The sequence below is a fragment of the Scyliorhinus canicula genome, chromosome 16 (assembly GCF_902713615.1).
Source record: "Scyliorhinus canicula chromosome 16, sScyCan1.1, whole genome shotgun sequence".
Lineage (NCBI taxonomy): Eukaryota > Metazoa > Chordata > Chondrichthyes > Carcharhiniformes > Scyliorhinidae > Scyliorhinus > Scyliorhinus canicula.
In genome coordinates this window covers 141,908,000-142,052,178 of record NC_052161.1, presented here as the reverse complement: position 1 = coordinate 142,052,178, position 144,179 = coordinate 141,908,000, and the positions used below count along the sequence as shown (strand labels likewise).

The window sequence follows — 144,179 nt, the reverse complement described above, 5'->3', positions numbered from 1 at the left end:
AAGAACATGAAGTTGTAGCTCGTGGGGTTTGAATGCAAATAACGCAGGTTTATTGAATAGCTACAAAGGCTTGATCTAGACTGACGGCAAGCCTGCAAAGCAGCTAATGACATCACAAACCTACCTTCTTCATTCACCTGAGGAAGGAGCAGTGCTCCGAAGGCTAGTGATTTGAAATAAACCTGTTGGACTTCAACCTGGTGCTGTAAGACTTCTTACTGTGATCACAAACTATATACAGGACTAGGCTTTTAAAGTGACCACGCAACAACACAACAGCCCCAAATATATAACACCCCTCCCCCTTTATTTCTAAGATCCCATAACAACAATTAACCGTAGTACCTCTACATAGTCATCAAAACATATATGTAAGGGCAGGCAAAGGATCATTGCACTGTAATAATCCAGTTAATAAGAAACACAATCAGGTGGGCGTTATTTTGCTCTGGTTGGCTGCACACTTCAGAGATTTGGTTGTACTTGACCTTAGAGATACACTCCAGGTCTTCAGAGGATGACTCTACTGTGGAAGACATTTCAGTCTCTTTTACAGAAGCAAGACTAGTGGCAGCAGGGGGTTCTTTGGCAATCTCACTTTCTGTGTGTAGGAGACAGGGCCCGTTTGAGCCAATACAGTTGCAGGAACCCACTTCTCACTGGTTGTAAAGCTGCTCTCCTTTTGGAATTATCTTTTCAACGATTTATTGAACCTTGGGCCTTGGAGGCTTTCAGTGTGTGCCTCAAGGACAGGGAAAACCTTTCGGCTAAACCATTCATGGATGGGTGGTAAGGTGTTGATTTGATGTGTTGGATACCACTCGTCTTCATAGTCTTGAAACTCCTGAGCTATGAATTGTGGATCTCGTTGAGCTTTTCGATGGTTTGTTCCACAGTTGTTGACTTAATTTGGACCACCTCAGGCCAATTTGGAGTGTGTATCACAACAACCATGAACGTGTGCCACTCGTATGGGCCAGCAAAGTCAATGTTTAGACATTGCCATGGCATGTTCGGCCACTCCCATGCAATGGGGAAAATGGCAGTGCGTTTCTTACCTGTGCACGTGACTGGCACAGTCCTGCTTTTTCCTCGATCCGGGCATCGATTCCTGACCACCAGAAGTAGCTCCTCGCGAGTTCTTTCATTTGAACTATTCCAATGAGTTTTCGGAACTATACAGCTTTGATTTTGATGAAGATTAATCCAGACTCGAAACGTTAGCTCTGTTCTCGCTCCACAATTGCTGTCAGACCCACTTAGATTTGCCAGCATTGTCTGTTTCGACTTTAATTCGGGTTGCATTTCCCACTACCCTCCCTTTTAACACCATTTCCAGTACCTTCGCCATCACTGGATTATTTCTGGTTTGTCGTGGGACCTGGAATGGTAGTCACTGGGTCGTAGTCTATGTGCGAATCACTACTAAGTAGTATCTGACCAGCAGGCAAAGGCAAACGGGACTGTGCATCAACATTGTCATGGCTCTCTGGTTGGCGGTATTTGAGCTTATAAGAATGTGAAGATAATATTAAAGAACATTGTTGAATTCTGCTTGCTGCCAAGGAAGGAAAACTCTTATGTGGCCCAAAAATAGCTGTTCAGGGCCTGTATCAATGATGACCATACAAGTATTGGTGAAATTTTCTCACATCATAAACAATACACAGTGCCTCCTTCTCCAATAGGGCGGAATTTGATTCAGCACTTGTTAAGATATGCAACGCAAAAGCTATTGGTCTTTCTTGTCCTGAAGGTAGTCTGTGTGACACCACCGCCCCAGCTCCCTACAGCAAGGCATCACAGGCAAGTTGTAGTGGTAACTTTGAGTTGAAATGTACCAACACTTCTGACTTTGCATCTTTAACTGACCCATAAGCATTTTCACATTCTGATGTCTGTTGCCATGCCTGATGTATGCACAACAGATTGCTAATAGTCTGAGCAGGGTCGCTAAATTCAAAGCAAATTTCCCATAATTGTTCATTAATCCTTACGTTCCATGGGGCCTCCATGATAGAACCCATCTTCTTAGGTGCCTTGCTGTCGATGAGATGGCCTAAATATTGTTTGCCGTTTGAATTAAGTCACGCTTATCTTTCCTGACATGAAGACCATGCGTCTGAATGTTTCAATGTGGCTTCTTGATTATATAAATGTTCCTGCTTATTGGCACCCGTAATCAGTATGTTGTTAAGGTAACATTGTACCCCCTGAAGACTGCATAACATCTGGTGCATGGACTGTTGAAAGAAAGCAGGTGCCTACATTATGCCAAAAGGTAATTTCTTACAGTGGAATAGTCTTTTGTGTGTTATAATGGTGAGCAGATGTTGAGATTCAATTGCAATATTCATTTGCAGATAGGCCTGTGATAGGTCGATCTTGCTGAACCTCTGTCCTCCTGCTAGGCCGCGATCAAATCTTCAGTCAATGATAGCGGGTATTGATCCACGCCTAAAACCGGATTGATTGTTGTTTTGAAATCTCCGCATTAGTGGATACTCCCGTCCCTACTTCATTACAGGCACAATAGGCCCTGCCCAGTTACTATTGGTGACAGGTTCTAAGACTCCTGTATCCACAAATCTCATTAGTTCACATTCTACCTTTCGGCGTATGGGGTACTGCTCAAGCCTTGAGACTCTTACGCTGGCTGTTTATCTTAAGTGCTACATGTACTGTTTTCATGGACCCCATTGTGTCTTCAAATACACTACTGTATTTCTCCAAGATCCTCTGTCGATCTTTTAGAATCAGCTAACCTGTTCACAGCATTTCAGTTCAACTTTATCTTCTGTAATCAAGAGCAGCCAAAGAGAGCTGGAAAACCTTCTCGGCCAACAGGGAGTGGCAGCTCCGCAGTTTACAAACTTAACTCTACTTTGACTATAATATATCCTCTTAGAGGCATTTCCTTGGTGTAGGTCCTCAGGATGACATCTGTTGGCTTTAATGGTAGCTGATTCAATTTTTTGCTCCGAGGTGGTCTGGGGAATTAGGGAGACGACAACCCCCGTATCAAACTCCATTTTTATAGGCTTTCCATTTAATTTTGGAACTACCCAGAACCAATGTGATTCACTTTGAACGGAAAGTACATTTAACTTTGATTCTTCATCGGATTGATGTGCTGTGTCCTTGTTTTGTTATTTTTCTCTTCCAAACTGTAAATTATTTTGGTGGAATTCATTTTGTTTTTCCCTTTAGGTGAGTACTGTTTCTTTCTTTGGACATTCTTTTCTGGGTTACTCCAGCAAGCTCACACTGTGGCCAAATTTCTCTCAACTTTTGTATTGGCTACCTTTGCTCCAGCAATCAGCCTACGAAATGCCCGTTTCTGGACAGTGACCATTTTGCGGATCCTCGTGCCTGTTCCAAGCTGAGAAGCCTCCTTAGCAGCAAGCTCCATCGGAATGGCTATCTCTAAGGCTCTTTTAAGACTTAAATTTTGTTTGGTTAGCAGTTTCCACTGTGTGGCCACGTTCCTTAGCCCACAAACTAGGCGTTCTCTAACGGTATCATCCAGAGAGTCACCAAATTCACAATACTCCGCGAGGTCACAACAAATTAGCTATATTCTCTGCTTCTAGTTGAAACACAAAACACTTTGCAATTATTAATGGTTTGGGTGAAGAATGGACCTCTGGCATCTTAGTTAATTCTGAATATGTTTTGCTACCTGTTTTTTTGGGCTAGATTAGACTTCTAGACCAGGATAGAAACCAGTCCAGGTATCATTTTTGTAAACCTACGTTGCTCTCCCTCCAAGGCCAAAATATCCTTCCTCAGGTGTGGTGCCCAGAACTGATCCCAGTGACCCCAAGTGGGGTCTAACCAGGGTTTTGTAAAGCTGCAGCATAACCCCTGTGTCTTTATACTCCAGTCCTCTAGACATAAAGGCTACCATTCCATTAGCCTTTTTGATTATTTTCTGCACTTGTTCCTGTCATTTTAAGGATCTATGCACCAGAACCCCCAAGTCTCTTTGGACATCCACTGTACCCAACCTCTTTCCATTTAGAAAGTACCCTGCTCTATCCTTGTTGGTCCAGAATGGATACCCTCACACTTGCTTACATTAAATTCCATCTGCCACAATTTTTCCCATTCACCTCGTCTGTCAATATCTCATTGCAGTTTTCTGCTGTCATTTAGGCTGTCTACAATGCACCTAACTTTGTATCATCAGCAAGTTTGGATGTATGACTTTCTATGCCATCATCCAAGTCATTAATGAATAGTGTGAATAATTGAGGCCTCATCACAGATCCCGGTAGTACATCACTGGTCACCTCCTGCCAATTAGAGTGATAACCCATTATCCCCACTCTGTCGCCTGCCACCCAACCAATTTCCTAACCAAGTCAATAATTTGCCCTTAACTCTGTGGGTTTCCACCTTAGTTAACAGTCTCCTGTGTGGGACTTTATCAAATGCCTTCTGGAAGTCCATATAAATAACATCCATAGACATTCCCCTCTCCACGACCTTAGTCACCTCTTCAAAAAATTCAATACGATTATTCAGACATGACCTTCCCTTCACGTATCCATGCTGGCTCTCCCTGATTGACCAAAATGTTTCGAGGTGTTCAGTTACCCCATCCCTGATTATAAACTCCAGCAATTTCCCTACCTAGTTTCCCCCTTTCACCCTCCTTAAAAAGTGGAGTGACATGTGAATTGACAGACCGTCACCCAAGGCCGGGATCGAGCCCTGGTCTGTGGCACTGAGGCAGCAGTGCTAACCACAGTACCACCATGCTGCCTTGTAATGCAAGTCTCTTTTTTTAAATACATGAAAGCAAGTTACTGCAATGTTCAGTGCTTCAAGAGATTTTTTTTCCAATTAAGGGGCGATTTAGCGTTGCCAATCCACCCACCCTGTACATCTTTGGGTTGTGGGGGTGAGACCCACTCAAACACGGGGAGAATGTGCAAACTCCACACGGTCAGTGACCCGGGGCCGGGATCGAACCCGAATCCTTGGCACCGTGAGGCAGCAGTGCTAACCACTGCACCATCCAAGCGCGCCAAGAGTAAAGTTCAGGTCATTTTGAGGTCATTAATTATTACAAATATGTGATTGATGGGGCTGTTTAGTTTTCAAAACAAAAAATATAAAATGATGGTAAAACAATGGTGGGATTCACCGGTGTCGCACGTGATGGATCCCATTGGAGAACAAGAACAGAAAATTTGCTATTCCAACTTGCAGCGGCACCGAAAAATTCCAGCCACGAACCAGGACAGAAGATTTCGGCCATAAAGCCGACCAGAATTTGTATAAAACAAAGGCGTTAACATTCTTCCCTCAGAATTGCACCCTTCCCACGATTATATTTTTCATGTTGATCTATAACATCTTGTTTTGTTTTCAGATTAGAAAAAGCACCAGTCAGCTGTTCTTGGAAGTAACCAGTTCCACGAGCCTGCAGGTCTGCAAAAACGTGATGGACTGTCTGATTGTGGTCAGTAACTCCAAACCTCCTCCCAGATTCAATTGTAGCCGGTGATACTTACTGTTGGTCTGTTTTGTTTCCTTTGACCTGTCGCTACTGGTTACACGTTAAGTCTATAATTATCCTTACTCACATGTTAGCCATGCAGTTTTATTGGATGAGGGACTTTTGCTCGCTACATATTGAACCGATACTATCTTTAGTCGTATTTAGCTTTGGAGATTTTACTCTGCACAGTTTTGGTGTTGCCCTCAAAGTGTATTTGTTCAGTGTAGCCAGTTTTTTCAGTGTGTAGTCCCCTTAAATCTTCATGCAGGACGCCACACATGTGTTATTTAACATGGTACAGGATCTGCGTGGTGCTTGCCAAGCTATTGCCTGGCAGCTTAACGGGAAAGGTTGCACGCTTTCAAAAGCAGGGTATTGGTGTGTTTTCCCCTGCCCACGCTTTGGGAGTGGAGGCAGTGAGCAGGTACCTTTACAGTGTAGGAATGCCACCACTGGCAGATGCTCGGGTCTCATTTTGGTGCTGCTAATTATAAATTATCTGGGGTTCAGAAAGCACAATAGACCCTCAAAAATACCATGTCCGCTTAATTAGTCATAGACAGGAGCCACATACTCTCATCAGGAACCCTCCAGTGAATTGCTGAAGCCTCCACGATGGTCGGAGGCAATTGTTTTTCTGCAGAACCAATGAGTTTGTCAGTTTCAATCAAAGTTTGGCATTTAGTTTAGACTCTGATATCTTTCATAGAATGATTAATGGATAAGTGTATACTGTCTCGCGATGTGGTGTCATTTGAGCAGCTGCTGAATATAAGCAGCCTTCCTTCATACAATGCCCGATATTTTTATTACACCGAGGAATTCAACCCCTTTATTGTAGTTTAAACCTACTGTACAATTATTAAGTATTAGACCACCGTGCTCTCTGTTAACCACACAATAGTGTGTAATACCAATGGCTGGGTTTCTGAAAATTCCATCTAGTGTTGTTCCTCGGTGTCAGATTCCAAAAACATTAAAGGGCAAGAGCTTTTCACAGGTCTTGATGTGCACAGTAGGTGTGAATTAATGTACGGTGCATTCATGCTTTGTCTGCTTGCTACTGGTACAAAGCCAAAACCACTTTGTAGTGCTGGATATAGTAGCACTGAGCTGGAATGCCACTACCACCTCCAGGAAATCTCACCCTGCTTTTCTCCAATGTCAGGCTGTATATATACCACGACTGCAGCATCAGTGTATTTTAGATGCACCTACAAGTGGCTGGCATGATGTTGTTTCAGAACAAGCACAACACCCCCAAAGTTTGACCTACTGATTATGTTTCGCCATGTTTTTGCCACTCTGTAATTCTGGATTGTCTTTGTTGATGGAACATTGGATCTGGGAGGAAAGATTTAAGTTTTAATATTCATTGACTCAATGTCCAGTTTGTCAGAAGAAACCTCAACGGGCACCTTGTTAAATTTGAAAACGGCAGAGAGAGGGTTTGGATGATTCAGCGGCTTCCCCGTTAACTCAATGAGAGGAATTTGAATGGGGCCCAGACTGGGTGCAGATTTCTCCTCTCTGTGAATTTGGCAGCGTCAGTCCAGTGAGCGATGGCCATTTGCGCCCAGCACATGACTATCTGGAATTTGGCCATTTCTTAGTGGCATTTTCTTATTTTTAAATAAATTTAGAGTACCCAATTCTTTTTTTTCCATTTAAGGGGAAGTTTAGCATGGCCAATCCAGCTACCCTGCACAATTTTGAGTTTGTGGGGGTGAAACCCACACAGATACGGCGAGAATGTGCAAACTCCACACGGTCGATGACCCAGGGCCGGGATCGAACCCGCGTCATGAGCCAACAGTGCTAACCACTGTGCCGCCCCCTCAGTGGCATTGTCAACAATTGCTCCTGGGCCAATACAGAGAGGCTTAGCGGCCCTTGGACAAGCATTGTCTGGTGCTGGTTTTGTAGAAATATTGTAAGAGCGGAATTTAAACTTGGGTTTGGGAATCATTTATAAAACAATAATTCGAACTATTGTAATCAGCTACACTCTGTACCACAGTGTTGTCCTGTACATTTCCTTTTGTACTGAGCACCATGCCCTTTGTAACACTAAAATCAGGGCAGTGCGCTTTATTAACCTCTGACAATAGGAACCCGTTGACTGAATCATGCTCTGGTTGAGCTCACTGTCCCCTTTGTCTAAATAAACCGCTTGTGAGAAATAGGTGCCTGAGGAAGCATTCGGTTGGAAAATAGTGCATTGGCTGCTATGTGCCGTATGCCATGCAAGATTGGTTAACAGAAACTTCACAAAACAATGCAGCTAATTTAATGGTACCTTTTAGTACTCACAAACACAGTTGCTTTTCTGCGGTCTCCCTTACCTGTACTGCGCTGTCACTGCTGGAATCCCTGATTCAGAATCAGGGCAAAATAAATCAGGTGGCACTATTGATACCCACATCAATCGCTATTCCTTCAGCCAGTGTCATTGTCACCAGCAACAGAATACCTCGGTGACTGGCAGGTTGCAAACTGTTCTCCTTAGATGCTGTCACCACATTTAGTGTAATGTTTAAAACATAACCGAAGAAGAAGCTATGATATTGGGGATGGCGGCCACTGGACAGTATGACCTGGGAATGAGATTATTGGTCCATGTGCTCACCGAAACAGGGATCAATGCCGGCCATCATTCGACTGCAGGGAATCGAGCATTTGTGCTGAAGCTGTGCCCCTCTAACTGAGGACCCATTGTTCAGTAAGATGTGATGTTTATCCATGGAATGGTCAAGAGGAGATCTCCGTGCACTCCCCCATTTAATGGTACAATAAGTACAGTCACTTTGGGATTGGGTTAGCTCCATGGTGATGATGCAGATGAATGAAGATTAGAACCGAAGTAATGCTCTTCGGCAGATGTAGTAATCCAATCCTTAGGCTAAACTTCACATTATTCCACAGCACTATTGGCGAGTAACCTGGCATGCTCGTGCGTCTTGGAAGTATTATCCTGTCACTGGGGCTAGGATTGTTCCCAATTAGCTCCAGATAATCCTGCAAAGCAGTGTCTGAACAGAAATTTTGATTGTGGTTGCATATGAATTGGGTAGTTTAATTGTTAGCTGTTGTCAGTCTGTGCTTCATTCCTTGGACTTTGGAAATTGGTGCAGGAATGGAGAATGTGCACTCTATTGGACTGTTTAGTGGATTTCTGAGTTTAGTTTGTAGAATCTTAAGCACATGGCAGACCCCACCCTCAGGAGCAGTCATATACACTGACTTTTGAAGAAGTATGGAATGTAATGGAGTAGAAAGAAATCATTCATTCCATTGTGTTTGTGTCAATTCTCTGAAACAACGATTCGCTTTGTTCTGTTCCACTCAGTCCCATTGCACACCTTGTTTCTTAATATCATTACATTTTAATATCATTACATGTTTTCTGTCCCAGTTTACAGACCAATTAAGCTTATGGGCTGGTTGAATTGTATGTACCATTTTCCCCACTGGAGAAGGCATAGCAAACACAAATAAAACTGAAACTAATTTTAAAGACAAATGTACATATGTAGTGTCAATAAATTCATCTGGTGTCAACAGATTCACCTGGTGTCAACAGATTCACTTGGTGTCAACAGATTCACCTGGTATCAACAGATTCACCTGGTATCAACAGATTCACCTGGTATCAACAGATTCACCTGGTGTCAACAGATTCACCTGGTGTCAACAGATTCACCTGGTATCAACAGATTCACCTGGTATCAACAGATTCACCTGGTGTCAACAGATTCACCTGGTGTCAACAGATTCACCTGGTGTCAACAGATTCACCTGGTGTCAACAGATTCACCTGGTGTCAACAGACTCACCTGGTGTCAACAGATTCATCTGGTATCAACAGACTCACCTGGTGTCAACAGATTCAGCTGGTTTCAATAAATTCACCCGGTGTCCAGAGATTCAGCCGGTGTCCAGAGATTCAGCCGGTGTCCAGAGATTCAGCCGGTGTCCAGAGATTCAGCCGGTGTCCAGAGATTCAGCCGGTGTCCAGAGATTCAGCCGGTGTCCAGAGATTCAGCCGGTGTCCAGAGATTCAGCCGGTGTCCAGAGATTCAGCCGGTGTCCAGAGATTCAGCCGGTGTCCAGAGATTCAGCCGGTGTCCAGAGATTCAGCCGGTGTCCAGCGATTCACCCCAGGTGTCCAGCGATTCACCCCAGGTGTCCAGCGATTCACCCCAGGTGTCCAGCGATTCACCCCAGGTGTCCAGCGATTCACCCCAGGTGTCCAGCGATTCACCCCAGGTGTCCAGCGATTCACCCCAGGTGTCCAGCGATTCACCCCAGGTGTCCAGCGATTCACCCCAGGTGTCCAGCGATTCACCCCAGGTGTCCAGAGATTCACCCCAGGTGTCCAGCGATTCACCCCAGGTGTCCAGAGATTCACCCCAGGTGTCCAGAGATTCACCCCAGGTGTCCAGAGATTCACCCCAGGTGTCCAGAGATACACCCCAGGTGTCCAGAGATTCACCCCAGGTGTCCAGAGATTCACCCCAGGTGTCCAGAGATTCACCCCAGGTGTCCAGAGATTCACCCCAGGTGTCCAGAGATTCACCCCAGGTGTCCAGAGATTCACCCCAGGTGTCCAGAGAGTCACCCCAGGTGTCCAGAGAGTCACCCCAGGTGTCCAGAGAGTCACCCCAGGTGTCCAGAGAGTCACCCCAGGTGTCCAGAGAGTCACCCCAGGTGTCCAGAGAGTCACCCCAGGTGTCCAGAGATTCACCCCAGGTGTCCAGAGAGTCACCCCAGGTGTCCAGAGAGTCACCCGGTGTCCATAGAGTCATGCATCAATGAATCATTAACCGTTCCTTATCTTCACTGTGTTTTTAATGTTGGTGCTACTTTGCTGCTCATGTGCGAGGCTTTTGTCTCCTGTACATGAAGAATAGTTCAAGAAACTGGAGAATCAGTCTCCAGTGTCATTGGTGAATGCTAAGGGATCAGTTTGAGAGCATATTGCTGCAGTAATGTCACTGGGTCCACAGGTGATGCAGTTAAAATGTATTTATGCAGGTGAGGAAGGCTCTGATAGCTCACTTGATAAATGTGCTTCCCAGAAAGAGTCAGTCCAGGTTCTAGTCAGTCGGTGCTACAGTCAGTGCGATGGTTGGGGCAATTCTATTGACTTTAATGTCCCTATTAGGAGGGAAAAGATAAACTAAGGTTCTCTCTTATGGTTAATCGCATTTTATTTCATTCTACAGTGTAGCCAACGGTGACATACAAATATGATAGCCTTGTTTGTGTGATTCTTACTTTGGTTGGTTGAATGTATCCCTGTATCTCGGAACAATCTGAAATGCTTTAGTGAACTTCAGTGAAATGTTATAACTTGTGCAGATTGCCCTAAGCCTTGACACATGTTTTTTTTTAATATAGCGAATGGCAGAACTGAACAAATTCACCTTTGAAAACCAGGAGCCGGAGTCTGTATCTGATGACGAGACTGAGGAAGCGGGTGCTGTGGACCTGACCTTGGTTAAGATGGCCAGTCCTGAACTGATTGTGAAACAAGTCCGTGTTGTTGATGTGGAGGGTAACCTGAAGGTAGTTTACCCGGCCAAAACCGATTTAAACGTGGATGCCCACAATGTCACCGTAATCCGATAGCCACACATGCAACCTCTTAGCCCCGTTTTGCACTATTTATTTTTGGGTTTCTCTCCTTTTTTTCGAAATCATTAACCCTCTTTCTCCTGATGCTGCTGATTTCATGGACCCTCTGGTAACGTATCAAAGTGGCCACTGTTTATCCAGTGGCATCTATTAGAGGTTGACCTAGCACGTATATCAATAATTTTTCAGCATGGTTTTCACACAGCGTCTCCTCAATCCATTGATCTCTTCTAGATTGTCCATGTAAATTCACTGTCTGGTCTCCCAAATGGAGCTTGTCTATTTACATGAGAAAGGAGATGGTGGCGGCGAGCACCCCCTGGTATAAACCCCAATATAAATCAATACCTTTTAAGAGGACGGAGGGAGCAAACAAAACTGGACCAGAATACAATGTAATACTACTCAGTAACATAAATCAAGAAAGCTTAAGTGAATGGCGAAGTCTTAATTATCAGAGGAATGAGCAAAATATTCTAATGAAGAATATCTGTTTGTGAAATAAGTGCATTCAGCAATATTTTGCCAATAAATGTTACTGCCACAGCAGTTTTCAAATAAAATCTGACACAGTTACTAGTTTGTTTCTATCTTTTTAAAAAAATGTTATCATTTTAAAAGTCCATCCTATCAGTGTGTGACAGAACACGTGCTTTGGAAATCGGCACAGAGTTAAGTTGTGCCGTGGTCTGTTCCTGCAGTGTTTCAGGATATTTCTGCTTGGAGGGGCTGGTATGAAGATGATGCTGAGTTCAGGGGGAAACAAAATAAATCCATCCTGGTTTTGCTGTACGCTATAAAATGACATTACATTAATAAACCGAAGTACGAAATGAAACCAGCACCATTGATAAATTATGTGTCTTGAACCATTTGAGTAGTCGACCAGAGCTATCGGACTGACTGATTGGATGGTGACTCATTACTCTGGAGGTGGAATGAAACCTGGTATTCCATGGGCACTGTTGGGCCTCTGCTACCCAGCATTATTGCTCTGGTCGACTGCAAGGAGCATCGTAATCAAGCCTTAATCCATACGCACTATTCCCTAAACGTGTTCGAATCAGGCGGCACCACAGCAAGGAATAGAAATATTGACAGATTTTCAACTTTTTACTAGCCTGTGGCAACTGGAGCATCCATGTCATAGCAGCTGAGGGAGAATCCAACCACGATCAAAGATCAGACACGGGACTTTCATGTATTACTCAGCTGTTAACTAGGTCAAATCAATCAGCCATCAAAGGGTTGGCTGTGAATTCCTGAGAGCATTTTGTTCACAGAAGAAAAAAATAAGATTGACTGGGATCCGATCTTGGGTTTTTGCTATAATCCTTTACATTAAATCGTCAGTTATTAATTTGTTGTTTTGTGTTGGTGCCCTGAATGAAGACAGAAGAGGAAATTTTAGTCAGGTGTGATCTTTTCTGCCAATTGGGATATCGCGCCATGGATAGAATCCCAATGACAGTTCAGCTAGCGTTCAGTGACATTTTATCTGAAAGAAGAAACCACCCCACATGATAAAGGTGAAATGGAAATGAGATTTGGCCGTTAAATCATAGCATTTACAGTGCAGTTGGAGGCCTGCCCCTCTTCAGTCAGCAGCTTGCTCGCCCAGTCGGTTTCTCAGTTACCATTGACCCCCTCCCCCATTTAGTAGACCAAGGAGGGTTCTGAAATCAAACCACAAAATGTTGGGTCACTCAGCAAGCCTAGCAGAATCTATGGAGAGAAACAGAGTTAACGTTTTGGACCTAAATGATCCTTCTGTAGAGTTCTGAGTTTTATCCCCGTTCTGTGCTGATTTTACTGATCAGGGCTAGCCAGTAATAAGGAGAAATACAATTAGCATCATTGCAAGGGGAGGTGGTGGCATAGTGGTATTATCACTGGATTACTATACAGAGACCCAGCGTAATGCTCTGGGGACCCAGGTTCAAAACCCACCACTGCAGATGGTGAAATTTGAAATCAATAAAATATCTGGAATTAAAAGTCTTAACGATGACCATGAAACCATTGCCGTTTGTCCTAAAAACTCATCTGGTTCACTAATGTCCTTTAGGGAAGGAAATCTGCCGTCCTTACCCGGTCTGGCCTACATGTAACTCCAGAGTGGTTGACTCTTAACTCGAGGGCAATTAGGGAATGAGAAATAAATGCCAGCGATGCCCACGTCCCATGAACAAATGAAAAACTAAATTGCCACTGGGTCTCAGGAGATGAGACCCAATTTGAGTGTCTCAGTTACAAAGGACCGTTTTGATGAACTGTCATGATGCACATGTCCAGGTAGCCTGCAGATAGTCACTGCCCAGCTGTCATATGTACTAATCTGTACAGTAATTTCAATTTTAATTCACAATTTAGTCACAGCCCTACATTCCTAACTCCAGTATCGTAACATTTTATTTCTGCTTCTCTATCAAATAGATGATTCAATTCTTGTTCTAAGTTCTTGTTCTATGTTCACTTGATACTTTATGTGTGAAACTCATTACGTTCAGTGGCATCGCCCCTGCCAGAATGCAGGTTCCTGTTTAAGTGCAGAAAAGATGTATTTTCACAACATTTGTAAATTAAGCAAAATCTTATCAGTTAAGGAATCTTTTTCATTTGGGTAAGTTATGCACTTTTACCTTTTGCTTGGTGTTTTGAAAACAGAAAGACATATCACCTGTTTCAAAGTGCTTTATTGCCAATGAAGTAATTTTTGAAGTATGGTATCCTGTCATGTAGGAAGCTGCAACAAATATGTCCGCTGAACAGGGCTGGATTCTCATTTTTGTGAATATGTCCCCACGGTGGCGTAACAACTGTGGCCTTTCACGACAGAAAAAGTGGCGTAAAAGGGCCACATATTCAAAGCGCTGCAGAGGGCTAGCAGTGAACCATCGGGAAGCTCGCAGCTTTTGCTGCAGATACGGCCCCTGCACTTCGGGGTTAGAGGCCGTGCATGCGGACAGCGGCGTCCTCCAGCGGCTACGTCGTACTCCATGGCGGACTCAGACCGCTGAGCTGGATATTAAAAATAGTGCCCCAAATCGGCGGACCGCCTGCCCAAAATTAGCCGGGTACCTTATAAGGCTCCCCTGCCCTCCGATCGGCCCGCCCCCAACCATGGCAACCGCAGATGCTCTGGTTTCCTCCCACAGTCCAAAGATGTGAAGCTTAGCTGGACTGGCCATGCTAAATTGCCCTTGGTGTCCAAATAGGTTAAGAACATAAGAACTAGGAGCAGGAGTAGGCCATCTGGCCCCTCGAGCCTGCTCCGCCATTCAATGAGATCATGGCTGATCTTTTGTGGACTCAGCTCCACTTTCCAGCCCGAACACCATAACCCTTAATCCCTTTAATCTTCAAAACTCTATCTATATCTGAAAAACATTTAATGAAGGAGCCTCAACTGCTTCACTGGGCAAGCAATTCCATAGATTCACAACCCTTTGGGTGAAGAAGTTCCTCCTAAACTCAGTCCTAAATTTGCTTCCCCTTATTTTGAGGCTATGCCCCCTAGTTCTGCTTTCACCTGCCAGTGGAAACAACCTGCCCGCATCTATCCTATTTATTCCCTTCATAATTTTATATGTTTCTATAAGATCCCCCCTCAACCTTCTAAATTCCAACGAGTACAGTCCCAGTCTACCCAACCTCTCCTCGTAATCCAACCCCTTCAGCTCTGGGATTAACCTCGTGAATCTCCTCTGCACACCCTCCAGCGCCAGTACGTCCTTTCTCAGGTATGGAGACCAAAACTGAACACAATACTCCAGGTGTGGCCTCACTAACACCTTATACAATTGCAGCATAACCGCCCTAGTCTTAAACTCCATCCCTCTAGCAATGAAGGACAAAATTCCATTTGCCTTCTTAATCACCTGTTGCACCTGTAAACCAACTTTTTGCGACTCATGCAATAGCACACCCAGGTCTCTGCACAGCAGCATGATTTAATATTTTATTATTTAAATAATAATCCCTTTTGCTGTTATTCCTACCAAAATGGATAACCTCACATTTGTCAACATTGTATTTCATCTGCCAGACCCTAGCCCATTCACTTAACCTATCCAAATCCCTCTGCAGACGTCCGGTATCCTCTGCACTTTTTGCTGTACCACTCATCATCGTGTCGTCTGCAAACCTGGACATGTTGCCCTTGGTCCCCAACTCCAAATCATCTATGTAAATTGTGAACAATTGTGGGCCCAACACTGATCCCTGAAGGACACCACTAGTTACTAATTGCCAACCAGAGAAACACCCATGAATCCCCACTCTTTGCTTTCTATTGATTAACCAATCCTCTATCGATGCTACTACTTTACCCTTAATGCCATGCATCTTTATCTTATGCAGCAACCTTTTGTGTGGCACCTTGTCAAAGGCTTTCTGGAAATCCAGATAGACCACATCCATCGGCTCCCCGTTATCTACCGCACTGGTAATGCCCTCAAAAAATTCCACTAAATTAGTTCGGCACGACCTGCCCTTTATGAACCCATGCTGTGTCTGCCCAATGGGACAATTTCCATCCAGATGCCTCGCTATTTCTTCCTTGATGATAGATTCCAGCATCTTCCCTACTACCGAAGTTAAGCTCACTGGCCTATAATTACCCACTTTCTGCCTACCTCCTTTTTTAAACAATGGTGTCACGTTTGTTAATTTCCAATCCGCCGGGATCACCCCAGAGCCTAGTGAATTTTGGTAAATCATCACTAGTGCATCTGCAATTTCCCGAGCCATCTCTTTTAGCACTCTGGGATGCATTCCATCAGGGCCAGGAGACTTGTCTACCTTTAGCCCCATTAGCTTGCCCATCACTACCTCCTTAGTGATAACAATCATCTCAAGGTCCTCACCTGTCATAGCCTCATTTCTATCAGTCACTGGCATGTTATTTGTGTCTTCCACTGTGAAGACCGACCCAAAAAAACTGTTCAGTTCCTCAGCCACTTCTTCATCTCCCATCTCATCCTCTAAAAGACCAATATTTACCTGAGCCACTCTTTTTTGTTTGATATATTTGTAGAAACTTTTACTATCTGTTTTTATATTTTGAGCAAGTTTACTCTCATAATCTATCTTTCTCTTCTTTACAACTTTCTTAGTAGCTTTCTGTTGTCCCCTAAAGATTTCCCAGTCCTCTAGTCTCCCACTAATCTTTGCCACTTTGTATGCTTTTTCCTTCAATGTGATACTCTTCCTTATTTCCTAAGGTATCCACGGTTGAGGGTTTGGGGAGGGTTTGCTAGGTTACTGGGATAGGGTGGAGGTGTGGGCTTAGGTGGGGTGGTCTTTCCAAGGGCCGGTGCGGATTCGATGGGCCGAATGGCTCCTCCTGCACTGTAAATTATATGTTCTCTGTTCGATCCACACCATCGGGAATTCAGCTGGTCGGGGGTGGAGCGGGCCTCCAGCAATGGCCCGAGTATGCCGCTTTTCAGGGCCGGAGAATCGGGGAACTAGAGCTGGTGTCGATTCCATGCACGGAATTGAGACCAGCCCTCTGGTAGCCCTCACCCACACCCATGGGTCTCCTAGCGGCATGGGGTGACTTCAGTGGGAAAACCCCTTGACAAGTGTCAGGAAGATAGAATCCCGCCACCAGCGAACGGCGCACTGGAGGACCAGAGAATCCAGCCCCTTGACTAAGGGCAGCACGGTAGCATTGTGGTTAGCACAATTTCTTCACAGCTCCAGGGTCCCAGGTTTAATTCCGGACTCGGGTCACTGGCTGTGCGGAGTCTGCCGTGTCTGCGTGGGTTTCCTCCGGGTGCTCCGGTTTCCTCCCACAGTCCAAAGATGTGCAGGTTAGGTGGATTGGCCATGCTAAATTGCCCTTAGTGTCCAAAATTGCCCTTAGTGTTGGGTGGGGTTACTGGGTTATGGGGATAGGGTGAAGGTGTTGACCTTGGGTAGGCTGCTCTTTCCAAGACCCGGTGCAGACTCAATGGGCCGAATGGCCTCCTGCACTGTAAATTCTATGATAATCTTTATGAGTATTGAATGGGCAGTGCGATTACTAAAGTATCCATTAGAGCAGGTGTCCATTTCATTTCCTCAATGTCATTATTGTGGAGGTTACGAATGTGAACGGTGCCAGGGAGGCCCAGCCAGCCACGGCCACATGTTCTGCGCTTGCCCCAAACCTGTTGGGTTCTGGACAGCCTTCTATGAGGCCATGTTTAAGGTTGCGAGGGTGAGGTGGAGCCCTGCCCAACCATGGCAGTTTTGGGGGTATCAGGGCAGTCTTTGGGGTATCGGACCAGTCAGAACACTTTATGGGGGGACACACCCTAGTCTTTACCTCACTAACCGCCTGCTGAAGAATCCTGCGCAGCTGGCGATCAGCAGCCCCCCCCCCCCCCCCCCCCCACAGCTGCAGACTGGCTGTCCGACCTGTTGGAATTTCTTCAAATGGGGTCAGACGAGGGGTTTCACAAGACGTGGAGGCCATTCACCAACCTTTACCAATACATGTTTGCAGCCCACAGCCAATAGACCATAGAGGGGGGGGGGGGGGGGGGGGGTGGCCGGCCCACAGAGAGACCACAAGCATCAATGAAAGGCAGGAAGGTGGGGGGGGAGGAATGGGGGGTGAGAAAATAAGGAGGTATATATGCCGACCACACCCTGTGCAGCCCCCCCCCCCCCCCCCCCGATAGAAAATTTGTAAATATGTGCCGTAGACTAGGATTGATTCATCAATCTGTAATATATGTGTCACTATCTGACCTCGCTATGTATGGGAATTACAAACCAATTAAAAACATTTTGAGAAATCATTGTGGACGTGAAGGAAGGATTTTACTGTGGAGTGGTCCAGCGGGATGGAGCTGTCACGAGTTGAGGAATTTATGCTGGTTTGTCTTTACAAAGTGTTGAGATGAAAACAATGAACTAGCATCTACCAGGCTGGCTCTTTGAACTACAAAGAGGGCCAGGCACCCCCAATTGAATTGGTAATGTTAGTCAATTCCCTTTATCCTCATTGGTGTGAAATTTTGCATCCTGACTTCATTAACAATTTATTTGTAGCAAGTCTGTTAAGGATTTTGTGTCAAACCAGAATGATGTTTGTATCTGCTGTGTTGTGTAATGCTGGTCTTTATGTTTGATTTCCTGGGATCTTTGCAGCCAAATGCTACCTCACCATTGTGTCAATCATAGGCATTTTGCCATCTCACCAAGTGGGCTTTTAAAGACAAATTTCAAAGAAATGTATTTTAGTACAGGGAAATCTCTGGGAGCTTAGGTCTGCCCAGAGTTTCCATTCACCCAGTCCCGAATATCCAGGATCAAATCATTTCTGTTATGAAATTGGTGTCAGCACCGTAGATGAGCTCACTGGGCTGCTGTTCTGTGGGAAATAGGAATGTTAGAGTGGCACCTTTTTGAAAGAAACACCTGCTAATTGCTCTAAATCCAGCTACAGTGTGGGGGAACCAATGAGTATGTTTGCAGTGCAGGCGCCGTAGCGCAGCGATCAAATGAGATGCTTCATTGGGCTGTTTGGATATGAAAAACGAGCCGGGGGAAAATTCTACAATGTAGAATATGGCACGGGTGTCCTGTGGCACAGTCATAGCCTCCCTATCTCTGAGCCAGACGCTCCAGGTTTGTGTCCAACTCTGGGTTCAAGTCTCACTATGGTGGCCACAGATGGTGCATTCCTAATGCAGCCAAACAGATTGATCAACTTGCAGATCCTTCCAGCGCGCCTATGGCAGGCCTGAAGAGCGGGAGAGTTTCCCGGTGTGTCTGAACCTGCAGATGGCAAAAGGACAGACCAGGTTGTCGAGCACAACCATAGACCACCATATAGAAATCCATGGTTGCCAATTGCCTCTGAGGGCATAATACTTGATAGAGAGAGAAAGACAGAGAACATGATGCACGTGTTGAATTTACTTTCTTAATTGTAAAGGAAGGGGAACAGATTATGAAATATCAAATGATCCCTTGTAAAATCCTTCAATTACTTTGATTTGTTTTAAAAACTGGATTAAGCTACAGTTCTGCCTAAAGAGCATTGGACTCCAAACAGGATGTCCCAGGTTGGGCAGACGGTATAGATGTTCAATGGTTTGTCTTTGTGTGAAAACATTTCCTCCTGTTGCAGTTTGTTTTCTGCCTGATGACGGGCACATTGTGATTTCAGTTTCCCGTGTGCAGTAATATGTTTCAAATTGCCACAATACTTTCCCAGAGGGAATTCTACAGTTGTAATACAAGAAAGAGTGACCAGGAATAGCTCCCTCTCCCCTTTTTAATTCAGAAGCAGAACATGGTCATTTCTAGGATCTCAGAAAACTCGAGTTTAGCATCAGAGGCCTACAGAAGGGCAGTTCCAGGTAAGGAAATGCTGGGCTAGGCTGGGCATGGCGGAGACATGTACAGGCCAGAGTACCCACCTGGTTCACCATCAGGTCCACTGACGTCCTTTAGAGAGGGCAATCTGCCGTCCTTACCTGGTCTGGCTGACATGTGACTCCAGACCCACAACAATGTGGTTCACTCATAGCGGCCCCTCTGAAATGGCCCAGAATAGCCATTCAGTTCAAGGGCAATTAGGGATGGGCAACAAATGTTGGCCCAGCCAATGACGCCAACATCCCACAAAAGAGTAAAGGAGAAAAAAAGTAACAATAGTCTGCTTGATAGCAGTAAGTGATCAAGGAGGGCAATGAAAATCTGCTCAAGTAACAGGAAACATTCTTCCCAGGACAGGCAATGGCTATCACCAATAGGAAAAAGTCCAACTGACGTCCAATGTGCCTTGCCATTTTCAAATTGGTCACCATCAACAAGTACAGATCCAAGGGAAAGTCTATCCCTGAACAGTTAGGTAAGGTTTCAAGTTACTCTTCGTAACATATAATGAAAAATATTAGTAATAAAATGGCCATAATAATTTTATTACTGCAATATTGACTGCTCCACAGTGCCTTATTTCTCTCATTTTCTCCTTAGATTTATTGTCAGATGTACCAAGGTATAGTCCAGGCAGATCGCTCCATACATGAAAAACATAAGACATATGATAAATACATGACAGAAATACATAGATATAGACACCAGGTGAAGCATATGGAGTGTAGTGCTACAACTGTAGAGAAGATGCATAGAGAGATCCGTTCAGTCCATAAGAGGGTCATTCAAGAGTCTGGTAACAGTGGGGGAGAAACTGTTTTTGAACCTGTTTGTGCGTGTTCTCAGACTTCTGTATCTTCTGCCCAATGGAAGAGGTTGGAAGAGAGAATAACCCGGTTGATTATGCTGCCCGCTTTCCCCAGGCAGAGGGAGGTGTAGATGGAGTCAATGGATGGCCGGCAGGTTTGTGTGATGGACTGGGCGGTGTTCACGACTCTCTGTAGTTTCCTACGGTCTTGGGCCGAGCAGTTGCCATACCAGGCTGTGGTGCAGCCAGATAGGATGCTTTCTATGGTGCATCTGTAAAAGTTGGTAAGAGTCATTGTAGACATTCGGAATTTCCTTCGTTTTCTGAGGAAGTATGATGTGACCATCAATTCACTAGAGACACGATTGGAAGTAAACTGTGGTTTTAATAGTCTTACAACTGAGCCTGCCTGCGACCAGAGGAACTGAGAGCAGGTTCACGGCTGCAGCACTTTATACTTCCGGTAGTGGGAGGAGCCATGGGCGGAGCCAAGGGTGGAGCCCTGTACAAGCTCCTCATCTCCCCCTATGGGCAGAGCCGCGCAACGGCTCACATACAGAGCCCACAAGGACATAATACAATGCAATGCAATACAGTGTGAATTACAATACAGTATGAATTCACCACAAAGTATAGATGCTGTTGTGCTTTCTTGGTCGTAGCTTTGACTTGGCTTTCCTGTTAATCCTTTACTTTTCTGATTTGGACATTACGTCAGTATCTTTTACCTGTCTAGTTCTTCCCACTGTGATTCAGGACACGATTGAAATGTTGGGTTTGAACCTGTTGAAAAGAGATTTAATGGCTAGTTTTCCAGCTGATTAGAAGTCTCAATGTTGGCAATGCAATATCATTGCTGGTCAACCATTGGTGTGTAAAGACAGGTGAAACTAGAAATGCTTGCCCGGAATGATTCCATATTTTGGACAGAATTAATCATCAGCACTAAGATAGTAGATTCTGTTGGGTTTGCAACAATTTTGTGTAAAATAGCAATTTCCGAACATGTTCCCATTTGGGAGGTGCAGCCTGCATTTGACATTTAAGAAATCTGACCTCAACCGCACCTCAGATCTACATCCCAGGTCCCCCACAGTTTGAATTGCTGTTTCTGGGAATGCTATTGGTGAGTCAGTGACTGCAGTGCTCAAAGGAGAGGGCGCCATTGCTAGATGAAACATTCCTCATTTCTATTGGGTAACGCCTTGTTGAATTCGCCTTTGAAGGGCAATACTGAGGGGAACGAAAGAGCTTCCATCTCTACAGAGCTCCTTTAAACAAAGCTTGCAGCTAATGCAGTACTTTTGCAGTCAATCGTAGGGGGACACAACAACCAATTTACCCCCAGCAAGAGCCCACATCAGCACTTTGTTGCGTGGTTTTGGTTGAGGAATAAATATTGGGCATGGCAACAGGGAGAAAGCCCCTGCTTTCCTTACACATCCACCTGAAAGAGCTGGCGTTTTGATTTAACGTTTCACTGGAGAGACGGCACTCCCAGCAATGCAGCACTCCCTCAGTACGGTGCCCAAGTGTTAGTTCCTGGAATGGGATTAAACCACAACCTTCTAACTGAGGTGGTGAGCTACAACTGAGACAGTAATGATGGTTCGTGAGAGACACAACCATTCCTGGCAACACTGACTTTCTGATAGTGTGGTTTGTTTGGGTCTTCTGACACCTAATAGCTAAAAAATAATTAGCGTGCAAACAAATGACTTTTAAATCAAAGCGGAATACTGATTAAACAGACTTTCATGTGATCCTCATATCAGGTCACAATTTTTTAGAATTTGAATCCTGTTAGACCAGTGCACACTTATTTCCTCATGATAAAAGTACCATTACAGTACAAAGAGTTTAATGTTGATAATTGAAGTAATTGCAACGAAATACACTGGAAATCATCCAAGAACATTCTGTATCCATTGGCATTTCTTGGTACAATCTGCCCTTATGTCTTACACCAAAGAAATGTATATCTTACAATAATGATGTGAAGCATCAGCCAAAATTGTTTTCAAATGTAAGGTGATATCCTTTTATAGAATTATTTATTCCTGATACAGAAGGAGGCTATTCGGCCCATTGAGTGCATGCCAGGTCTCCATGGGGCAATCCAGTCAGTCCATCCCACCCCCCCCCCCCCCCCCCCCCCCCCCCGCTCTCTCTGCTCATCACTGCAAGTTTATTTCCCTAAGTGCCCATCCAATTTCCTTCAATTCTGCTCCCACCATCCTCCTGAACAGCAAGTTCAGTTCATTACCCTCTTATGGACTGACCTGATTAATACTACACTCCTGTAAGCTTCACCCGGTGCCGGAGTCTATGTATTTTACATTGTCTGCACCTTCAGTCATTAACCGCAATGGTGTAATCCGTAACATTATCATCAGCTGTATAACAAATACTCTCTACTAACACTGTTAGTTATTGAGAGCTCTTTCTCTAAGTTGCCAACTCCCTCCCCGCTTTTGAAAACTTCCTGTAAACCCAACTCTTGCTTGGAGCTTTAGTGTCCATTAGTCTTAATGCGATCTCTGATATTTGATATCTGTTAGGTGAATTGGACATTGTAAATTCTCCCTCAGTGTACCCGAACAGGTGCCAAAGTTTGGTGACTAGGGGCTTTTCACATTAACTTAATTGCAATGTTAATGTAAGCCCACTTGCGACAATAAAGATTATTATTATATTGGATTGATTACTGCTACTGGCCTTATAAATCCCATATTTCATAGCAATTTTGACAAACAAATTGAGAAATTTAAATAATTAATCATGTTAGATTCAAAGAACTTTTTATTTGAACTTTTGATAAGGAATCAAAATCAGATTTCAGGAGGACACAGCCAAGTTGATGAAATTGACAGACACACAGCAAATGACATTTCATGCAGGAAAATGTAAAATAATGCATTTCATTATGAAGAACGTGGAGAGGCCAATATAAAATAAATGGTACACATTAAAAGGGGTACAGGAACAGAGAGGCCTCGTGATGTATGTACTCAAATCCTTAAAGTTCAAGTTGAGAATGCTGTTAAAAATTCCTGGGTTTTGTCAATTTAGGAGTGGAGTATAAAAGGAAGGAATTTATGATAAATCTTTATCAAACACGGTAGCACAGTGGTTAGCACTGTTACTTCACAGCATCAGGGTCCCAGGTTCGATTCCCATCTTGGGTCACTGTCTGTATGGAGTCTGCACGTTCTCCCAGTGTCTGCGTGGGTTTCCTCCGGGTGCTCCAGTTTCCTCCCACGAGTCCTGAAAGACGTGCTTGTTAGGTGAGTTGGACATTCTGAATTCTCCCTCTGTCTACCCGAACAGGCGCCGGAATGTGGCGACTAGGGGCTTTTCACAGTAACTTCATTGCACTGTTAATGTAAGCCTACTTGTGACAATAATAAAGATTATTATTATAAAACACTGGTTAGGCCTCAGTTGGAATATTGCTTCAATTCCAAGCACCACAATTTAGGAGGGAAGTCAAGTCCTTGGAGAGGATGCGGAGGGTATTTAGTCGAATCCTACCCGGGAGGGATTTCACTCATTTGGGGAGGCTGCAGAATCTGGGATTATTCTCCTTTTAGCAGAGAAGGTTAAGAGTGGTAAAGATTAGCCAGTGGGTGTTCAAAATCATGAAGGGCTTGAATAAAGTAAATTAGGCAGAGCTAATTCCGGTGGTAGAAGAGTTGGTAATCAGAGGGCACAGATTGAAGGTGATTGACAATGGAGCCGGAAGAAATCTTATTCTACACAGTGAGTGGTTATAATAATCATAACAATCTTTATTATTGTCACAAGTAGGCTGACATAAACAGTTGCAATAAAGTTACTGTGAAAAGCCCCTAGTCGCCAGATTCCGGCGCCTGTTCAGGTACACAGAGGGAGAATTCGGAATGTCCAAATTACCGACCTTGTGGGATGAAACCGGAGCATCCGGAGGAAACCCACGCAGACACGGGGAGAACGTGCAGACTCCGCACAGACAGTGACCCAAGCCGGGAATTGAACCCGGGTCCCTGGCACTGTGGTGGTGATCTGGTTTCCTGCCACAGCCCAAAGATGTGCAGGTTAGGTGGATTGGCCCATTCTAATTGCCCTGAGTGTCCAAAAGGTTAGGTGGGTTACTGGGATGAGGTGGAGGCGTGGGCTTAAGTGGGATGCTCTTTCCAAGGGCCAGATGGGCTGATGGCCTCCTTCTGAACTGTAAATTCTCTGATTCAGGCTACGGCGGATTCTTCTGCGAGACTATGAATTCTCCCCATTTTTCATTTCAGTCCTTGATTGGCATCTACATGTTACCCTAATATTAGGCACCTTGAGAATATCTTCTTGTTTGTGAGAAATCTGAAGAAAAATTGTTGGCTTGTTGACTGTTTCCATTTTTGGAACCCTATTCAGCCAGGGTGTGAATCTGGAGTTCCGATTGGCAGTAATAAACTGAGAGGATTTCAGAGTCACTGCTTTGTGGCATAAAGCCTATCTCATTCAATCTTTCCATAGAATTGTACTCCATTCAACAGGAAAATGGAAAAGATTGTAATGGTATATTGTGTAGAAGACCCTGAGATCAATGCAATCTACATCTCAAACACTGGAGTCATTCATAATGGTCTCATAAATCACTCATTTCATAGTGTTTTTGACAATAAACTTTGAATAACTATAGACTTGAAAACAATTTATCATTCTGAATTGAAAACAATTCTCACCTGAACTTTAACACCAAAGACAATATTGCAGATGCTGGAACTCTGAAATACAACAGAAACTTCTGGAAATCCTCAGCAGATCAGGCAGTGTCTGTAGGAGGATACATGGTTTCAGATCTGTGACCTTTCATCAGAATGACCTGAAACGTTAACTCTGGCCACAATTAGGCGGATTTGAGATGGCTGAATGGCAGGTTTAGGCAGGGTGTTTCCCAGCACCTGCAGCAGCTGAGAAAGACCCCACTATTCAGCGGCACTTTGTGCTTTTCCTGGTCTCAGCAATGGTCTCCCCATCAGGACCACACTTTAAGTCATTTCCGGAAGACTTATCACAGTTCGGGGCACCATTTTTAAAAGCAACCCTGATCTATCGACCCCCCTCTTCAGTGCACTCAACGCGGTCTCCAGACTCCACTCCCCCCCCCCCCCCCCCCCCCAACCAATTATACCTCTTCCGGGGTTCTCGAGCCCCCATCCTCACCCTACCTCGTATGGGCAAGGCTCCCCCGGGTCCTATCCCTGGTATAGGTAACCTGGCACCTGGGCACCATGGCACTGTCAACCTGGGCACCCTGGCAATGCCCTGTCACCCTGGCAGTGCTACCCAGGCAGCCAGGCAGCGCCAAGGTGTCCAGGTGCCAGATTACCTATACCAGGGATTGGGTGCCCAGGTGCCAGGGTGAGTACTAGGGTACCACCCTGGCTAGGCCCCAACCCCCCGGGTGCACCAGTACCAAACGGCGCCTGGTTGAGGCTTTGCTGGTGAAGCCGGTGAATCCTGGGTTTCAGATGAATCCGGTTAGCACATATTTGCAATAATTTGCATTTATTAAAAATATGTACACCTGGATCTCGCCCAGAGGAGTAAGATCCAGATCGCGAAGCCTCGCAAGATTCCATTGATAAGACGTTTCAAACGTCGCAAATCTCGTGAAAGGTCAATGGCTCCTCCCAACACCAAGTCAGGCGTTGAATCACGCCCTCGTTCTCTCCCCACAGATGCTGCCAGACCTGTTGAGTATTTCCATCATTTTCTGTTTTAAACTTACTTTCGGATAAGGAATCTAGAATCATAGAATTCCTACAATGCAGAAGGAGACCATTCAGTCCATCGAGTCTGCACCAGCCTTCCAAAAGAGCACCCAACCTAGGCCCACTCCCCACACAGTGATCATGGCCAATTCAACTAACTGGCATGTCTTTGGACTTTGGGAAGAAACTGGAGCACCCGGAGTAAATCCACGCAGACACGGGTAGTAAGTGCAAACTCCATACAGACAGTGACCCAAGAGGAAATGCTGGAAAATATCAGCATGTCTGGCAGCATCTGTAGAGAGAGAGAAAGCTAACGTTTCGAGTCTAGATGACCCTTTATCAAAGCTGTAAGACTGAGAAAGTGGGAGATATTTATACTGTGGAGTGAGAAAGATGAGTCATAGCCACAGAAACCAAGGGAAGGGGTGCTAATAGGGTGCGGAGCAGACTCGATGGGCCAAGTGGTCTAATTCTGCTCCTATGTCTTACAGTCTATAGCCACAGAAACTAAGGGAAAGAGTGTTAATTGCCGTCCCCAGACAGAACAAAAGGTGTGAAATCCAAACAGCAGAGAAGCTAACAGTGACCCATGCTGGGAATCGAACCTGGTACCCTGGTGCTGTGAGGCAGCAGTGCTAACCTCTGTGCCACTGTATCTATTCTGTCTTCTTCACCTGAGGAAGGAGCAGTGCTCCAAAAACTAGTGATTCAAACAAACCTGTTGGATTTTAACCTGGTGTTGTAAGACTTCTTAGTGTGCACCCCAGTCCAACGCCGGCATCTCCACATCATGGCTATTCTGTGTAGTTAAGCTTTTGCCACCCCCATTCTTGCTGATATAATTTTCTAGCACCTTTTCATGTAAACATCAAGAATGGATTACCGTCCCCCATCCCCATCACCGGGACTTGTAAACGTATTGAATTCCATTGCCAATATTTCTCTCCCTTACTGGAGGTCCCTGACCAACAGTAGTCCCCTGGTGGATCACTTTGGTACGAGGTTCCCTGATCGGCGTGCCATTGGGTGGGGGGTATGACCCACATTTTCTATATTCCTGTTTTTGAGGTTGTACGGAGGCCCTTCAAAGTGGAACAGACAGTATGGAGTCAAGTCCAATTTTATGGCATTTGCTGTAACTTTCGAGTTGGAATGTTTTATAACATCCTTTTACGAATGTTATGATGAAGTAAACTTTTGGAAAATGTGGGAGTTTAAAACAGAATTTGGGGGATTTCAGCCAAAGATTCAGGGGGTGGGATTCTCTGAACCCCCGCCGGGTCGGAGAATCGCCGGGGGTCGGCGTGAATCCCACCCCTGCCGTCCTCCAAATTCTGCGTCCCCCCAAAAATTGGCCCGGCGTGAGTCGTGCCGCCCGCCTCGGAGAATGGCGGGGTCCGGAGCGACTCAATGGGCCCCGGGCTGCCCGAATTCTCCGGCCCGCGATGGGCCGAAGTCCTGCAGGCGTAAATTGGAGTCGGTCCCTTACCGGCGGGACCTGGCGGTGCAGGCGGGCTCCGGGTTTCTTGGGGGGGGGGGCGCGGGGGGATCTGACCACGGGAGGTGCCCCCACGGTGGCCTGGTCCACGATCAGGGCCCACCCATCCGCGGGCAGGCCTGTGCCATTGGGGCACTCTATTGTTCCGCACCGGCGGCTGTAGCAGTCCGCCATTCCTGGTGCAGAAACGAAGCCCTCTGCGCATGCGCGGGGATGATGCAAGCACACGCTGGCGCTCCTGCGCATGCGGCAACTCGCGCCGGCCAGCAGAGGCCCTTCGGTGCCGGTTGGCCTGGCGCCAAGCCCCTTTCCCACCGGCCGGTGGGGTGCAAACCACTCCGGGGTGGGCCTAGCCCCTGAAGGTGTGGAGTGTTCCACACTTTTGGGGCGGCCCAACAGCAGAGTGGTTCACACCACTCCGTCCCACCAGAGTTGCCCGTCCTGCCAATTATGGAAAAATCCTGCCCAGGGTATCCGTGAATTGCCAGCTCTGTGCGAGATTCTCCCTGACCTCCTGCCCCCTTTTCAGTTGGAAAATTTTGAACTTTGTCCACCAGCTGTTGTTTGATTTCTCTGATGCTGACCGATGGTTATTGAGCTGATACCATATTGATCTCTGTCAACCCACCCACTGCTCTCTCAACTGGCAGGGTCCACCCACTGCTCTCTCAACTGGCAGGGTCAACCCACCCACTGCTCTCTCAACTGGCAGGGTCAACCCACCCACTGCTCTCTCAACTGCAGGGTCACCACCCACTGCTCTCTCAACTGGCAGGGTCAACCCACCCACTGCTCTCAACTGGCAGGGTCAACCCACACTGCTCTCTCAACTGGCAGGGTCAACCCACCCACTGCTCTCTCAACTGGCAGGGTCAACCCACCCACTGCTCTCTCAACTGGCAGGGTCAACCCACCCACTGCTCTCTCAACTGGCAGGGTCAACCCACCCACTGCTCTCTCAACTGGCAGGGTCAACCCACCCACTGCTCTCTCAACTGGCAGGGTCAACCCACCCACTGCTCTCTCAACTGGCAGGGTCAACCCACCCACTGCTCTCTCAACTGGCAGGGTCAACCCACCCACTGCTCTCTCAACTGGCAGGGTCAACCCACCCACTGCTCTCAACTGGCAGGGTCAACCCACCCACTGCTCTCTCAACTGGCAGGGTCAACCACCCACTGCTCTCAACTGGCAGGTCAACCCACCCACTGCTCTCTCAACTGGCAGGGTCAACCCACCACTGCTCTCTCAACTGCAGGGTCAACCCACCCACTGCTCTCTCAACTGGCAGGGTCAATCCACCCACTGCTCTCTCAACTGGCAGGGTCAACCCACCCACTGCTCTCTCAACTGGCAGGGTCAACCATTATTAGTATTCATAGGGTGGTTAGCACTGCTGCCTCACGGCGCCGAGGTCCCAGGTTCGATCCCGGCTCTGGGTCACTGTCCGTGTGGAGTTTGCACATACTCCCCGTGTCTGCGTGGGTTTCACCCCACAACCCAAGATGTGCAGGTAGGTGGATTGGCCACAGTAATTGCCCTTTAATTGGGAAATAAAATAATTGGATACTCTAAAAAAATTTTTAAATTAGTTTTCACAGTGCTCTTAAAGCTGAAGTGGCCCAATACTGGCAAAAGTCAATTAATATTCATGGGGACCCGAGGCGAGAGGTCAAAAGTGATTTTTTAAAACCGGTATAACTTACTGAAATCTGTTGCTCTATCAATTTATTAATTGCCTTGTGCACAGAATTCTGTTAGTTGGTGTTCATTTCTGATTGGACAGTGTTTTCTCCCAGCCCTGCTACATTGATTAATTCTATTGTTTCATTAGTTTCCTGAATTACTGGTGGCTTACTGGCTTTTGAACCTATTCAATGACGAGTGTTGGCTGTTTTATTCATTCACTGGTGCCGGTTTCTCAATTAGTTTATTAATTTCCCGGTGTGCTTGTTCATTTATTAACTCACTGGAACTTACCTCATCATCAATTTATCAATTTGCTGGTACCTCCTGCTCAATTAATTCACTTTCTCAAGTGGCTGTCGTCTAGAAACGTATGATTCACTTATTTCCAGGAACTCAAGGCTGTATTTAGTTAGAAATGTACTCCAGTCCATTGATGCAGCTTATTCAATTGTAGGCTGGTAGCAATAGGTTTGTTCTTTCAGCGATAATTATTGCTGTCTCAATGGGATGATGGCTAACTGTAATGTCCTTGGTCTAAACCAGCTGATGCAGGTTAATGAAAAGGGGAGTGTGCTCAAATCCCACCAGGGCTGCTGGTAAAGTCAAAATCAATGAATGTAAAGCTAGTCTTAGTCTTACTGAAAAAACTATCTGGTACATTAATGTCGCTTATTGTGTTTTAGCTCTTACCAGCAGAGTTTTTTGTGTTGTTTACGGTCAAAAACACATTTGTTGTCATTTATGTTCTTCAGTCTATTCTATGAAATGATATTTCTCTGCGGCAGGTTTGACTATGCTAACTGTTCCCACATTCCCAGGCGTAAACGTCAGCGACAAATTTGTTAACATTCCTGAGAATCCCCAAATCATGGAAGAACCATTTAAATTAATTCCACCGACTACTGATGAACAATGAACTTCAGATTATAAATATTACAGTAACACAAAGGATTTCCGAGGTGGAAAATTTTATTTGCTCGGATTAATATTCTCCTTTTCTGAAAACCATATCAAATGCAGCAAGACAGAAACTGCTGCAGATTTGAGCCAACAGGAAACGGTGACAACTAATTTATACATTCCATTTCGATAGAGAGCATAAGAATATGGACAATATTATATACAACTGACTCATTAGTTACATCACAGTTTCAGGTCACTTTATGTAATTTTCCTTTTGCAGATTGAATGTTATTGTGCCACATACAGAATAAAAACGTCAATGCGAACCCAAAATAGAATAATTAATTTTCCATCTTTACCAATTTCTCCCCCATAATGAGCCACTGACTTGCTGTGGGTGTTAGGGGAACAGTGACACTACAGTGACTAGTGATCAGCTCTCGCAATGTGCAAACTTCGCAGTGAGTTTTGGAGGAAAGGAATAAATTCCTGAGGCTTAGAGCAGCAAATACAGACTTTTCCAGCTGGGGGTTGGCAGACAGCAATCGGGCTCTCCCCTCAAAATACCCCGCCCCCGCACTCCAAGTGGGCAGGACTCCCATTAACAAGCAGCATGGGATTAACGCACTGAGCACATCCAGAGTGAAGCTGGATCTCCCCGGTCTGTATCTGGAGAGCTTCACTCCAATCACTTTAAGAAGTGGTAACACATTTTGAAGTGATGGCAATTTGTTTGATTCCATTTTCAGTATCCTTCCCCCCCCCCCCACCCCCACCCCCCCCCCCCCCCCCCCCCCAAACAAAACCACTGCAGTTACATCACATTCACTGCTGGACAGAAGAAAAAATGCAGCAGATGTGATTAGATTAGTTGAAAACAGATTTACTGCAATTTAAACTGCAGCTGATTAGCACTAAAAGACACAGATATAATCAGTTATCATGCTCAAACATAAATCCTTTTCACAAACAAAATAAATGAAAATTTTCATTTGTTTCCTATTCCGAATATATAGAGGGGGGCGAATGACAAATGTACAGAACTCACATCCATTGGTGTGGCATATCATTGTACAATTCATAATAATTATGATAGTGCAAAATACAACAGCAATCTCACATTCTTTTTCAACACACCCACCCGTAACATTGGATATTTTACCCTTTCCGTGCAGTTTCATGGTGTGGATCGACCTGGAGAAATTCCAGTGTGTGATTCTGATATGAATAGGTGAGCAGCATTTCTAGAATCTGCTCAGTCATAGTTCACGGTGGAAGCGGAACTGTACTGGTTAATAGGAAGGTAGATAAGTGTTCTCGGGAACATGCCAGTAGATAGTTTTGTTCCACATCTGCATATTAGCAAAAGATAAAGTTCCAGACACCGTAACATCTTCCTTCTCCCTCCAGGGCTTCGCTTCTCCTGAGGCTGACAGTCTTTGGCCAAGTTTTTAGACACGTGTGTTAATATCTTTGTGTGTGATACCCTCCAGTGAAAATCCTTGGGAGATAGGAGGCAGGAGGGGGGAAGAATGTTAAACCAGCTCCATAAACACAAGTTGTGCCTTGTACTCCACTTGCTTCCCTTCATTTGTGTGAACGCAGGCAAAGTGACGAGGCAACTTGGCCCTCAGTTCCTAATCTTCATTCCGGGTTCAAGCGTTGTCGTCCACCGAGAGGGAATGTAAAATGTCAGGACTTTGGGAATGGGTCCGGATGGAGGCTGGAATGCCTCAGTCCTCCCCATGCACTATCTTTATGGAGGTGTCTTCCTCAGTGTTGTTGAGGGTGAGGTTCTGGATGTCCCGGGCTCTTGGTACAAACAGGCGTTAACCCCAGTAACCAGTCAATGATCCTCTCGTGGGTAAATTCCTCATCCTCCGCATGCTGGCACTGTCACACTGGCTGCTGCCTGAAGTTTGCCCACTCTCTGTGCTCACTGCCCTGCCCTGGGGAGCCGGGGGCACCGCTTGCGCCTGTTCCTGGGCTGCTGCGCCCAACCTTCCGCTCGGCGTCCTGGCTGTTGCGCCGCACCTTGCGCTCGGCGCCGCGCTGGCGGCCGTTCCCGGGCAGGCTGAGCAGCGGCAGGTTCTCCTTGGGGCCGCTGTTGGTGCCGGTCCTCGGGCAGGGCAGCGAGTGTCTCCGGCCCCCCGGGGCTCGGGCCGGCGGCCGGCACGGCGCGATCGGCGGCAGCAGCGCGCAGCTCGTCCTGACGCGATTCTCCGGTGCCGCCAGGCTCCAGCGCGCCCCGCGCCGGGACCTGCGCCCAACCTTCCGCCACCGGCTCCGGGCCGCTCCAGCCCTTCACCTCCCGGCTCCCCCACACCAGCTTTCTGGAGAGACTCCAGGGAGCCATGTCCCTGTCCCGGGATCTGCTCCGTGTCCCGGGATCTGCTCCCAGTCCCGGGATCTGCTCCCGGCTCCTGGATCTGCTCCCAGTCCCGGGATCTGCTCCCAGTCCCGGGATCTGCTCCCGGCTGGATCTGCTCCCAGTCCCGGGATCTGCTCCCAGTCCCGGGATCTGCTCCCAGTCCCTGCTCCACCTCTCTGCAGATGCTCTCTGCTCCCAGTCCTGCTCAGACTGCTCTCTGCTCCCAGTCCCTGCTCCTTGTCTCTCTCTCTCCCAGTCTCTCTGCTGACTGCTCTCTGCCAACAGCTCACAGTAATCCCAAACCTCCTTTCAAACTGCCAGCCAACCAGCATCCCTCTGCCCTGACCCTGCCCACATCTCCTGTCCTGCCCACATCTCCTCTGTCCCTGCCCACACCTCCCCTGTCCCTGCCCACATCTCCTCTGTCCCTGCCCACCTCCCCTGTCCCTGCCACATCTCCTCTGTCCCTGCCACACCTCCTCTGACCCTGCCCACACTCCCCAGCCCCTGCCCACACCTCCCCAGCCCCTGCCCACACCTCCCCTGCCCCTGCCTACACCTCCCCTGCCCCTACCCACACATCCCTTGCCCCTGCCCACACCTCCCCTGCCCCTGCCCACACCTCCTCTGTCCCTGCCCACACCTCCCCTGCCCATGCCCATCCTCCACTGTTTGTCTCAATACTATTGCCATGCTGGTTGCAATCCAGCTCCAAACTGCTCAGAACCTCACAGCCTTAAAGGGTGGCACAGTGGTTAGCACTGCTGCCTCACAGCTCCAGGGTCCCAGGTTCAATTCCCTGCTGTGTCACTGTCTGTGAGGAGTCTGAATGTTCTCCCCTTGTCTGTGTGGGTTTCCTCCGGGTGCTCCGGTTTCCTCCACAGTCCAAAGATGTGCAGGTTAGGTGATTTTCCATGATCAATTGCCTCATTACCAAAGGTTAGGTGGGGTTTAAGGTTATGGGGAAAGGGGGCTGGATTCTCCGCCCCGCCACGCCACCTTTCTGCCCCAGCCCGCGGTGGGATTCTCCGTTACGCCGGCTGGTCTATGGGGTTTCCCATTGTGGGCAGCCCCACGCAGTCGGGAAACCCCCGGGCGCCGGCAAAACGGAGAATCCTGTCGGTGGAGAATCCCACCCAGGGGGGGGAAGTGAGCCTAGGTAGAGTTCCCTTTCGAGAATTGGTGTAACGCAATGGGCTGTAGGGATTCCGTGATGCCAAATTACTTCACATGGCAATAATTTAACTTCATTCAAATAATTCACAAAGTCCCAACACCTTCCTGGAAATATCCAAACAGATTCCCTGGAATGCCCAGAAATGTTCACTTTCTCCATGGAAACTCACTGGGAATATTTACACATCTCAAACCACCCACCCAGGTAATATTGTGCCCCTCCCATCAAAACATCTCCAAGAGAGAGTTAGAAACTGGAAAAAAACATCAATTTTGTCAAATACAGCCGCAGAAATGGTGAGACAGAGAATCAGTAAACACAAGAACCCTGAAATCATGTTTTAGGGGAACAACATCTGGTGACCTCGTCAACCTAGAACCTTTTTTTAACTGTTAAAGTCCTGTCCAGATCTTGTTTCAAACTCAAGTCCCATCCTTCTGCCGATCATTGTTAATTGAGGCATTGACAAGAGATCTTTAATGTGCTGTTGCAAAGTGAGATATTTTTGAGTGTCAATTTTGTGGTCATCAAGGTGAGCATTAGGGTCAGAGGAGGCCAGTTAGCCTCTCAGCTGATTCCACCATTCAATCATGGCAGATCTGTGACATTTCCAGCTTTGCTCTATACCCCTCAGTAATTCATCTCAATCTCAGTTCCAAAATTTGCAATTGATCCAGTTGCTGTTCATCAACATCCCACAGTGCAGAAGAAGGCCATTCGGCCCATAGAGTCTGCACCGATCCCTGAAGAGCACACTGCCTCGGCTCACTTCCCCCCGCCCTATCCTTGTAATCCCATCTAACCTGACCATCTTTGACTCGAGACTTCCTGTAGGAGTATTCTAAACTTCTTTCACCCTTTATATTGTAGGAAGTCTGTATATACATTGTTACATAATTGCTAAACTCAGAATGGTAGGAAATTGTTATGATAGGGCGATATTAGAAATTTGGGTTCGGAAATGGGTGGCCAAAATAAAGCAGACAACTTAAGGTTTAAACAGATTGAAGGAAAATACAGTTAGTCTGAACACAGAGGGATACGCCATATCTGGCTGAGTCACATGTTCCCATTCATACTTCAACTCGTCAGGGAAGGCATAAAGTGATTCACCAAGACCCATTGTCTTTCAGGACATTCCTACATGACCAGCCATTATCCCATTAACAGAGTCTGATGGCCTACTGATCTATAAATGGAAGATAGGTTGCCTATGAACGGCATAGCTCTGTCCTTTTATTTAAACGGGAGTGGGCTATCAGCCCAACAGCGAGAATCGTTTCAAGTTTGACCACCTTGGAGGGGGGGGGGGGGGGGGGGGCAGAGAGAAGCTTTTTTTGAAGGACTGTACGGAGCTTAGAGTGAGAGAGAGACAAATCTTATTGGGAACAAAGGCAGAAGCAAATAGGCAGCCAAAAAGACAGGTCAGGAAGCCTGGAAGTGGAAAGCAGCCAGCCAGGTCATGAAGCCTGTGAGATGTGAGCAGCCATGGAACGGGTCATGCCACGGCCACAATGATAGAAAGCTTTGAAAAAGGATTTGAAAGAGATGTTCTACAGAAGAAAGATTGCTTTCTGAGTGAAAGTGCTGCTTCTGCCTGGATGCACAAGTGGAACGAGAGCTGTGTTTTAATGCCAAGTGTTGTCTCATCGGAGCTTCTGTGTTAAGGTTAAGAAACTGCATATAATCTGTGACTGTTCGAACGATAGTGTTAGAATGCAGAACAATACTTTCCACTGTACCTTGGTACACGTGATAATAAATCTCAATCTAAATCGAATCTAGAACTGTGACGTTTGAAAGTTTAAATATTGTTTTTTTATTTTGTGTTAATATACTTTTGTTTATAAAATAACAAAGTCCAAGTTCTTATATTGTCACTCATGGACCAAATTTTTTCTGAAGTCTTGAAACTTAAAAACATTATCCGCCTGGTTCAGTATCTTAACCTTTGTTGAGGGCTGACAAGGCTTCACTAACAAAATACAATGTCAATCCATTGCGATGAAGCTTGTGTTGAATGTCACCTTTGATTTTATTTTGTGCACCAGTCCTGAGTGGGACTCGAACCAGGAACTTTGTGCCTCAGAGGCAAGGGCCATAAACCGATCGACTGGCATTTATTTTCAATTCATAGTCAGTTTTTCAGGCCGTTCTTTGGAACTCGCCAAAACCCCTTTTCCTTAAAGTCCTCAAATTTGAAAGAGAAATATTTGTCCTTTCATTTGGGAACACAAAAGAAGAGAGGGAGCGATTGAATTCTCATCCCACAATCCTCTTCCCTGCTCTAGATGCTTTGAAAATCAGTCTCCTTGGTCATAGGTTCCTGTTCAAGCACAAGGTAAGTGTATGTAATCCTGGTGTCGTGGGAAATTGGATTGTTCTGTGTAGAATCCTAAAGAGATCAAATCATGAGATAAACTAGGATTTTCCTCTTGATTTCTGCTTCAATGAATCAGAATATTTTTTAAAATTCCCTCTGAAATCAAATAATATTTTTCATATGATAGAAATAGATGATCAGAATGTTTCAACAAGTGGTTTATTTGGTGCATCTGTTTTTAGTAATAAAACATCAGAGACAGATTGAATCCAATTGGTCGGTTACCTCTCCCTCCACAGTCACAGCCAGCAGTTCACCTCTCTGGCAACCATTCTGCAAACAAATCTAGATCAGCAGATGAACAGATGTGGAGCTGTGCCATTTTCCCAAATGCCACCTATTGCCAGCATGAACCATATGGTTGGCGTTGCCAGTGGCTTCATCAATCAAACCGTCCCTCCTCTGAGTCCCCTCAGGAAATATGCTGTACTCTGTCCATTGGTGCAAGCCAACGAATAGTGAACAGGAGAACAAATCTCACCATCACTCTGTTCTACTTCTACTTTAGGCATCACATTGGAAAAAGGGTCATCGGACTCGAAACGTTAGCTCTTTTCTCTCCCTCCAGATGGTTTGGGGTTTGGAACTAGATGTGTTCCATTACTTAATCACACAGGCTCCAGCTTCCAAGTTGATTTGCCAGACACAGGATTTTACCAGGGACCTTTATTATGATCTTTGCAAAGAAATACACTGAAGTATACATTGAATGTATTAACGGCTTGCAACCAACATTTCCCAATATATGGTCAATTACCTTTAGGTGGCTACATTGCTTTAAACATACCAGATACCCAACCTTAGGAGCCTTCAAGTATTCACTCTCTCCCTGCCCATTCTATGACAATGCTTTAACCTCAGTCCACATTTCCTCTTATCACCCAACTAACAGGAAAGGTATTGTTAATCAGCCAAGGGAATAAATCAACATTGCCACACCCCTGCCCCCACACACTCCACCCAACCCTGAGCAGGAAGCTTGTTCCTGGACCGCTGGACCATCCCCCTACACAAGGTATTGAATGGAGTCTGGGAGACTGCAGGTTCCTGTTCATTAGTAATCACGCAAAGCCTGATAAGCGCTGACCTTCACAGCAATGGAAATGGAAGCCTCACTGCCTCACACCCATGAATCAGATTACAAACAATAGCTTGTTTTGGTTACTACACCTACAGTGTACTGGAGATGTTGCAGACAGGTCTCTTAGACAGACCCAGCAATGAACGGTTTGACTTATAAGTAAATGTGGGTCTTTTAGCACTGAATAAATAAACATGGGTCAATGACCAGATCCCCTGAAGATGGTTCTCTCCTGACTTGGTCACCATGGTCCAATCTAATCATCACAATGAGAGCAGCTAAACAAATCCCACCCTTTCAAACTTCGCTATCTGGGGCCTATAATCACACTGGGAATTGTCAGCAAGACAGAAAAATGACGTTTCAATGCAGACTTCAACATAGAATCAAATATATACATGCAAATGAAAAGTCAGAAAGATGTTCAATGCACAAGTCGAAAACTGTTTACTGTCAAATTTCATGATTGAATAATACAACAACAGCCTTATTGACAGTGACACTACACACCAGAGCCGAGCCTGTCAACTGGCCATTTGAAATAGGTGAGGTGTGTACTGTTGAGAGGGATCCAATTTTAATAATTATTCTATTCAAACATGGCTTACTATCTGTAGGACAACCTCCTTCTGGCTCCAAAAATATCTGACAGAATTTGCCACAACACGTTTTGGGGCAATGAAGTCGGGGCTCAGTTTTCTGTCCCAGTCTTGGAGAGGTTCCACGCTGTCAGCAGAGTCTAGAAAAATCAAATCTTAAATCTTACATCAATCAGTGTGTAGAGATGTGTATATAACTGTATAAAACATGTATACGAATATGTCAATATTACATATACGTATGTCAATGTATCCTTCAGAGAGGATGGATAGTTTTGGGGGCTTTTGGTTTAGGTGAGAGGCTTCACTCTCTGATGCAATGCACATGTTATCCCCGTCATTCATTTAAATTACATGATCAATAAATGACCTGGTGAGGTACTGGAGTTTCCAACACACAACTCCAGCTGCTAAGGCTTCCCGCCAAAAGTGAAGAATTGGAAAATGACCCTCTACCCTTATAACTTTGCAGTTATGTTTTCTTCAGTTAAAACAAATATTCAATTTGTAAATTTGTATTACAGCATCCTACACTTCACTGGGCTGTGTATTCCTACACTGGGCGGTGTATTCCTTCACTGGGCTGTGTATTCCTTCACTGGGCAGTGTATTCCTACACTGGGCTGTTATTCCTTCACTGGGCGGTGTATTCCTTCACTGAGCTGTGTATTCCTTCACTGGGCAGTGTATTCCTACACTGGGCTGTGTATTCCTTCACTGGGCTGTGTATTCCTTCACTGAGCTGTGTATTCCTTCACTGAGCTGTGTATTCCTTCACTGAGCTGTGTATTCCTTCACTGGGCGGTGTATTCCTACACTGGGGGGTATTCCTTCACTGGGCAGTGTATTCCTTCACTGGGCGGTGTATTCCTTCACTGGGCTGTGTATTCCTTCACTGGGCTGTGTATTCCTACACTGGGCGGTGTATTCCTTCACTGGGCGGTGTATTCCTTCACTGGGCGGTGTATTCCTTCACTGGGCGGTGTATTCCTTCACTGGGCTGTGTATTCCTTCACTGGGCTGTGTATTCCTTCACTGGGCTGTGTATTCCTTCACTGGGCGGTGTATTCCTTCACTGGGCTGTGTATTCCTTCACTGGGCGGTGTATTCCTTCACTGGGCTGTGTATTCCTTCACTGGGCGTGTATTCCTTCACTGGGCTGTGTATTCCTTCACTGGGCGGCGTATTCCTTCACTGGGTGGTGTATTCCTTCACTGGGCGGTGTATTCCTTCACTGGGCGGTGTATTCCTTCACTGGGCGGTGTATTCCTTCACTGGGCTGTGTATTCCTTCACTGGGCTGTGTATTCCTTCACTGGGTGGTGTATTCCTTCACTGGGCTGTGTATTCCTTCACTGGGCGGTGTATTCCTTCACTGGGCTGTGTATTCCTTCACTGGGCTGTGTATTCCTTCACTGGGCGGTGTATTCCTTCACTGGGCGGTGTATTCCTACACTGGGCTGTGTATTCCTTCACTGGGCGTTGTATTCCTTCAATGGGCTGTGTATTCCTTCACTGGGCTGTGTATTCCTTCACTGGGCTGTGTATTCCTTCACTGGGCGGTGTATTCCTACACTGGGCGGTGTATTCCTTCACTGGGCGGTGTATTCCTTCACTGGGCGGTGTATTCCTTCACTGGGCTGTGTATTCCTTCACTGGGCGGTGTATTCCTTCACCTGGCGGTGTATTCCTTCACTGGGCTGTGTATTCGTTCACTGGGCTGTGTATTCCTTCACTGGGCTGTGTATTCCTTCACTGGGCTATGTATTCCTTCACAGGGCTGTGTATTCCTTCACTGGGCGTGTATTCCTTCACTGGGCTGTGTATTCCTTCACTGGGTGGTGTATTCCTTCACTGGGCTGTGTATTCCTTCACTGGGCTGTGTATTCCTTCACTGGGCTGTGTATTCCTTCACTGGGCTGTGTATTCCTTCACTGGGCTGTGTATTCCTTCACTGGGCTGTGTATTCCTTCACTGGGCTGTGTATTCCTTCACTGGGCTGTGTATTCCTTCACTGGGCTGTGTATTCCTTCACTGGGCGTGTATTCCTTCACTGGGCGGTGTATTCCTACACTGGGGTGTATTCCTTCACTGGGCTGTGTATTCCTTTACTGGGCTGTGTATTCCTTCACTGGGCTGTGTATTCCTTCACTGGGCGGTGTATTCCTACACTGGGGTGTATTCCTTCACTGGGCGGTGTATTCCTTCACTGGGCTGTGTATTCCTTCACTGGGCGGTGTATTCCTTCACTGGGCTGTGTATTCCTTCACTGGGCTGTGTATTCCTTCACTGGGCTGTGTATTCCTTCACTGGGCTGTGTATTCCTTCACTGGGCTGTGTATTCCTTCACTGGGCGGTGTATTCCTTCACTGGGCGTGTATCCCTTCACTGGGCTGTGTATTCCTTCACTGGGCTGTGTATTCCTTCACTGGGCTGTGTATTCCTTCACTGGGCTGTGTATTCCTTCACTGGGCTGTGTATTCCTTCACTCAGCCAAATGAGGAGTGGTGATACTATTCTTTCTTTAAAACTAAATTTAGAGTACCCAATTCATTTTTTCCAATTAAGGAGCAATTTAGCTCCACCTACCCTGCACATCTTTGGGTTGTGGGGGCGAAACCCACGCAGACACGGGGAGAATGTGCAAACTCCACACGGACAGTGGCCCAGAGCCGGGATCGAACCTGGGACCTCAGCGCCATGAGGCAACCATGCTAACCACTGCGCCACCGTGTTTTCCTTCTGCGATACTATTCTAACCAATCATCTGAATGCTAACCCTCCACCTTCCCACTCCCGTGCCAGGGATAGTGATGCACTTGGGGATGGGAAAGGACTTTTCAACAATCTGTGAATGGATTGGTGTTGTGAACGGTCAGATGTTGAAGATTTGCATGCACTGAACGAGATAGGAACAGCCTTGGCATTTGATCAGTAATCCAGACTAGTAATAGAGAGGCCCAGGTAAATGCTCGGAGAACGAGGGTTCAAATCCCAACAGGGCAGATGGTGAAATTTGAATTCAATAAAAATCTGGAATTAAAAACTCATCTGATTCACTGGTGCCTCTTTTGGGAAGGAACACGGCCATCCTTACCGACACCCCACATCCATATCCTTACACCCCACATCCATATCCTTACACCCCACATCCATATCCTTACTGACACCCCACATCCATATCCTTACACCCCACATCCATATCCTTACTGACACCCCACATCCATATCCTTACTGACACCCCACATCCATATCCTTACTGACACCCCACATCCATATCCTTACACCCCACATCCATATCCTTACTGACACCCCACATCCATATCCTTACTGACACCCCACATCCATATCCTTACTGACACCCCACATCCATATCCTTACACCCCACATCCATATCCTTACTGACACCCCACATCCATATCCTTACCGACACCCACATCCATATCCTTACTGACACCCCACATCCATATCCTTACCGACACCCACATCCATATCCTTACTGACACCCCACATCCATATCCTTACTGACACCCCACATCCATATCCTTACTGACACCCCACATCCATATCCTTACTGACACCCCACATCCATATCCTTACACCCCACATCCATATCCTTACTGACACCCCACATCCATATCCTTACACCCCACATCCATATCCTTACTGACACCCCACATCCATATCCTTACTGACACCCCACATCCATATCCTTACCGACACCCCACATCCATATCCTTACCGACACCCCACATCCATATCCTTACTGACACCCCACATCCATATCCTTACTGACACCCCACATCCATATCCTTACACCCCACATCCATATCCTTACTGACACCCCACATCCATATCCTTACACCCCACATCCATATCCTTACTGACACCCCACATCCATATCCTTACTGACACCCCACATCCATATCCTTACACCCCACATCCATATCCTTACACCCCACATCCATATCCTTACTGACACCCCACATCCATATCCTTACACCCCACATCCATATCCTTACACCCCACATCCATATCCTTACTGACACCCCACATCCATATCCTTACTGACACCCCACATCCATATCCTTACTGACACCCCACATCCATATCCTTACTGACACCCCACATCCATATCCTTACTGACACCCCACATCCATATCCTTACTGACACCCCACATCCATATCCTTACACCCCAGATCCATATCCTTACTGACACCCCACATCCATATCCTTACACCCCACATCCATATCCTGACACCCCAGATCCATATCCTTACTGACACCCCACATCCATATCCTTACTGACACCCCACATCCATATCCTTACTGACACCCCACATCCATATCCTTACACCCCACATCCATATCCTTACTGACCCCCACATCCATATCCTTACACCCCACATCCATATCCTTACTGACACCCCACATCCATATCCTTACTGACACCCCACATCCATATCCTTCCTGACACCCCACATCCATATCCTTACTGACACCCCACGCCATATCCTTACACCCCACATCCATATCCTGACACCCCAGATCCATATCCTTACTGACACCCCACATCCATATCCTTCCTGACACCCCACATCCATATCCTTACTGACACCCCACATCCATATCCTTACACCCCACATCCATATCCTGACACCCCACATCCATATCCTTACTGACACCCCACATCCATATCCTTACTGACACCCCCACATCCATATCCTTACACCCCACATCCATATCCTTACTGACCCCCACATCCATATCCTTACTGACACCCCACATCCATATCCTTACTGACACCCCACATCCATATCCTTACACCCCATCCATATCCTTACTGACACCCCACATCCATATCCTTACTGACACCCCACATCCATATCCTTACACCCCACATCCATATCCTTACTGACGCCCCAGATCCATATCCTTACTGACACCCCACATCCATATCCTTACTGACACCCCACATCCATATCCTTACTGACACCCCACATCCATATCCTACTGACACCCCACATCCATATCCTTACTGACACCCCACATCCATATCCTTACTGACCCCACATCCATATCCTTACTGACACCCCCACATCCATATCCTTATGCACCCCACATCCATATCCTTACTTGACACCCCACATCCCATATCCTTACGACACCCACATCCATATCCTTACGCCCCACATCCATATCCTTACACCCCATCATATCCCTTACTGACACCCACATCCAAATCCTTAGCACCCCACATCCATATCCTTACTGACACCCCACATCCATATCCAGTAACACCCCACATCCATATCCTATACACCCCACATCCATATCCTTACTGACATCCCACCATCCATATCCTTACTGACACCCCACAATCCATATCCGTACTGACACCCCACAATCCATATCCTTACTGACACCCCACATCCATATCCTTACACCCCACATCCATATCCTTACCACACCCCACATCCATATCCTTACTGACACCCCACATCCATATCCTTACTGACACCCCACATCCATATCCTTACTGACACCCCACATCCATCCTTACTGACACCCCACATCCATATCCTTACACCCCACATCCATATCCTTACTGACACCCCACATCTATCCTTACTGACACCCCACATCCATATCCTTACCGACCCCCACATATCCTTACTGACACCCCACATCCATATCCTTACTGACACCCCATCCATATCCTTACCGACACCCCACATCCATATCCTTACTGACACCCCACATCCATATCCTTACACCCCACATCCATATCCTTACTGACACCCCACATCCATATCCTTACTGACACCCCACATCCATATCCTTACTGACACCCCACATCCATATCCTTACACCCCACATCCATATCCTTACTGACACCCCACATCCATATCCTTACTGACACCCCACATCCATATCCTTACTGACACCCCACATCCATATCCTTACACCCCAGATCCATATCCTTACTGACACCCCACATCCATATCCTTACTGACACCCCACATCCATATCCTTACACCCCACATCCATATCCTTACTGACACCCCACATCCATATCCTTACACCCCACATCCATATCCTTACACCCCACATCCATATACCTTACTGACACCCCACATCCATATCCTTACTGACACCCCACATCCATATCCTTGACACCCCACATCCACAACAATGTGGTTACCCATCGGCTCATTTGCAGGTCATATGTCATTGGAGGACATCTCTGGCTGATCGCCTCCTCAGCCACACGTTTTCACATTTGGTCATTCGAGGAGGAGGGTGACAGTGGGTAGAGACCGAGAGAAGCAGCGTTGGAACATTTCCTGACCAACCCCAAGATCATTGAGATAGTTTACTGCGGAGATCAGGAATCAAGCCGATACCTGGGTCTGTTTGGCTCACATTCAGAGAATTACAATGGAACATAAACAGAAAATCATATTCAGCAAGTAAGCAACACCCAAGGAGACAGAAACAATTAGCGGTTCATGTCAAAGAGCATTTAGCAGTTCTGACAAAGAGTCATTGACTCTTCACTCGATCTTTCCCTCTCTGCAGATACTGCCTATTTGATGGAATTGCCTGACCTGCTGAGTATTTTCAGCATTTTATGACTTTATTTCAGATTTCCAGCATCTGCAGCATTTACTTTAATAAAAAGTGAAGGTAGCTTTGTTTGATTTTTTTAAAAAAAAATGATTAATGTTGGCCTGTGTGCTGCTGATTGGTGTGATTGCAGCGATATCACTGAGCTGCCAATAGTGATATAGCCTCCTGTCTCTCACAACACAATCCCATGGGAACAATGTCCCCTTTAAGAAAAACAAACTATGTCAGGATTAAATTTGGAGTCCAAAATTCAGACGATGGCTTACTCCAGTAAGTTACGCCATGGATGAATTTTCGATTGATTCTTTCATTATATTCAAACAGGAGTCATGGAGCTGCTGTGGCAAAGACACTGGAACGAGGAGAGAATTTGTAGCAGATGTGGCAACAGCAATGCAGAAACTTGCAGGTTTCTGCTGAATCTTTCTACTTGCACTTGTGGACATAGTAGCCTGTCACATAACCGATGATGAAGATGATCCAAAAGACAGCGATTCCTCCAAGTACTTTCATCACGATGCCTAGTTTTCCAGTGCAAATTTATTAAATATCCTGAAAAGAGAAATGGACAATAAGATGCTCAATCTTTGAATCAGATCATCATTACAAGCACTGGCAAGACTGTTGAAGGAATAGCTGTCAGCACACAGGAACACAGGCAGCTCATTACAACAACTAACCCTTAAAGTGCTGGCAGGTTCTGGGGAAAGAGTAAAAAGTTCCTGTAGTTTAGATCAGGTATTTTGTCATTGAAAATATACACTACCGAACTGTTCCCACTGTGATGAATGTAGAGAACTTTAAATACATTGGGCGCGATTCACCGCACTCCCGACGGTGCGGAGAATAGCGTGGCTCGTAAAATTTTACGGCCACGCTGTTCCGACGCCCTCCCGCTGTTCTCCCCCCCCCCCCCCCACGCCCGACTCCCGATACGAATCGCTGCCGCCGTTTTTTTACGGCCGGCAGCGATTCTCAGCTGATGGATGGGCCGAGTTCCCAGCCCTTTACGGCTGTTTTTACGAACGGCAAACACACCTGGTCTGGCCGTTCGTAAAAACGGCCGTAAAGTCCCGATTTTTAAAACCATGGCACCGATTGACACGGCAGTACCACGGCCGTGCCAAGGGTGCCATGGGCCCGCGATCGGTGCCCACCGATCGCGGGCAGCGGGCCCGATGCCCGCACACTCTTTGTCCCTCCGCCGCCCCGCTGTATCACTTCGCGGCGGCTGAAGGGCATCCCGGCCCGCGCATGCGCGGTTTCGCGCAATGCGCGATGACGTCATCCACGCATGCGCGGGTTGGAGTCTTCCAATCCGCGCATGCGCGGCTGACGTCATATGACGCGTCAGCCGGCGCTAACTCTGGCAAGCGGGCTTAACGAAATTCGTTAAGCCCGCGATGCCGGAGTTTACGGCGTCGGCATGCTAGCCCCGACCGGGACCAGAATCGGTTCCCGGTCGGGAAGGGGGGGCTGGCGTCAAACCCGCCCGGATTGACGCCAGCCTTACGATTTCTCCCCATATGGAGAATCGCGCCCCAAGTTTCTGCCTGGCCAATCCACCTACCCGCACGTCTTTTTGGGTTGTGGGGGCGAGACCCACACTGACACGGAGAGAATGTCAAACTCCACACGGACAGTGACCCAGAGCCAGGATCGAACCTGAGACCTCGGCGCCATGAGGCAACAGGGCTAACCACTGTGTCACCGTACCGCCCACATTTGATGGAACAAGCCTACCCCCTACCCACAAACTGTTCCTTTCTGAGCAGATGGTGGATTATGGAATAATTTTATTTGAAATTAGTTTTACCTTTTACAGCCTGTTGCTTCTGTAGCAGAGATGCTAATGGTGACCTGTTCCTGCGCATTGTCATTCCATCGGCTATACTGCACGTCTGTGTCGTCAGTGTTCATTGTCATGTCCAGTTGGTGATGCTGAAAGAGCGGCCAAATCTGTTACAACACAAAACGGTGCCGTTTGTGCACTTTTAGTTAATGTGAGTTGAGAACCAATTATTTCTAAGGCAGCACGCTCTGGTTAGCTAAACAACATCAGCAGAATGTAATTTAGTAACACCCCCCATCCCCCCTCCACCTCCCTCCACCAGCCTGCATTCAGGGTGGAACATGGTCAATCCACATCTCAATTCCATCAGCTGCTTTGATGTTAATACCCTCAGTATTCTCATCTCACAGCTTTCCTTAGTTACAGTTGTAGAGTTTTACAGCACAAAAGAGGCCCTTCGCCCATTACGGCTGTACTGGCCATCAAGCACCTACCTATTGTGATCCCATTTTCCAGAGCTTAGCCCGGAGATTTCCAGGCTCTGGCATTTCACGTGCTCATCTGACTGCTTCTTAAGTTTGAGGCTTCCCACCTCTACCACGCTTTCAGTCAGTGAGTTTCAAACTCCAACCGCCCTCTGGGTGAAAAGCTTTTGCTCAAATCCCCTGGAAATCTCCTGGCCTGACCTTAAATCCATGCCCTAGTTATTGACCCCTCTACTAAGGGGAAACATTCCTTCCTATGTACCCTTTCTATGTTCCTGATTATATTGTACAACTCAAACCAGGTCGCCTCCTCAACTTCTCTGCTCTAAGGGAAACAACCTCGGCCTCTCTTCATAGCTGAAACTCTCCAGTCCAGATAGCATCCTGGTGAATCTCCTCTGCACCCTCTCCAGTACAATCACATCCTTCCTATTGTGCGGGGCAACTAAACCTGACCCAGTACTCCAGCCCAATGAGTGCTTTATGCAGATCCATCATAACCTCCTCCTTCACTTATATTCTGTGCCTCAGCTAATAAAGGCAAATATCCCATACATCTTCTTAACCACCTTACCTACCTCCCCTGCTGCCTTCAGGGGTCTTTGGACATGTTTCCCAAGGTCCCGTTGGTCCTCTGTACGTCCTAGTGTCCTACCGTTCATTCCTTTGCCTTGTCAGTCCTCCCAAAATGCATCACCTCACACTTCCCAGGGTTAAATTCCATTTGCCACTGTTCTGCCCATCTGAGCAGACCGTCTATATCGTCCTCCTCGCTGTTTACCCCACCACCAATTTTCTTGTCATCTGCAACTTACTGATCATAACTCCCATGTTTACATCTAGATCATTAATGTACACGAGAAACAGCAAGAGACCCACCCCGGTCAGGGACCCCACTGGGCACAGGCTTCCAGTCACAAAAACAACCACTGACCATCACCCTCTGCTTCCTACCACTGAGCCAATTTGAGATCCAGTTTTCCAAATTGCCCTGGATCCCATGGGCTCCTTGTTCAGTCTCCCATGCGGGGGACCTTGTCTAAAGCTTTACTGAAGTCCATATAGACTACATCAATCGCACTTCCCTCATCTACACACGCGGTCACCTCCGTAAAAAATTCTATCAAATTTTAGACATGATCTCCCTCTGACAAATCCATGCTGACTATCCTTGATTAACCCTTGCCTCTCCGAGTGGAGATTAATTCTATCCCTCATAATTCTTTATCATTGATTCTTTGTCCTCTTTCATGAATTTGAAGCTTTTAATATCTATGCATTTGCAGGATTTTTTTAAACTGTCAAGGCATAAATACATGTGATTCAAAAACTTGAGGTCCGATCTAATGACTGTGTTGCGCCCGGCACAGATCCGTGCGAGCCCGTTAGTTCGTGGGAGAGGCCGAAATCGGGGTCCACCGCAGGCGGCTATCAGTTTCCGATCTAATCAGCCCGCTCCCATTGGTGGGTTCTGGATCTCACCAATAGTCAATTATTACACCAATTTCCTTATCGTTAATGGATCGGACCCCCTATAGAATGGCCTCCCGTGATATAACCGGCTCCCCAGTGAGCGATCACATAGGCGCCCTTCAGCACACCTATTTAGCTATTGTTGTATTTCTTGTATAGGTCTGGGTCGCTTGTCTTGAACGCATCAGATCTAGCCTTCAGTAGGGAGTAAATCTCCCGATTAAACCATAGTTCCCAGTCGGGGAACATCCATGCTACTTTCTTTGGCATGCAATCTTCTACACTCTTGCTGCTGAAGTCTGTGATAGTGGTGGCAGACTCGTATAGCTTAGCTGCTGTAAGGAGAGAGTACAAGTTGGCTTGGATGCTGGTAGCGTTGTTACACTATTGGCTGTGTACTGTTTGATGTCTGGAGGCTGTGTGTTTGTTAGCTGCAGCCCCTTTTGTCTGCGGTCTGGAATCCAGAAAGGAGTGTTCTTCCGCCGCCATGCTTTGCGGTTGGGAGCTCCAGGAATGGCAGAAAGTGCGGGTTGGCTCAAATGCTGGTAACTTTGTTATATTGTTGACTATTAATGTCTAACATCTGGAGGCTGTGAGTTTGTTAGCCGCAGCCCCATTTGTCTGCAGTTTTGAATCTGGAAAGGGATGTTCACTTGCTCTTCCACCATGCCCTGGGAGCTGCAAGGAGGGAAGAGAGCACGTGTTGACGTGGATGCTGGTGACTTCGTTATGTTGCTGGATGTTTAATGTTTAATGTCTGGAGGCTGTGTGTTTGCTAGCCGCAGCCCCTTTTGTCTAGGGTTTAGAATTCAGAAAGAGGTGTCCACTTGCTCTTCCACCATGCGCTGTAGCTGGGACCTGGAGGAAAGGGAGAGAGTACGAATTGACTTGGATGCTGGTGGCTTCACTATATTGTTGACTGTTTACTGTTTTTTGCCTGGAGGCTGAGTGTTTTTTAGCCACAGCCCCTTTGGTCTGTGGTCTGGAATCTGGAAAGGGGCATTCACTCGCCCTTCCACCATGCCCTATGGCTGGGAGCTGGAAGGAGAGAAAGTTCACGTTGGCCCGGATGTTGGTAACCTTGCTATACTGTTGACTGTTTCATGTTTGGAAGCTGAGTGTTTATCAGCTGCAGCCCCTTTTGTCTGTGGCGGGAGTCCAGAAAGGGGCGTTATTTGCTCTGCAACGCTCTGCGTCAGCGTGACCTTCCGGCTGGTCTGCTGCTGGGAGCTGCGGAGGGGGAGAGAGCGGTGAGAGGGGGAGAGAGAGCGGTGAGAGGGGGAGAGAGAGCAGTGGGAGGGGGGAGAGAGCGGTGAGAGGGGAGAGAGCGGTGAGAGGGGGAGTGAGCGGCGGGCAGGCTGATTCGGATGCTGGTACCTCCTTTGGATTTGGCTCCTGTTTAAAGTGTATTTGTTTTCCTTGCGAATCTACACTGTTGTGGTTATGCATTTGCACTGATATTGTATAGTGTGTAGGTATACAGCATGATACCGTTTCCTTGTAGATTCATGGTTAGTGTGATATGTGGAAGCTTAATAATCAAATATTCCCAGGTGGATTCCCGTGGGTAGACATGGTATCTCACTGTCAGGAAACCCAATCAGACCGTGAGGCACGGACACTCTGCCTGAACCCTGAAGGTGCCAATACCACAGCGGCAGCAGCCAACAATCAAACAGCCAGGAGCTGGCTTCCAGTACTGGGAATATCCCCACCACCAGAGGGTGCATGTGTGTGGATCAGAGAGAACCCGAGCCCGGTCCAAGTAATGCTCCCAGTAGGGGTCAGGGTCTGGGATCTAGGTCTGGGTTAGGGGGTCAGGGGTCAGGGGTTTGGGTCTGGGGTCCGGGTCCGGGGTCTGGGGTCAGGGGTCTGGGATTGGGTTAGGGGTCTGGGGTCCGGGTCTGGGGTCCGGGGTCTGGGTCTGGGGTCCGGGGTCTGGGTCTGGGGTCCGGGTCTGGGCTCCGGGTCTGGGCTCCGGGTCTGGGGTCCGGGGTCTGGGTCTGGGCTCCGGGTCTGGGGTCTGGGTCTGGGTTAGGGGATCAGGGGTCAGGGGTTTGGGTCTGGGTCCTGGTCTGGGGTCAGGGGTCCGGGATTGGGTTAGGGGTCCGGGGTTTGGGTCTGGGTCAGGGGTCCGGGGTCAGGGGTTTGGGTCTGGGTCCGGGTACGGGGTCTGGGTACGGGGTCTGGGTCCGGGTCTGGGTACGGGGTCTGGGTACTGGGTCTGGGACCGGGGTCTGGGTCCGGGTCTGGGTCCGGGGTCTGGGTACGGGGCCTGGGTACGGGGTCTGGGTCCGGGGTCAGGGGTTTGGGTCTGGGGTCCGGGTCCGGGGTCAGGGGTTTGGGTCTGGGTCCGGTCCGGGGTCTGGGTCCGGGGTCTGGGTACGGGGTCTGGGTCCGGGGTCTGGGTCCGGGGTCAGGGGTTTGGGTCTGGGTCTGGGTACGGGGTCTGGGTACGGGGTCTGGGTACGGGGTCAGGGGTTTCGGTCCGGGGTCAGGGGTTTGGGTCTGGGTCCGGTCCGGGGTCCGGGTCCGGGTCTGGGTACGGGGTCTGGGTCCGGGGTCAGGGGTTTGGGTCTGGGGTCAGGGGTTTGGGTCTGGGTCCGGGTCCGGGTCTGGGTCCGGGTCTGGGTCCGGGTCAGGGGTTTGGGTCTGGGGTCCAGGTCCGGGTCTGGGTCCGGGGTCAGGGGTTTGGGTCTGGGTCCGGGTACGGGGGGGGTCTGGGTCCGGGGTCAGGGGTTTGGGTCCGGGGTCAGGGGTCTGGGTCTGGGTACGTCCGGGGTCTGGGTCCGGGTCTGGGGTCAGGGGTATGGGTACGGGGTCTGGGTACGGGTACGGGGTCTGGGTACGGGGTCTGGGTACGGGGTCAGGGGTTTGGGTCTGGGGTCCAGGTCCGGGGTCTGGGTCTGGGGTCCGGGTTTGGGATCCGGGTTTGGGGCCAGAGGTTTGGGTCTGGGTCCGGGATTGGGGTCAGGGGTCAGGGGTTTGGGTCTGGGGTCCGGGTCTGGGGTCTGGGTCTGGGGTCTGGGGTCCGGGTTTGGGGTCCGGGTTTGGGGTCAGGGGTCAGAGGTTTGGGTCTGGGTCAGGGGTCTGGGTCTGGGATACGGTCCGGGCTGGGTCTGGGGTCCGGGTTTCGGGTCGGGGTCAGGGGTTTGGTCTGGGTCCGGGATTGGGGGTCAGGGGTTTGGGTCTGGGTCCGGGATTGGGGGTCAGGGGTTTGGGTCTGGGTCCGGGATTGGGGGTCAGGGTTTGGGTCTGGGTCCGGGATTGGGGGTCAGGGGTTTGGGTCTGGGTCCGGATTGGGGGTCAGGGTTTGGGTCTGGGGTCCGGGTCCAGGGTCTGGGTCCGGGTTTGGGGTCCGGGTTTGGGGTCAGGGGTCAGAGGTTTGGGTCTGGGTCCGGGGTCAGGTGTCAGGGGTCTGGGTCTGGGATCCAGGTCTGGGGTTAGGGGATCAGGGTCAGTGGTTTGGGTCTGGGGTCCGGTCCAGGGTCTGGGGTCTCGGTCCGGGCTTGGGGTCAGAGGTCAGTGGTTTGGGTCTGGGGTCCGGGTCCAGGGTCTGGGTCTGGTATCCGGTCTGGGGTCTGGATTTGGGGTCCGGGTTTGGGGTCAGGGGTCAGAGATTTGGGTCTGGGTCTGGGGTCAGGGATCTGGGTCTGGGTCTGGCACCCAGCGGTCACTGCTGTGGTCAGGGGTGCGTGTGCAGGGCAGGTTCCGCCAGCATAGCTGACCTGTTGGATGGCCCCCTGAGAGAAGGGGGGGAAATGTAAGGGTGGGGGGCCTGGGAGGCTGGAGCGGTAACAATTGTCGGTTTCTCACCTTCGCCAATTCCTCACCGATACCATGCGGCATCATTGACAGAGGCCCGAGGCACAGCCCACACCCTAAGGACCCGCCTGCCCATCATGCTGGGGAGGGACCCAGAGGGGTAGGCCAGCAATGGCCCAAAGTGTACGGTGTCGCCGGTCGCTGGCGGAGATGTCGGAGAGCAGTGCCGCAGGAGCTCCGCCTCACTAGAGGACGGTGCAGCACCAGTGCCCTGGCCTTGCGGACATGGCACCACATGGAGGAGGAGGAGGATCTGCCCCCGGTGGCCGTCAAGGTCATCACAGCTCTGAACTTTTATGCTTCGGGTTCATTCCAGGGTGCGAGCGGGTCCTGTGTGGCATTCCCGGGGTCACGGATGTCCTGTTTGCCCAGCCAACACATAAACATTGACCTGGACCAAACCCTTCAAGGTGCCCGGGCACCAAGAATCTCCTCCATCACCGCGATGCCCCTGTCCAGGGGTAATAAATGGTGCCCATACCGCCTTGCGCATGCCAGGGCAACAGGGAGTGCCCTTCATTAACTGGAAGGGGTTCCACTCCCCGATATCCAGCTCATGTGTGACCACCACCTCCGGATCATGCAGGTGTGTGCACGGTCCCCAGGGAGTGTTCCGGACAGCTACATCCTGGGACACTCGGAGACCCACAGGATGACGGGCTGGGTCTTGGGGGGGTAAGGGGTACCAGCTGAGGTCCTGGCCAGTGACGCCACTCCAGAGGCCGGAGACCGATGCAGAGACCTGATCTAACATGGCCCATGTGGCCACCCAGGCTGTCATTGAGAGGCACATCAGACTGCCCAAATGCCGTTCTGATGCCTTGACCATTCTGGAGGTGTCCTGCAGTACACCTCTCCCCCCACCCCCTCCCCAGAGGGTCTCCCTCTCTGTGGGGGACTGCTCTGCCCTCCACTACATGGCACAGCAGCCAGGCGACCAGTTGGAGGAGGAGGAGGGCCATGCGGCCTCATCTCAGGAGGAGGGGCCTGGCCAGGAGGGGTGGATGACGAGGCCAGGGAGACCCCGGGGGAGCAGCCAAAGGATGGAGGACAGGCAGCAATGGTGAGGGTCCGGAATGCCGGCGGGCCAGGGAAGCCCCCATCCTCGCCCGTGTCTCATAGGATCTGGCTTCATCTGTCATTCCACCCCCCCCCCCCACCCCCTCACCTATCCTCCCCCTCCCAACGCACCTGTCCTCTCCCAACCGTTCCCCCACCCCCCTTCCACCTTTGTCAGGATCGGGGGGACTCGAGAGAGCTGGTGACTGCTCCGTTACTCCCTCTTCCCGGACGGTGCCCGGAGGGCCCTGAGGAACTTTGGGATGGAGGGGCCCTGTGTCACCTGACTCTGCCAGTCCTTTCGGCTCCCCATTGTCTGCATCATGGTGTCAACGCCCTCAGCGATGCCCCCTTGTGGCCGGGCCATGCTCCGCAGCGTCTCGGCAATATCCGACTTGCATCAGGGACATGTCCCAGCGACTGGAACTGTTGTCAAGACCCTCAGCCATGGCACCAACTGCGCCACACCTTGGACACCTTCACTCACGCTGCCGACATCGTGCACCAAGCTCTCCCCTCCGGTCGCCACCCCAACAGTGTTGGCCTCGATGTCGCACATTGCCGCCGCCATCTCCTTCACCTTAGCCTCTGGGACTCCTCCAAACAACCATGGACCCACTGGAGTGTCGCTGACATCTCCCTCTGAATATCCCGGCCGCACCCTAACGTCTCCTTCAGCGCCGGGCAAACCTGTTCCAGAGGCTCAGCATCAGCTGGGACCCAGCTGGGTCCTCGGATCCAGCAGCCCTCCGACTGCTGTCTGGCCCCGGGGGGGGGTTCCTGCCTCCACCTGATGTACATCAGTAACTGTGTGGTACAGGGGGATGGACCTGGCCATCTCCGCTGGGCGTGGGTGAGTTGTGGTGGTGGGTGCCAGGGCGTGCTTGGGCACAGTATTGGGTGCAGTATTGTGCTGGAGGGGGCAATGCCAACCACTGGCTTGTTGAGGGGGCATGGGGTGGCAGGGAGGACCGGTGCCAGGGGGCTGATACCAACTCACCCATGCTACCCGGTGAAAGTCTTACGGCACTGGGTGGCAGTCCCCTTGGTCACTGTCCTTGCGCTGACAGCCGCTGCCACTATCTCCCAGGCGGCACCGTCTGACCTGTGGCTGACCCTCCGACCCCCTGGAAGGAACAGGTGACCCGTCTCAACTCCACCGCAGTCTGGCCAAGTCGGCATCTCCGAATCGTGGGACTGGTCTGCGTGGTGGCATGGCTGCGCGCTGGGGTTTGCTCGGAGGGAAAGGTTTAATAGCTGCTCCCCCTTGTGAGCAGGAAGCTGCTGGGCACGGTCCCGGCGAATCAGCTGGTGGGGAAACCATCTTCCCGTCAAGCCCATGGGGCATCATTACCGGCCCTAATTGACGTTAGGCACCGGTCGCAGTCTCGCTGGTGGGACGTCGGTACCGCACTCCCCCTGTTAGATTGCGCCCTGAAGCAGGAAATCTGGGCAGGACTGGGAGAGTGTTGCATTGACAAATTAAACCTCGGTGTCCTTGTCTGTTGTAAACGATCCCACGACACAAAGTAAGAGCAGGGAAATTTTCCAGATGACTTAATGGCCGATATTTATTAACAGGCATCAGCAGAACTTACTAACTGGCTCTTTTTGCTGTTTGAGACTTTGCAGAATGCAAATTCCTGCTGTGCTTCTGGCATTTCAACAGACAGCACTTTGAAAAGTAATTAATTGGTAGTGAAGTGCTTCGAAACGGCCTGAAGCTGCGCAAGGCGGTGTATAAATCATGCTCCTTCTTTCTTTTTAAAAGTGATGTGGAGATGCCGGCGTTGGACTGGGGTGAGCACAGTAAGAAGTCTTACAACACCAGGTTAAAGCCCAACAGGTTTGTTTCAAACCGAGCTTTCGGAGCGCAGCTCCTTCCTCAGGTGAATGGAGAGGTATATTCCAGAAACATTTATATAGACAAAGTCAGAGATGCTGGACAATGCTTGGAATGCGAGCATTTGCGGGTAATCAAATCATTACAGATCCAGAGATAGGGGTAACCCCAGGTTAAAGAGGTGTGAATTGTCTCAAGCCAGAACAGTTGGTAGGATTTTGCAAGTCCAGGCCAGATGGTGGGGGGTGAATGTAATGCGACATGAATCCAAGATCCCGGTTGAGGCCGCACTCATGCGTGCGGAACTTAGCTATAAGTTTTTGCTCGGCAATTCTGCGTTGTCGCGTGTCCTGAAGACCGCCTTTATCCCTCTCCCTGGATCTATAATGATTTGATTACCTGCAAATGCTCGCATTCCAAGCATTGTCTGGCATCTCTTTTTTTTTTTTTTATAAATTTAGTGTACCCAATTCATTTTTTCCAATTAAGGGGCAATTTAGCGTGGCCAATCCACCTACCCTGCACATCTTTGGGTTGTGGGGGTGAAACCCCGCAAACACGGGGAGAATGTGCAAACTCCACACGGACAGTGACCCAGAGCCGGGATCGAACCTGGACCTTGGCGCCGTGAGGCTGCAGTGCTAACCCACTGCGCCACCGTGCTGCCGTCTGGCATCTCTGACTTTGTCTATATAAATGTTTCTGGAATATACCTGCGCTCCGAAAGCTCGTGTTTGAAACAAACCTGTTGGACTTTAACCTGGTGTTGTAAGACTTCTTACTGTGCTTTTTAAAAGTAGCAGCGATGTTAGTGAATGTTTTTTCCCTCCAAAACCCTCTGATTCCCACAGGTCCATCCGCCCCCCCTCACCGTTCTCCCCCACTCCAATTCGAACCCCCAAGAGGTGGATTCAATTCTGGCTTTCAATAATTATCTGAAAAGTAATTGAAGAACAAAAGGGAAGAGGTGAGACCAGCTCTTGCAGAGGCTAGCATGGACATGACAGGCTGAATAGCCTCCTTCTGTGTCTTGGCCATTCCATGTGTCAGGCACCCTGAGGTAAATTGCCTTCCTTCAATGTGGAGCCACAATTCTCTTCATTCATCAACTGAGGCAGTATCACAGTCGCAGCTGATTCGCAGAATCTAACCCCGCTCGTACACAGCTGATTCTGCAGAATCTAACCGCACTCGTATACAGCTAATTCTGCAGAATCTAACCCCGCTCGTATACAGCTGATTCTGCAGAATCTAACCCCGCTCGTATACAGCTGATTCTGCAGAATCTAACCGCACTCGTATACAGCTGATTCTGCAGAATCTAACCCCGCTCGTACACAGGTGATTCTGCAGAATCTAACCGCACTTGTACACAGGTGATTCTGCAGAATCTAACCACACTCGTATACAGCTGATTCTGCAGAATCTAACCGCACTTGTACACAGGTGATTCTGCAGAATCTAACCACACTCGTATACAGCTAATTCTGCAGAATCTAACCGCACTCGTACACAGGTGATTCTGCAGAATCTAACCGCACTCGTACACAGGTGATTCTGCAGAATCTAACCCCGCTCGTATACAGCTGATTCTGCAGAATCTAACCGCACTCGTACACAGGTGATTCTGCAGAATCTAACCCCGCTCGTATACAGCTGATTCTGCAGAATCTAACCGCACTCGTATACAGGTGATTCGGCAGAATCTAACCACACTCGTACAGCTGATTCTGCAGAATCTAACCGCACTCGTACACAGGTGATTCTGCAGAATCTAACCCCGCTCGTATACAGCTGATTCTGCAGAATCTAACCACACTCGTATACAGCTGATTCTGCAGAATCTAACCGCACTCGTACACGGGTGATTCTGCAGAATCTAACCCCGCTCGTATACAGCTGATTCTGCAGAATCTAACCGCACTCGTGTGGTGATATGATCTGCATACCTGTCTACCATTGGGCCAGAACGTCGGCTTACCATTGGCCCTGGTCGGTCATGTGCCTCTCGACCGATTGGCCGAGAGGCTGAGTTAACCACGCCTCTATTAATGAGGTATAAATGGTCAGACGCCTGACGATCGTCCTTTCCATTGTAGACGATCGCAGAGCTGTGTTCTAGTCTATTAAAGCCAGACTTTGGTAAATCACTTGCCTCGCGTACAATTGATGGTCCATCAATTTAATAGACTACGACTTTGAAGATGGAGTTCCGCATCAAGCCCGAATGCCTCCGCATCAGCCCGCAAACTCCGAACTCTGCAGAACTTTTCCGACTCTGGCTGACTTGCCTCGAAGGGTTCCTAGCATCTACAACCACCCCCCCCCACCGGGGCACAGAAACTGCACGTCCTCCACTCCAGCGTGGGTATCGACGCTTATGCAATAATCAAAGAGGAATGAATTATGATGACGCTATACAAAAGCTAAAAACAATTCATCAAACCGGTCAACAGGGTATTCGCTCGACATCTGCTGGCCACCAGAAAGCAGGTCCCCGGTGAGTCTCTAAGCCAATATGCCCGGGCCCTCTATGCCCTGGGGAGAAGTTGCTCCTGTGTAGCGGTCCGGCTACAGAGCACATGGAGCTACTGATCAGAGACGCTTACGTGGCTGGGATGCTGTCCCCCGTGATCCACCTCAACGGCCATGAGACGGACTGCCTGCTGGACTCCGGAGCACGGAAGCTTCGTTCACCCTGACATGGAAGTCATCCTCCGGATCCCCTCCCCGACGTGGCTGGTCACCCCCGGGCCCATCTTGCTCCGGAAGCTAACCGCACTGGTACACTGGTGATTCTGCAGAATGTACCACACTCGTACACAGCTGATTCTGCAGAATCTAACCACACTCGTACACGGGGGATTCTGCAGAATCTAACCGCACTCGTATACAGGTGATTCTGCAGAATCTAACCGCACTCGTATACAGGTGAATCTGCAGAATCTAACCCGCTCGTACACAGCTGATTCTGCAGAGTCTAACCGCACTCGTACACAGCTGATTCTGCAGAATCTAACCGCACTCGTATACAGGTCAGCAGCAGCCTGGCTGATACAAACGGACTTTAGTGTGGACTCTGGGTTGCCTCCTCTGGTCCGAGCAATTCCGAGAGGCTTTTTCACAAAACCAGTCCCTCTCCACTCGTCCTTGGGCGGAATCCCCCAACCTGCCCGTGGTGGATTTGGTGCCCGGCAGGCACTGGGCGGAATCCCCCAACCTGCCCGTGGTGGATTTGGTGCCCGGCAGGCACTGGGCGGAATCCCCAACCTGCCCGTTGTGGATTTGGTGCCCGGCAGGCACTGGGCGGAATCCCCCAACCTGCCCGTGGTGGATTTGGTGCCCGGCAGGCACTGGGCGGAATCCCCCAACCTGCCCGTGGTGGATTTGGTGCCCGGAGGCACTGGGCGGAATCCCCCAACCTGCCCGTGGTGGATTTGGTGCCCGGCAGGCACTGGGCGAATCCCCCAACCTGCCCGTGGTGGATTTGGTGCCCGGCAGGCACTGGGCGGAATCCCCCAACCTGCCCGTGGTGGATTTGGTGCCCGGCAGGCACTGGGCGGAATCCCCCAACCTGCCCGTGGTGGATTTGGTGCCTGGGAGGCACTGGGCGGAATCCCCCAACCTGCCCGTGGTGGATTTGGTGCCCGGCAGGCACTGGGCGGAATCCCCCAACCTGCCCGTGGTGGATTTGGTGCCCGGGAGGACGGTAAACCAGGCAGAAGCCAAAGGGCTGAATTCTCTGCACCTGACGCCGAAATCACGGCCGGCGCCGGGCGGAGAATCCATTTCCCCGCACGGAATCAGGAGTCTCCGGACCCCGAAAGGGGCGTACTCGGAAAGTACGCCGCACTGCAAAGCACCGAGCTGCGGCCATTGCCAGAGGCCCGCTCCGCCCCGATTGGCGTGGATCTAACGTGGTCCTGCCGGCCAGGATGACTGGCGTGACGTCTGTGGACTGAGTCCACAGCCACCCTGGTCGGGCACAGGCCGATAGGAGGGCAGGGGGGGGCCTTATACTCGGCCGGGCAATGTTCGGGGGCACGGCCAGGGTCAGTTGAGTGGCCGACCGGGGGGGGTCCATTTTCAGTATCCAGCTCTGTGGTCTGAGTCCGCCATGGAGCACGGTGTGGCCGCTGGACGCCGTCGCCGTGCACAGGCGCGGCCTCTGACCCAGAAGTGCGGGGGTCCGTACCTGCAGCAAAAGCTGCTAGATTCACGCCGGGTCCCTTCTAGCCCCCTGCAGGGCTGGGAATATGTGGCCCTTTCACATCAGTTTTTTTGTGGCGTGGAGACATAGTCCCAATAACGGAGAATCCAGCTGAAACGATGGAAACCTGTCAGCATGAAATCCAGTTGCAATTCTGCCAATAGTGGGTTAATAGCGGGTCGCTCTTCCCACTGGCTGCAGGCGTAAATCCCATTCGCAACTCACCAATGTTCATTGAAACAGCTGCCCTCCAGAATCCCATCAGGCCTGGTCAATTCTGCGTCTCGCCCAAGGAAATCACATCAGCGCCAGTCCTGATTGGTAAAGGATGGCATCCTCAGCTCACGAGAGACTTGAGGCCAGTACAATCGCAAAGCCTACCTGCTAGAGGGGCACACTGCTCCTGATGCAGCGCCCCCCAGTCTGCCGGGCAGACCAGTTCCTGCCTCCATCTCCATGCCAAGCTACATTGACTGCACCAGGCTGCTGGACCCATGCCGGGCAGCAGGAACAATCATGGGAAGCATGGAATACCTCAGCTGCCATGAGAACCTAGGGCTGTGTTCTCCACAGGAAAAATGCACAGCTTGGTCTGCAGGGCTGTCCAACAGTTGATGCCCCTGGGTGTGGTGGGCTCTGTACTAGGCTGCAGAGAGTATGGTGATGGTCACAGGGGGGCATCTGCAGCCTGTAGATAGGGAACCCAATATGAACAAAGAACAAAGATAAGTACAGCACAGGAACAGGCCCTTCGGCCCTCCAAGCCTGTGCCGACCATGCTGCCCGTCTAACCCCAAACCTTCTGCACTTCCTGGGTCCATATCACTCTATTCCCATCCTATTCATATTTGTCAAGACTATTGTACCTGGTTCCACCACCTCCTCCAGCAGCGAGTTCCAGGCACCCAATACCTTCTGCTTAAGAAAATGTCCCTTGCACACCTCCTCTAAACTTTTCCCCTCTCACCTTAAACCTATGCCCCCTGGTAATTGACCCCTCTACCCTGGGGAATAGCCTCTGACTATCCACTCTGTCTATGCTCCATAATTTTGTAGACCTCTATCAGGTCGCCCCTCAACCTCCATCGTCCAGTGAGAACAAATCGAGTTTATTCAACCGCTCCTCATAGCTAATGCCTTCCATACCAGGCAGCATCCTGGTAAATCTCTTCTGCACCCTCTCTAAAGCCTCCACATCCTTCTGGTAGTGTGGCGACCAGAATTGAACACTATACTCCAAGTATGGTCTAACGAAGGTTCTATACAGCTGCAACATGACTTGCCAATTTTTATACTCAATGCCCCGGCCAATGAAGGCAAGCATGCCGTATGCCTTCTTGACTACTTTCTCCACTTGTGTTGCCCCTTTCAGTGACCTGTGGACCTGTACACCTAGATCTCTCTGACTGTCAATACTCTTGAGGGTTCTACCATTCACTGTATATTCCCTACCTGCATCAGAACTTCCAAAATGCATTACCTCACATTTTTCCAGATTAAACTCCATCTGCCATCTCTATGCCCAAGTCCAAACGACCTAAATCCTGCTGTATCCTCTGACAGTCCCTCATCGCTATCCGCAATTCCACCAACCTTTGTGTCGTCCGCAAACTTGCTAATCAGACCAGTTACATTTTCCTCCAAATCATTATATATACTACGAACAGCAAAGGTCCCCACACTGATCCCTGCGGAACACCATAGTCACAGCCCTCCAATCAGAAGAGCACCCTTCCATTGCTACTCTCTACCTTCTATGCCCTCGCCAGTTCTGTATCCAACTTGCCAGCTCACCTCTGATCTCGTGTGACTTCACCTTTTGTACCAGTCTGCCATGAGGGACCTTGTCAAAGGCCTTACTGAAGTCCATATAGACAACATCCACTGCCCTACCTGAATCAATCATCTTTGTGACCTCCTCAAAAACTCTATCAAGTTAGTGAGACACGACCTCCCCTTCACAAAACCGTGCTGCCTCTCGCTAATGCGTCCATTTGCTTCCAAATGGGAGTAGATCCTGTCTCAAAGAATTCTCTCCAGTAATTTCCCTACCACTGACGTAAGGCTCACCGCTGGGGGCGGGTCATTGTGGGGGAAACCCCTGTAAGTGACGGTGCCCACAGCCTCTAAACAGGGTGGGTACATGTCCACTGGCGCATTGCAGGCGATGGGCCGAGTGGGGAGATGTCAATGTCCATCACAACACTGACAGGGCTCCAGTATTAGTGAGGGAGGATGGAGCACAATAGGCAACAACTTCCCCTGCACATCGTGAGGCTCCAGGTAAATTGGAGGAACACCAACAGTGAGGGAGGGAGGGTGAAACCTCATCCTGTCGCAGACACACAGCAGCACCACCATCTCGATGTTAATGGAGTCTTTCAAAATTGAAAGTCAGATTGATTCTGTCTGGGCGGGGTTTGGTGGAGTGTGGAAGGACCTAAGTGGGCTCCAGGTCTCCTCTTTGGGGATGGATACTCAGTTGCTGGTGCGGATACAGTGGGCAGGGTCCAGGTCAATTACACAGGACTTGGAGCCCGAGCTCATAGATCATAGAATTTACAGTGCAAAAGGAGGCCATTAGGCCCATCGAGTCTGCACTGGCCCTTCCAAAGCCCACTGGAGCCCACGTATCTACCCTATTTCTGTAACCCAGTAACCCTACTGAACATTTTTTGGATACTAAGGGGCAATTTATCATGGCCAATCCACCTAACCTGCACGTCTTTGGACTGTGGGAGGAAACCGGAGCACCCAGAGGAAACCCACACAGACACGGGGAGAACGTGCAGACTCCTTACAGGCAGTGACCCAAGCCGGGAATCAAACCTGGAGCTGTGAAGCAACAGTGCTAACCACTGTGCTGCCCCCTTTTTTTGAGAAATATTATTTTGCACAATAATTGGCCACACTAAAGTGCCCCTTCCAGTAGTCGAGAGTCACTTAACTAAATTGGTGGATAAATTGGACTTGGGTTACCTGCAGGAGTAAGTAAGCTGACATTACTGAAAGTATAGTGAAACATTTACATGTGGCAAGAGTTGTCAGATAAACAAAGTTCTCCAAAAAGTGAGGCAATTGAATTAGCTAAACGTCAATTACAAACGAAAAAACCTGAACTAGAGATGCAGGAAAAGCATAAAGGGTAAGAGAGGAAAAGGAACGAGAGGGAAAGGAAGAGGGAGCTTTACAAAATGAAATTGAAATAAGGAAACTTGACATGGAAATGGAACAATTAGCAAGGTAAGACATGGAAAAGGAGAGAGAATTTCAAATTAAAATGCTGAAAGTTATAGCAGACACTCGAGCATGTTGAGGAAGGAAGTGGTTCCCCTATTATGCCCTCTCATGGGAAAATGTTTCAATTTACAAGCTTCTCCAAAATTTGAGGAAAAGGATCTGGAAGCATTCTTTATTTTGTTTGAAAAGGTAGCTAAACAGGTGAAATGGCCAAAAGAAATTTGGACGTTACTTTTACAAAGCCTACAGGCAAGTAGAGCTAGCAATTGTAAGTTCAGGAAGCAAGAGCAAGCCAGGTTTCTAATGAGCACTTTGAAAGAGACCGGCACAACTCAATCGGCTCACATCAAACTTGGAAAAGCAACATAGTGGACGACGGGCATGCAGCCTTGGGAGTAAAGGCTATAGCGAAGATGGCAAACCTTATCAACTCTGCCAACCAATCAGTCCAGGCGAGTCACAGATTAACAATTTTTGCCATTCATCAATGTCAAATGAATTGTATTTGTTCACCATGAGAAAACAAACAATCAGTTTTGCCAAGTCAATGAGTGGAGTCCAGAATCTTATTGGTTCAATGATGTAATTCGCAAGTTCTCACCTTCCACAGGACTCCAGATGTAACACCTGTGGCATGCTGCTAAGCTCTATGTTAGAGTTCCAGGGTTAGCATTCCAGGGGTAAGGGAACATTGAGGAACAAGGTGATCTAAGGTGCCAAAGCTTAGCTGCCCAACGTCTCCCAGAGCTTTCGTTCACATCCTTTCCCCCTCTGATCTCCAATATCTCTTTTTCAAAGAGCCAAAGTGAGAATGGATTCAGAAGGCGGTCCCCACCCTCCATTGTCCGCTCTATTCTGACGAGTGACTGCCAAAACTCTGCCTGTATTCTGCTGCATGCTGTTGAATTTCCACCAGTGCGCTGGCAGCTGCTTCCAAAGTTTCACTGTGTCGGTGGCTGGGTTCCAGCAGCCCTCCGAGTGCCTGAGACCTGGGCTGTCCCAGTCTCTGACTAATGTGGGGGCTTGTCTGTGAGCTATTCTCCAGAAAGTGACCCCCGGCCTAATCTGCAGCTTTGCCCCCCTGAGATTTGTGTCTCTGAGCTGGTGGAGGGCGAGGGTGAGCGGTATAACAGTTCCAGCTGAGTGCCCTCACCCTCAGACGTGTTTTGGGGACTCGGGGAGTTGCTGGGATGGCTGTGGTAACTGCAGAAGACCAGAGGAGAGTTTTATTGGATGAGCTGAAGCTGATTGTCAACATGGCGCTCTGTGTGAATCGCAGGATTGGATGATGGGCCTGGGGTCCGTACTCGGTGCTGTGTGAGGCCAAGCTCCGTGTCTCCACGGAACTATCCGGTCCTCACAGCGAGCTGTGCGGCAGCCCCCTCCAACTTGGTGAGGGTGTCTCTACCATCCCTCCCCCAGCCTAGACCCACTCTCGTTTGTTGCACACGTTTGGCCTGTAAGGGGTCATGTGATGAGATGAAATGGAGCAGAGGGGGCTGAAATCTTGTCCCCTGTGTGAGGGAGCCCTCCCCGGAGGGGGCTGGAATGCTTGTCCCCTGTGTGAGGGAGCCCTCCCCGGAGGGGCTGGAATGCTTGTCCCCTGTGTGAGGGAGCCCTCCCCGAAGGGGGCTGAAATGCATGTCCCCTGTGTGAGGGGAGCCCTCCCCAGAAGGGACAGAATATGGAGTGTGAGCAACGAGACAGATGGTGGTGAAGTGAAAGTCTTGTGGAGAGAGTGAGTGTTGAAATGTGCCTACGCGACTGAATATGTGAGATCTGTGACAAGAGTGGCCATTTGACTACATGATGCCTTGCTGAGAGATTGAGAGTGGGGGTAGCTGAGAGCGGAATCACCCTTGCGGAGTGAATCAGAACACTCTTCCGCCTCCTGTTCTGTGCGACGCTTCGTGGGTGGATGCTGGCCTCACTGATCTCCTGGGCAACGGCCTCCCAGGCCAGAGAGGTGAGGTTGGTGTGTTTCATTGAGCCATCCCTGGTGTAGAGGACATGCTGATGGGCCTGCACTCCCCAGGTGAGGCCTCGTAGGCCTTGACGCTGAAAGCTGGTGTTCCCTCCTTCTCGAGGCTGCTTGTTATATGCCTCTGGGTTCCAGATGTTTTGGAGGGGCTGGTGAAGACAGGTGTGTTGTGTTTAGTACTTTGTACTTCACGGAGGAATCCACTAAACACTTCAACTTGTCCAAACCAGCATCGTTTATTGAGTCTCGTGTGGCAAGGTAGCAATCTGATACAGAGCACGTTATCATGGAGTCTCCTATCTCCTTGTCTGGAATTTGCATTCAGAGGTATGTCTTATTACTCTCTCAATCTTCGTCTGACGATGGCTGGATGTGTCCCCTTTATATGGGAGTCACTGGTCACATCACCTTGGTCTCGAACATAGAACATACATGTTCAGAAGGAGGCTATTCGGCCCATCGAGTCTACACCGACCCACATTAAGCCCTCACTTCCACCCTATCCCCGTAACCCAATAACCCCTCCGAACCTTTTTGGGCACTAAGGGCAATTTATCATGGCCAATCCACCTAACCTGCACGTCTTAGAACCGTGGGAGGAAACCGGAGCACCCGGAGGAAACCCACACAGTCACGGGGAGAATGTGCAGACTCCGCACAAACAGTGACCCAGCGGGGAATCGAACCTGGGACCCTGGCGCTGTGAAGCCACATGCTATCCACTTGTGCTACCGTGCTGCCCCTCGAGACCGCATAGTGTGCCTGTACCGCCACCTGCTGGTTGGAGATCACACACCATACAACTATGATATAGCCCATAGGCAGATCACCACATCCCCCTTTCTCATAAAACATAGATATAATTTTTTTTACAGGTAACATTAAACATCAAACTTTATACATTCATTACATGTAGCTGGTAACGTGAGCATGTTTTACTAAAGTGTCCATTTACATGCTGTCCCTGACAAGTGAGCGGCATTGTAGCACTGTGGTTAACATTGTTGCTTCACCAGTCCAGAGATAGCGATCTTTGGAGTGTCAGAAACCCGGGAGTTCAGGGGCGAAAGAGGCCGACGTCTTGGCCTTTGCCTCCCCAGTAGCCCGGAGATGGATCTTGTTAATGTGGAGGGACTCGAAGCCCCCGAGTGTAAAGACTTGGGTTACCGACATGGCTGGGTTTCTCAGCCTCGAGAAAATAAAGTTTGCCTTAAGAGGGTCTACGCTAGGGCTCTCTCGGAGGTGGCAGCCGTTCGTCGACTCTCTCGGGAAAATTAAAATGTCAGCAGCAGCAGCAATCCGTGGGGCGGGGGGGGGGAGGGGGGGGGTGCTTCATTGGGATGGTGGGAAGACTGGGTTGCGTGGGGTAATGTCTATTTAATTGTTATTGTGTATTCTATTTTTTCCCTATGTTAATGTTCACTCTAGTTTGTTTTGTTATTATGGTTACCACTGTTTTATTATGAAAAATTCTGCAAAACCTTAATAAAAATACTTTTAAAAAACATTGTTGCTTCCACAGCACTAGGGTCCCGGGTTCGATTCCCGGCTTGGGTCTCTGTCTGTGCGGAGTCTGCACGTTCTCCCCATGTCTGTGTGGGTTTCCTCCGGGTGCCCCGGATCCTCCCACAAGTCCCGAAAGACGTGCTGTTAGGTGAATTGGTCATTCTTGAATTCTCCCTCTGTGTACCTGAACAGGTGCCGGAATGTGGCGACTAGGGCTTTTCACAGTAACACATTGCACAGTTAATGTAAGCCTACTTGTGACAATAAAGACCATTATTATTATAAGTGTCCTTTTGCTTTGTGCAAATCTCATTCTTTCGAGTTGTTGCCCAGCTCTTCAGAGACCGGTTTACTTGCCGGTGTCTTGCTTCTCTTACACTTCTCCCTGTGTCTTTGAAGGCCTGTGTCCAAGCCTGCCATATTAATGTTACCAGTCACTTTCTCTTCCGCTTTTGATGCTGCTTGCTACTTGCAACTGTTTTCGTTGCTGGTTGGTTAGTGGGATGAGGTAGTTCTTCCAGTCTTCTCTTTTTTCTTTAAATTTTTAGCACGGTGATGTATTTTGGTGTGACTCTTGTTTTTTTTTTACAGCAGCCTCTGGGTGTGGCGCTGTGTGTGGCGCTGTGTGTGGCACTGTGTGTGGCGCTGTGTGTGGCACTGTGTGTGGCGCTGTGTGTGGCGCTGTGTGTGGCGCTGTGTGTGGTGTGTGGCGCTGTGTGTGGCACTGTGTGTGGCGCTGTGTGGCGCTGTGTGTGGCACTGTGTGTGGCGCTGTGGGTGGCACTGTGTGTGGCTGTGGGGTGCTGTGTGGCTGTGTGTGGCGCTGTGTGTGGCGCTGTGTGGCGCTGTGTGTGGCGCTGTGTGTGGCACTGTGTGTGGCGCTGTGTGTGGCACTGTGTGTGGCGCTGTGTGTGGCGCTGTGTGTGGCGCTGTGTGTGGCGCTGTGTGTGGCACTGTGTGTGGCGCTGTGTGTGGCACTGTGTGTGGCGCTGGTGTGGCGCTGTGTGTGGCGCTGGGTGTGGCACTGTGTGTGGCACTGGTGTGGCGCTGTGTGTGGCGCTGTGTGTGGCGCTGTGTGTGGCTGGTGTGTGGCGCTGTGTGTGGCGCTGTGTGTGGCGCTGTGTGTGGCGCTGTGTGGCGCTGTGTGTGTTGTGGCGTTGTGTGGCACTGTGTGTGGCGCTGTGTTTGGCACCTGTGTGTGGCGCTGTGGGTGGCGCGTGTGTGGCGCTGGTGTGGCGCTTGGTGCTGGCGCTTGTGTGTGTGGACGCTGGTTGTGGGCTGGGCCTGTGGCGGATGGTTTGGCGCTGTGTGTGGCGCTGTGGGTGTGGCGCTGTGGTGTGGCGCTGTGTGTGGCGCTGGCTGGCGCTGTGTGTGGCGCTGTGTGTGGCGCTGTGTGTGGCGCTGTGTGTGGCGCTGTGTGTGGCGCTGTGTGTGGCGCTGTGTGTGGCGCTGGCTGGCGCTGTGTGTGGCGCTGTGTGTGGCGCTGTGTGTGGCGCTGTGTGTGGCGCTGTGTGTTGAGTTGTTTGCAGAGGTTTAGGTATCGCATCATCTCTGTGTGGTGTGACTACGCCCACTTCCACGGCCTCACCGACCTGCTGGATCAACTTGATTTCTAGTGCCGGTATGGAGGATGGAACTGGGTTGTCGGTTTCAGCTCTTCTTTGGGTGCTGGAGCGTCAGTGACTTGCTCTTCATCACTGGAGATGACTATACTTTCTGAGCTGATCCAGGCACTGGCTCTTCTTGATCAAACTCGCAAATGTGCGAGTGGTCTGTGGAGCTGCATAATGAGATAGTCATTAGATCGTCCTCAGTGTCAGTGTAAGAGTTGTCTACGATTGCAGTCTCCACGTCGCTGTGATCAGAATCTTCATCTGTGTCCTCCCATTCGCCATCAGTGTCATCGGCTGCTTGGGAGTAAATTCCCAGAGCCATTTCAACGGGTCACCACATAGCACCGAGGCCAGTTTTTCCAAGATTGGGATGACTTCTTGCGTCTTTGGCTCAATCAGTAGGTGATCTTCAGTTGTATCAGCTGCTTCAATTTCTACATGTGCCATCTCCAAACTCCTGCTCTCCACAGAGCCCAGCGCAGTCTGGACGTCCCCCGTGACCACCTCGTCATTGCTTACACACCCCGGAGCCGTGCCGCTGGAGCCTCATCTGTTCTGCTGGAGCAGAGATGTACAAGCAGCTCATCATGCTCCTCATCCGTCTCATCTTCCATGTCATCACTTCCTGCATCGTCGGTGATAACTTGAAGATGTTCACAGTAATCGGCCACGGATTCAGCTTTATTGTCAGTCTTTTCACCTGAAAAATGTAACTTCGCACACGGAATTATTCATTTTAAAATAGAGCGGCAAGTTCAAAATCAGTCTTTAGTTTGGCTGCCAAAGCTTGGCTTAAAACTCCACCCTGTGGGACTTCACTGTCACTGAAGAAATTGAAGAACGATTAATTTGATACAGTTCTTGTCGCTGTTGTTGGAGTGCTCCGACCTTTGTACTTTGGTTTTGTTCGAATTGTTCTTACTGTTACATTTTTGCTCGTCCTCCTAGCGATTGTGTAGCCTGTGCAGCTGATGATTTGTGGCTCAGCAAAGAATGGTTTCAGCGGCCGTGAGTCCAACTTTAGTGATCACCTCATTCGTGAAATACTCACAAAGCCCGAATGTAAACTCCAGAGTGAAGCTCCGCGGCTTTTCATTCTCTGTCCATTTAACATACACCTCGCAGATACTTTTACACGGGTTCATCATCTCATATCAGCCATTGTGCCTGTGCACGTTCTTCAATTCTGTTAGCCAGAATTGTGCAATGCTCATCGGCAGTTCTGTCCCCTTGTCTGATTTGTCCTCCTCCAGTAGGATTTCTTCCAAATCCTCATACGCTATGCACACCGTAACCTTGCAGTGATTCAGTGTGCTCGGTGATAAGCCATCTTCTTGGATATTTAGCCACTCGACTACATTCAGGGATTCACACGATTTTATCCCAAGTACTGAGTCCACAATATGAATGAGTATTGCGTGCTTCATGCCTATCACTAAGCACTAGTTCACAAACATTAAACGTAGCCAGAGTTCTTGTTCCAAAGTCTACCATCAGTCCTTGATGATCAGCAAATTCCTGTTGCAGGTTTAGCTTTTGCAAAGCCTGTCGACTCACGTGGTTGGTCGTCACTTTAGGGTCAAAGTCACAATGAATGAAAGCATGATTGAGCATTACCCTGGATTTGAGTAAGGGCGGAAAGGTTTTCGGAGTGTTCTTATTATCTTCCTTCTTTGTTACCATTTTGTTTTCATCTTTGTTTCTGAGAGTTGTCTGGAATCTCGCTGTGCTGAGATCGATGAAAACTGTTCTTCCGTGTTTATCTCATCTACTGCATGCACCGCTCGCGCATGGTCCATGGTGGAACGTGCAACACATTGCTTTGCAAAGTGCCCAACACGGCCGGATCTGGAACAAACTTTTCCAAAGGCCGTACATTGCCGTGGGGCATCTCCAGTGCCACACTTTTGGCACAAGATAGCAGCGGTTCCTGTCGGCCGCTTAAAATGGCTGCCCGCACTGAGACCATGTTTCATCATGACGTGCGGCACAGCACGAATGGCCCTGGCTTCTTCTTCCAATTTGGCGCCAACACATTTTGAGCAGTGTGCGCCTACTCTTTGTGCAGCAATCTCGCTAGCCTGGCAAATCTTCACCGCCTTTCCAGCACCAAATCTTCCTCCTGCAATAATATCTCCCAAAGCGTATCATCGACTAAACCAAAGACAATTTGGTCACAGATTAGCGAAGATTTCAGGTCACTGAAGTTGCAGGACTGGGCCTTCAGCCTCAAGTCTGTGACAAAACTGTCAAATGATTCACCAGGTTTCTGGGTACCCATACGGAAGATATAGCGCTCAAACGTTTAATTCCTCTTGGGGGAACAATGCTTATCAAAGTGCTTCATCATGTCATCAAATTTCTTGTGATCCTCCCCATTATCAAACACAAACCAGTTGTACAGTTTGAGAGCCCGTAGACCTGCCACCATTAGCAGCAGCGCGATTCGCCTTTCATCAGGCTGTGCCTGCATGTCCACGGCCGCAACATCGAGTTTGAACTGCTGTTTGAGCAGCCGCCAGATCTCACCTACAATACCGGACATCTGAAGCTGGTGGCGGAGTCCTAACCCATCCATCCCGAGCTTCAGCATTTTCTTCAGTCTTGGGTCGCCCCAGGCTGCAGTTCAGCAGACCGATCTTCAAACTGAATGCCTAAAGTTGTCACTGCCGTCACTATCTTTAAATCTCCAGCACTTGTGGTACCGTGTTGTGTTTGGTCCTTTGTACTTCATGAAGGAACTCACCAAACTCTTCTACTTGTCCAAACCAGAACCTTTTATTGAGTCTCGTGTGGTAAGATAGCAATCTGATGCAGAGCACGTTATCATGGAGTCTGCTAACAACTCCTCTGGAACTTGCACCCAGCACTGATCATTCAGAGGTATGTCTTATTACCCTCTCCATCTTCTTCTGAAGATGGCCTGGATGTGTCTCCCCTTGTATCGGAGTCACAGGTCACATGACCTTAGTCTAGAGACAGCATGGTGCGACTGTACCGCCACCTGCTGGTTGGAAGTCACACACCTTCCAACTATGATACAGTATAGCCCACAGGCATATCACTACAAGGTGGGCTGGACAGAATGATATGAGTGACCAGGACTGATCTATAAATATGGCGTTGGACCTTCAAACCCGTCAGCTGAGGGTGGATGGATGAATCAGCTGTCTGCCTACCAGGCGAGTTGGAGGGGAACTCGCCTGTACATAATTAATGAGTTTCCAAGCACTGAATCTGGGGTGGGTCCCATTAGTCTGGTGGCAGTGCCAGAGTCACTTACCACCCACTGTGACTCAAAATGGGAGGATTCTGTCCCTTCTTTCACCGGTTTCCGTTACTTGTTTGTAATTATTGTTGACAATCGACCAAACATACTTTTCTGCTTGCTTTAATAATTAATAAATGATTAAGAAATTAAACTTTTCAAAGAAAATGATTAAAGTATTGTTTTAAATTCTCTTTGAGGATATCTTGGATCCTGAGGAACCAGGTTTAGACTGCAGGTTAAACCTGGAACCTTCCTGTTCCGTATGACTCCGTCCCACTGAACTCTCAACTGAACCATCCACCCAAGAAAGAATCTTAGTAATCTGAGTCAGTTATAGAATGCATGGCTAAAAGACCTGATATATTCCGACCTTGAAGGACTGTGCACAGACTCCCTTTGTCTCTAGAAAAATGGCAAAACGCCGACAATATCTGAAAACCAGATATTTTTTTAAACTGTATGCATGAATTTTAATTATTCTTGACGAGTGAAGTAACTCACTGACTTGTTTAGCTAGGTGCTGGATAGGTAAGTCAGTAACTTACTGACTTGTTTAACTAGGTGCTGGATAGGTAAGTCAGTAACTTACTGACTTGTTTAGCTAGGTGCTGAATGGGTAAGTCAGTAACTTACTGACTTGTTTAGCTAGGTGCTGGATGGGTAAGTCAGTAACTTACTGACTTGTTTAGCTAGGTGCTGGATGGGTGTGATGGTGTTATCGGTTTTGTGCGCCTTGATCCGAAAGACCATTGACCCACCAGATCCCCCTTCCCCACAGCCCTCCCGAAAACTGGCACGCTGTGAACTGTGGGCCGACCTCGTCTTGAGGCTCACCGTTTTGATACACTTCATTGTAAACGTTGCCTCGTTCTGCATTCTTGGAATTCTGGATTTGAACAAAGCCCAGATATGATGCAGTTTTGTGAAAGAAATAAATTATAGTGATCGAAACTCCGTGACATGTAGCAATGAGAAGCCACGTACGCATCGTAAATTTCAATATTTAATGGCATTACTTGTACTACCATAGAGATTGCTAAAACAACCAGCGTTAGTTAATGCATCCTTCTGCCCAATTCTGACTACAAACCTGGCCAGTTAGAGTTCTGACTTCACTCTTTGAAAGATTTTGCCTCAAGATGCTTTCTCATTTTGTGCCAACAGTCAGATCAGGTGAAATATTCTTCAACCTGCTACACAAGGGAGCAAAATGAAACATCTGTTGATAAAGGAATTAATTTTTGCTGACATTGCAATTGCAATGGGGCAGCATGGTAGCACAAGTGGATAGCGCTGTGGCTTCACAGCGACAGGGTCCCAGGTTCAATTCCCGGCTGGGTCACTGTCTGTGTGGAGTCTGCACGTTCTCCCCGTGTCTGCGTGGGTTTCCTCCGGGTGCTCCGGTTTCCTCCCACAGTCCAAAGATGTGCGGGTTAGGTTGGATTGGACATGCTAAATTGCCCTTAGTGTCCAAAAAGGTTGGGAGGAGTTATTGGGTTACAGGGATAGGATGGATGTGAGGGCTTAAGTGGGTCGGTGCAGACTCGATGGGCCAAATGGCCTCTCTCTGCACTGTATGTTCTATGTGCCCTCACAGTAGAAACTGGAGATTAAATTGCTTTGCAGCAATTTTGCATTAGCCGGAGATTAATTTTGTCGAGCCATCAAAGTAAAGAAGAAAATGGGGCGGTGCGGGGTCCATTTAGTGTGGCCAATTCACCGACCCTGTACATCATTGTGGGGGTATGACCCAAGGAGGCACAGAGACAGTGTGCAAATTCCACACAGACAGTGGCCCGGGGCAAGGATCGAACCCGGGTCCTCAGCACCGTGAGGCAGCAGTGCTAACCAATGCACCACTTGCCGCCCACTATTAGAGGTCATATTAAAGGTAAAAAAATCTCAAAGAGATTGAATGGACGATCATCCACACCAATAAATAAGTGAATATGTTGATAACTGGTGGTTGACTGTCAGGCTCGGTACAGTATGTGTAACCTGTCGAATTCTGATTTATTCCCTTCTCTCTATCATTTGGCAGTTCATTGTTTTGTGAGCAAACCCAGGTCATGTATTGGTCCCTACTGTTATCTGTCACAAGGCGTGAGGTGTTGGTAGGTCACTGATTCTTAAGGGTTAACGATGTTGGCTGAGAGTGGGAGTTACGTCATTAAACTTATTGAGAATACGTTGTACAGATCAGGCTGTACTGGAACAAAGTGTTGCTGCTAAATCAGGTTGGAATGTCCTGCTAGGCGCTGGGTGCTGGGTGCTGGTGTGTGTAGCTGGGTGCAGTAAACTTTTGTTCCTCAACATGTAGCATGTGTAACTGGGAGCTTATGTGGCTGGCCAACCGCATCTTCCCCAATTAATGGACCACATGGGGTGGGAAATATATAATCCCCGACACCAGAATAAGAGACTGAGAATAATACAGGAGCAAAATGCTGAAGAACTGAAATACAAACAGCAAATTCTGGAAATACTCAATAGGTCAGGCAGCATCTGTGGAGAGAGAAACAGAGTTATCGTTTCAGGTCAGTAACCTTTCACCAGAACTGAGAATTATTGATGACCTCACTATCCACATCAGAATTACAAATCAATATACTGACAACAGAGAGCAAGACAAGACATGTCTAACTTGGAGCATACGTCAATTCTTCCATTGTTTTTGGCCTAAATAGAAAATCCATTGCCCATAATACAATGGGGTTCCAGGTTTGAGTCCCACTTGATGAGCAGGAAGGTGTGTTCATAATGCTGCCAAACGGGTGGATTATTTATCTGGAAATCCATCCAACGCACACCAGTGGCACACAGTAAAGGTGGGAGAGATTCCCAGTGAGTCATGTCATGGAAAGAATATTGGAACCTCTACCCTCGCTTTCTATAGTTCCAGATTGCAACATGCGTGTAAAGGTGTCCATGTTCTGCCGGGGGGGGGGGGGGGGGGGGTTGAACCACAAAAAGAGGCCATTCAGCCCATTAAGTCCATGCCAAAAAATCCAGTCAGTCCCATTCCTCCATTCTATCCTGTTAGGCCTGAAAATTTATTTCCTTCAGGTGCCTATCCAAGTTTCTTGAATGAATTTCCCGAGGTTATGATAGTGACTCCTCTCTATTCTTAACTCTGTTACTGAATCTCTCACACACCCTGCTGTTATTCCCAGATATATAGACAGGGATGGGCTTGTAGGCACCATGGGGTCAGATATATAGACAGGGATGGGCTTGTAGGTACCGTGGGGTCAGATATATAGACAGGGATGGGCTTGTAGGCACCGTGGGGTCAGATATATAGACAGGGATGGGCTTGTAGGCACCATGGGGTCAGATATATAGACAGGGATGGGCTTGTAGCCACTGTGGGTCAGATATATAGACAGGGATGGGCCTGTAGCCACCGTGGGTCAGATATATAGACAGGGATGGGCTTGTAGGCACCATGGGGTCAGATATATATATAGGGATGGGCCTGTAGGCACCGTGGGGTCAGATAGATAGACAGGGATGGGCTTGTAGGCACCATGGGGTCAGATATATATATAGGGATGGGCTTGTAGGCACCGTGGGTCAGATATATAGACAGGGATGGGCCTGTAGGCACCATGGGGTCAGATATATAGACAGGGATGGGCTTGTAGGCACCGTGGGTCAGATATATAGACAGGGATGGGCTTGTAGGCACCGTGGGTCAGATATATAGACAGGGATGGGCTTGTAGGTACCGTGGGTTCAGATATATAGACAGGGATGGGCTTGTAGGTACCGTGGGGTCAGATAGATAGACAGGGATGGGCTTGTAGGCACCGTGGGGTCAGATATATAGACAGGGATGGGCCTGTAAGCACCGTGGGTCAGATATATAGACAGGGATGGGCCTGTAGGCACCATGGGGTCAGATATATAGACAGGGATGGGCTTGTAGGCACCGTGGGTCAGATATATAGACAGGGATGGGCTTGTAGGTACCGTGGGGTCAGATATATAGACAGGGATGGGCTTGTAGGCACCGTGGGGTCAGATATATAGACAGGGATGGGCTTGTAGGCACCATGGGGTCAGATATATAGACAGGGATGGGCTTGTAGCCACTGTGGGTCAGATATATAGACAGGGATGGGCCTGTAGCCACCGTGGGTCAGATATATAGACAGGGATGGGCTTGTAGGCACCATGGGGTCAGATATATATATAGGGATGGGCCTGTAGGCACCGTGGGGTCAGATAGATAGACAGGGATGGGCTTGTAGGCACCATGGGGTCAGATATATATATAGGGATGGGCTTGTAGGCACCGTGGGTCAGATATATAGACAGGGATGGGCCTGTAGGCACCATGGGGTCAGATATATAGACAGGGATGGGCTTGTAGGCACCGTGGGTCAGATATATAGACAGGGATGGGCTTGTAGGCACCGTGGGTCAGATATATAGACAGGGATGGGCTTGTAGGCACTGTGGGTCAGATATATAGACAGGGATGGGCTTGTAGCCACCGTGGGTCAGATATATAGACAGGGATGGGCTTGTAGGTACCGTGGGTTCAGATATATAGACAGGGATGGGCTTGTAGGTACCGTGGGGTCAGATAGATAGACAGGGATGGGCTTGTAGGCACCGTGGGGTCAGATATATAGACAGGGATGGGCCTGTAAGCACCATGGGGTCAGATATATAGACAGGGATGGGCCTGTAGGCACCATGGGGTCAGATATATAGACAGGGATGGGCTTGTAGGTACCGTGGGGTCAGATAGATAGACAGGGATGGGCTTGTAGGCACCGTGGGGTCAGATATATAGACAGGGATGGGCTTGTAGGTACCGTGGGGTCAGATAGATAGACAGGGATGGGCTTGTAGGCACCGTGGGTCAGATATATAGACAGGGATGGGCCTGTAGGTACCGTGGGGTCAGATATATAGACAGGGATGGGCTTGTAGGCACCGTGGGGTCAGATATATAGACAGGGATGGGCCTGTAGGCACCATGGGGTCAGATATATAGACAGGGATAGGCCTGTAGGCACCATGGGGTCAGATATATAGACAGGGATGGGCCTGAGTTTCAGATGGAAAAACTGAAATTCTGTGGGACGTATTCTCCATTGGCTGATGCTGAAATCACGAAATGCGATTGGGCGGAGAATAGGTTCCAACGCTAAAATCACAGTGGGCACCGATTTGGCGCTAAATTGCGATTCTCTGGCACCTTGACAGCAGCGTCAATGCGGTCCGGAACGCGAGTACAGTAGACACCATTTGCATATCATTAGCGAGCCTGACCCGGTATTCCCCGGGGTCTCCGCGACTCATTTGTGCTTTTAAAAATAGTGAAACCGGCCTCGTGGCTGCTGAGGGAGGGGGGGGGGGGGGGGGGGGGGGGGGACGGAAAGTGTCCAACATCACCATTGTTTGCTGACAGTTGTGCCGCTCGCCAGGGACTTCTGCCAGGGCTGGGGGATGTCCCGGGACTAAAGACAGTGATGGTACAGGTTCCAATATTCTTTCCATGGCAAGCCTACGGCTGGAGGGTGGGTGGGTGCCATGGGGAGGGGGTGGTTGCCTGCAGAGACAGGCAAAGGGTCCGGGGGTCAACCCGCATTGCGGAAGAAAGTGACAGAGGCATCATAATGTTTGTGCAAAAAGTTGTTTAATGTGATGTACAATACTCCACTTCTGATAGAGCCAGCCCCAAACCCCACCCCCTTCTCACCCCCTACCTCACCCCTCCTCCACCCACAGTGACCTCTCAGTGATCCTCGACGTGCTTCACCTTCCAAACTCTACCACAATGTCTGGCTGTCTCCCCAGGATGCACATCAGAGGTGGAGGCAGCCAGCTTCTTACCTCATCCCGTGGCCCTCGATGCCTCTGGTGGGCGTCCTCTGGGGCCGGAGGCCGCTGGCACACTTGTCTACAGCACATGCACAGCTGTGCCGCCCTGTCCCATGTGCTGACCCCGAGACACGGCCACATCAGAGGGGTGGAATTCAGGGGAGCTAGTGGCCACCATCGCCGCCCCATGGGATGGGTCCGGGTTGGCACCCGGCACCCCCTCCTCCTGGCCGGTGCCCATAGGGCCCTGGCATTCACCTTGAGACGGAGGGGCAGCTGGTTCGAGCCCGGCTGCCCCTGCATCATCTGGCTCTGCCAGCCCTGGCAGCTCCCTGATGTCTGCACCATCGTGTCGACACCCTCGGCAAACCTCCTCCGTGATTGGGTCTTGCTCTGCAGTGACTCGGCCATTCCCAACAGAGAACAGAACCTCATCAAGGTCGGCCTGGTACTGGGTGACATCCCCCAGTGAGGCAGACATTCTGCCGAGACGCTCAGCCATGGCCGTCACTGACTGCGCGACACCTTGGAACCTTCACTCATGGTGCTGACATCGTGCACCAGGCTCCCCACGGCGGTCGCCACCCTGGCAGTGTTGGCCTTGGTGCCACTCATTGCCGGCACCATCTCCTGCGCCCGTAGCCTCTGTGATTCCTTCAATCGGCTGTGGATCTGATGGAGTGTCGCTGACATCTCCCTCTGAACATCCAGGTTAGTCCCTATCATCCCCACGAATCACGGGCAACTCTGTTCCACAGGCTCAGCATCAGGCTGGGACCCAGCTGGGTCCTGGGATGCAGCAGATCTCCGCCTGCTGTCTCACCCGGGGGGGGGGGGGGGGGGGGGGGACCCCAGACTCCTGACCACTAACATGTCCCACCGAGATGTGTGAATCTGCGCTGGGGGAGGGGGGGGGGGGGGTGACAGCTGTGCTGCGACTATACCAGTTGTATCCTCAGAGCTCCCCTCCGAGACAGTCTCCTCGGAGTCAGGAGAGGGGGGGCCCGGGATGGGCTGGCGCCGTCGGCTGGAGGACCCGCAGGAGAATGGACATGTTGTCATTGGAGGGATGTCAGTCAGTAAGGCAATTCCCTACATTCCCTACTCACGTTTGACAGGTTCTCTGGGTGGAGCCTGGTGATTCCTCACCTCTGCGGCGCCCACCAGCCTCCGTGTGGGTGACCGCCCTGTCCTCGGCCACACCGCTCCTCTCCAGAGCCCACTTCTCCCAGGAGGTGAGGATTCTGGTGTCCGGCACCCCACCGCCAGTCTGGGCTCTCTCCCGACGATTGTGGGAGAACTTTCCTGAGGGGACACAGAGAGGGCTTCGTTACCCACACTTGGTTCACAGTTCTGGGTGTGGGTGTGAAGGGAGGGTTGGGGTGGAGGGAGGGTTGGGGTGGAGGGAGTGCGAAGGGGGTTGGGGGATGGAGGGAAGGTTGGGGTGGAGGGAGTGCTGAAGGGGGTTGGGGGGATGGAGGGAGGGTTGGGGTGGAGGGAGGGTTGAAGGGGGAGGGGGATGGAGGGAGGGTTGGGGTGGAGGGAGGGTTGGGGGGTGGAGGGAGGGTTGGGTTGGAGGGAGTGCGAAGGGGGTTGAGGGGATGGAGGGAGGGTTGGGGTGGAGGGAGGGTTGAAGGGGGAGGGGGATGGAGGGAGGGTTGGGGTGGAGGGAGTGCTGAAAGGGGGAGGGGGGATGGAGGGAGGGTTGGGGTGGAGGGAGTGCTGAAGGAGGTTGAGGGATGGAGGGAGGGTTGGGGTGGAGGGAGTGCTGAAGGGGGTTGGGGGATGGAGGGAGGGTTGGGATGGAGGGTGCTGAAGGAGGTTGAGGGATGGAGGGAGGGTTAGGGTGGAGGGAGTGCTGAAGGGGGTTGGGGGATGTAGGGAGGGTTGGGATGGAGGGAGTGCTGAAGGAGGTTTGGGGATGGAGGGAGGGTTGGGGTGGAGGGAGTGCTGAAGGGGAGGGGGATGGAGGGAGGGTTGAGGTGGAGGGAGTGCTGAAGGGGGTTGGGGGATGGAGGGATGGTTGGGATGGAGGGAGTGCTGAAGGAGGTTGGGGGATGGAGGGAGGGTTGGGGTGGAGGGAGTGCTGAAGGAGGTTGGGGGATGGAGGGAGGGTTGGGGTGGAGGGAGTGCTGAAGGGGAGGGGGATGGAGGGAGTGTTGAGGTGGAGGGAGTGCTGAAGGGGGTTGGGGGATGGAGGGAAGGTTGGGATGGAGGGAGTGCTGAAGGAGGTTGGGGGATGGAGGGAGGGTTGGGATGGAGGGAGTGCTGAAGGGGGAGGGGGATGGAGGGAAGGTTGGGATGGGGGGAGTGCTGAAGGGGAGGGGGATGGAGGGAGGTTTGGGGTGGAGGGAGTGCTGAAGGAGAGGGGGGATGGAGGAAGGGTTAGGGTGGAGGGAGTGCTGAAGGGGGAGGTTAGATGGAGGGAGAGTTGGTGTGGAGGGAGTTCTGAAGGGGGAGGGGAATGGAGGGAGTGCTGAAGGGGGAGGGGAATGGAGGAAAGGTTAGGGTGGAGGGAGTGCTGAAAGGGGAGGGGGATGGAGGGAAGGATGGGATGGAGGGAGTGCTGAAGGGGGAGGGGGATGGAGGGAGGGTTGGGGTGGAGGGAGGGTTGAAGGGGAGGGGATGGAGGGAGTGCTGGGGAGGTGGATGGAGGAAGGGTTGGGATGGAGGGAGTGCTGAAGGGGGAGGGGGATGGAGGGAGGATTGGGGTGGAGGGAATGCTGGGGGAGGGGATGGAGGAAGGGTTGGGATGGAGGGAGTGCTGAAGGGGGAGGGGGATGGAGGGAGGGTTGGGGTGGAGGGAGTGCTGGGGGAGGGGTATTGGAGGGAGAGTTGGGGTGGAGGGAGTGCTGAAGGGGGAGGGGGAGAATGGAGGGAGGGTTGGGGTGGAGGGAGTGCTGAAGGGGGAGGGGGGATGGAGGGCGGGTTGAAGTGGAGGGGTATTGGAGGGAGAGTTGGGGTGGAGGGAGTGCTGAAGGGGAGGGGAGAATGGAGGGAGGGTTGGGGTGGAGGGAGTGCTGAAAGGGTGAGGGGGATGGAGGGAGGGTTGAAGTGGAGGGGTATTGGAGGGAGAGTTGGGGTGGAGGGAGTGCTGATGGGGGAGGGGAGAATGGAGGGAGGGTTGGGGTGGAGGGAGTGCTGAAAGGGGGAGGGGGATGGAGGGGGGGTTGAAGTGGAGGGGTATTGGAGGGAGAGTTGGGGTGGAGGGAGTGCTGAAGGGGGAGGGGAGAATGGAGGGAGGGTTGGGGTGGAGGGAGTGCTGAAAGGGGCAGGGGGATGGAGGGGGGGTTGAAGTGGATGGGAATGGAGGGAGGGTTGGGGTGGAGGGAGTGCTGGGGGAGGGGTATTGGAGGGAGAGTTGGGGTGGAGGGAGTGCTGAAGGGTGAGGGGGGATGGAGGGAGGGTTGAAGTGGAGGGGTATTGGAGGGAGAGTTGGGGTGGAGGGAGTGCTGAAGGGGAGGGGAGAATGGAGGGAGGGTTGGGGTGGAGGGAGTGCTGAAGGGGGAGGGGGGATGGAGGGGGGGGTTGAAGTGGAGGGGAATGGAGGGAGGGTTGGGGTGGAGGGAGTGCTGAAAGGGGGAGGGGGATGGAGGGGGGTTGAAGTGGAGGGGAATGGAGGGAGGGTTGGGGTGGAGGGAGTGCTGGGGGAGGGGTATTGGAGGGAGAGTTGGGGTGGAGGGAGTGCTGAAAGGGGGAGGGGGATGGAGGGGGGGTTGAAGTGGAGGGGAATGGAGGGAGGGTTGGGGTGGAGGGAGTGCTGGGGGAGGGGTATTGGAGGGAGAGTTGGGGTGGAGGGAGTGCTGAAGGGCGAGGGGGGATGGAGGGAGGGTGAAGTGGAGGGGTATTGGAGGGAGAGTTGGGGTGGAGGGAGTGCTGAAAGGGGGAGAGGGATGGAGGGAGGGTTGAGGTGGAGGGAGTGCTGGGGGAGGGGTATTGGAGGGAGAGTTGGGGTGGAGGGAGTGCTGAAGGGCGAGGGGGGATGGAGGGAGGGTTGAAGTGGAGGGGTATTGGAGGGAGTTGGGGTGGAGGGAGTGCTGAAGGGGGAGGGGAGAATGGAGGGAGGGTTGGGGTGGAGGGAGTGCTGGGGAGGGGTATTGGAGGGAGAGTTGGGGTGGAGGGAGTGCTGAAGGGGGAGGGGAGAATGGAGGGAGGGTTGGGGTGGAGGGAATGCTGAAAGGGGGAGGGGGATGGAGGGAGGGTTGGGGGTCGCCTGGGGTGGATGCTCCCTTGGGGGTTGGGGGGTGGGACGTTGGTGTCTACTCACTCATGCTGCCCGGTGTAGGTCGTTGACCTCCTCCCGACACTGGAGGCCAGTCCTGGTCACACTGCCCGAGCTGCCAGCTGCCGGCACCTCGTCCCAGGCAGCACTGACTGCCCTGTGGCACCTCCTCCAGACCCTCGGGGGAACAGGCCATCCCTCCTGGTCTCCACCGCGTCCAGGAGCCTGCCCAGGTCAGCATCCCCGAATCCAGGGCTGGTCTCCTGGGTGCCATGGCTGTGAGCTGGCTGGGGTCGGCTGAGCAAGTGCAGCTACTCGTTAGCGGGAGGCAGGCGAGCACGGTCCCGGCGAATCAGCTGGCGCGCCTTCATTTGTGATGATAAGCCTGTGGGGCCTCGTTAAGTGGACCAATTAACGTTAAATTGCGTTGCCGGCCTCACTGGGCCGATCGCCGGGAAATCCACGGCAATTCCCGCTCGCTACAGCACTTGGAAAGTTTTCCGGAAGATTGCGCCACTAGTCTGAGAAAGGGAGAATCCCGCACTGTGGAGTTTAATCTTTTTCCAACAGGATTCCCGGTTGGAAGTCAAACTAATTGACAGGCTCGACTTCTAATTGGGTGAAGAGCACTCTGGACCATCCAAGCACCTCAAACTGCTTCTGGGAGTACGGTGGAGGGGGGAGGGGGGGGGGGGGGGGGGCAGTATGGGGAGTGTCCAATTCAACCCGGGGAGTCTCTGTATATGGGATTTGGACAGTAAGAAGTCTTACAACACCAGGTTAAAGTCCAACAGGTTTGTTTCAACACGAGCTTTCGGAGCACTGCTCCTTCTTCCTCAGGTGAATGAAAAGGTAGGTTCCAGAAACATAGACAAAGTCACTTGATCATCTTTGACTTTGTCTATATATATGTTTCTGGAACATACCTCTTCATTCTAGGGGCTTTTCACAGTAACTTCATTGAAGCCTACTCGTGACAATAAGCGATTTTCATTTTTTCATTTCATTCACCTGAGGAAGGAGCAGTGCTCCGAAAGCTCGTGTTTGAAACAAATCTGTTGGACTTTAACCTGGTGTTGTAAGACTTCTTACCGTGCTCACCCCAGTCCAACGCCGGCATCTCCACATTATGGGATTTGGGATAGAGGGACAGCATCTTTCCCAATCATAGTGCTTTGCAGTAAATGAAGTACTTTCCAACCTGCTGTAACTTCAGAAACTCCAATCAATGTCCCTCAACCCCAGCAAGACCAGCACGGCAGCCTCTCTCATTTCATAGAATTTACAGTGCAGAAGGAGGCCACTCGGCCCATCGAGTCTGCACCGGCTCTTGGAAAGAGCACCCTACCCAACCCCACACCTCCACCCTATCCCCATAACCCAGTAACCCCACCCAACACTAAGGGCAATTTTGGACACTAAGGGGCAATTTATCATGGCCAATCCACCTAACCTGCACATCTTTGGACTGTGGGAGGAAACCGGAGCACCCGGAGGAAACCCACGCAGACACGGGGAGAACATGCAGACTCCGCACAGACAGTGACCCAAGCCGGGAATTGAACCTGGGAGCTGTGGAGCAATTGTGCTAACCACTATGATACCGTGCTGCCCCAATTGGTTGTGAAGAATTGATTTGGGGGGTGGTGGTTATGGCCTGGTTCAGTCACCTCACAGAGAGAAAGAGAGAACATTCCCCAATAAAACTGAAGGGAAGCCCGCACTTCACATAAAGAATGAAGTTTTGCACTCAACTGTGAGGCAGCATCAAATTCATAAAACCGGCTGCGAGGTACTTCAAGTTTATTGTATTAGTCTCTGTAGAGTTCACAGTGTTCGTATAATGTAGGTGAACAAAATATTAACATAGTGCTGATGGTTTCCTAATAGTTTCATATCACGTGAATAACCCCATACAACAGTGTTGGCCTGGACAATAAAACTAACTTGTGTGACACAAGTCACAAATTGAGTTCTATTTCTGACAATCAGATCATTTTATCTCAAGTCCTTTCTCTATGAATGATTAAGGTCCGCTTCTCCATTCCAACCATACCCTTAATAGTGTTGAAATTACTAAACTTCAGAACAAAATCAAGCCTGACATTGAAATTTCATCAGATGTTTGAATTTAAAATAGAGTGAAGAGATGAACTTACCCAATGCAATATTTGGTAAACACCCAGCTAACGAAACTGTTCTCTGTGTTGGAAATTGCTTCAAAGTTTGAAAGCAGGGAGTTCAGATTGGCCGAGCCCTTACAATGTTGCTGATAACTGATGAAACTTCAAACGTTCTGCGAAAGTCAGAGAAGTACCAGATTAACAGCTTCCCGATGGATGTGCAATGAAATCTTGGAGGAGTTTACAGATTGTGGAGCAGCCTGGAAGCAGGTTCCTTCTGTGGGTGAAAGACACAACACAACTTTTTTTACATCATCCAAAACACCTTCCACCGACAGCAGCAGCAAGAAGTAAAATCTTCACTCTTCAGTTAGTCAGCTGCGTAAACGGAGCTGGGAAGAAAGTCAAAGTGTGGCACAGGGCTTTCTGGTCGGTTAGTTTGTGTTGCAATGCATTGCAAAATCCAGTAAACTGATGCCTTTAGGGTCAAAGTGTTCAACCTCTGTCCCTTCTCGGCCACTTATTAACTTCTAAATCACTCAGTGTCACACATCTACCATCCCCCACCATCTCTACAAGGGGAAAAACAGTGACCTGCCCCTGTGCTGATAACTCAGTTACACAGGAGAAAACAGCAAATAAGGATAGCGATGTGTGAGCCAATGGATCCTCAATGTGAGGAGATCAGGAACATTCCTCGCTGCCAGCTGCCTGCTTTTCTCCTTCGCCCCCATCTTCCTCTTCTTCCTCAGGTGACCCTGGTAGGTGGCAGGGCCTGTTGCCCTCAGCCAGGTTGTGGAGGATGCAGCAGACCACCCCCAAATAAAGACCCCCTTTGTGGGGGAACATTTATTAAATATGAGACAATTGGATAATGATACAATGATAATGATACAATGATAATAATACAATGCTCCTTTACTCCCCCTTAGTTTAATAATCACACACAGGAGTTTGGATTAACCTGGATTTCAAAATACATCGTAATCTACAATGGTTTCATTAACACAAAGTCCCTCATAATTATGATGCTTTCCCTTGACGATTTGCATTCCAAAATCCAGACCAGGTTTTCCAAATGACATATTTAAACAAATTTTCCACTCCACTTTTTTTTAAATTTTAGAATATCCAATTAATTTTTTCCAATTAAGGGGCAATTTAACGTGGCCAATCCACCTAACCTGCACATCTTTGGGTTGTGGGGGTGAAACCCACGCAGACACGGGCAGAATGTGCAAACTCCTCACAGACAGTGACCCAGGGCCGTGATTCAAACCCGGGTCCTCAGCGCCGTAGGCAGCAATGCTAACCACTGTGCCACCGTGCTGCCCCTTCCACTCCACTTTTAACAGTAAATCCAGTCTTGGATTTTGCACCAATCCCTTTAGGATTTCCTTGCCTTGACTCTTGTGCAAACTTCTCAGTTGCTTTAATCTTCGATTCTCAGACTATATTAAAATGACATTGAATGTTTCATCTACCTGCAAATCTAGTTACTGTGATTGCCTCTTTAACTCAGAACACTTTGTTTACTCTTCCTGAATTCTTCTGAAACAATACCTTGGTCTCAGTTGTCTTAATTCATCTTAAACATTTTTTCTGCCCCAATTCACTGGTTATCTGGACTGTACCTTGTACTTTAGGAAGCCTGCCTCTTTGCAGCTCCTGTCCTGTCCAGTCTTTCTTCTGGCAGAAGTGAGAGATGTTCACTCCCTGTGATCCTGTCTCCAACTGCCCTCATATTCAGCTAAAAGTAAAACTTAAAAGCTTCTCTACATTACAAGGCTCAGGTTGCTAAGCAATGGCCACATACCTCTGCTGGCCTATTTATTTATTCTTCACTCCATAGCCCTTTCTAAGCACAATAGAAGCACAGTTGAAACTTAACCAACCCCACACATACAAACATCTTTGTCCAGCATGAATATAACTATAGGTTTTGCCCTTCCAGACACAGAAACATCAAAGTAAACCCACTTAAAACTACCTTTGTTTTCCAAACAAAGAACACAACCTGAAACATTATCCATGTTTCTCCCACCACAGGTGTTGCCTGAATGGCTTAGTGGTCCCAGCTACTCTGCATTTCAGGTTTCCAACAGCCTCAGTATTTTGGACAAGGAAAACCAAAACCATTAGAGGAGCTCTTGGCAAAGTGAGGGAATTTATACTTTTTCCTGATGGTCCAGCACTAGAACATAGAAAATTACAGCACAGTACAGGCCCTTCGGCCCTCGATGTTGCGCCGACCTGTGAAACCCCTCTAAAGTCCCTCTACACTATTCCCTTATCGTCCATATGCCTATCCAATGACCATTTGAATGTGTTTAGTGTTGGCGAGTCCACTACTGTTGCAGGCAGGGCATTCCATGCCCTTACTACTCTCTGAGTAAAGAATCTACCTCTGACATCTGTCCTATGTCTATCTCCCCTAGTTAAACATTATTGATCTTTCACTATGGTCATCAAACAGAGGTTGAAAATAACTGGACCAGTGAACCATCTGACGACCCTTCAGAATGGGAGGGGTAACACTGGGGACACCTGACAAGATATCCCAGACATGGCGGCGCTATTTAATTTGCCATGAATGGATTGGTGACCAACTTGCTGATCACTGCGTGGCGATTATGTCTGCATTACCATAAGTCAAATAACCTTTCACAAACTTGTGCTTTTGCGGAAATAATAAAAGCATTTGGAGCTTAATTTCATGTCCTCTTTATTTTTTTCTCTCCCTTCACAGGGTTCGTACCAAACTGGATTTCCACCTTCGACAGAAAAATGTCGCCTTATTTAAACATGGACTGGGTGGTTCGCTCCTGTTGAAACTGCTAGAGAGGATTTGGGGGTGCGTCTGGGTTTTCTGCTCCAAGGAGAGGTGGGACGGGTATTCCAGAATTGGTCAACATAGTATGGAATGTGAGGCGGTCATCTAAGATTTTCTGAAAGGAAAAACAAGTTTAAGTATTAATAATTTAAGCCCTGTTATTCTGGTTTTCAATGTAGCTACTTAACATCTGTTCAAACACAAGACACAACCAAGGCTTTGTTCTTTATGTGTCAGTTTTGGATATTTTAGATACTGATAATGTTACATTAAATCCACACATCACTAGAAAATCAGTGGAAGCTGAGAGATAAAATATCCAATCTAGAAATGTGACAATTCCAGAACTGGCCCAAACATAAACCCAAGATGTGAAAGCAAATAATTATAATGCTGAGGTTTCTGTGCCTAAAGCTGGAGGTAAGCCCCAATATAGACTCGAGTGGGAGTATAGAAAACATTTATCAGAGTGGATCTGCGATCAGTGAGAACACCACAGTCACAGTCCTCTGAGAGCTGAAAAGACAAACAGGAGATTTGATAAAGATGTTTAAAATCATCAAGATCCAGATGAAGTAAATTAGGAGAAACTGTTCCCAGTGAATGGTTGATAAACAGCGCCATGGCACTACCACCGTGCTGAATGGGATAGATTCAGAGCAGATCTCGCAACTCCAGACTGGGCATCCATGAGGCTCTGTGGTCCATCAGCAGCAGCAGAATTTTACTCAACCACAATCTGCAACCTCATGGCCCGGCATATCCCCCACTCTACCATTACCACCCAGCCAGGGGATCAACCCTGGTTCAATGAAGAGTGCAGGAGAGGATGCCAGGAGTTACATCAGGCATACTGAAAAATGAGGTGTCAACCTGGTGAAGCTACAACACAGGACTACTTGTGTGCCAAACAGCAAATAATAGACAGAGTTTAGCAATTCCACAATCAACGGATCAGATCTAAGCTTTGCAGCCCTGCCTCATCCAGCCGTGAACGGTGGTGGACAATTAAACAACTCACTGGGGAGGAGACTCCACAAATATCCCCATCTTCAATGATGGAGGAGCCCAGCACATCAGTGCAAAAGACAAGGCTGAAGTATTCGCAACAATCTTCAGCCAGAAATGCTGAGTGGATGATCCATCTCAGTCTCCTCCAGAGGTCCCCAGCATCACAGATGTCAGTCTTCAGCCAATACGATTCATTCCACATGATATCAAGAAGCTGCTGAAGGCACTGGTTACTGCAGTATCCCGGCAATAGCACAATTGACTTGTGCTCCAGAACGTTCCCCGCCCCTAGCCAAGCTGTTCCAGTACAGCTACAACACTGGCATCTACCTAGAAATGTGGACAATTGCCCAGAATGTCCTGTCCACAAGAGACAGGACAAATCCAACCCAGCCAATTACCGTCCTATCAGTCTACTCTCAATCATCAGAAAAGGGATGGAAGGTGTTATCAACAGTACTATCAAGCGGCAAGTATTAACAATAACCTGCTTACTGATGCTCAGTTGGGTTCCGCCAGGGTCACTCAGCTCCTGACCTCATTACAGCCTTGGTTCAAACATGGACAAAGAGCTGAATGCCAGAGGTGAGGTGAGAGTGACTGTCCTTAACATCAAGGCAGCATTTGACCGAAAATGGCACCAAGGAGTCCAAGCTAACCTGGAGTCAATGGGAATCAGGGAGAAAACTCTCCGCTGGTTGGAATCATACCCGGCACAAAGAAAGATGGTTGTGGTTGTTGGATGTCAATCATCTCGGTCCTGAAACATCACTGCGGGAACTCCTCAAGGTCATGTCCGAGGCCCAATCATTTCCAGCTGCTTCATTAATGACCTTCCTTCCAACTAAGATCAGAAGTGGGAATGTTCGCTGATGGTTGCACAATATCCAGCATCATTCGAGACTCCTCAGACACTGAAATAGTCAACATGCAAATGCAGCAAGACCTGGACAATATTCAGACTTGGGGCTGACAAGTGGCAAGTAACATTCACGCCATACAAGTGCCAGGCAATGGCCATCCTCCAATAAGAGAGAACCTAACCATCGCCCCTTGACATTCAATGGCATTGCCATTGCTAAATCCCCCACTGTCAACATCCTGGGTGTTACCATTAATCAGAAACTGAACTGGACTAGCCACATTAATACTGTAGCTATAAAGGGTGGCATGCAGCGCAGTGGTCAGCACTGAGACTACAGCGCTGAGGACCCGGGTTCGACTCCCGGCCCTGGGTCACTGTCCGTGTGGAGTTTGCACATTCTCCCCGTGTCTGCGTGGGTTTCGCCCCCACAACCCAAAGATGTGTAGGTTAGGTGGATTGGCCACGCTAAATTGTCCCTTAATTGGAAAAAAAATAATTGGGTACTCAAAATTAAAAACAAAAAATACTGTGCCTATAAGAGCAGATCTGAGGCTCGGAATTCAATAATGAGAATTCAGCACCCTGACTCCTGACTCCCCCAAAGCCTCTCCACCATCTACAAGGTACATTATATGCTGAATCTAACAGAAATATTATGAAGTTAAAATTTTCAGGTCAGGGAACGCAAGCTGAATCTAAATTGTTGGCGATATAATGGTGCGCCTTGTGTGAAAGACTGCAAGTAGCTAACATTAGACTAAGCCAACTAAAATGGAGCAAATTTAATTAAACTGCTTACCTGGAATACTTCAAGAGCATCCTCATCACTAATCTGAGTTGTTGGTTGGACAATTCCAGGTGCCGTATAAACAGCTTTCACTATTTTGTTCATGAATCTTTCAAGCTACATACAAACATAAATGATGTGGTAAAATTAATAAATAAGGCTTGCATATCCTACTGGTGTCATTATGGGAGATTTACTCACAGGTCTTCCTGTGGCCTTTGAGGTTATGGAAGAGTTAGAGAGGGTCGGGAGAGAGACTAAAATTTCACCTGTGGGACTGCCCGAAGATCGGAGTCATAAATGAAAAGACTATCGTTAATAAATCCAATTGGGAATTCAGGAGGGTTGGTGTGGGAGACCAGTTTTGGTTGGGCAGGGGGTAAGTGGGAACAGTCAGTGTGGGGGGAGGGGGAATTACCTTGGTGGGGAGCGGGGGGGTCAGAGACTCCACTGAAAACAGGGTGGCTGGACAGGAAATACTCAGCTTCCCTGTACACTGCCCCAATCCAGAATCAAGGCCACCAGACATTCATGAACTCCTGTTGTGAATTGCCCACTTGAGGACTGGCCCCATGGTGAATAGGTCACTCTCGACATTGCCGCTGGTAAAAGACCAGAAGCGGCAGGTAGACAACGGGCAAAGCGCCACCCGCATTGTTCCCAGTTTTACATTGTCCGCGTCTGCCAGCCTGCTCTTGGGGAGGGGGCATCCCCTAGGATGAAAAGAAGTGTCAATTAAAATGGAAAATTCCAGTACGAACAGAAAGGGATGGAGAAAAGATTCTGAAAAAATATCAACTGCGACTAATGTCAGCTATTGGGCGAGATTCTCGGTGGTGGGGGGCAGCCACCGTTGGCCCGGCAACGGGATCCTGTGGTCCCGCCGCTGTCAATGGAATTTCCCATTGAATACACCCACCCCTCCAGCCAATGGGCTGGAAGATTCTGCCAGCGTGAACAGCCGTTAGATCTCGCCCTCTGTACAAGAACAAGGCACCTGTAAAGAATATTGGCACAACTGTTCCAAAACATTTCTATGTGTGGCCTCCGGTGGGAAAGAGGGTGCGATTCCCATTGGGTGAGTCAGCACGGTCCGGATGGCAAACCACCCTCGCTTAGTCGGTTTACGGAGATTGGGGTGATTTATGCCGTGAATGTGGTGTGCGGCACCTAAAGAGGCTGGGAAGATCGGCTCCTCAGAGATCAGGGTGCCATTTTTAAAGAGTGCTCCGCTCTTAAGGCAACCCTTCAGGACCTCCCCCACTAATCCCCGTTATCAGGCACCCCTCCCGAGTGAGTCACCCCGCTATGGGGTTGCCAAAGGCTCCTCCCCCTTCAGGCTCCCCCCCCCCCCCCAGGTCCCTCTTAGACCCCCTCAGATCCAACCCCTCATGTGCTCCCTTTCGACACCCCATCCCTTGGCACTGCCCCTGGCACCTTGCCACTTTCAAGCCATGTCCCTGAGCACCCAGGGGCTCCAATGTCCTCCGAGTATCCCACTGTTGTCATCACGTCTGGCCTACGTGTTTGGAGACCAGTCATGATTCCTGCCGCCTTCACGTTGGATCAATGGGTGGGAGATTTGAAGGGGCCTGGTGAATTCGGCTTGAAGTCAATTTAAATTCGCAAATCTGGTTCACGCCCTTGGCTTGAACCAAATGACATCATCAACCAGAAGCGGGGAGAATCTGAAAATGAGTTCTCCCCAATGCAAATCACGTTATAACCCTCTCCCCACAGTCTCTGGTCAGAACACAATTTAAGCCTGTGGAGCAAGGCCGGAGAATCGCTCCGTAAAATAGGAAAACAGTGGGAAGAAAAACAGATGAAAGAGATTAGAAAAGACGGAAGACACTTGATCAAAAAATATGCAAATGTTTTGAAAAGGGGGAGAGGGAAGAGAAGAGCTAAAAAGAGTTCAATCTTACTCCTCACGGGTACAATTATTTAGAAAACGCTCGTCAGTCTAACATGCAACATGACAAGAACAGCCCGATGCACAGTGGTTAGCACTGCCGCTTCACAACTCCAGGGTCCCAGGTTCAATTCCCGGCTTGGATTACTGTCTGTGCGGAGTCTGCATGTTCTCCCCGTTTCTGCGTGGGTTTCCTCCGGGTTTCCCGTTAGGTGAATTGGACATTCTGAATTCACCCTCTGTGCACCCGAACAGGAGCCGGAATGTGGCGATGAGGGGATTTTCACAGTAACTTCATTGCAGTGTTAATGTAAGCCTACTTGTGGCAGTAATAAAGATTATGATTAAAAAGTTATCTTTTTAAATCAGTTATGATCCCCATTTTCTGAAAATTATTTGAAAATGTAACCCAGACCTGTGGAGAACAATGAATTCATCAGCTTTATATTCAGATTTAGTGGGTGGCACGGTAGCACAGTGGTTAGCATTGTTGCTTCACAGCTCCAGGGTCGCAGGTTCGATTCCCGGCTTGGGTCACTGTGCGGAGTCTGCATGTTTTCCCCGTGACTGTGGGTGTTTCCTCCGGGTGCTCCAGTTTCCACCCACAGTCCAAAGATATGCGGGTTAGGTGAATTGGCCCCTAGTGTCCAAAAAGGTTGATATGGGTTACTGGGTTACAGAACGAAAGGGAAAATGCTGGTAAATCTCAGCAAGTCTGGCAGCATCTGTAGGGAGAGAAAAGAGCTAACGTTCCAAGTCCGATGACTCTTTGTCAAAGCTAACAGACAGAGAAAGTGGGAAATATTTATACTGTGGAGTAGGAATGAAAGATGAGTCATAGCCACAGAAACCCAGGGAAACCGGATGCTAATGACCACAGAAGCCAAGGGGAAAGAGTGTTAATGGCAGCTCCCAGAGAGAACAAAAGATGTGAAAGGCCAAACAGCAGAGAAACTAACATCAGAGGATGAACTGTAGGTGTAGGGGGAGGGGAAGGGGAAGCAAAGAGGAGAAAGGTGCAGGAAAGATGGATACGATTGGGGGGGGGGGGGGGGACTTCCGGTGACGGCGGGCGGGAGGCAGCTGCGAACGGGGGGCTCCCATTTGGGAACGGCATTGTCGGGGCTTTAAGCCTGCTACCAGGATCTATGGATGCAGAAAAAGCAGGCAGAAGGCACGTAGGAGCCACACAGGGGGCACAGCAGAAAAGGATGTTCAGGATCAGCAAGAAGACGGCCGTGAAAAAGACAGCTGAGGGTCCGTTGGGGAGTGGAGAGGTCACCACGGGGTCACCAAGGAAAATGGAGGCTGGAGCACCAGGGGAGGCCGCATTGCTTACGGCTGAAGAAATAACCAAGGTGATGGCTGCGGAATTCGAAAGGCAGTTTACAAAATACATGGAGACAATGAGGAAGGAGATGAGGGAGGTTTTGATTGTGCTGGTGGAGGAGGCGATTTCCCCGGTGACGACGGCGGTGACGAGCGCAGTGGCGGAGGTGCGGGAGCAAGGGGAGGCACTGAAGGAAGTGGAAGGGACATTATTGCAGCACGGTGATCAACTTACCTCGATGGAGAAGGAGATGCGGAAGGTGATGGAGGTGAACAAGGATCTGCGAGGGAAAATTGGAAGATCTGGAAAACAGATCCAGGCGACAGAATCTGAGGATTGTTGGGCTGCCCGAAGGAGTTGAAGGGCCGAGGCCGACTGAGTATTTTGCCGCGATGCTGGCGAAGCTATTGGGGGAGGGGAGGATCCCTCCCGATATGAACTGGATCGGGATCATCGGTCATGGAGGCCTGTACCAAAGGCGAGTGAGCCGCCAAGGGTAGTGACTCTGTGCTTCCGTAGGTACAGTGTGAAGGAGAAGGTCCTGTGCTGGGCCAAGCAGAAGCAGGTGGTGCAGTTGGAGCTGGTATACGTGTATATCAGGACTTTACGGTGGAGCTGGCGAGGAGGTGGGCTGCTTTCAGCCGGGTGAAGAGGGCACTGTACATTAGCAAGGTGCAGAGCGGCATTGTATATCCGGCGAAGCTGAGGGTGACTTTTAAGCTCAAGGACTTTTATTTTGAAACAGCAGAAGCAGCGGAGGAGTTTGCGAAGGCAGAAGGACTGTGGCAGAACTGAGAAATTGAGAAATGGCCATGTGCCGATGTAACCTCAGGACTGTACTTTCTTCTTTTTTGTTTCACTGCGTGTGGGTGTGTGGGCTAAAGGAGCCAATGTTGTATATATTTCGACAAGGGAAGTGATGGGACTTTCACTCGAAGTGAGGGCTCTTTCAGGTGTACGTGGATATACGAGGTGTGTGCTAAAAGGGGATTTCTGGGCTTTCCTAGGGCCGAGCAAGGGGGAAAGGGACCCGGGCGGGGGCCTCCACGCTGGCCGGTCTAAGCCGGTCAGTGAACGGGAGTGAGGTGGAGGAGGGGCTGCGGCCATCGGAGCCTGGCAGAACAGGGTCCAAGGGGTCTAGCCGGGGTGGAAAGTTGGGGGGAAGGAACCGAGGTTGGGGGGAGGAGTTTTACAAGAGGCAGTGGATGGGAGTAGTTGGAGGGGAGGGGGGGGGGCGGTTTACAACTCTTGGGTATCACGTGCGGTACTCTTTCAGAGGTTGGTCGGCATTGAGTATGGGGGGGGAGGGGGGGGGGGGTGTATGGAGGGAGTTGACTCTATGGTGACCATGGGCGGTCCCGGACTCCTTTTTCCTTTGTTTTTTGTTTCCACTGTGGGTTTGTTTTATTGGATGCATATATTGAGAGGTGGGCCGTTGTTTGGGGTGGTGGGAGGATGGGATTGTTGTTATTGTTAAGGGGATTGATTTTGTATTTGTTACTCTTTACTGTCTGTGGGTGGGGTGTAAATGTTGGAGGAAATTGTGAAAATGGTGAATAAAAACATTTATTAAAAAAAAAGATGGGGGGGAAAATTAAATGTATATTAAGAAAGAAAGAAATGGTAAAAGACAGTCAAAATGAAATGAAAACAAATGGGTTGAGGTGGGGCTGATCATCTGAAGTTGTTGAATTCGATGTTGAGACCGGAAGGCTGTAGCGTGCCTAACCGGAAGATGAGATGTTGTTCCTCCAGTTTGCGTTGAGTTTCACTGGAACATTGCAGCAGGCCAAGAACAGACATGTGGGCATGGGAGCAGGGTCTTTTGTTAAAATGGCAAGCAACAGGAAGGTCAGGATCCCGAATGTGCACAGACCGAAGATGCTCAGCAAAGTGAACTCCCAGTCTGTGTTTGGTCTCTCCGATATAGAGGAGACCACATTGGGAGCAGCGAATGCAATAGACCAGATTGAAAGAGGTGCAAGTGAAACACTGCTTAACCTGGAATGAGGTTTTTGGGCCTGGAATGTTAAGCATTGATGAGGTAAAGGGGCAGGTGTTACACCTTCTGCGATTGCATGGGAAGGTACCATGGGTGATGGGAGAGGTACTGGGTATGGTGGAGGAGTGGACTAGATTGTCTCGGAGGGAACGGTCTCTGCGGAATGCTGACAGAGGGAGTGAAGGGAAGATGTGTTTGGTGGTGGCATCACGCTGGAGTTGGTGAAATTGGCGGAGGGTTATGCTTTGCTTACGGAGGCTGGTGGGATGAAATGTGAGAACGAGGGGGACTCTATCCTTGTTCTGGGAGGAAGTGGAGGGGGTGAATGTAGTGGCACGGGGGGATGGACCGCACACTGTTGAGGGCCCTGTCAACAACTGTAGGTGGGAAATCACGGTTGAGGAAGAAGGAACACATTTTTGAAGCACCATTTTGGAAAGTGGCATCATCGGGACAAATGCGACGGAGGCGAAGGAGTTGAGAGAAAGGGATGGAGTCCTTACAGGGTGTAGGGTGTGAAGAGCTGTAGTCCAGATAGCTGTGGGAGTCAGTGGGCTTGTAGTGGATATTAGTGGATAGTCTATTGCCAGAAATGGAGACAGAAAGATCAAGGAAGGGAAGGGAAATGTCTGAGATGGATCAGGCGGAAGTGATGGAGGGGTGGAAACTGGAAACTAAGTTGACGAATTTTTCCAGGTCCGGACGAGGGCACGAAGCGGCATCAAAGTAGTCATTGATGTATCGGTAAAGGAGTTGTGGCAGGGGGCCCGGATAGGCCTGGAACAAGGAATGTTCCACATACCCCATAAAAAGGCAAGCGTAGCTAGGACCCATGCGGGTACCCATTGCTACACCTTTGATTTGGGGAAAGTGGGTTATGGAAATAGGCAGGAGGTGTAGGCTTAGGTAGGGTACTCTTTCCAAGGGCCGATACAGCCATGACGGATGAATGGTCTCCTTCTGCACTGTAAATTCTATGATTCTATGATTTTTCACCTCCAACTTGAAAATTATTTTTTGAATGGGTCGAACCTGATGTTAATAAAGCAATGCCTTGCTAAATGCAAACACCAACACAGAAAACCATATGGCAGAATACAGCAGGTAGGGAGGTGGATTTGAGACCAGGGAGAGATCAGCCATGACCTGATTGAATGGTGGAGCAGGCTCGAAGGACTGAATTGCTACCTCCTGCTCCTAATTCCTGTGTAAGACACTTACCCTGGTCCCAGTGAATTTTAACGCAATTTGTAAATCCTGCAGTTCCCGCTGCATTGATTCGCCTTGAGCAATAACATATTCATAATTCAACTGCAGTTGCTTCTTTCTCACATCCTCAGCAGCACCGTGCAGCTGGAGATGATCAATCTCAGTCTTCATCTTCACTGTCTCTTCAGCTTTCATCGTCAGCTCTGACTGCAATCCAGCTACCAGCTAAAAATAATTCAGAAACAACATTTTAAACAAGCAAAAGGGCAGCACGGTGGCCTAGTGGTTAGCACAACTGCCTCACGGCGCTGAGGTCCCAGGTTCGATCCCGGCTCTGGGTCACTGTCCGTGTGGAGTTTGCACATTCTCCCCGTGTCTGCGTGGGTTTCGCCCCCACAACCCAAAAATGTGCAAAGTAGGTAGATTGGCCATGCTAAATTGCCCCTTAATTGGAAAAAAATAATTGGCTAATCTAAATTTAAAAAAAAAACAAGCAAAAACCATTTTTCTCCTTTCAGGGAAAGTTATGTATCGGGGAATATATTCCTGCTGGTTCTGTGTCACATGATGTGTAGTGACGTCAGCAGAATGTTTGCGCGGGTTTTGGGAATATCACCATCTTGATTATATTGACCAACATCCTTAATAAACCTCTCGTTGTGTTTTACAAGAATCCAGGGTGTGGGCACTTCCACATCCACACCTTTTCTCTTTGTGGCAACAAAGAATTAGAACGGAAAGGCAGAAAGGTTAGTGGAAACTTATCTTTGGTATCACTCTCACAGAACACAAATTGCACCATAAACTGGAGCTGCTTATTGGCATCTTCTCTTCCAGCTCTAATCATCTTTCTAATGCTTGAGTTTAGATCAGTTGGCCACACCCCAACCAAGTTACAAAGCGAGTGACGTATTGTCATGGAAATCTGTGTGGCTCGAGACAATACACTGGAGGATTCCAGTAACAACAAAGAGGGTTTATTAACATTCTGCAAAGGCATCTACAGACATGCACAGAGCAACACTGCTTGAGTCCCTGTTCCCACAACCCCACACTGTCTCTATATTGGTCAGGGTTCGCATGCTCCCACGAGATTGGTCCCGATCTGATCACGTGTACCGAAAAGTCCACTCCCTTAAAGGGGTCACACCCCCACATTCCCCCCCCCCCCCCCCACAATACATTTTACAAAGTAAGCTATATGCAAGGTCAAGAGACATAAGGGAAAAGAATTGATCACAGAGTCACTCTGTCTGGGGTACTTCAAGTCCTCACAGAGTCTTGTCGTTTGCGGAAGATGACGGTTCAGGAAACTCCACATCCTCTGTAAGGCTGTTCGTCAGTTCCCAGCGGGACTGCTGGTGGGGCTGACTCTGAAATTCCCGCTCGCTCCACTCTGGAACAGCCAGTTAGACCCATCTGTTCCGGAATGGTGGTTGCAAACCCCAGCTCCTCACGTGGTCGATGCGTTTCCGCACAGTCCTGCCATTGACCATTACCATATACGATATGGGTCCAGATAGGAACACAATCCGACAGGCTCCCCAGGGTGGGCCCCAGGTAAAATCCCGAACTAGAACCACGTCACCACCTGGAAAGATCTGTCACCCCTTTGTTTTTCTGGGAGGCCTGATGTGTCTCTAACAATCCCCCCCCCCCCCCCCCCCCCCCCCCCCCCCCCCCCGCCGAAATTTGGAAAGATCAAGTCCATGAGTTTTGAGGCAGCAGCCCAGAAGCCATTCAGCTGACCTGATCTCTGTGATGGAGTGGGAGAGTGAGGGAGGGGCGCGTATTGTAGGACAAGGTTGGCCAGCTGATGGTGCAACAGCCGGTGTAATTGCTTCTTCAAGACATTTTTGAAAGTCTGTATGGCCCATTCCACCGACCCGTTGGATGCTGGGTGATATGGCCCGTCCCATCATGCTGAATTCCATTTGTCCGAATGAAGTGTTGGAAATTGACCCCAGTAAAAGGGGCACCATTATTGGGCACAATGGTTTCTGGTAGACTGTGTGTGGTGAATATCGGGCATAAGGTGCCCAGAGTAGCAACCAAGGCCATAGCTTCCATCTGTTGTATGGATGGCCATTAGGAGTGAACATTCACTAAGACCCTGCCCAAGAAAGGGCCTGCATATCGACATGTACTCTGGGCCATGGGTGACTCGACCACTCCTAAGGTGGAGATTAGCCGAAGGAGGTAAAGATTGTTGAGTCTGGCAGGGAATGCATTGCCGTGCCTTTTCCTCACGATTCTCGGCCACCAGATATAACTGCGAGACAACATTTTCATCTCAGTTTGGCCCGGAGGAGCGCTGTGTAATTGTTGTAAGTGGGGTTCCCCTGCTGGGGGTGGAATGATAACCCGGGAGCCCCAAAGTATTACTGCACCCTCGCAGGCTAGCTCATCCATCCAGGTTAAGTAGGGCTTCAACTGTCCGTACCTCTGGTGGTGCCGAACTGTTTGTATCACCCGTTTTACTTTGGATAAAACCGGATCTCGCTGCGTCCAATCTGGACGACACTGGCAAGGTATTCAAGAAGATCAGTGTCAAGATCATTTCTTGGGGTGCTGGTGGTTCTTTGGAAAGGGGAGTCAATTGGAGATTTGGATGCCAGGCCTGCGTTGGAAAATGCCGCTAGCAGTAAGGCCCAACGTTGCACCCTGGCCGAGGCAACTGGGGAATTGGCTATTCCTCTCTTAAAAGACCCACTAGAGGCTTATGGTCGGTTATTATCACAATGTGCCGTCCGTAATAGTATTGGTGGAATTTTTAACACCTTAAAGAATGACTAATCCCTCCTTTTAGATTTGGATGTAATTTCACTCAGCTTCTGAGAGAGTCCTTGACGCAAAGGCAATTGGCCATTCTGATCCGTCCTCCATCTTTATGGGATAGAACTTTCCCTTTCCCATCTGGTGACACGTCGCATGTGACAATCATTGGCTTCCCCAGGTCCGTATGAGCAGAGCTTGTTTTACCAAGCGGAAAGCTTCCACTTGCTGATGCTTCCATTGCCAACGTTAGTGTTTCCTTAGCAACTGGTGTAGTGGTGCCAATTCCCTGGCCAGGTTTGGGATGAACCTGCCATAATAGTTCACCATTCCCAGGAAGGATTTCAGCTCGACTACCTTCTGGTGCTGGGATCTCTCGTACAGCTTTGACTTATTCTTCGAGTGGATTGAGACCTGTGGCATCCACTTGGAGCCTCACCTACTTGATTTCTGTGGCCTCGAAGGTAGATTTCTCACCTTTCAGGTGGACTCCTGCATCTCTGAGCCTCTTTAATATCTCCTCCAAACTTGACATGTGCTCTTTGTGTGTGATTCCAGTGACTAAAACATCTTGTAGGTAGACCATCACTTTTGGGATATCCTGAAGGAGGTTTTCCATGGTACAGTGGAAAATAGCACAGGTTCAGGAAATGCCAAAAGGCAGACTGGGGAACTGAAATAGGGCCTAGCGTTTATTGATCATGGAGAACATTTGGGACTTCCAACAGCAGGTATGTTTGGCTGAGGTTCAATTTGTGGTGTCCAGGTCCTCGATTCAGAGGATCGGGTACTTAACCATCCGGGCAGCCTGGTTAATCGTGAGACTATAGTCCCCACACATACTGATTGATTGGCATGGCTTCAGCATGGGATGCATGGGGAATGACCACTTGCAAAATTGCACTAATTTACTCTCATCGCTTAAGCTCAGCTTCGATCTTTGATACAGGGATGATGTACGGGACTGGTCTGGTCCTAAAGAAGTTAGGTGTTGAGTGTGGATTAAGATTAATTTTGGTGATCGCGGCCTTGACCTGGCCTAACTAACTGTGTCCTCTTAACTTCACAGGATGTCTTAAAAAACACATGTTTGAGGTTTAAAGATTTCCAGCCAATTAAGTTTAATTTGCTGTAACCAGTCCCTTCCTATCAGGTTTGGGCTGTGCCCCTCTGTGACAATCAAAGGCAGCTCAGCCTCTTGTTCTTTACCAGCTACTGACGTTCTGGTGGTCCCAAGGATGTTTAAGGTTTCCCCCGAATACACTGACAGCTTGGCCATTGTGCTTCCCAAATTCAGGGTTTGATCCCCTTCTCGAATGTAACCAAATACCTGCTGTGTCACAACCATCACCGATGTCCCTGATATCAACCTCCATCTTCAAAAGTCTTCCATTCACTTGCAAAATGATTTCAAGCGTGGCTGTCTTATTGACTGCGTCAAACTCTTCCCCACTTGGTTCAGTGGTGGTGTGGATTGTTGCTGATTCTTTTGCATCGCCGCTCTCTGCCTCGTCGGATATGGCCTCTTCGCTTACAGCGGAAATGCACAAACTCGCAACAATGGCAATGATCTACCCAACATCAAAAATAATCCCCCTCTGTCTTGGGCTGATGATCCATTCTTTTCCCAGTTCCCTGACTTCATAAGAACATAAGAACTAGGAGCAGGAGTAGGCCATCTGGCACTTCGAGCCTGCTCCACCATTCAATGAGATCATGGCTGATCTTTTGTGGACTCAGCTCCACTTTCCGGCCCGAACACCATAACCCTTAATCCCTTTATTCTTCTAAAAACTATCTATCTTTATCTTCAAAACATTTAGTGAAGGAGTCTCAACTGCTTCACTGGGTAAGGAATTCCATAGATTCACAACCCTTTGGGTGAAGAAGTTCCTCCTAAACTCAGTTCTAAATCTACTTCCCCTTATTTTGAGGCTATGCCCCCTAGTTCTGCTTTCACCCGCCAGTGGAAACAACCTGCCCGCATCTATCCTATCTATTCCCTTCATAATTTTATATGTTTCTATAAGATCCCCCCTCATCCTTCTAAATTCCAACGAGTACAGTCCCAGTCTACTCAACCTTGCCTTGTAATCCAACCCCTTCAGGTCTGGGATTAACCTAGTGAATCTCCTCTGCACACCCTCCAGCGCCAGTACGTCCTTTCTCAGGTAAGGAGACCAAAACTGAACACAATACTCCAGGTGTGGCCTCACTAACACCTTATACAATTGCAGCATAACCTCCCTAGTCTTAAACTCCATCCCTCTAACAATGAAGGACAAAATTCCATTTGCCTTCTTAATCACCTGTTGCACCTGTAAACCAACTTTTTGCGACTCATGCAATAGCACACCCAGGTCTCTCTGCACAGCAGCATGTTTTAATATTTTATCATTTAAATAATAATCCTTTTTGCAGTTATTCCTACCAAAATGGATAACCTCACATTTGTCAACATTGTATTCCATCTGCCAGACCCGAGCCTATTCACTTAACCTATCCAAATCCCTCTGCAGACTTCCGGTATCCTCTGCACTTTTTGCTTTACCACTCACCTTAGTGTCATCTGCAAACTTGGACACATTGCCCTCGGTCCCCAACTCCAAATCATCTATGTAAATTGTGAACAATTGTGGGCCCAACACTGATCCCTGAGGGACACCACTAGCTACTGATTGTCAACCAGAGAAACACCCATGAATCCCCACTCTTTGCTTTCTATTGATTAACCAATCATCTATCCATGCTACTACTTTACCCTTAATGCCATGCATCTTTATCTGACACAGCACCCTTTTGTGTGGCACCTTGTCAAAGGCTTTCTGGAAATCCAGATATACCACATCCATCGGCTCCCCGTTATCTACTGCACTGGTAATGTCCTCAAAAAATTCCACTAAATTAGTTAGGCACAACCTGCCCTTTATGAACCCATGCTGCGTCTGCCCAATGGGACAATTTCCATCCAGATGCCTCGCTATTTCTTTCTTGATGATAGATTCCAACATCTTCCCTACTACCGAAGTTAAGCTCACTGGCCTATAATTACCCGCTTTCTGCCTACCTCCTTTTTTAAACAGTGGTGTCACGTTTGCCAATTTCCAATCCACCGGGACCACCCCAGAGTCTAGTGAATTTTGGTAAATTATCACTAGTGCATTTGCAATTTCCTGAGCCATCTCTTTTAGCACTCTGGGATGCATTCCATCAGGGCCAGGAGACTTGTCTACCTTTAGCCCCATTAGCTTGCCCATCTCTACCTCCTTAGGTGATAACAATCGTCTCAAGGTCCTCACCTGTCATAGCCTCATTTCTATCAGTCACTGGCATGTTATTTGTGTCTTCCACTGTGAAGACCGACGCAAAAAACCTGTTCAGTTCCTCAGCCATTTCCTCATCTCCCATTATTAAATCTCCCTCCTCATCCTCTAAAGGACCGATATTTACCTTAGCCACTCTTTTTTGTCTTATATATTTGTAGAACCTTTTACTATCTGTTTTTATATTCTGAGCAGGTTTACTCTCATAATCTACCTTACTGTTCTTTATAGCATTTTTAGTAGCTTTCTGTTGCTCCCTAAAGATTTCCTAGTCCTCTAGTCTCCCACTAATCTTTTCGATCCGGTCCTGAGGACTGCTTCTGGTTCTCTACTCTGCTTGCTGATCTCGCCATGTGCCTCGCAGAGATACTGCTCCGCAATTGATTCGCTTTGTCTTTTTGCACACTCCATTGAGCTATCTCGACCGCTTTATCTAATGTGATTTTAGTTTCAGCGAGACATTTTTTTTCTGGACGCTGGGGTTGTTAATTCCGCACATTAGACGATCATGCAGCAGATCGCTGAGAGCTGCACCAAACTCATGTGCTTGGTCATCTGGCGAAACCTGGCTACAAAGGCAGAGATGGACTCTTCTAAGTCCCGAACAGCAGAATTGAATTTGTACCACTGTAGGATGAGTGAAGACCTGGGGTTCAAATGTTCCTTGACCAACATGACTAATTGGTCGAAGGTCTTTGAGTCAGGTACCTCCGAGGACACAAGATTTCCTATCCGGTTGTGGGTTTGAGGCCCCCAAACCATCATAAGTATCACCTTCTGTTTGTCTTCCTCTGCTATCTCATTCCCTGTGAAGAATGTTGTGGCTCCAGTGTATGGCCCCCTGGTCGATCGGTTCTAACTGAGCGATCATTGGCATTTTCACTCACTTTTTGGTGCTACTGTCGATGGTTCCTGATTCTCGTCTGTCTTGGGAGGCTTCTTCCTTTTCCCCTCAAATCCTGAACTGCTGAAGACTAACGAGTGAACCGTTTACCTATCGCCAATGTGGGGGCTCGAGACAATACACTGGAGACTTCCAGTAACAGCAAAGGGGTTTAAAAAATTTTTTTTTTAAATAAATTTAGATTACCCAATTATTTTTTCCAATTAAGGGGCAATTTAGCGTGGCCAATCCACCTACTCTGCACATTTTTGGGTTGTGGGGGCGAAACCTACGCAGACAAGGGGAGAATGTGTAAACTCCACATGGACAGTGACGCAGAGCCGGGATCGAACCTGGGACCTCAGCGCCGTGAGGCGGTTGTGCTAACCACTAGGCCACCACGCTGCCCTGCAAAGGGGGTTTGTTAACAGTCGGCAACGGCCACTGCAGCACAGTTCACACTGCCAGGGCCAGTGCTCCCAGGGCCCCACACTTTCTCTCTATTGGTCAGGGTTCATGCGCTCCTGCGTGATTGGTCACGGAGACTGCAAAGCCCGCCCCCTTTAAAGGGACAGCGCTACCACAAAGTCATTTCATATTTCTTCACTAAAAATAACCAGCTACGGGGGATTCCAGGAAAAATGATGGAAGATGAAGAAGTGATGTCATTTCTTGACAATGCAATTAAAAACAAGTAAAATTTTAAACTCACCTCTCGGAAGTTGATGTTTTCTTTCTGAAGATCTGTCATAATTTTTATGTGATTGTTCTCTTCTCTCAAATTTGAAAACTATGCACAATGATAGAAACATATAAAATTTACAGTTTGAGGATTACATTTATAATGTTCCAATCCCTGCTATAAATTGTTAACCCACTCAATAAAAGCCTTGACTTGTGTCACACATCTTCAGCCAATTTATCCCGCAAATTATTTCTTGCCCATCCATTCCCCAATTTTCTCACCCTGCTTAAAAGATACTAATTCATATTGAAGTTTGGCATCGTGGAGCAACCAGCCCCTGGAACCATTTGCCATTCTTCATGTATGAGCCCGGACAAAGAGTATTGGTAGCCTTTGGACTTTGATGGACCTTGGGGATTGAGGGATGTCCGGGCTTCATCAAGGGTGAAGAACCCGACAAGGCCCAGATCATCAAGGAGGCTCTGATAAGGGGCATCATTCAAATAACTCTATGCGATTTCCACCAAACAGACAGGCTGGCTGCTTGACGGGAGTAGAGACGCTTCGTGGCAGGGGGCCTGGGGGGCCTCAGAGCTTCAATGAGGAGGAAAGAGTGTGGAGAAAAGTCGAGGGCAGATTCCGGAGGCCTGTGAAAGCAGCAATCAGGAAGAGGAAGACTGGGGATGGGAAGGAGGGAATCTTCCTTATGAAGCCTGTGGAGGTGGGGGGAGGACTCAAACTCCTTAAAACCAGGAAACCTCTAAAGTTGACCTGCCTTGGTATTGGCCACTGGGCACGTGCTGAGATAGAGACTGGCAAAGAAAGTGGAGTTGAAGCTGAATCAGCCCTGGTTATATTGAATGGTGGAGCAGGCGCGATGGGTTATATAGCCCACTCTTGCTCTGACTGTTTACGTTATTACGTTGCTGCAGAACAGTGCGGGATTAAAAGTCTTGTTCACATTAGTCCACAATGATAATGACTTTGGTGAACTGTTTGCTCTTGGCAAGAACCATATCCAGGATCTGAATTTCAATTGGATGAAAGTTGGAATTAGGTCCTCGATCCCTATATTTTAACCCAACTGCCCACACCCCCATCCCCAACCTATCCCACCTGTCAAAGGGATTGGAATCAAGGGAATATCACAATTGCTCACTCAGTGCATGGTGTGGATGAAGCCCTGTCCAGCTGGCTGGTCACTCAGGAATGTGTGGGCACAGTCTCCAGATAAAGGTTCAGCCATTTGGACTGAGATGAGGAAAAATGTCTTTACCCAGAGGTTTGTAAAGGTTTGGAATTCTCTAGCCCAGAGGCCTCTGGATGCTCAAGTCATTGACATTGTTCAAGGCTGAGATGGACAGATTGTTAGGCACTAATGGAGTTGAGGGGTATGGTATAAAGCCAGAGAGTAGTTCACTGATAGTCTGATTGAATGCAGAGCAGGCTGGAGGGGCCAAATAGCCTCCTCCTGCTCCTATTGCTTAATGTATTCCTTTGTGTTGAGATGAGTGATGAGAGAGAGAGACTTCATTCGATACCAGAGTCTGGATTCGGTCCAGACCACAGAACACAAGAACAGGATCATTTTCTGTGTCACAATTCTACAAATGGACAGGGCAGCACAGTGGCGCAGTGGTTAGCACCGCTGCCTCACGGCACCGAGGTCCCAGGTTTGATCCCGTCCCTGGGTCACTGTCCGTGTGGAGTTTGCACAGTCTCCCTGTGCCTGCGTGGGTTTCGCCCCCCACAACCCAAAGCTGTGCAGGGTAGGTGGATTGGCCACCCTAAATTGCCCCTTAATTGGAAAAATGAATTGGGTACTCTAAATTTATTTTTAAAAATCTACAAATGGACAGGAAAAGACTCTTTGGGTGGTACTGTCTGTCCCACACATTCTGTGTTAGCTGATATATCTTAATGAAGACATTCCCCATCCCACTTGGAGATCACAGGGTTTTTGGAAAAGGCGAAAGAACCATATTTTTGAAAAGGGCAATTTGCGGGAATCAATTTGGGAAATTCCACTCTGGCCCATCTAGGAAATTCAAACAGCTCCAAGTGCTCATGAAATAGCCTTCAGGGACATATAATTGTTTATTTTTGGAGGTGGGGCCCCCCCACATGGCACCGGACTTCCCAGGCCTTTCGGGATGATGGGTGCCCGGACTGCACAGCTGGCAATATACACATGCGCTGCTCTGAGTTGTTTGGTGACGGATCGTTCTGAGTGACTCTCTGTTCTGTAGTGGGGTCATCTCTGGACAATCCCAATTGTTGGCACTGTTGCTAGATGACTTGCATTAGCCCGAACAATGCTGCCATTCAATTGCCTGCTTTATACCTTGTTAGACATGTCATGTAGCTGATAACATCTGTCCTTCAGCTCCTTCTGCAGTCTTTCCATGTTAGCTTCAGTAGCTTTTAGCTGGGCTTCAGCCAGCGACTTTCTCCGGTTTATTGATATGATGGTTCCTGTGCAAAAAAGAACATAAACACATTCTTGTTCAAGACTTTTAACAGCTCTGCACAACAGTGAATCTCATTAACTGATTGGCTAAGCGTGCACAATTTATCCTGAATAAACTACAAAATGCGATTGAGCCTTTAACGATTGGGATTCCAAACCTTGTTGATTACTGAGTAATATAATCCAGGATGTAAAGGATCAATTAACCCATGTCAGAAATGCACATCCCAATTATAGGAAGGCTGTGGATGCTTTGGAGAGGATGCAGAGGAGATTTACCAGGATGCTGCCTGGACTGGAGGGCATGTCTTATGAAGAAAGGTTGAGGGAGCTAGGATTTTTTTCTCACTGGAGCGAAGAAGGCAGAGAGGTGACTTGATAGAGATGTACAAGGTGATGAGAGGCATGGTTAGAGTGGATAGCCAGACACTTTTCCCCAGGGTGGAAATGGCTGTCACGAGGGGACATAATTTTAAGGTGATTGGAGGAAGGTTTAGGGGAGATGTTAGAGGTAGCTTCTTTACACACAGAGTGGTGGGTGTGTAGAATGCACTGCCCTCAGTGTACCCGAACAGGCGCCAGAGTGTGGCGACTAGGGGCTTTTCACAGTAACTTCATTGCAGAGTTAATGGAAGCCTACTTGTGACAATAATAAAGATTTTTGTTTAACTAGCATTTTAAACATGCTGTTGACATTTTTCTACAGAATGTAAATATAACCTATTCTGGCTGTTGCCTGAACATTAGATAACTTAATTAATTTATGATTCCACTTGAAACTTGTAAACTTGTAACTAATATATTTGAGGTATAAATTGGATAAGCAGGCAGCGTGGTGGCACAGTGGTTAGCACTGCAGCCTCACGGCACCGAGGTCCCAGGTTCGATCCCGGCTCTGGGTCACTGTCCATGTGGAGTTTGCACATTCTCCCCGTGTCTGTGTGGGTTTTGCCCCCACAACCCAAAGATGTGCAGGGTAGGTGGATTGGCCACGCTAAATTGCCCCTTCATTGGAAAAAATGAAGTGGGTACTCTAAATTTAATTTAAAAAAATTTTTTAAAATTGGATAATCACTCCCTCCTTGTTGGTACCATTATCCAAATATTTAGGAAGTGGGAGATAATGCATTCTTTATCATTAATAAAGCCAAGTATAAATGCGGTTCTTTGGGTTTTTTACATAAACTCCTCATAAAACAGACTTTATTTAACAGTACCCCTCGACATGTTGTAATGATGTCTCATTTCTTTCAGTTTTTTCTTCAATCCTTCATTTTGGTACATCAATTTAGTGAGTTCCTCTGGTTTCTCTTCTTCAAATTCGTGATCACTGGCTTCCTCAGGCTCAAAATATTCTGATTCCTTGGCCTCTGAACCGTGGTCCACCATTTCATATTCTTCCCCATCATGATCACTCGTCTCTTCTTCTGCAGGATTCAGCACGATGTGTACGCCTGCTTCGTTAAGATTCTGGAACTCTTGTGTGCTTATTTCCCCGCTCGGATTCTCAATTATCTCTGAAAGCTAGGAAATAGTTAACAGAAGTCTCATCATCACCAAAATAATCATAAACCATAGCCCATTAATCTGAATTGCATTTTTAACATTTAATTCATGCCTAACACGTTTAGAACCCACGCCTGTGAATTTTGAACAGGATGCAGAATAAACATCTGACATGATATTCCTTTTTCCCCGTTTCATGGGAAGAATTTTCAGAATGATCTCCGGGCAAACCCCTCCACAGACCCTCTCAGGGTGAACTTTATCTTGTCCAGACTGAGGAATTCCGCCGGGCCACACTCCCGGTTTTGGGCCCCCGAGACCCTCCATTCCAATAAGATCTGTCTCCAGGCCACCAGGGAGGCAAAGGCCAGGACGTTGGCCTCTCTCACCCCCTGGGCTCCCGGGTCTTCTGACACTCCAAAGATCACCACCTCTGGACTTGGGACCACCTTCACCGTTGGCAAACCCCTGCCAGAATCCCCCAAGCTTCAGACAGGCCCAAAACATTTGGACATGATTCGCCGGCCCAACCATGCACCGCCCACACTACCCTCCACCACTTCAAAAACCCTGCTCATCCAGGCCGCAGTTATGTGTGCCCTGTGGGCCACCTTAAACTGATTAAGGCTAAGCTGGCACATGACGAGGATGCGTTCACCCTTCTCAAATCTCCTCCCACAGCCCAACCTCCACTTCCCTCCCCAACTCGTCCTCCCACTTCTGCTTCACTATCTCCATCAGGGTTCCCTCCCAATCCATCCTTCTTCTTTTTTTATAAATTTAGTGTAACCAATTAATTTTTTTCCAATGAAGGGGCAATTTAGCGTGGCCAATCCACCTACCTTGCACATCTTTGGGTTGTGGGGGTGAAACCCACGCAGACACGGGGAGAATGTGCAAACTCCACACAGACAGTGACCCAGAGCCAGATCGAACCTGGGACCTCACCACTGCACCAGTGTGCTGCCCAAATTGTAAATTTCTGGCACTTTACCCTCACCTAACCCTGTTTTTGACACCACCTTGTCCTGCAGCCCCTGGGGAGGCAGCTGGGGAAAGGTTGGCACCGGCTTCCTGACAAAATTCCTCACCTGTAAATATTGGAACCCATTCCCGGAGGGCAACTCAAATTCCTCCACCAGCCCCTTCTAAACTTGAGAGGCTGCCCCCAACGAATAGATCCCCAAACTGCTCATTCTCTGTCTGTTGACACCCCCGAGACCCCCCCATCCAGCCCCCCCAGGGCAAACCTGCCATTCCCGCAGATCGGTGCCCAAACCGAGGCCCTCTCCAGCCTCAGGTGCCCCACTGTCCCCACGCCGTCAGGGCCGCCACCACTATCGGGGTTGTGGAGTACCTGGCTGGCGAGAACAGTAAAGACACCGCCAACTGTGCCACTAAACTCGTGTCTTTACACGAGGCTGCCTCCATCCGCTCCCATACAGACCCCTCCCCCACTACCCACTTCCTGACCATAACTACATTCGCTGCCCAGTAATAATTCATCAAGTTTGGAAGAGCCAGCCACCCCCTGCACCCCCCCCCCCCCCACCCCTTGTCCCCGCTCCAGCAACACCTTCTTTACCTGTGGGGCTTTACCCGCCCAAACTCCCAAATCCCCGCATTCACTCTCCTAAAAAACACCTTTGGAATGAAGATCGGGAGATTCTGGAACACCAATGAGATCCTCGGGAGAACGTCATCTTCACTGATTTCACCTGTCCTGCCAGTGACAGCGGGAGTATATCCCACCTCCTAAACCCCCCTTCACCTGTTCCACCAACCCAGCCAGATTCAGCTTGTGCAGCTGCTCCCCCCCCCAGCGCCACCTGGATACCCAAATACCAAAAGCTCGCTCCCACTACTCTAAACAGCAACTCCCGTAACCTCCTCTCCTGCCCCCTCGCTTGGATCTGAAAAACCTTGTTCCCCATATTCAATCCACAAACCCCTTGCCCAAACCGCCCCATCCCTCTCCCAACACCCGATCCACAAACCCCTGCCCAAACCGCCCCAACCCTGCCCCAACACCCGATCCACAAACCCCTGCCCAAATGCCCCATCCCTGCCCCAACACCCGATCCACAAACCCCTGCCCAAACCTCCCCAACCCCGCCCCAGCACCCGATCCACAAACCCCTGCCCAAACCGCCCCAACCCTGCCCCAACACCCGATCCACAAACCCCTGCCCAAACCGCCCCATCCCTCTCCCAACACCCGATCCACAAACCCCTGCCCAAACCTCCCCAACCCCGCCCCAACACCCGATCCACAAACCCCTGCCCAAACCGCCCCATCCCTGCCCCAACACCCGATCCACAAACCCCTGCCCAAACCGCCCCAACCCTGCCCCAACACCCGATCCACAAACCCCTGCCCAAACCTCCCCAACCCCGCCCCAGCACCCGATCCACAAACCCCTGCCCAAACCGCCCCAACCCTGCCCCAACACCCGCCTCGTATAAAACCACCGGCATCCCTTCCAATTTCCCACTCACCTTAAAGAACCTCCCCCTGGAATCTGCCACAATGTTCCCCACTTCAAACGCTACCTCCCCGCCAGGGACAAGTGAACGTTACAGCCATGACCTTTACCTAAGAGAAAAAAAACCACACTCCACCCCCCTCCCCCCCCCAGGAAAGAAAGGAGGGGGGAACTCCCCCTGACAGGGGACAGGGAGAACCAACCTCCCCAAACACCTCCTCCAAAGTTCAACGTCATCCTTCTCCTGCCATTCCATTGTCTCTGACAAACTCCATCACTTCCTCCGGAGTCCCAAAATAATATTCCCGACAATTGTGGGTCACCCAGAGGCAGCATCTCGAACTTCACCCCCTTCTTAAAGACGGCAGCCTTCACTCTGTTAAAGCCCGCTCTCCTCTTGGCCAGATCCCCACCCAGAGGTCACCGCCCTCCCGGGTCCTTGTATACTCACAGGTCACCGCCCTCCCGGGTCCTGGTATACTCAGAGGTCGCTGCGTCCCAGGTCCTGGTATACTCAGAGGTCGCTGTGTCCCAGGTCCTGGTATACTCAGAGGTCACTGCCTTCCCAGGTCCTGGTATACTCAGAGGTCACTGCCTTCCCAGGTCCTGGTATACTCAGAGGTCGCTGCGTCCCAGGTCCTGGTATACTCAGAGGTCGCTGTGTCCCAGGTCCTGGTATACTCAGAGGTTGCTGCGTCCCAGGTCCTGGTATACTCAGAGGTCACTGTGTCCAGGTCCTGGTATACTCAGAGGTCACTGCTTCCCAGGTCCTGGTATACTCAGAGGTCGCCGCCCTCCCGGGTCCTGGTATACTCAGAGGTCGCTGCTTCCCAGGTCCTGGTATACTCAGAGGTCGCTGAGTCCCAGGTCCTGGTATACTCAGAGGTCATTGCTTCCCAGGTCCTGGTATACTCAGAGGTCGCTGAGTCCCAGGTCCTGGTATACTCAGAGGTCACTGCCTTCCCAGGTCCTGGTATACTCAGAGGTCACTGCCTTCCCAGGTCCTGGTATACTCAGAGGTCGCTGCGTCCCAGGTCCTGGTATACTCAGAGGTCGCTGTGTCCCAGGTCCTGGTATACTCAGAGGTTGCTGCGTCCCAGGTCCTGGTATACTCAGAGGTCACTGTGTCCAGGTCCTGGTATACTCAGAGGTCACTGCTTCCCAGGTCCTGGTATACTCAGAGGTCGCTGAGTCCCAGGTCCTGGTATACTCAGAGGTCGCTGAGTCCCAGGTCCTGGTATACTCAGAGGTCATTGCTTCCCAGGTCCTGGTATACTCAGAGGTCGCTGAGTCCCAGGTCCTGGTATACTCAGAGGTCACTGCCTTCCCAGGTCCTGGTATACTCAGAGGTCACTGCCTTCCCAGGTCCTGGTATACTCAGAGGTCGCTGCGTCCCAGGTCCTGGTATACTCAGAGGTCGCTGTGTCCCAGGTCCTGGTATACTCAGAGGTTGCTGCGTCCCAGGTCCTGGTATACTCAGAGGTCACTGTGTCCAGGTCCTGGTATACTCAGAGGTTGCTGCTTCCCAGGTCCTGGTATACTCAGAGGTCGCCGCCCTCCCGGGTCCTGGTATACTCAGAGGTCGCTGCTTCCCAGGTCGTGGTATACTCAGAGGTCGCTGAGTCCCAGGTCCTGGTATACTCAGAGGTCATTGCTTCCCAGGTCCTGGTATACTCAGAGGTCGCTGAGTCCCAGGTCCTGGTATACTCAGAGGTTGCTGCGTCCCAGGTCCTGGTATACTCAGAGGTCGCTGAGTCCCAGGTCCTGGTATACTCAGAGGTCACTGCGTCCCAGGTCCTGGTATACTCAGAGGTCGCCGCCCTCCCAGGTCCTGGTATACTCAGAGGTCGCTGCGTCCCAGGTACACTGCCTCGTCTGCCTGGCCCACCTCAAGATCCTTCCTTTGTCAGGGAACCGGTGCAACCACACCACCACCACCCTCCGCGGCTCATTACCCTGCAGCTTCCTCATCAGCACCCAGTGCGCCGGGTCCACCTCCAGGGGCTGTTCGAAGATCCCCTCTCCCAAAACTTTTCCAACATCTTGGCTACAGAAGAGCCAGCGTCTGCTCCCCCAATGCCCTCCAGCAACCCCACAATCCTCAGGTTCTGTCTCCGCGAGCGGTTCCCTAGATCCTCCACCTTCTCCTGTAATAATAATAATCACTTATTGTGACAAGTAGGCTTCAATGAAGTTAGTGTGAAAAGCCCCTAGTCGCCACATTCCGGATCCTGTTCAGGGAGGCCGGTACGGGAATTGAACCCAAGCTGCTGGCTTTGTTGTACATTACAAGCCAGCTGTTTTAGCTCACTGTGCTAAAGAAGCCCCTGAAGCCGCTTGTGGGTATCTCACATCACCCCCATCTCGGCCGCCAATTGATGCACTATCAATTATGGCGAGACGAGAGTAGAGAGTAATCGAGGCTTTATTACGCAGAGATGTGGAGCCTCCTGCAGCTGCTGCCAAAATGGCTGCAGCTCGGAGAGCCCACACATTTATACTCCGCCTACTGGGCGGAGCCAGCAGGCAGGGATCTACCCCCGTACCTGTAGTACAGGAGCCTTACTGTATTACATCTCATATATGTGATATATACAATCAGTGGTAACTACCACATTCACCCCCTGTTAAAAAAGAGTCCAGCGGGGGGGGGGGGGGGGGGGGGGGGGGGGGGGGGGGGGTGGAAAACTGTTTACATGCATTTTAAGGTTAACATTTTGGGGAACGTTCACAAACTCAGCCGATTGGGCGCCTTGATCCTCCGTTGTGAGCGCCGCAGTCCCGGTGGCGGCGCAGGCGTCGGCTCGGTCACCGGTGACTTCAGGAGCGCGTAGACGTCATCTTCATTCCCGGGTGGGACCAAGGGGACGAGGGATCATCCTGGAGTAGGGGCTGTGGTGAGGTGCACTGGGGGGAGGGAGGGTGGCGCCGGGGCAGAGGGGTGGGGTGGGGACCCGGCTGGTGCCAGGTCCCTGAGGGAGACTGTGTTTTGGCGGCCGTCGGGGTACGCCACATAGGCGAACTGCGGGTTTGCGTGGAGTAGCTATACCCTCTCGCCCAATGGGTCTGCCTTGTGGAGCCGCACGTGCTTGCGGAGGAGAACGGGTCCAGGAGCTGCCAGCCATGTTGGGAGTGAAACCCCGGAGGTGGACTTCCCGGGGAAGGCAAGGCGACGTTCATGGGGGGTTGCATTAGTCGCAGTGCAAAGTAGCGATCGGATGGAGTGGAGTGCGTCGGGGAGGACCTCCTGCCAGCGAGAGACCGGGAGATTTTTGGACCGTAGGGCCAGCTGGTTGGCCTTCCAGACCATCCCATTCTCCCGCTCCACCTGCCCATTTCCCCAGGCGCTGTAGCTGGTCGTCCTGCTCGAGATGATGCCCTTGCTGAACAGGTACTGACACAGCTCATCACTCATAAAGGAAGATCCCCGGTTGCTGTGGATGTAGGTGGGGAAACCGATCAGGGCGAAGATGGTGTTGTGTGCTTTGAAGAATGGCAGACGCATATTGGGGCATTGTACGGCGAAGGGGAATCTGGAGAATTCGTCAACCACGTTAAGGAAGTACGTGTTTCGGTCGGTGGAGGGGAGGGGCGCTTTGAAATCCACGCTGAGGCGTTCAAAGGGGCGGGAGGCCTTCACTAGATGCACGCAGACCTGGCAGTCTCTGGTGATAGCCCTGACCTCCTCAATGGGGTAGGGCAGATTGTGGGTCTTTATGAAGTGAAAGAACCGGGTGACCCCTGGGTGGCAGAGAGCGTCGTGTAGGGTCCGGAGTCGGTACACTTGTGCGCTGGAACATGTACCTCGGGATAGGGCATTGGGTGGGCTCGTTGAGCTTACCGGAGCGATACAATATCTCGTAATTGTAGGTGTCGAGCTCCATCCTCCACCTCAAGATTTTATCATTTTTGATCTTGCCCCGCTGTGTGTTATTGAACATGAAGGCAACCGACCGTTGGTCAGTGAGGGGAGTGCCGGCCAGGTAATGCCTCCAATGCCGCACAGCTTCTACGATGGCTTGGGCCTCCTTTTCAACAGAGGAGTGCCGAATTTCGGAGGCATGGAGGGTGCAGGAAAAGAATGCCACGGGCCTGCCTGCCTGGTTGAGGGTGGCGGCCAGAGCGACATCTGATGCGTTGCTCTCGACTTGGAAGGGGAGCGTCTCGTCGACCGCGTGCATCGCGGCCTTGGCGATGTTGGCCTGGATACGGTCGAAGGCCTGGTGAGCCTCGGCCGTCAGGGGAAAGTGGAAGGACTGAATGAGTGGGCGGACCTTGTCCGCATAGTTCGGGACCCACTGGGCGTTGTACGAGAAGAACCCCAGGCATTGTTTGAGGGCCTTGGGGCAATGGGGAAGGAGGAATTCCATGAGGGGGCGCATGCGATCGGGGTCGGGCCCTAGAACTCCATTTTGCGCCACATAGCCAAGGATGGCTAAGTGGTTGGTGTTGAACACGCACTTTTCCTTGTTATACGTAAGGTTGAGGGGTTTGGCGGTGTGGAGGAATTTGGAAAGGTTAGCGTCGTGGTCCTGCTGGTCATGGCCGCAGATGGTGACATTATCCAGGTACGGGAAGGTGGCCCGCAGTCCGTACCGGTCGACCATTCGGTCCATCTCGCGTTGGGTGACCGAGACCCCATTAGTGATGCCGAAGGGAACCCTAAGGAAGTGGTAAAGGCGGCCGTCCGCTTCAAACACAGTGTACGGGCAGTCCGCCCTGCTGGTGGTAGGCAGATTTCGGGTCCACTGTTGAGAAGACCAGGTACTGTGCAGTCTGATTGACCATATCAGATATGCGTGAGAGGGGGTACACGTCGAGCTGTGTGTACTGATTGATGGTCTGAGTGGAGTCAATGACCATCCTGTGTTTCTCCCCAGTTTTCACAACTACCACTTGGGCTCTCCAGGGGCTGTTGCTGGCCACAACAATACCTTCCCGCAGGAGCGGGACCTCAGACCTGATGAAGGTCCTGTCCTGGGCGCTGTACTGTCTGCTCTTGGTGGCGACATATTTGTAATCCGGGGTGAGGTTTGCAAACAGTGAAGGCGGGTCAGCCTTAAGGGTTGCGAGGCCACATACAGTAAGGGGTGGTAGGGGCCCGCAGAATTTCAGAGTGAGACTTTGGAGGTTGCACTGGAAGTCCAGGCTGAATAGCAAGGCAGCACAGAGGTTGGGGAGGATGTTGAGCCGGAAGCCGCTGAACTGTACACCCTGGATGGTGAGGATGGCGGTGCAGTACCCCCGGATCGCTACGGAGTGGGATCCGGCGGCCAGGGATATTCATTGTGTGATGGGGTGTACCGCGAGGGAGCAGCGTCTTACCGTATCGGGGTGGATGAAGCTCTCCGTGCTTCCAGAGTCAAGAAGGCATGATGTCTTGTGCCCATCAACCTTTACCGTCATCAACGCAGATGCGAGGTTGTGCGGCCGGGACTGGTCGATCGTGATGGAGGCGAGCTGTAGCTGGTGTTGGAAGGCCCCTGGCTGGTCGGCGGAGGTTGCAGGCGACGAGCGGCCCGATGAGGTGCCCGACGAGCAAGGGTCCTGAGGCGGAGAAGATGGCGGTGCCCCTGGGGCGCATGTGGCGGTCGGCGTTAAAGATGGCGACGCCCACGGGTCGCACATGGGTGGTGCAGGAACAATGGGCCTGGTTACAGCGGCGATCGAGCGGGTCTGGCACACAGCAGCAAAATGTTCTTTCTTCCCGCAGGCCTTACAGAGTGCGCTCCGCGCCGGGCAGCGCTGCCGGGGCTGCTTTCTCTGTCCACAGAAGTAGCACTTGGGTCCCCTGGGGTTGGCTGTCTGCTGCGCGGCGCAGGCCTGGGGTTGGCTGAGGGCGGTTGCTGGTGGGGTGAATGATGGGGCGGGGTTGCTGGTGGGGTGAATGATGGGGCTGTTGCTGGTGGGGTGAATGATGGGGCGGGATTGCTGGTGGGGTGAATGATGGGGCTGTTGCTGGGTGGGGTGAATGATGGGGCGGGGTTGCTGGTGGGGTGAATGATGGGGCTGTTGCTGGTGGGGTGAATGATGGGGCGGGATTGCTGGTGGGGTGAATGATGGGGCGGTCGCTGGTGGGGTGAATGATGGGGCTGTTGCTGGTGGGGTGAATGATGGGGCAGTCGCTGGTGGGGTGAATGATGGGGCGGTTGCTGGTGGGGTGAATGATGGGGCTGTTGCTGGTGGGGTGAATGATGGGGCTGGTTGCTGGTGGGGTGAATGATGGGGCGGTTGCTGGTGGGGTGAATGATGGGGCGGCCGCTGGTGGGGTGAATGATGGGGCTGTTGCTGGGTGGGGTGAATGATGGGGCTGTTTGCTGGTGGGGTGAATGATGGGGCAGTTGCTGGTGGGGTGAATGATGGGGCGGCCGCTGGGTGGGGTGAATGATGGGGCGGGGTTGCTGGTGGGGTGAATGATGGGGCAGTCGCTGGTGGGGTGAATGATGGGGCGGGGTTGCTGGGTGGGGTGAATGATGGGGCGGTCGCTGGTGAGGTGAATGATGGGGCGGTTGCTGGTGGGGTGAATGATGGGGCGGCCGCTGGTGGGGTGAATGATGGGGTGGTTGCTGGTGGGGTGAATGATGGGGAGGGGTCGCTGGTGGGGTGAATGATGGGGCGGTTGCTGGGTGGGGTGAATGATGGGGCTGTTGCTGGTGGGGTGAATGATGGGGCGGTTGCTGGGTGGGGTGAATGATGGGGCGGTTGCTGGGTGGGGTGAATGATGGGGCTGTTTCTGGGTGGGGTGAATGATGGGGCTGTTGCTGGTGGGGTGAATGATGGGGCGGTTGCTGGGTGGGGTGAATGATGGGGCGGTCGCTGGTGGGGTGAATGATGGGGCGGTTGCTGGTGGGGTGAATGATGGGGCGGTTGCTGGTGGGGTGAATGATGGGGAGGTTGCTGGTGGGGTGAATGATGGGGCGGCCGCTGGTGGGGTGAATGATGGGGCGGTTGCTGGGTGGGGTGAATGATGGGGAGGTTGCTGGTGGGGTGAATGGTGGGGCTGTTTGCTGGGTGGGGTGAATGATGGGGAGGTTGCTGGTGGGGTGAATGATGGGGCGGGGTCGCTGGTGGGGTGAATGATGGGCTGTTTGCTGGTGGGGTGAATGATGGGGCGGTTGCTGGGTGGGGTGAATGATGGGGCGGTTGCTGGGTGGGGTGAATGATGGGGCGGCCGCTGGTGGGGTGAATGATGGGGAGGTTGCTGGTGGGGTGAATGATGGGGCTGTTGCTGGGTGGGGTGAATGATGGGGCGGCCGCTGGGTGGGGTGAATGATGGGGCGGTTGCTGGGTGGGGTGAATGATGGGGCGGCCGCTGGTGGGGTGAATGATGGGGCGGTTGCTGGGTGGGGTGAATGATGGGGCGGCCGCTGGTGGGGTGAATGATGGGGAGGTTGCTGGGTGGGGTGAATGATCGGGCTGTTTGCTGGTGGGGTGAATGATGGGGCTGTTGCTGGCTGGGGTGAATGATGGGGCGGCCGCTGGTGGGGTGAATGATGGGGCGGTTGCTGGGTGGGGTGAATGATGGGGCTGTTTGCTGGTGGGGTGAATGATGGGGTGATCGCTGGTGGGGTGAATGATGGGGCTGTTGCTGGGTGGGGTGAATGATGGGGCGGTTGCTGGGTGGGGTGAATGATGGGGAGGTTGCTGGTGGGGTGAATGATGGGGCTGTTGCTGGGTGGGGTGAATGATGGGGCTGTTGCTGGTGGGGTGAATGATGGGGAGGTTGCTGGTGGGGTGAATGATGGGCTGTTTGCTGGTGGGGTGAATGATGGGGCGGTCGCTGGTGGGGTGAATGATGGGGCTGTTGCTGGGTGGGGTGAATGATGGGGCTGTTGCTGGTGGGGTGAATGATGGGGAGGTTGCCGGTGGGGTGAATGATGGGGAGGTTGCTGGTGGGGTGAATGATGGGGCGGCCGCTGGGTGGGGTGAATGATGGGGCGGTTGCTGGGTGGGGTGAATGATGGGGAGGTTGCTGGTGGGGTGAATGATGGGGCTGTTTGCTGGTGGGGTGAATGATGGGGCGGGTCGCTGGTGGGGTGAATGATGGGGCGGTCGCTGGTGGGGTGAATGATGGGGCAGTCGCTGGTGGGGTGAATGATGGGGCGGGGTCGCTGGTGGGGTGAATGATGGGGCGGGGTCGCTGGTGGGGTGAATGATGGGGCGGTTGCTGGGTGGGGTGAATGATGGGGCTGTTTGCTGGGTGGGGTGAATGATGGGCTGTTGCTGGGTGGGGTGAATGATGGGGAGGTTGCTGGTGGGGTGAATGATGGGGCTGTTTGCTGGTGGGGTGAATGATGGGGCGGTTGCTGGTGGGGTGAATGATGGGGCTGTTTGCTGGGTGGGGTAAATGATGGGGCGGCCGCTGGGTGGGGTGAATGATGGGGCGGTTGCTGGGTGGGGTGAATGATGGGGCGGCCGCTGGTGGGGTGAATGATGGGGCGGTTGCTGGTGGGGTGAATGATGGGGCTGTTGCTGGTGGGGTGAATGATGGGGCGATCGCTGGTGGGGTGAATGATGGGGCTGTTGCTGGTGGGGTGAATGATGGGGCGGGGTCGCTGGTGGGGTGAATGATGGGGCTGTTGCTGGTGGGGTGAATGATGGGGCGGGGTTGCTGGTGGGGTGAATGATGGGGAGGTTGCTGGTGGGGTGAATGATGGGGCGGCCGCTGGGTGGGGTGAATGATGGGGCTGTTTGCTGGTGGGGTGAATGATGGGGAGGTTGCTGGTGGGGTGAATGATGGGGCTGTTTGCTGGTGGGGTGAATGATGGGGCGGGGTTGCTGGTGGGGTGAATGATGGGGCTGTTTGCTGGTGGGGTGAATGATGGGGCGGGGTCGCTGGTGGGGTGAATGATGGGGCGGTCGCTGGTGGGGTGAATGATGGGGCTGTTGCTGGTGGGGTGAATGATGGGGCGGGGTCGCTGGTGGGGTGAATGATGGGGCGGTCGCTGGTGGGGTGAATGATGGGGCTGTTTGCTGGTGGGGTGAATGATGGGGCGGTTGCTGGTGGGGTGAATGATGGGCTGTTTGCTGGGTGGGGTGAATGATGGGGTGGTAGCTGGTGGGGTGAATGATGGGGCGGTTGCTGGTGGGGTGAATGATGGGGCTGTTGCTGGGTGGGGTGAATGATGGGGCGGCCGCTGGTGGGGTGAATGATGGGGAGGTTGCTGGTGGGGTGAATGATGGGGCGGTTGCTGGGTGGGGTGAATGATGGGGCTGTTTGCTGGTGGGGTGAATGATGGGGCGGCCGCTGGTGGGGTGAATGATGGGGCGGTTGCTGGGTGGGGTGAATGATGGGGCGGTTGCTGGGTGGGGTGAATGATGGGGCTGTTTGCTGGTGGGGTGAATGATGGGGCGATCGCTGGTGGGGTGAATGATGGGGCTGTTTGCTGGGTGGGGTGAATGATGGGGAGGTTGCTGGTGGGGTGAATGATGGGGCGATCGCTGGTGGGGTGAATGATGGGGCTGTTGCTGGTGGGGTGAATGATGGGGCGGTTGCTGGGTGGGGTGATTGATGGGGCGGGGTTGCTGGTGGGGTGAATGATGGGGCTGTTTGCTGGTGGGGTGAATGATGGGGAGGTTGCTGGTGGGGTGAATGATGGGGAGGTTGCTGGTGGGGTGAATGATGGGGAGGTTGCTGGTGGGGTGAATGATGGGGCTGTTTGCTGGTGGGGTGAATGATGGGGAGGTTGCTGGTGGGGTGAATGATGGGGCTGTTTGCTGGTGGGGTGAATGATGGGGAGGTTGCTGGTGGGGTGAATGATGGGGAGGTTGCTGGTGGGGTGAATGATGGGGTGGTTGCTGGGTGGGGTGAATGATGGGGCAGTCGCTGGTGGGGTGAATGATGGGGCTGTTGCTGGTGGGGTGAATGATGGGGAGGTTGCTGGTGGGGTGAATGATGGGGAGGTTGCTGGTGGGGTGAATGATGGGGCTGTTTGCTGGTGGGGTGAATGATGGGGAGGTTGCTGGTGGGGTGAATGATGGGGAGGTTGCTGGTGGGGTGAATGATGGGGAGGTTGCTGGTGGGGTGAATGATGGGGCGGTTGCTGGTGGGGTGAATGATGGGGTGGTTGCTGGTGGGGTGAATGATGGGGAGGTTGCTGGTGGGGTGAATGATGGGGAGGTTGCTGGTGGGGTGAATGATGGGGTGGTTGCTGGTGGGGTGAATGATGGGGCTGTTTGCTGGTGGGGTGAATGATGGGGCGGGGTCGCTGGTGGGGTGAATGATGGGGAGGTTGCTGGTGGGGTGAATGATGGGCTGTTTGCTGGTGGGGTGAATGATGGGGCGGTTGCTGGTGGGGTGAATGATGGGCTGTTTGCTGGTGGGGTGAATGATGGGCTGTTTGCTGGTGGGGTCCACGATGTCCAGGAGAGGGGCGCCGTGCGGTCAGGGGCCATACGCTTGTACATTACGGGAGGCGACTGTTAGTGAGATCGCGAGTTTCTTGGTTGCCGCGAGGACGAGGGTAGCGCTGGCGGATGTACGCCAACCCTATACCCATAATGAAAGCGTCGCTGATTAGGAGTTCGGAATGTTCAACGGCCAAACGGCCTGGCAATCGCAGTCCCTCGCCATAGTGTGCAGGGCACACCAGAAATCTTCCACAGACTCACCAGGGAGTTAATGCCGCGTGGACAGGAGGTGCCTGGTGTTTGTTGGTCTGCTGGGTGTACTTTTCTTTCAGTAGTGACATGGCCTCAGCGTAGGTGGGGGGGGCCCGGTTGAGGGGAAAGATATCGGAGCTTAGCCGTGTGTACAGGATCTGGAACTTCTGTGCCTCTGGGGGTGGTTCTGTCGCAGATCCGATGTAGGCTTCAAAGCTAGCCAATGTGCGAAGGCTGACTTGGCGTTGTCTGCTTGAGGGTGTAGCTGCAGGCAATCAGGCTTGATGCGGAGGTCCATCATTTTAAAATCTCTGCTTAATAAATTGATGCACTATCAATTACGACGAGACAAGAGTAGAGTGTAATTGAGGCTTTATTACGCAGAGATGTGGAGCCTCCTGCAGCTGCTGCCGAAATGGCTGCAGCTCGGTGAGCCCACACATTTATACTCCGCCTACTGGGCGGAGCCAGCAGGCAGGGTTCTACCCCCGTACCTGTAGTACAGGAGCCTTACCGTACTACATCTCATGTATGTGATATATACAACAGTGGTGACTACCACACCAATGATGTGAGCTGCATCGTGCTGCCCCCCCCATCTCCTCCACCTTCTGGATCGCCTGTGTGTGAGTCTCCAACCTCAGCTCCATGCGGTCGATCCCCGCCTTAAGCGGATCCACCATCTTCGCCAGATCCTCCAGAGATTCCTTCCTCTGCTGGGTGAACGTCTTGTTCAAGAAGTAAGTCCACCAGCTGCTCCATAGACCATTGAGAAGGCAGGGCTGACTCCTTGCCCTCCGTAATCTCCCCCTGTGTCGCAGGAAAAGTTTCTCCTCCGACAGCTCCATTCGTATAAAACCACTCCTAAAACCACGAATCGATCCACCATCCTGGCAGCTTTTCTCATCAAAACATTCACCTGTTAATCAGGGGAAAGGCCCAAAAACACCGTCACAAGTGGAAGCTGCCAAATGTGCGCCCACTCACATCATGGCCGCCACTGGACTTTCCATTATAATCATGTGAAGTAACATCCGGGTATTTGCCGGCATCTGCCTTTCCTTCACAAAACCTGTCTGAGAAACTCCAGCCCATCCAGGAACTGCCCCAACCCCTCCTCCCCCCCCCACGGGGGCTCCGACTCATAAAGCCTCCTTAGAAGGCCTCAATTACCCCATTCACCCCCTCCGGATCCATCACCAAGTTACCCACGTTGTCCCTCACCCTACCAATCTCCCTAGCCGCTGCCTGCTTCCTCAACTGATGGGCCAGCATCCTGCCTGCCTGCTCCCCGTACTCCTACCCCAACTACCGCACAACTACCCTGGGCACTCACACACCTATCGCCCTCAAAAAGACCCCTATAGGGGTGGACAAGGACTGACAAAATTCACCATGAGTCCCTAAATGGGTGACCATTCACTCCATGGCCGCCACCGGAAGTCGTTTGCATGACCCTTGACTGAGCGTCTGCACCACTTTCTACAATTGTGATCAGCACCTCCGAGACCTCACTTTCCATCTCATAGAGTACAGAAGGAGGCCATTCGGTCCATCGAGTATGCACGGCCCTTGGAAAGAGCACCCTACCTGAGCCCACACCTCATGTGCTTGATTTCCAAACTTGTTGTGAATCTGACAACTAGGTCATAGGCAGAACAATGGTACAGTGGTTAGCACTGCTGCCTTACAGCACCAGAAACTGGGTTTGATTATGGCCTTGGGTGACTGTGTGGAGTCTGCACGTTCTCCCCGTGTCTGCGTGGGTTTCCTCCGGGTGCTCCGGTTTCCTCCCACCAAAATTGTGCAGGTTAGGTGGATTGGCCATGCTACATTGCCCTTCGGGTCTGAGGTTTAGGTGGGGTTATGGGGATAGAGCAAGGCAGTGGGCCTGGGTGGGTTGCTATTGGATTGGATTGGATTTGTTTATTGTCACGTGTATCGAGGTACAGTGAAAAGTATTTTTCTGCCAGCAGCTCAACAGATCAGTAAGTACATGGGAAGAAAAGGGAAGAAAGAAAATACATAATAGGGCAACACAAGGTATACAATGTAACTACATAAACATTGGCATCGGATGAAGCATACAGGGTGTAGTGTTAATGAGGCCAATCCATAAGAGGTTTGTTTAGGAGTCTGGTGACAGTGGGGAAGAAGCTGTTTTTGAGTCTGTTCGTGCATGTGCTCAGATTTCTGTATCTCCTGCCTGATGGAAGAAGTTGGAAGAGTGAGTAAGCCGGGTGGGAGGGGTCTTTGATTATGCTGCCCGCTTTCCCCAGGCAGCAGGAGGTGTAGCTGGAGTCAATGGATGGAAGGCAGGTTTGTGTGATGGACTGGGCTGTGTTTGTGACTTGCGGTCCTGGGCCGAGCAGTTGCCATACCAGGCTGTGATGCAGCCAGATAGGATGCTTTCTATGGTGCATCTGTAAAAGTTGGTAAGGGTTAATGTGGACATGCCAAATTTCCTTAGTTTCCTGAGGAAGTATAGGCACTGTTGTGCTTTCTTGGTGGTAGCGTCGACGTGGGTGAACCAGGACAGATTTTTGGTGATGTGTACCCCTGGGAATTTGAAACTAACCATCTCCACCTCGGCCCCGTTGATTCTGACAGGGGTGTGTACAGTACTTTGCTTCCTGAAGTCGATGACCAGCATTCCACTAGGTTCTCTATCTCTCTCCTGTATTCTGACTCATCGTTATTCGAGATCTGGCCCACTATGGTCCTATCGTCAGCAAATCTGTAGATGGAGTTGGAACCAAATTTTGCCACGCAGTCGTGTGTGTACAGGGAGTAGAGCAGGGGGCTAAGTACGCAGCCTTGTGGGGCCCCGGTATTGAGGGCTATTGTGGAGGAGGTGTTGGTATTCATTCTTACTGATTGTGGTCTGTTGGTCAGAAAGTCGAGGCTCCAGTTGCAGAGTGAGGAGCCAAGTCCTAGGTGTTGGAGCTTTGATATGAGCTTGGCTGGGATTATGGTGTTGAAGGCGGAGCTGTAGTCAATAAATAAGAGTCTGATGTAGGAGTCCTTGATGTCGAGATGCTCTAGGGATGAGTGTAGGGCCAGGGAAATGGCATTTGCTATGGACCGGTTGTGACGGTATGCGAATTGCAGTGGATCAAAGTGTTCTGGGAGTATGGAGGTGATGGACTTCATGATCAACCTCTCGAAGCACTTCATTACTACTGAAGTCAGGGCCACCGGGCGGTACCTCATTGAGGCATGTTGCCTGGTTCTTCTTTGGTACCGGTATGATGGTGGTCTTCTTGAAGCAGGTGGGGACCTCGGAGTGGAGTAGGGACAGGTTAAAGATGTCTGTGAATACCTCTGCCAGCTGGTCCACGCAGGCTCTGTGTGCACGTCCAGGGATCCCGTCCGGGCCCGTCACCTTCCGCGGGTTCACTTTCAGGAAGGCCGATCTGACTTCGGAAACTGTGATGGTGGGTATGGGTGAATTATGGGTTGCTGGGGCACTCGATAGCGGATTGTTGGTTACCTGCTCGAACCGAGCATAGAATGCATTAAGTTCATCGGGGAGGGGTGCCCTGCTGCCAGAGATACTGCTCGGCTTCGCTTTGTAGCCCGTTATGTTGTTTAGTCCTTGCCACAACCGCCGAGAGTCTGTCTGTGACTCTAGCTTGGTTTGATATTCATTCTTGGCATCTCGGATGGCTTTGCGGAGGTCATACCTGGATTTCTTGTATAGGTGTAGATTAATTTGTTCTTAATCTGGGAGAAAGATTCGGCACAACATCGTGGGCCGAAGGGCCTGTTCTGTGCTGTATTTTTCTATGTTCTATGTTGTAGGTCAGGGTCGTCTAACTTGAACGCCTCTGATCTGTCCTTCAGTAAGGAATCAATCTCGCGATTGAGCCACGGTTTCCGATTGGGGAACGTATTTTGAGGGGTTGATGCAGACTCGATGGGCCGAAAGGCCTCCTTCTGCACTGTAGGGATTCTATGGGTTACTGGGCCCCACATTGTGCCGTAACTGCATCGGGCATGCGACAGCATTAAAAAATGTAAATGCCCTAATTGGCCAGGAGGGAAGCTTGATGCCCAATTAGTGAGACCGAGCGTAACCAGGAGAGGGGAGGGATGGGACTGCCTCCAGAGTGTGATGGGACCAGCGACTGCATTGCAGACGAGATTGCAACACCAGAACCGGAATCTTCAAATGGTGTGAATGCCCCTTTGCAACTGAAAATCCAGCCCCGCCAATCTTCAAACTCGCTAGGCCGTCTTCCACAATTCAATCACTCCCCTGCAATTCCACCCCGACCACAGCTTCTTCCTCCTCTGTTTTCTGAACTGTTTCCGACGCAAACTCCTGGCCTCCACTTTCCTACAAGTGCAGGGGATCCAGCCGGCTCACTCCCCTCCCCCTAGTTCCACTATCCTGGGGCGAAATTCTCCGCGGACCGACGTGACGCCCATTTCCGGCGGGACAAAGCAGGGCGGATGACTCCGGCGTCGGGGTCTTCATTTAAGCCGTTAATCTCCGTTCCCGAAAGGGCCAGCAGCGGGCTGACGCGATACGCGTCAGATTCACCCGCTGCCGAAGTGGCGAGTCCCGGCGTTTGGTGGGGGGGGGGATTTGCGGCGTTGAGTTGAGAGGAGAGGAGAGGGGGGGTTGCGGCGTTGAGTTGAGAGGAGAGGAGAGGAGAGGGGGGGTTGCGGCGTTGAGTTGAGAGGAGAGGAGAGAGGGGGGGGTACCTGCGTTGAGAGGAGATGGGGGGGTACCTGCGTTGAGAGGAGAGGGGGGGGTACTAGCGTTGAGAGGAGAGGGGGGGGGGTACCTGCGTTGAGAGGAGGGGGGGTACCGGTGTTGAGAGAGAGGAGGGGGGCGGCGTTGGAGGGGGGTAGGGGTGGTGGGGAGGGGGGTAAGGGCGTTGGATGGGGTAGGGGTGGTGAGGGGGGGTTGGGGTAGGCGGCAGCGGCGTGCAGAGGGGGGGGCGACGGATGCCCGGGGCCAACGCACCGTCGCCCCCCCTCTGCACGCCGCTGCCCCCTACCCCAACCCCCCCCTCACCACCCCTACCCCCCTCCAATGCCCCTACCCCCCTCCAACGCCCCTGCCCCCTCACCACCCCTACCCCCTCCAACGCCCCTACCCCCCTCACCACCCCTACCCCCCTCCACCACCCCTACCCCCCTCCCCACCACCCCTACCCCCCTCCCCAACCCCCCTACCCCCCTCCCCAACCCCCCTCCCCACCACCCCACCCCCCTCCCCACCACCCCTACCCCCCTCCCCACCACCCCTACCCCCCTCCAACGCCGCCCCCCCTCCAAACGCCGCAACCCCCCCTCCAAACGCCGCAACCCCCCCAAACGCCGCAACCCCCCCAAACGCCGCAACCCCCCCAACCCCCCCCAAACCCATCAACCCCCCCAACCCCCCCAAATGCCGCAACCCCCCCCCCCCAATCCACCCCTCTCCAACGACGCTATCCCCCCCCTCGCCCTAGGTCACTGAACGGCGTCAACCATCATCAATGGTTGACGCCGTTTTTAAGCTGCTCTGTTTTTCGCCGATGTGACCTGTGGCCACGTCGGCGGGAATTCAGCCCATCCGGGCCGGAAAATGTCTGTCTGTTAAAAATCAATGACATCCCGCCGGCGCCAGCTGTTTTCAGAGGCTGCCGGCGGGATTTGCACAGCGCCGGTTTTTGGCCGCTCGGAGAATTAAAAACCCGGCGGGAGCGGGAATAACGCCGCCGCCGGCCGATTCTCCGACCCTGCGTGGGGTCGTAGAATTTCGCCCCTGATCCGGAACCCTGTCTCCAGGGGAGATGGCACCTTGCCCGCGTCAGCTACAAATCGGTGTCTGGGCCACTAGCGCCGTTATGAACTACTGTCACCTCGGATTGCTAATATGACTAATTTTACACTTTCTGTGCATTATATTAATATTAATTACTCCCATTGCGTTCTATAATCACCAGAACGTTTTTGTTCAACTGTATTTTAAGCACGATCCTAGCGAAAGGCATGAGTTTGCAGAAAGTAGAGTTATAGATGTTCACAGCATGGAAACAGGCCCTTCGGCCCAGCTTGTCCATGCTGCCCAGTTTCTATCACTAAGCTAGTCCCACTTGCCCTCATTTGGCCCATACCCCTCTATACCCACCCTGCCCATGTAACTGTCTAACTGCTTTTTAAAGAACAAGATCATACCCGCCTCTACCACTGCCTCTGGCAGCTCGTTCCAGATGCTCATCACCCTCTGTGTGAAGAAATTTCCCCTCTGGTCTCTTTTGTATCTCTCCCCTCCCACCTTAAACCTGTGCCCTCTAGTTCTAGACTCCTCTACCTTTGGGAAAAGATGTTGACTATCTACCTTATCTCCACCCCTCATTATTTTGTAGCCCTCGAGAAGATCACCCCTCAGCCTCCTACGCTCCAGGGAAAAAAGTCCCAGCCTATCCAGCCTCTCCTTATAGCTCCTGGTAGCGTCCTCGTAAATCCCTTCTGCACTCTTTCTAGTTTAACAATATCCCTCCTATAATAGGGTGACCAGAACTGAACACAGTACTCCATGCGTAGTCTTAGCAATGTCTTGTACACCTTCAACAAGATGTCCCAACTCCTGTATTTAATATTATTTACCTCAGTTTTAGATTCCCAAACATAATCCTTTGGAATTATGCTGAAGCTCTCGCCCAGCGTCGTGTTGGAGATGCTGATGGAGCTCTCAAATCTCAGGTGGCTGATCTGTAGTCCCTGTTGCCACACCTCATCCCTCAATTTGGCGATGATGCCTTCGTTGCGTTTATTGTCACCTTCCATCTGTTTCAGTTTGTTGATCTCTCCTTGCATCATCATGATGCTCTGTGCCTGAAACAGCAGTGGATTAAACACAAATAGAACTGAATCCATTTACAAATCATCAAGTCTGACGTACCGACTGGAATTTACCTTCCTTGTTTTTGCACAAAAATGTGTAAATACATAACAATTCAAATTTGGCATTCACTATAAAGCAGTTGAATTTTTGCTAATGATGGCTTAAGGCACTCTGAGGTGCCCCACTCAAATTGCAAAAACAAGTTATATTTAAAATGTACATTTCATGTCATACATTCTGTTGAGCATACAGCCCCAAGGACCTTGGTACAGTTCTCAGTCCCTCTGTGTACGGGGGATGAAAAGCTTTAGAGTGAGGGGCAGCACGGTAGCACAGTGGGTAGCACTGCTGCCTCACAGCGCCAGGGTCCCGGGTTCTATTCCTGGCTTGAGTTACTGTCTGTGTGGAGTTTGCACTTTATCCTTGCGTCTGCGTAGGTTTCCTCCGGGTGCTCCGGTTTCTTCCCACAGTCTAACGACGTGCAGGTTAGGTGGATTGGCCATGATATATTGTCCCTTAAGGTGGGGTTGCAGGAATAGGGCGGGGATTGGGCCTGAATAGGGTGGTCTTTCGAAGGGTCAGTGCAGACTCGGTGGGCCGAATGGCCTCCTTCTGCACTGTAGCGGTTCAATGTGAGACTTTGCAGTAGCTGGCCCAGGATTTAGAGATCCCTCAGTGGGTCTCCTGGACCTGGGAATGTTCATCACGTCCTGCAGGCACAATTTTCCAATGCTGCCGAATTCAATCGACTTTTGAACAGCACACCCCAACCCCAAAATTCCACCCCTGGGTCACTAACAACTCTTTGCACTGGATGACATTTGGGGCATACCGGATCAATTTTAACCGAGGTAGCCATTTAATTACCTTCTGTAGCCACAAAATAGAGAAGAATTAAAAAAAAAAGAATCTTTATTGTCACAAGTAGGCTTACATTAACACTGCAATGAAGTTACTGTGAAAATCCCCAATTCCGGCGCCTGATCGGGTCACAGAGGGAGAATTCAGAATGTCCAATTCACCTAACAGCACGTCTTTCAGGATTTGTGGGAGAAAACCGGAGGAAACCCACGCAGGCACGGGGAGAACGTGCAGACTCCGCACAGACAGTGACCCAGGCCGGGAATCGACCCTGAGACTCTAGCGCTGTGAGGCAACAGTGCTAACCACTGTGTGACCGTGCTGCCCCACTGTGGGATTGATTTCTGTCACTAAAACACTTTACAAAAGTAAGGTAAAATCGCGATTTTAATAATAATAATCGCTTATTTTCACGAGTAGGCATCAATGAAGTTACTGTGAAAAGCTCCTAGTCGCCACGTTCCGGCGCCTGTTCAGGGAGGCCGGTACGGGAATTGAACCTGCGCTGCTGGCCTTGTTCTGCATTACAAGCATTCGATGGGCCGAATGGCCTCCTTCCGCACTATAAATTCAATGATCTATGAGAGTATTATGCCTAAATGGACTATTAATCCTGACAGGTTCTGACACATTGCAACAAAATACTTTATTTACATTCATGCTAATTTGGGAGACCAAAATGAATGTGCGAGTTGTCAAACTCACTCACAAAGTTGTCTACTTACTGTTGCCTTTTCTGAAACAACATGATGTATTTCGAGGTGTCGTAGCATGACCCCTTTAAGTGGCAATTGTTTGCCGGCCTCATGACCTGTCCGGGACCTATCATGTGGGAGCGTGTGAACCCTGGCCAATGGGAGGAAGGTGGGGGCCCAGGGGAGTGTTCCTTGTCGAGGAGTAAAGACCAGGGGCGGGATTGTCCATTGCCTTTCGCCGAAATCGTGAAACGTGTTTGGGCGGAGAATAGGTTCCGAGTACCCAATTATTTTATTTTCCAATTAAGGGACAATTTAGCGTGGCCAATCCACCTAACCTGCACATCTTTGGGTTGTGGGGGTGAAACCCACGCAGACATGCGGAAACTGTGCAAACTCCACACGGACAGTGACCCAGAGCCGGGATCGAATCTGGGACCTCAGCACTATAGGCACAAGTGCTAACCACTGCGCCACCGTGCCACTCCTTCTATTAATATTTGTGAGCAAAAGCATTCATTTTGGGTCTTGTTGCGAACTTCAGTTTCTCACCTGTGTTTTTATAGTGTTACCGTCGCTGCTTTTATTCAGCTCTTCCGTTAATTCAATCACTGCTTTTTGGAGATTTTCAATTATACCATCCTTCCTCTTGGATTCTGCCTCAAACTGAGAGAGGATCTTCACCTTATCTTCCAATATCAAGACACATTTCTCCTGTTTCCATTTAAAGAAGCAGATTTTGTTGATGAGACAGCCCGGCAAAACTTTCAGATAGGAAGTTGGGATTTAGTTCCACAGCATGCGGTATTTGACCAGTTCCTCACCTGGCTGACAGGCTGACTGACAAGCCCTGGCTTCTGGCTCAGCAGCCACCCACTACTAAAACCCACAAAGCAGTTAAATCAGACATTGCCAAACCCCATTAACATTTAAATTGCAAACTTGTTCCTGGGAATGCATCGGACTCCCAGAACTTCCCCGGCCACAATAAAGCTCAACTTCGAGCTGGTCTTTCCACCAGTCCTATTAACTGTGAAACTGCACTCAAACCCACACGTCTCGCTCACATTAACATTCCACCCCTCTAATTATTTAAGTTTCTTGCTCTCTCACTGGCTTGAACATTTTTTTTACCATACCTGGAAAACCAGTAGATTGCTTTTTAACTTCAAATATCACCCACTCAGGCTGGCCCTGCCCTTCACCCCCAATTTTATCCAGGTGAAATCAAACCATCTCATGAGAATAGTTTGGAAATGGTGCAGCGATAAGGCCCTGTTTGTGGTAAAATGACCAACTGCAGGCATGATGGGATGTTTTCGGTCAACTGGAACCTATTACAGACTGAGGGTCAACAATGCATTTTGTATAATAATCACACATTATAACTTTTGCTCAGTCAGCGGGGTACATTTGGAACGGGGATTGCGTGATATGAAGTTCTCAGCAATTCCTTGGCATGTTGCCCACCCGTCCTCGACCAATGCCAACTCCCCCAAGGTGAAAATGTAAACCACTAATCCCCTTTAGGCACCAAACAAAGATTGTAAACACAAATACCAATTCTTCTCTTTCACAACTCCAGATGAATCTGGACCTAATATAATAAACACTCTGCAAATGTTGACAATTACACAATGGTGCTTTGTACCTTTTCGTGTAGCATGGCAACGTACCAAGGGACACCATCACTGGCACCGCTTTTATAGTCTAAGAGGCCGTCTGAATCCTCCATGTGAGATGAGGTTGGGCAACCTGTTGAACTTCTGACAAAGGATGAATAAGCTGCAGAAGAAGAATCAATGAGAATTGGTCAGTGTCTCTGGAAAATGGCACCTTGCTGAGTTCAGGTCTTTCAGATTTCCACACGTTTCCCTACACAAGATAGTGTTGACTCTCTCATTTTGAGGAAACACAATGTCAGGTTTTAGAATTCTTACTTTTCAGTCATACCAAGTCTGAAGAAAACTTTTAACTTTCACATTTTTGAGTGTCCCGTTGTTGCAATGTAACTAACGATGTAACTCTTGCTCATGTATTTGCTTTGTTTGGCCCCTTGTTCCGCACTGTAACCAATCACTGTTTGTCAATGTACTCTGTCGATTATTCTTTTTGTCTACTATGTAGGTACGTTCCCTTGGCTGCAGAAAAATACTTTTCACTGTACTTCGGTACATGTGACAATAAATATCAATCAATCAAAGTGTGAGATTCTCACATTACAGCTACAACAAATTTGGTGAGTGACTTGGTGCAGGAATTATGTCACCAGGAAGATGTCATGACCTTATCGAGGGTACCGGGGATGTCGATCAGGACGGTACCAGGGATGAGAGACTTCAGACATGAGGAGAAGTTGGGACAGTTCTCCTTGGGATTAGAGACATTTAAGATGTCATCTAATGGAGGGTTTCAAGATACTGGGAGATTTCAATAAAGGTTTTAAGGGAAAACTAATCTCTGTGATGGGTAGATCAATAACTAGAGTCAATGATTCAAAATTGGCAAATGGATTAGAGGGGAGAAAAGGAGAAATGTTTTCATTGGGAATTCCTGAATCAGGAATGAAAATTCCATGAATGGCTGGCAACAGGCTGAGAGCAGAGCTTTCCATCCTGGTAGTCTTTTAAACATAGGACCCAATCTGCTGATTTGGTACATCAGACAATCCTTTCTCCTCTCACACAAGATGATATGATCTCTAAGCATTGCCCTGTCTGTCATCTTGAGATGATGATTTTCACCTTGATGGCCAACTCAATTAAACACCGCCTGATCTGGTTGGGCTGGCCAATCTGGCAAGGCAATCTCTGGCAGCTTTTCTGTCGGCAGAGCCAGTGGACTGAGAAGGTGTTGCTGCAGGCAACATTAAACACACCCATTGTATCATTATTCCACAGCATTTCAATGGAGAAATCTTACCACTTGTGCTTTTGTCTTCGGTTAGAGGTACCTTGCTTTTGTTGCGATCCTGAATTAAAAAGAAAAAGCAGAATTTTCTTACTGAGATCAATCAATCTTCTTGCCTGCTCAGGAAAGCATAGGATTAGGATTTCTGTTAATACTGATCTTGAGTGCATGAAAGGGACAATAACCATTCCACTGACAACTCATGAAATTTGGTTCTGCACAATTAACTCATTAAACCTCAGTGGAGCCAACCAGAAATTGGGAACTTTAGCAATGGGATCAGGTCATTTAACAGAACAATCTGACTGCTCATTGGAAGATATTCCCCACCCAGACATCTTCTTACTGTCCCTCACAAAGGTTTCTCGTTCCACAAACATATTGATTTGACAGATAGTTATACTGTCTTCACCCATTTCAGTGGCGTCTTATCCTTGCTGGTCTGAAATTCCATTGATTTTTTTAAAGTGTAAAATTAGGGGAATTTATTTTCTTGGACAGCAAATTTGGATGAAAACAAATTTGGTGAGTGCTCCATCCCAAACGTCCATTTGCCTCTGAATGATAACAGGAAATGCTGCCGACACTCAGCAAGTCTGGCAGAGTCTGTGGGAGGAGTAACAGAGTTAATGTTTCAAGTTCCTTCTGACTTTTCTTCAGAGCTAGAGCAGCCATTTGGACTCAATATGCTAACTCTTGCTTCTCTCGCCACAGGATTTGCTGAGTATATCCAGTATTTGCTCTGTTTGTTTCAGATTTTCAGCATCTGCAGTATTTTGCATTTACCCCCCGAATTACAACTGGTGCTTCACACAAAGAGCACGATTGGCTGACTAGGGTCAGTGGCACAGCACCTTGAACCGCCTGCTGTTATGGATATGGGAAAAAGAATAGACAGCAGATGACCATCTGGTCCACCATATCTAACCCACCCTGGTGCACACTACGAGCCTGTATGCCCACATTTAGCCTTTCAGTTAACATTTCAGGTTGTTTACAGGAAAGGTCACTGACCTGAAACATTAACTCTGTTTCTCGTGAGGGCAGCACTGTGGCGCAGTGGGTTAGCCCTGCTACCTCACGGCGCCGAGGTCCCAGGTTCAATATTTTTTTTAATTCAGTGGGATGGAAAGACAAAGTGTAGTTGATGAAAGCTCTTGTTTTCCTTTCTGTTCCAGCTGAGAATTCTTCAGACCAAAACAAATTGTCACATTTTGTATTATTTGTTTTAAGGGCGGCACGGTGGCGCAGTGGTTAGCACTGTTGCCTCACGGTGCTGAGGTACCCAGGTTCGATCCTGGCCCCGGGTCACTGTCCGTGTGGAGTTTGCACATTCTCCCCGTGTCTGTGTGGGTTTCGCCCCCACAACCCAAAGATGTGCAGGGTAGGTGGATTGGCCACGTTAAATTGCCCCTTAATTGGGAAAAAATAATTGGGTACTCTAAATTTATTTTAAAAAACCCTGTTTTTCTCTCCACAGATGCTGCCTGACCTGCTGAGTATTTCCAGCATTTTCTGTTTCGATTTCAGCTATGTCATTGTCTTAGAGAGGCTAAATCAGTCAACAAAACCCTTGAGGGTGGCATGGTGGCACAGTGGTTAGCACTGCTGCCCCACGGCGCTGAGGACCTGGTTCGATCCTGGCTCCGGGTCACTATCCATGCGAAGTTTGCACATCCTTCAGCATGGGTTTCAACCCCACAATGCAAAGATGTGCAGGGTAGGTGGATTGGCCACACTAAATTGCCCCTTAATTGGAAAAAAAAAAGAACTCTAAATTTATTTTTAAAAACCTTGACCAAATTGGTGGTGGTGGTTGGGGGAGGGGGCAGAGAGAACATTCCCATTTAGCTGATGCAACAAGACTGTGTTCCCATTTCCGAGCACCTTTTTTACATGAAATTCATTTCACACAGGATTCCATCTGGAAATTGTCCAATTTCCAAGTCCAAAGATGTGCAGGTTAGGTGGATTGGCCGTGCTAAATTGCCCTTAGTGTGCAAAATTGCCCTTAGTGTTGGGTGGGGTGACTGGGTTATGGGGATAGGGTGGAGGTGTTGACCTTGGGTGGGGTGCTCTTTCCAAGAGCCGGTGCAGACTCGATGGGCCGAATGGCCTCCTTTTGCACTGTAAATTCTATGAATTTCTGGCTGATTCATCAGCACGCACAACTCATTAGTGTGAATCCAGTGAAGCTCACCAAGTGGAATTATGGACCCTTCCAATTGCTTTCCTCACTCCTAATCTTAAAATATTAACAGGTCTCCCCACCCCACCCCTCTCTCTCACCTGGTGGTTGGCCCCAGTGTTAAAGTGAACAATGCGCCCAGATGAGATCATTCGTCTCTCAGTGACGGGATTGACTTTTAAAAGAAATTTTACATCAAAAGCAACAAAATACTGCCGTTTATTTCTTTGCAGGAATGAGATTAACAAACATTCGCCTGGCTTTGATTTCATGACCAAACATATTCTATAAGGATGACACGGTGGTACAGTGGTTTGTACTGCTATCTCACAGCTCCCGGGACTCGGGTTAATTTCCAGCCTTGGGTGACTGTCTGTGCAGGGCCGGCCCAAGGTACCGGCAACTCGGGCAGTCGCCCGGGGCGCCATGTGCTAGGGGGCGCCAGAGACTCGGGTCCCGCGCATGCGCAGTTGGGCCGGTGCCAACCAGCGCATGTGCGGTGGCCGCCCTCCCCCAGGGCGCCCCCCCCCCCTCCGGCCGCCCCCCCCCCTCCGGCCCGCCCCCCCCCCCTCCGGCCCGCTCCCCCCCCTCCGTCCGCCCCCCTCCCTCCGTCCACCCCCTCCGTCCCCCCTCCGTCCGTCCCGGCCCCGCCCCCCCCTCGGCCCCCCTCGGCCCCGCCCCCCCTCACCCCCCCCCTCGGCCCCTCTCCCCCCCCCCCCCCCCCCCGAAGGGCGCTGAAGTTCAGCTTGCCCGGGGCGCCAGCAACCCTAGGGCCGGCGCTGTGTCTGTGTGGAGTCTGCACGTTCTCCCCGTGTCTGCGTGGGTTTTCTCCGGGTGCTCCGGTTTCCTCCCACAGTCCAAAGATTTGTAGATTAGGTGGATTTGCCCTGCTAAATTGCCGCTAAGTATCCAGGAATGTGCGGGTTAGGTAGGGTTATGGAGATAGGGTGGGGGAGTGGGGCGTTCTTTCAGAGGGTCAGTGCAGACTCGATGGGTCAAATGGCCTCTTTCTGCACTGTAGGGATTCTGTGATTCTAAGTGTAATTGTCAATGAGTTAACATTTGCGACAACGGGGCAGAAATCAGGAATCATGGACAAATTGTTCTATTTAACATTTGTTAAATCACAAGCAACACAGTATGATTGAGAAAAGCTGATATCGTCAACAAACCTTTTGAGCTGAAAGTTCGGCGTCTTGCTTTTTCTGATCTTGATTCAAACATTTATATTTGGACGAGTCTTTCCGGGTCTGATAGTCACTTCTTTGAAAAACAGAAAAACCTCTCATCTTCAGGACGACCCCTTCTCTGACCTTTCTTGTTGGTGGACTGCACAGCCTCAAACCTCGCCTAAAATATCTCTGGACACAAATGAAGATCTGTGGTTGTAAGTGCAGAAGCAATAAATCATTTATTGTCTCAACAAGCTGCTCTATTTGCAAAGTCAGTGAATAATTTATATGATGGGTACCCCTGTATTGAAGGAAGGAGCTCATTGTTTTGTGCTCCAATTGTTTTACCGAAGAGCGGTTTGAGTTGTGTCAATATAAATTTGGTTCCCCAGAGTAAACACCAGCAAAGAGTGGAATGATCTGTTTCTGTGTTCTTTGTAATTGTACATAACATGCCAACACTTCGAAGGTGACTAAATATTTACCTCCAATAAAATTGGACAAAGTCGTTCCTAACTCCAGTCCCATGGAAGCAAAACCAGGTGAAGACCCATCACCAATTCGATCCAGTGACAGTCAATCCAGTGACAATCCCAATTGAGTCTTTGCCCTGTAGCCCATGTGGTAATTCCAGGAACTGGAATGCTGCATGGCTTTCTTCTCTAAATCCGCTGATTTCACACACAGATAAACTGTAGTTGCTGGGAGCTTTTCTAATCTTACCCTATTGGTTTATCCATATCACCACAGGCGAATAACCTCTGAGGATATTGTGGTCAATATTCTGCAAGTTGTGCATTAATGTCCGCTTTCCCATCCAGTGGGTGGTTCATGCAAATGACATTAATTCTATGCACGGACCTCAGCATCAGAGAGTGGATAAGCGAATAAAATGTCTGGAAATGTCGATTTTTGATTTCAAATTTGGGAGAGAGTTTTTTTTAAAGCAGCCTCCAACTCACCAGCAATATCCCTGCCTAGTGTAAAACACCGGCTGCTTCTATCCCGGAGGCTCTAGTCGATGGGCTGAAGGGCACCTTTCTGTCCCCGGACTGAGTGGGAGGGAGGGAGGGAGGGATTGCTGGATGGAGCTGCCCTCAGCTACTGCAATAAGGAAATTATCTTCACTCCTTCCAGGCGCAAGGTCAGGAAGATAAAGGAAATTGAGGCCAGACTTTGTTGCTCAGCAACCTGGGCAGGTCATGAATGAGAGGCCCGTGCGCCTGCGCTCTTCCTTTTGCCATGATTTTGAGAGGAGGTGAGGGTGTGTAATCCTCCAGCAGAGAGGCCACCCAGAGAGGCTCAGTGTCTGAACCGCCCTGCTGGGTGCAGGGGAACATTCCTTCAACCCTGATTGTCCCTCAATCAATATTGATGCATGGAGCAGAGGGACCTGCCACACAGCTATCCCAGGGAATGCCATTATTCTGCTGGAACCCATTTCCTGGAGCTGTTCTGCAGCTTATTTAAGGTGACATTTACCTTCAATGTCCCTCGCCTGAGGTGTGGTGACCCTCAGGTTAAATTACTACCAGTCAGCTCTCCCCCCTCAGAGGGGAAAGCAGCCTCTGGTCATCTGGGACTATGGTGACTTTACCTTCCTTTGTACCCTGGAGATGTAATTACTCTGCTTTACACAAACATTTGACTTCAAACAAGTTATCAAAGACGGGAAACAAGCTGTTCACGCATCGCAGCGCTATTAATGTAATAGTTTGTTCAAACATACACTTGTTGACAAGCACCAGGTAAAGTTAACAAACTGACCATTCCCAACCTTACACATGACTGTCAAAGGGAGAGACACATTTGCATTTACAATCCAGAAATGATCCCACTAAAGATCTTCGGTCGCACAACACAGTTTTTAAAAACATGTTTTCTGTGTTTGGAGTTGGGTTAATTCTCCAACTGTAACATGAGAGAAAACCCTTGTGCATTCTCCCAGTACCAAACCTTCAGTCCAACAGACAAACCCGGAGTTACTCCAGCCCTCCACAACTCATTCAAATGCATCATTTAGTGTAGGTTTTCCACTGAAACTGCCTTGCACAAGCCACATTCACATTTCGAAAATGTTCACCTCCCATTCTGCACATGAACTAAGAATAAAACACTCAATTTCCAGGTTTCTTTGTCAATCAGTTTGCCCAGAGTAACAGGGAGTATTCCCAAACACGCAGGGTTTGACATTGAAATTCGGATTGAGCAGAATTGAGAGACAGAACGGCCACTCGGCCCAACTGACCAAGTCCACAAGTCTCATTCTGACCCTCTTCATTCCCCCTATCAGCGGTACCCCCCCCCCCCCCCCCCGTTCCACTCTCCCTCGGGTTTATGGAGCTTCCCTTTAATCGAACCTGTTTATTTTATTTCAGCCACTCCTCGTTGTAGTGAGTTCCCCTGCCCGTGGTGGAGATTTATTGGAGACTCTCCTCTGATCCTGGACTCTGGAATAGTGGGGAATGTTCACGTTAGGGATGAATCCCGTGCTGGGGATTGGGATTTGAGGAATTGCTTGGTTTACAGATTGAGGTATCACTTCCCATTAGCAGATTGCAAATTACACCATTTATTTCCACGCGATATAATCACTGGGTTGTTGTTTATTCCGTAGATATCAGATTGGAAACTTTGCTGCAACGACACATTAGCCATGGTATAATTCATCACTAACTTTCTCATCCCACTCAGCGGGTTCTGTTAGAAGCTTCACCGCACAGAGAGTTATTGCAGCCACTGGCTGGGTGCCCAGCACAGAATCTCCCATTGACAGGGTCACCCTCTAACCCCGTGGGGCACCCTCTAACCCCGTGGGTCAGTCCCCTCTCTAACCCTGTGGGTCACCGGTCTCTCTAACCCTGTGGGTCACCGGTCTCTCTAACCCTGTGGGTCACCGGTCTCTCTAACCCTGTGGGTCACCGGTCTCTCTAACCCTGTGGGTCACTGGTCTCTCTAACCCTGTGGGTCACTGGTCTCTCTAACCCTGTGGGTCACTGGTCTCTCTAACCCTGTGGGTCACCGGTCTCTCTAACCCTGTGGGTCACTCTCCGACCCTGTGGGTCACTGGCCTCTCTAACCCTGTGGGTCACTGGCCTCTCTAACTCTGTGGGTCACTGGCCTCTCTAACCCTGTGGGTCACTGGTCTCTCTAACCCTGTGGGTCACTGGCCTCTCTAACCCTGTGGGTCAGTCTCCTCTCTAACCCTGTGGGTCACTGGTCTCTCTAATCCTGTGGGTCACCCTCCAACCCCGTGGGTCACCCTCTAACCCTGTGGGTCACTCTCTAACTGCGTGGGTCACCCTCTAACCCTGTGGGTCACTCTCTAACCCTGTGGGTCACTCTCTAACTCTGTGGGTCACTCTCTAACCCTGTGGGTAACTCTATAACCCCGTGAGTCACTCTCTAACCCCGTGGGTCACTCTCTAACCCTGTGAGTTACTCTCTAACCCTGTGAGACACCCTCTAACCCTGTGGGTCACTCTCTAACCCTGTGGGTCACTCTCTAACCCTGTGGGTCACCCTCTAACCCTGTGGGTCACTCTCTAACTCCGTGGGTCATTCTCTAACCCTGTAAGTCACTCTCTAACCCTGTGGGTCCTTTTTAACCCTGTGGGTCATTCTCTAACCCTGTGGGTCAGTCTCCTCTCTAACCCTGTGGGTCACTGGCCTCTCTAACCCTGTGGGTCACTGGTCTCTCTAACCCTGTGGGTCACTGGTCTCTCTAACCCTGTGGGTCACTGGTCTCTCTAACCCTGTGGGTCACTAGTCTCTCTAACCCTGTGGGTCAGTCTCCTCTCTAACCCTGTGGGTCACTGGTCTCTCTAATCCTGTGGGTCACTCTCTCACCCCGTGGGTCACCCTCTAAACCTGTGGGTCACTCTCTAACTGCGTGGGTCACCCTCTAACCCTGTGGGTCACTCTCTAACCCTGTGGGTCACTCTCTAACTCCGTGGGTCACTCTCTAACCCTGTGGGTAACTCTATAACCCCGTGAGTCACTCTCTAACCCCGTGGGTCACTCTCTAACCCTGTGAGTTACTCTCTAACCCTGTGAGACACCCTCTAACCCTGTGGGTCACTCTCTAACCCTGTGGGTCACTCTCTAACCCTGTAGGTCACTCTCTAACCCTGTGGGTCACTCTCTAACTCCGTGGGTCATTCTCTAAACCTGTAGGTCACTCTCTAACCCTGTGGGTCCTTTTTAACCCTGTGGGTCATTCTCTAATCCTGTGGGTCAGTCTGCTCTCTAACCCTGTGGGTCACTGGCCTCTCTAACCCTGCGGGTCACTCTCTAACCCTGTGGGTCACTCTCTAACCCTGCGGGTCACTCTCTAACCCTGTGGGTCAGTCTCCTCTCTAATCCTGTGGGTCACTGGCCTCTCTAACCCTGTGGGTCACTGGTCTCTCTAACCCTGTGGGTCACTCTCTAACTCCGTGGGTCATTCTCCTCTCTAACCCTGTGAGTCACCCTCTAACCCTGTGGGTCACCCTCTAACCCTGTGGGTCACTCTCTAACCCTGTGGGTCACTCTCTAACCCTGTGGGTCATTCTCTAACCCTGTGGGTCACCCTCTAACCCTGTGGGTCACCCTCTAACCCCGTGGGTCACCCTCTAACCCTGTGGGTCACCCTCTAACCCCGTGGGTCACCCTCTAACCTTGTGGGTCACCCTCTAACCCTGTGGGTCACTCTCTGACCCTGTGGGTCAGTCCCCTCTCTAACCCTGTGGGTCAGTCCCCTCTCTAACCCTGTGGGTCACTCTCTAAACCTGTGGGTCACTCTCTAACCCTGTGAGTCACCCTCTAACCCTGTGGGTCACGCTCCAACACTGTGGGTCACTCTCTAACCCTGTGAGTCACCCTCTAACCCTGTGGGTCACTCTCTGACCCTGTGGGTCACTCTCTAACCCTGTGGGTCACCGGTCTCTCTAACCCTGTGGGTCACCGGTCCCTCTAACCCTGTGGGTCACTGGTCTCTCTAACCCTGTGGGTCACTGGCCTCTCTAACCCTGTGGGTCACTGGCCTCTCTAACCCTGTGGGTCACTGGTCTCTCTAACCCTGTGGGTCACTCTCCTCGCTAACCCTCGGGGTCACTGGTCTCTCTAACCCTGTGGGTCACTGGCCTCTCTAACCCTGTGGGTCACTGGTCTCTCTAACCCTGTGGGTCAGTCTCCTCTCTAACCCTGTGGGTCACTGGCCTCTCTAACCCTTTGGGTCACTGGTCTCTCTAACCCTGTGGGTCACTGGCCTCTCTAACCCTGTGGGTCACTGGTCTCCCTAACCCTGTGGGTCACTCTCCTCTCTAACCCTCTGGGTCACTGGCCTCTCTAACCCTGTGGGTCACTGGTCTCTCTAACCCTGTGGGTCACTGGTCTCTCTAACCCTGTGGGTCAGTCTCCTCTCTAACCCTGCGGGTCACTGGTCTCTCTAACCCTGTGGGTCACTCTCTAACCCCGTGGGTCACCCTCTAACCCTGTGGGTCACTCTCTAACTGCGTGGGTCACCCTCTAACCCTGTGGGTCACTCTCTAACCCTGTGGGTCACTCTCTAACTCCGTGGGTCACTCTCTAACCCTGTGGGTCACTCTATAACCCCGTGAGTCACTCTCTAACCCCGTGGGTCACTCTTTAACCCTGTGAGTCACTCTCTAACCCTGTGAGACACCCTCTAACCCTGTGGGTCACTGTCTAACCCTGTGGGTCACTCTCTAACCCTGTGGGTCACCCCCTAACCCTGTGGGTCACTCTCTAACTCCGTGGGTCATTCTCTAGCCCTGTAAGTCACTCTCTAACCCTGTGAGTCACTCTCTAACCCTGTGAGACACCCTCTAACCCTGTGGGTCCTTTTTAAACCTGTGGGTCATTCTCTAACCCTGTGGGTCAGTCTCCTCTCTAACCCTGTGGGTCACTGGCCTCTCTAACCCTGCGGGTCACTCTCTAACCCTGTGGGTCACTCTCTAACCCTGCGGGTCACTCTCTAACCCTGTGGGTCACTCTCTAACCCCGTGGGTTATTCTCTAACCCTGTGGGTCACTGGTCTCTCTAACCCTGTGGGTCATGGTCTCTCTAACCCTGTGGGTCACTGGCCTCTCTAACCCTGTGGGTCACTGGTCTCTCTAACCCTGTGGGTCACTCTCCTCTCTAACCCTGTGGGTCACTGGTCTCTCTAACCCTGTGGGTCACTGGTCTCTCTAACCCTGTGGGTCAGTCTCCTCTCTAACCCTGTGGGTCACTGGTCTCTCTAACCCTGTGGGTCACTCTCTAACCCCTTGGGTCCCCCTCTAACCCAGTGAGACACACTCTAACCCTGTGGGTCACTCTCTAATCCTGTAGGTCACTCTCTGACCCTGTGGGTCACTCTCTAACCCTGTGGGACACTCTCTAACCCTATGGGTCACTCTATAACCCCGTGAGTCACTCTCTAACCCTGTGGGTCACCCTCTAACCCTGGAGTCACTCTCTAACCCTGTGGGTCACTCTCTAACCCTGTGGGTCACTCTCTAACCCTGTGGGTCATTCTCTAACCCTGTGGGTCACCCTCTAACCCTGTGGGTCACCCTCTAACCCCGTTGGTCACCCTCTAACCCAGTGAGACACACTCTAATCCCTGTGGGTCACTCTCTAATCCTTGTGGGTCACCCTCTAACCCTGTGGGTCACTCTCTGACCCTGTGGGTCAGTCCCCTCTCTAAACCTGTGGGTCACTCTCTAACCCTGTGGGTCACTCTCTAACCCTGTGAGTCACCCTCTAACCCTGTGGGTCACGCTCTAACCCTGTGGGTCACTCTCTAACACTGTGAGTCACCCTCTAACCCTGTGGGTCACTCTCTAACTCCGTGGGTCATTCTCTAACCCTGTAAGTCACTCTCTAACCCTGTGGGTCCTTTTTAACCCTGTGGGTCACCCTCTAACCCTGTGGGTCACTCTCTGACCCTGTGGGTCACTCTCTAACCCTGTGGGTCACCGGTCTCTCTAACCCTGTGGGTCACCGGTCCCTCTAACCCTGTGGGTCACTGGTCTCTCTAACCCTGTGGGTCACTGGCCTCTCTAACCCTGTGGGTCACTGGCCTCTCTAACCCTGTGGGTCACTGGTCTCTCTAACCCTGTGGGTCACTCTCCTCGCTAACCCTCGGGGTCACTGGTCTCTCTAACCCTGTGGGTCACTGGCCTCTCTAACCCTGTGGGTCACTGGTCTCTCTAACCCTGTGGGTCAGTCTCCTCTCTAACCCTGTGGGTCACTGGCCTCTCTAACCCTTTGGGTCACTGGTCTCTCTAACCCTGTGGGTCACTGGCCTCTCTAACCCTGTGGGTCACTGGTCTCCCTAACCCTGTGGGTCACTGGTCTCTCTAACCCTGTGGGTCAGTCTCCTCTCTAACCCTGCGGGTCACTGGTCTCTCTAACCCTGTGGGTCACTCTCTAACCCCGTGGGTCACCCTCTAACCCTGTGGGTCACTCTCTAACTGCGTGGGTCACCCTCTAACCCTGTGGGTCACTCTCTAACCCTGTGGGTCACTCTCTAACTCCGTGGGTCACTCTCTAACCCTGTGGGTCACTCTATAACCCCGTGAGTCACTCTCTAACCCCGTGGGTCACTCTTTAACCCTGTGAGTCACTCTCTAACCCTGTGAGACACCCTCTAACCCTCTGGGGCACTGTCTAACCCTGTGGGTCACTCTCTAACCCTGTGGGTCACCCCCTAACCCTGTGGGTCACTCTCTAACTCCGTGGGTCATTCTCTAGCCCTGTAAGTCACTCTCTAACCCTGTGAGTCACTCTCTAACCCTGTGAGACACCCTCTAACCCTGTGGGTCCTTTTTAAACCTGTGGGTCATTCTCTAGCCCTGTGGGTCAGTCTCCTCTCTAACCCTGTGGGTCACTGGCCTCTCTAACCCTGCGGGTCACTCTCTAACCCTGTGGGTCACTCTCTAACCCTGCGGGTCACTCTCTAACCCTGTGGGTCACTCTCTAACCCCGTGGGTTATTCTCTAACCCTGTGGGTCACTGGTCTCTCTAACCCTGTGGGTCATGGTCTCTCTAACCCAGTGGGTCACTGGCCTCTCTAACCCTGTGGGTCACTGGTCTCTCTAACCCTGTGGGTCACTCTCCTCTCTAACCCTGTGGGTCACTGGTCTCTCTAACCCTGTGGGTCACTGGTCTCTCTAACCCTGTGGGTCAGTCTCCTCTCTAACCCTGTGGGTCACTGCTCTCTCTAACCCTGTGGGTCACTCTCTAACCCCTTGGGTCCCCCTCTAACCCAGTGAGACACACTCTAACCCTGTGGGTCACTCTCTAATCCTGTAGGTAACTCTCTGACCCTGTGGGTCACTCTCTAACCCTGTGTGTCACTCTCTAACTCCGTGTGTCACTCTCTAACCCTATGGGTCACTCTATAACCCCGTGAGTCACTCTCTAACCCTGTGGGTCACCCTCTAACCCTGGAGTCACTCTCTAACCCTGTGGGTCACTCTCTAACCCTGTGGGTCACTCTCTAACCCTGTGGGTCATTCTCTAACCCTGTGGGTCACCCTCTAACCCTGTGGGTCACCCTCTAACCCCGTTGGTCACCCTCTAACCCTGTGGGTCACCCTCTAACCCCGTGGGTCACCCTCTAACCTTGTGGGTCACCCTCTAACCCTGTGGGTAACTCTCTGACCCTGTGGGTCAGTCCCCTCTCTAAACCTGTGGGTCAGTCCCCTCTCTAACCCTGTGGGTCACTCTCTAACCCTGTGGGTCACTCTCTAACCCTGTGAGTCACCCTCTAACCCTGTGGGTCACGCTCTAACCCTGTGGGTCACTCTCTAACACTGTGAGTCACCCTCTAACCCTGTGGGTCACTCTCTGACCCTGTGAGTCACCCTCTAACCCTGTGGGTCACGCTCTAACCCTGTGGGTCACTCTCTAACCCTGTGAGTCACCCTCTAACCCTGTGGGTCACTCTCTAACTCCGTGGGTCATTCTCTAACCCTGTAAGTCACTCTCTAACCCTGTGGGTCCTTTTTAACCCTGTGGGTCATTCTCTAACCCTGTGGGTCAGTCTCCTCTCTAACCCTGTGGGTCACCGGTCTCTCTAACCCTGTGGGTCACCTGTCTCTCTAACCCTGTGGGTCACTGGTCTCTCTAACCCTGTGGGTCACTGGCCTCTCTAACCCTGTGGGTCACTGGCCTCTCTAACCCTGTGGGTCACTGGTCTCTCTAACCCTGTGGGTCACTCTCCTCGCTAACCCTTGGGGTCACTGGTCTCTCTAACCCTGTGGGTCACTGGCCTCTCTAACCCTGTGGGTCACTGGTCTCTCTAACCCTGTGGGTCACTGGCCTCTCTAACCCTGTGGGTCACTGGCCTCTCTAACCCTGTGGGTCACTGGTCTCTCTAACCCTGTGGGTCACTCTCCTCTCTAACCCTCTGGGTCACTGGTCTCTCTAACCCGCTGGGTCACTGGTCTCTCTAACCCTGTGGGTCAGTCTCCTCTCTAACCCTGCGGGTCACTGGTCTCTCTAACCCTGTGGGTCACTCTCTAACCCCGTGGGTCACCCTCTAACCCTGTGGGTCACTCTCTAACTGCGTGGGTCACCCTCTAACTCTGTGGGTCACTCTCTAACCCTGTGGGTCACTCTCTAACTCCGTGGGTCACTCTCTAACCCTGTGGGTCACTCTATAACCCCGTGAGTCACTCTCGAACCCCGTGGGTCACTCTTTAACCCTGTGAGTCACTCTCTAACCCTGTGAGACACCCTCTAACCCTGTGGGTCACTGTCTAACCCTGTGGGTCACTCTCTAACCCTGTGGGTCACCCCCTAACCCTGTGGGTCACTCTCTAACTCCGTGGGTCATTCTCTAGCCCTGTAAGTCACTCTCTAACCCTGTGAGTCCTTTTTAAACCTGTGGGTCATTCTCTAACCCTGTGGGTCAGTCTC

At 50.2% G+C, this 144,179-nt stretch overlaps 3 protein-coding genes across 5 annotated transcripts; 1 reads left to right on the top strand and 2 right to left on the bottom strand.

The window, feature by feature from the left end:
- The first annotated feature begins 5,383 nt into the window (after positions 1 to 5,383).
- On the top strand, positions 5,384 to 11,728 carry LOC119950579 (leucine-rich repeat-containing protein 47-like). The gene is made up of 2 exons (XM_038773128.1): positions 5,384 to 5,473; positions 10,916 to 11,728. Exons 1-2 carry the CDS (start codon positions 5,456 to 5,458, stop codon positions 11,144 to 11,146), a joined length of 249 nt encoding a protein of 82 aa, XP_038629056.1. The 5' UTR covers positions 5,384 to 5,455; the 3' UTR covers positions 11,147 to 11,728.
- Positions 11,729 to 43,499: 31,771 nt separating this feature from the next.
- On the bottom strand, positions 43,500 to 83,435 carry smim1 (small integral membrane protein 1). Its single transcript, XM_038774104.1, is given in 5 exon segments — positions 43,500 to 43,875; positions 43,919 to 44,960; positions 44,963 to 44,981; positions 46,246 to 46,370; positions 82,949 to 83,435. Coding segments are annotated over 3 exon segments (234 nt in total). The 5' UTR covers positions 46,356 to 46,370; positions 82,949 to 83,435; the 3' UTR covers positions 43,500 to 43,875; positions 43,919 to 44,855.
- Positions 83,436 to 85,612: 2,177 nt separating this feature from the next.
- Positions 85,613 to 135,401, bottom strand: LOC119979727 (coiled-coil domain-containing protein 27-like). 3 transcript variants are annotated; one of them, XM_038822309.1, is made up of 12 exons: positions 135,230 to 135,401; positions 134,268 to 134,474; positions 130,920 to 130,968; positions 129,649 to 129,782; positions 128,550 to 128,711; positions 126,204 to 126,431; positions 106,218 to 106,524; positions 104,875 to 105,005; positions 102,558 to 102,635; positions 94,877 to 95,089; positions 88,421 to 88,525; positions 85,613 to 85,860 (listed from the first exon to the last, which is right to left on the bottom strand). In XM_038822309.1, the coding sequence occupies exons 2-12, from the start codon at positions 134,382 to 134,384 to the stop codon at positions 85,750 to 85,752; spliced, it is 1,635 nt and encodes a 544-aa protein (XP_038678237.1). In that variant the 5' UTR covers positions 134,385 to 134,474; positions 135,230 to 135,401; the 3' UTR covers positions 85,613 to 85,749. The 3 variants fall into 3 exon arrangements, with proteins under 3 accessions (XP_038678237.1, XP_038678236.1, XP_038678238.1); XM_038822308.1 differs by having other exon boundaries at positions 134,268 to 134,456; XM_038822310.1 differs by lacking the exon at positions 135,230 to 135,401 and adding an exon at positions 134,753 to 135,179 and having other exon boundaries at positions 134,268 to 134,456.
- Between the last annotated feature and the right edge of the window lie 8,778 nt (positions 135,402 to 144,179).

Excerpts from the sequence above, each read along its gene's own strand:
- LOC119979727 (XM_038822309.1), bottom strand. The coding sequence starts at position 134,384 with ATGAGAGGTTTTTCTGTTTTTCAAAGAAGTGACTATCAGACCCGGAAA. Across the intron at positions 105,006-106,217 it reads TCATTACAACATGTCGAGGG|GAACCATCATATCAATAAAC; the intron begins GTACTGTTAAAT and ends TTTTTTGCACAG. Across the intron at positions 102,636-104,874 it reads TACATGACATGTCTAACAAG|TTTTCAAATTTGAGAGAAGA; the intron begins GTATAAAGCAGG and ends CATTGTGCATAG.